The sequence below is a fragment of the Lacerta agilis genome, chromosome 6 (assembly GCF_009819535.1).
Source record: "Lacerta agilis isolate rLacAgi1 chromosome 6, rLacAgi1.pri, whole genome shotgun sequence".
NCBI classification, from domain to species: domain Eukaryota; kingdom Metazoa; phylum Chordata; class Lepidosauria; order Squamata; family Lacertidae; genus Lacerta; species Lacerta agilis.
In genome coordinates, this window is record NC_046317.1 from 94,718,011 (window position 1) to 94,828,620 (window position 110,610).

Genomic DNA, 110,610 nt, shown 5'->3' on the forward strand with positions numbered 1-110,610 from the left:
GGAGCCTGCTGCGGGGTCAACCATTGAGCTTCTCCAATTCCTGCCTTCATGTCCCCCCTCCCTCCCTCCCCTTCAATTGCACCTTCTGAATCGGGTTGCAAGGCTGGCCTGGCTGTGTTTCCTTTTGTGGGCTGGACTGGCCTAACTGCTCGGACATTGGGACATCAGTGTGACTCGGCCATCCTGACAGGGTCCATAGCCTCTGGATTCCAAAAGCAGCAGACTCCTCTCCTGGCCCCATCTCCCCAGGGTGCTGAGCTCCCCAGGTGACCTGGCAGACCCACAGAGGAAAGACTTGAAGGGTCCCTGGAGCCATGGGGAGTTCCAGACACAAGGTGGGGGAAGCAGCCGGGCTGCAGCATGGGCCTCTGGGATGGGCATGAGAGAGGACAGTGAGGGGCCAGGGTCACCCCTTTTCCTGCTTCCAAGCTGGATCCCAAAGGTTTTGCTCCTGTGGGAGGAGGGGGACCTCAGCAGTGCCCCCCCAACCCTACCACTGGCTGGGCTTGGCCCTCCTGCGCTTTGATGAATGCCACATTGGGGGGGGGGAGCCTTGTGTGTTTCCACAGCAGGTTGCTTCCCTCCTGCCATTGAAGCCACTTATCAAAGCCGCTTCCTCGAGGAGGCCTGCCTTCCTTCCTGTCGCCTCCCAGGCTTCTGATGCGACTGCAAGCACGTCTCCCTGCATGGAACAACCCCGCAAAGGGCCGGCTCTCTGCCTTCCAGTGGCAAGTCAGCACATAAGGCTGGAAGAAGAGCCTGCTGGATCAGGCTAATAATAATAATAATAATAATTTTATTATTATTACCCCACCCATCTCTGGCCGGGTCCCCCCAGCCACTCTGGGCGGCTTCCAACAAATATTAAAATACATTAAAATATCACAGATTAAAAAACTTCCCTAAACAGGGTTGCCTTCAGATATTTTCGGAATGTCAAGTAGTTGCTTATCTCTTTGACCTCTGATGGGAGGGCGTTCCACAGGGCAGGTGCCACTACTGAGAAGGCCCTCTGCCTGGTTCCCTGTAGCTTGGCTTCTTTCAGGGAGGGAACCGTCAGAAGGCCCTCGGCGCTGGATCTCAGTGTCCGGGCTGAATGCTGGGGGTGGAGACGCTCCTTCAGGCCCATCTACTTCTAGAAACCAGCATTGCGTCGTGGTTAGAGTGTCAGGCTAGTGTTCAGGTCAGCAGAGACTAGGGTTCAAATCCCCACTTGGCCACGAAGCTCACTGGGGGCCTGTCATTGCCCCTCAGCCTAGCCTACCTCACAAGGTTGTTGGGATTAAATGCGGAGAGGAGGAACCACATACACCGTATTAAGTTCCATGGAGATAAAGGTGTATGCAAACAAACAAACAGTGAAAACAACAAAAAATAAATTTAAAAATTCCTTCCAGTAGCAGCTTAGAGACCAACTAAGTTTGTCCGTGGTATGAGCTTTCGTGTGCGTGCACACTTCTTCAAACAGTTCTCAGTGACAGACAAATTCATGGAGGCCAAGGCTGTCTCTTTTCCTAGGTGCAAAACTTGTATGTTTCGCTTTTAAAAATAAGTTTCTGTTCAGTGCTGCCAGTGCCCATGATATGTTTGGGCTGGTATTGGTTTCGTAAAATTAGCCGAAGCAGAGGGAGCAGGGAAGTTTGAACAGAGACTTTGCTGATTCCATTATGGCAGTGGCGTGTGGTCAATGGACTAGGGGGACTAGGCCAGCCCCCTAAATGTACTTGAGAGCAGTACATGTGAAAAGGATCTAGGAGTCTTGGTAGACCACAAACTTGACATGAGTCAACAGTGTGATGCAGCAGCTAAAAAAGCCAATGCAATTATGGGCTGCATCAATAGGAGTATAGCGTCTAGATCAAGGGAGGTAATAGTACCACTATATTCTGCTTTGGTCAGACCTCACCTGGAAGACTGTGTCCAGTTCTGGGCACCACAGTTCAAGAAGGATACTGACAAGCTGGAACGTGTCCAGAAGAGGGCAACCAAAATGGTCAAAGGCCTGGAAACACTGCCTTATGAGGAACGGCTTAGGGAGCTGGGTATGTTTAGCCTGGAGAAGAGAAGGTTAAGGGGTGATCTGATAGCCATGTTCAAATATATAAAAGGATGTCATGTAGAGGAGGGTTGTTTTCTGCTGCTCCAGAGAAGCGGACACGGGGCAATGGATTCAAACTACAAGAAAGAAGATTCCACCTAAACATTAGGAAGAACTTCCTGACAGTGAGAGCTGTTTGGCAGTGGAATTTGCTGCCAAGGAGTGTGGTGGAGTCTCCTTCTTTGGAGGTCTTGAAGCGGAGGCTTGACAGCCATCTGTCAGGAATGCTTTGATGGGGTTTCCTGCTTGGCAGGGGGTTGGACTGGATGGCCCTTGGGGTCTCTTCCAACTCTAGGATTCTATGTTCCCGGTAAATGAGAGTATTAAAGTCCTTCCCAATGCCCGGGAAGCTTCTGGGCGGCTTAGGACTGGAGGAGTGATGCTCACGCGTGCAGCATCCCAGGGATGACATTGCCGCCCCCATTGCCCTCGCAAGCTGGCGCCTCTGGCCCTAACTGATCCCCTACGAAAGAATTCACCGCATACCACTTCATTATAGTCCACCTGAAAGGCTCTGGTTACAGAAGGGAGGGAGGGAGATGTCCTGGGGGCAAACTGGGCTGGGAAACATGAAGGGTCCGCACTGCAAGGCCTCTTTCTGGCTCCAGCACCATCTCCGAATCACACTGAGCGGGAAACGAATGAGAGCAAGAAAGCAGGCAAGCTCCCCAGGCCCTGAACAGAGCATCTCTCCCTCTTCTGCTTCTTCCTCATTTTCCTGCTGACCTTAAGAGACCACCCCTGCACCCCTCCCAGACTGGAGGTTGGGGCGAAATGCGTCACTGTGCGGCTGCATTCCAGAGATACCACTTTGGAGTTTTCTGTGCTGAACATCCGGTGCCTCTGAAATGCTCCCAGGCTCAGCCTCCGATGCCCGCCTTTCTTCTTGGCACCCAAATGCCAGCGCAGGTCCTTGCAGGAGTGACACACCTTTCCTATGATTCACTGTCAGAAGCGAGGCCAGGCGGAGGCGGCAATGGGATGGGAAATCAGCAGGGCTTATCTTACCCCTTTTGGTTTTGCATTTTTGCAGCCAGGGACAAAATAAGAAAGAACAGAGACTCCTTCGAGGGCTCTTGTAGGTCACCATTATTCCCATTTTACACCTGGGGAGCAGAGTCCAAGTGGATAATTAAAATGCCTATCTGCCAGATCCAATCATGGAGTTGGAAGGGAACCCCAAGAGACATCTAGCCCACCCCCTGCGATGCAGGAATCACAGTCCCTAGTCCCAGTTTCATCCTGCCCTCATGGTACTATGGGTCTGCCTTTGTCCCCTGCCCCATCCCTCAGTGACACTTCCAATGAGCCTGGGGGGGGGGGGAACGTTAAGAAGGTTTAGTGCTGGGAATCCCTTTCTTAGCATGTTTGGGACTGTGGCTCCGTGGCAGCAGGAAAGCAGCCTGGCCTGGCCTGGCAATTGCCCCTTCTTCCTTTCTGTGCCTCTGACTGGCAGCGGCTCCATCCGCAACTAATCAGCTAATCTCTACCAGTACTTTAAGCAACACTGGAATTTGTTCTTGCAAGGGCTGTTATGCAACGGCATTTGCTTTCTTCAGCTGTGGAGTGTGTGGGGTTTGCAGGCAGGTGGTCCCTGCTTCAGTCCCCAATGGCGTCTCCAGTGGGGGCTGGAAGGGGCTCCTTGGCCTGAAACCTGGGAGGGGTGCAGGCAATACTGAAATGGATGGGCCACGTCCACTGCTCCATCTCAACGCAAGGCCGCTTCCTGGACCTCCTGGGCTCTTGAACGGTGTATTGTTCTGAAAGGAGAGAAATGGGTTTGGCATTTTTTAAGGTTCCCCTCTCTGCCACTTTACTTCTCCAGCTCCTCTCAGTAAGTTTTGGAGATAAATGGGAGGCAGTGATGCCTGCTAACTTGGGTGACTTTAATAGAGGACTGGACAAAACAATGGAGGAGGAGAGGATGGCCTTGCTTCTGTCTCCACGGTCAGAGGCAGCGGTGCTTCTGAATCCCAGTTGCCGGAAACCGCAGGAGGGGAGAGCTGCTCTTGTGCTCAGGTCCTGCTTGTGGGCTACCATGTGGGCATCTGGCTGGCCCCTGTGAGATTCAGCCGTCACCTTCTTTGCCAACTTTTAAATGCTAGCTGAAAACTTCTATTTCCCCAGGCCCATGTCGGTGACTAAGAGCACATCTCCCACAATTGGTTTATTGATGCTTTCTAAAATTGTGGGGCCACTGGTCCCATCACCTCCTGGCAAATAGAAGGGGAAGAAATGGAGGCAGTGAGAGATTTCACTTTCTTGGGCTCCATGATCACTGCAGATGGTGACAGCAGTCACGAAATTAAAAGACGCCTGCTGCTTGGGAGGAAAGCAATGACAAACCTAGACAGCATCTTAAAAAGCAGAGACATCATCTTGCCAACAAAGGTCGGTATAGTTAAAGCTATGGTTTTCCCAGTAGTAATGTACGGAAGTGAGAGCTGGACCATAAAGAAGACTGATGGCCGAAGAATTTATGCTTTTGAATTGTGGTGCTGGAGGAGACTCTTGAGAGTCCCATGGACTGCAAGAAGATCAAACCTATCCATTCTCAAGGAAATCGGCCCTGAGTGCTCACTGGAAGGACAGATCCTGAAGCTGAGGCTCCAATACTTTGGCCACCTCATGAGAAGATAAGACTCCCTGGAAAAGACCCTGATGTTGGGAAAGATGGAGGGCACAAGGAGAAGGGGACGACAGAGGACGAGATGGTTGGACAGTGTTCTCAAAGCGACTGGCATGAGTTTTGCCAAACTGCGGGAGGCAGAGGAGGATAGGCGTGCCTGGTGTGCTCGGGTCCATGGGGTCACGAAGAGTCGGACACGACTGAACGACTGAACAACAACAACAAAATTGTTTTTGATACTTTTATTGTATGGTTTTTACATCTTGTAAACCACTTTGATATGTTTTGTGATTGAGCAGTATATACTTTTTTATAAAAGAATAATAGGTAAAAGACTGGCCTCATCCAGTAGGCTCTTTTGATGCTCTTCTGAAGCAACTAGCTAAGTATCAGCTATTCCAGGCTGCATCAACAGAACCCTAGAGCCCAGATCATTGCTTGCTGCTGCTGCTGCTGCTGCTACAGTGGCAGAAACAGCTGTGCTGCCCTCCTTGGAGGCTGGATCTACTGCAGCCCCCCCTCCCCGCATTGCCACACTGCTGGTCCCCTCCTACCTCTAGGGAAGACCCACAGGATTGATTTGATTCCACACCTTGTTCCCAATGCAGATCGTCTTCCCTGGTGGGAGTCGGAATGTGCCATTTTGTGGTTAACCTTGTGCCAAAATATCTTGGGGGGGGCCCCCTGCCTCAGATGGTGCTTGTGAGAGCAGAGTAAAAATCGGGGGGGGGGGGGGGTGGACACGCCTCCAAAACATTGGATGACAGCCCTACCACAGGTGAGTAGCTTTTAAAAATGGTAGCCAGATGATTCTCCAGCAATTATATGGGTCAGCCAACGTGTTAGGAATAATGCAGATAAACGAGATGTCAGGGCTGACGAATGTTTGCTTCCTTTTATTACAAAGCCGAAATGGTACGTTAAAAAATGTTGAAGTGAAAAGTAGCCTGTCTGCAGCTTAGTGCCGTCCAGCAGTTTGGGGCTCCAATCAGCCTCAGCCAGAAGAGTTTGCAGGTGCTGCTCAGGTGTTCTTTGGTTTGAGCAAGGCCTGTGCGCTTGCTTCTGTGCATCCAAACTGTTTGCTCAACTCATTCAAGGATTCCCAAACTTTGTCTGGCCTCACTCCCTTGGTTAAACTCATCCCTAGTGCCCCTTACCCTATTAAAAACATTATTCAGAATAGTGGTTTGCACGACCCACCAGGGAATACAATAACATTCAAAACAGTAACAAGTAATTGCATGTTAATTCAAAATCCAGTGAAAGCTATTTAATTAATTCAAGAAAATCGATGAGCTCGAGTTTTTCCAAGTCTGATAGGCCTCCCTGCCACTTAGCGTCTCCCCGCCCCCCAGGTAATCCCTCCACCAATCAGCGGCACAACTGCCCGTTTTGGAAAGCACTGCTGTTAATTCATGACAAGCAAAAATAACCCATCATCACCAACGGCTTATTAGGCTGTCAAACTCCCCACCACTGTGTTTTCTCCGAAGCAAAACTCCTCCTTGTCCCCTCCAACATTTCAGTGGCCTTTCCGCCTCTGGGCTTTTGCTCAGTCAGTGGCAGATTTAGCCCAGGAGGTCTATGGTTTGGACAAGGCTGAGCGTGCCAGAGGCCCCCGCCCTGGAAAGTACTGGCCAAGCCCGGAGCGTTTGAGGGCTGCCCTACTGCAAGAAGGCTTCCAGCTGGAAGAGATGCAGGAGGCAAAGGAGAGCCCGAGGCGAACCAGGCTGCCGGGTGGAGGGACCACAGCAGGGCAGAGATGAGAGGCTTTGCAAACCAAAATAGCTGTGGACGAAATGACTCACTCTGGGAGGTCCAGTGGGGGGAGCAGCCCATTCTCACCAGGCTGGAAGGGGCAAAGCCTTGCTCTGACCACAAGACTGGGCCAGATTTGATGCAGGTGGGCTCCAATTTCTTCATTTGGATGCAGCAACAAGGAGGGAGGAAATGCTCCGGATGAGCAAAGAAGTGGGGAATTAATGGAAGCCATTTCCCCCATCAAAATCCCCCCCCCAGCTGATTTCCACCCCATGGGGGTGGTGGAAGAGATACTGGACTCTTATTATTATTATTTATTATTATTATTACTACTACTACTACTACAATTTGGGGATATGGCTTTTAGGCAGAGGGCTAAGCAGATTCTCTGCCTCATGGCTGCCCCAAGCAAATTTCAAGGAATAATAATAATAATAATAATAGGGAGACATTTCTAAGTCACACCCAATGTTGTAGCTCTTTTGGAAACAGCTTTAGCAGATTGCAGAGCAGCGCACACAGTTGGATGCCCTCAAGATGCCCCCTTAAAAGAAGGGCCCTTGCTGCTCAGGGGCAGAGTGCCCACTCTGCCAGCCAAAGGTCCCAGGCCGTGGCCTCTCCAGACAGGGCTGGGCAAGAAATCCTGGAGAGCAACTGCCACTCCATGTAGACAACACTGAGCTGGATGGGCCAGAGGGTTTGACTCAGGAGAAGCAGCAGCAGCAACAGGCTGAGAAGGGTCAGTGTTTTCTCCCTCTTCCTGGCTGGTAGCCAGATTCTGTGCCCAGATTTGTAAGCTCAGATCATCCTCTAGAATAAAATAGCTTTCTAGGGAAAAGATGAAATTCCTTTTTGGGGCACCTTAGGATCAGTTTTTATGGCAGCCCAAATCTCAGTCGTACGGATGTATGTATATATTTCAATTTTAACTCATGAGCTATTGCTGCAATTTATTTTAATTGTATATTCTGTTTTTACGAATGCTGTCACTTTTGCGTTATGCGAGCTGGCCTTTGGCCGTAATAAATTGCTACTTCTCCCTCTTCCCAAAGCAACTCTATTACTACTGGGGGATGACCATTGATTCATTAATCTTCTAAACTCCCATCTCTCAAGGCACTTAGCACCCATCAAAAACCAGTCAAACCCCCTTTTGCTTTTAAATTATTTTATTCTTTCATGCTTTTGTTTTTTGTAACGTTGCAAACTGCTTTGACATGTTTTGTGATTGAGCGATACAATATATAAACGCCTTTATAAATAAAGTCAGAGGTGAACAATAAATAGGCTTTTAACAAGACTAAAACCCTGGCAAGAGGACCCGCTTATCCGGCCAGGGAAACCTTTTGGAACAAAAATGTCTTCAATTGTTTGCCGAGGCTGTGGATGCTGGTGGCTCCACAGAACAAGGGCAGCTGCACTACAAGCCCTGCTAAGGAATGGGCTTCTGACATCAACCGACTGCAGTGATCAACTGGGTGTGTAAGGGACAAGGCAGTATCTCTCTCTCTCTCTCTCTCTCTCCCTCTCCCTAGCAATCAGGTCCTGAGCTGTATAGGCACTTGAACTTGACATGTAGTGTGCATCGTCAGTCATTGCAAATCCCGCAAGTAGGGAGTGATATGCCTCGTGAGATTCATAGAATCCTAGAGTTGGAAGAGACCCCAAGGGCCATCCAGTCCAACCCCCTGCCAAGCAGGAAACACCATCAAAGCATTCCTGACAGGTGGCTGTCAAGCCTCTGCTTAAAGACCTCCAAAGAAGGAGACTCCACCACACTCCTGGGCAGCAAATTCCGATGTCCAACAGCTCTCAATGTCAGGAAGTTCTTCCTAATGTTTAGGTGGAATCTTCTTTCTTGTAGTTTGAATCCATTGCCCTGTGTCCGCTTCTCTGGAGCAGCAGAAAACAACCTTTCACCCTCCTCTATATGACATCCCTTTATATATTTGAACATGGCTATCATATCACCCCTTAACCTTCTCTTCTCCAGGCTAAACATACCCAGCTCCCTAAGCCGTTCCTCATAAGGCATCGTTTCCAGGCCTTTGACCATTTTGGTTGCCCTCCTCTGGACACGTTCCAGCTTGTCCGTATCCTTCCTGAACTGTGTTGCCCAGAACTGGACACAGTATTCCAGGTGAGGTCTGACCAGAGCGGAATACAGTGGTACTATTACTTCCCTTGATCTAGATGCTATACTCCTATTGATGCAGCCCAGAATTGCATTGGCTTTTTTAGCTGCTGCATCACACTGTTGACTCATGTCAAGCTGATGGTCTACCAAGACTCCTAGATCCTTTTCACATGTACTGCTCTCAACAGCATCTCCAAAAAAATTTACACATCATTTGGGAAGACAGGCGAACTAATGTCAGTGTCCTGGAAGAAGCAAAGATCACCAGTGTCAAAGCGATGATTCTTCAACATCAACTTCGTTGGACTGGTCATGTTGTGCGGATGCCCGATGATCGTCTTCCAAAGCAACTGCTCTATTCCAAACTTAAAAAGGGAAAGCGTAATGCTGGTGGTCAACAAAAGAGGTTTAAAGACTCTCTCAAGGCAAATCTTAAAAAAATGTAGTATAAACACCAACAACTGGGAAACACTGGCCTGCGAGAGCTCCAGTTGGAGAACAGCCTTTACCAAAGGTGTCAAGAACTTTGAAACAAAATAAAAAATAAAAAAAATCCTTCCAGTAGCACCTTAGAGACCAACTAAGTTTGTTCTTGGTATGAGCTTTCGTGTGCATGCACACTTCTTCAGATACACATGCACACGAAAGCTCATACCAAGAACAAACTTAGTTGGAAGGATTTTTTATTTTTTATTTTGTTTTGACTATGGCAGACCAACACGGCTACCTACCTGTAAATGGACTTTGAAGACACTAGAACGCAGAACGCAAGGGAGAAACGTGCTAAGAGGAAGGCACGCTTGGCAAATCCACACGGTGATCAACTCCCGCCCGGAAACCTATGTTCCCACTGTGGAAGGTTGTGTGAATCCAGAATTGGCCTCCAGAGTCACTTACGGACTCAGTGTTAAAACCCCCACAAAGAGCACAGTGCAGGAATTCAACCATGAGGTTTCCAACGCAGCGCAAGGGCAAGCTATGGGTAGGCAAACTAAGGCCCGGGGGCCGGATTCGGCCCAATCGCCTTCTCAATCCGACCCGCGGACGGTCCGGGAATCAGCGTGTTTTTACATGAGTAGAATGTGTGCTTTTATTTAAAATGCGTCTCTGGGTTATTTGTGAGGCATAGGAATTTGTTCATTATTATTTTTTTCCAAAATATAGTCCAGCCCCCCACATGGTCTGAGGGACAGTGGACCGGCCCCCTGCTGAAAAAAGTTTGCTGACCCCTGCCTTGAGCTATCGTGACGGGGTACTGGGAAGGCTTTGCGTGATTCCCATGCCCATATCTCGTATCTTGATTTCTTTTTGTCAGTAAACGGAAACCAAGAGCTCAGAGAGTCCTGGACTGTTTACTGACCCGAATATAAACAGAGTGTGGAAGCTGTGCTCTTTCTGCCAACTTGCAGTCTGCACGCAGCTCTTCTTTCCTCGAGGACGATCAGGGTTGCAACATTTAAAAGCCACCCATACTTTTGCTCTGGTTAGCAAGTTCCAAATCCTTTTTTTCTAAGAACCGCCTCTGAGGGTGGAGGAGGAAAACAGTTCACACTCTTGGGTATCAGAAACAGCTTCTTCAAAGGGTTCTGCAAAAATTCCCTATTGCACTGCATTTCCTTTTGCACAGCAAATGTTTATGGCCCCATCTGGACACTGAGGGAGATGCAGCGTACAAAAATAAGGTGTCCTTTTTAAAATCAACAGGCCCCCAATGAAAGGAAACTGCAATTTGGATGCAGGAAAAAGCTCAGCCACCTTTATCTATTTATTATTTCATAAAATGTATACATCTCCTCGACTGTAAAAAAAGCCCCCTCAAAGCAGTTTGGGGGGGGCATAAAATGATGCCTGGGGGGAAAAAAACCCCACCCCACCTTTCAATAAATTCCAGTAACACTAGGAAAAAGCTCAGCTGTATAGTATTCATCTATTTATTATTTCATAAAATTTATACCTCTTGACTGTAAAAGCCCCCCTTAATGCAGGTTATAAAAAACACACCCATAAAATGATCCCTGAAAAACTAAGAAAATTAATGGAAGTCTTAATAAAAGTTAAAATAACACTGGACTGAAACAGATTAAAACTCGCATTAGCTTTGTAAATATTTGGGCAGGCATGTCTAAACAAAAATGCTTTTCGCAGGCGTGGAATGGAGTCCCCACCCCCATCATTCTGCCTGGACACTGAGGTCCAGCGCCGAGGGCCTTCTGGCGGTTCTCTCCTTGCGAGAAGTGAGGTTGCAGGGGACCAGGCAGAGGGCCTTCTCGGTGGTGGCACCTGCCCTGTGGAACACCCTCCCTTCAGATGTCAAGGAAATAAACAACTACCTGACATTTAGAAGACATCTGAAGGCAGCCCTGTTTAGGGAAGCTTTAAATGTGTGACATTTTAATGTATTTTTAATCTTTGTTGGAAGCCGCCCAGAGTGGCTAGGGAGACCCAGCCAGATGGGCGGGGACGGGGTACAAATAATAAATTATTATTATTATTGAAAGGTTGAGTTCTTGCCCAGGTGTAAGGGGAATTAAGGAGCCCCTTCTGCAGAAGGAGGCGCCCAAGGGACCGTCGGTGGGTGAGGCCACCTCTCAGGTAAACCGCTCCCAGCTACTAGTTGCAACACCTTGAACTTGACCCAGAATTTGCAACAGCAGCTGATGCAACCGGCAGTGCGGGGGGGGGGGTGTCTCCCAACCACTTTCGCGAATCTAATTATTTTCTGAGTTGCGCCACCCCGGACGGGATTCGAACTCTCCACCACCAGCGAAACAGAGCGCGTCTACGGTCTGCGCCTGCGCACGCGGCGCCGCGTCTCTCCTCCCCCCCTGCGCCTGCGCCGCCAGCCTCGTAGTGCGCCTGCGCCGCCGTGCCGCGCCCCCTGAGCGGCGCGTGCGCACTGCTCCCGGCGGGGTGTGTCCGGCGCCTGCGCGCCGCTCGCCGCGGGTCCCGAAGACAAGATGGCGGCCGCGGCTGCCCGGGTGAGGCGGCGGCGGGAGGGCGGAGGACAGCGGAGAGGCTCCCACGAGCCCGGCGCCGAGGCCCAAGGTGAGGGCGGCGCGGCGCGGCTCCGGGAGGCGGCGCTCGGGTCCGCGGGGGGAGCGGGAGCGCGTGCGTGAGGGGGCGGCGCGGCGGCCCAGAGGGAGGAGGGGCCGCCGAGGGCGACGCCGCCGCCATCTTGGAAGGAGACGGGACGCACGCGCGCGCGACCGAGAGCGACGGGAGCGCGCGTGTGTTGCAGCTCTTCTCCCCCCCTCCCTTATCTGGGCCGAGGGCGAGTGCGCGGCAGCGCCCCCTGGCGGAGACTCCGAGGCGCCCCGGCCGGAAGAGCTTCGGGGGCTCCGGCTTCTCTCGCCCGCCATGGCCGGGAAGGGAGAGCCGAGCCGCCGCCTCCGCCGCGCGGGAGCCTCCCCGCCCGAGCCACCGGCTCCGCTGCCTTCCGTCCCGCCGGCTTGGCCTTTCCGTGCGCGCCAGCCAGCCAGCCTTCGTCGTCCTTCCTTCCTCCTCGCCTGCCTGCCTGCCAGCCTGCCTCTCTCTGGCTGCTGCAGCGCTGGTCTCGGTGCGCTCGGCCGCCCAGCCCCGGACCCACCCCCTCCGCGGGCCGCCGAGCCAATGGCTTCTCCTCGCCTCGCCCAGCCCCGCCGCCTCCCTCCCTGCCTCCCTCCCTCCCTCGCTGGCTCACCGCCGCCTCTTGCCTTGCAGCGCAGCAGCGCCCCGCCGGCCCAAGGAGCCCCAAGCAGCCCCGAGGAGACCTCGCCCCGGCGCCCCGCACCAGCCGCCACTAGCCGCCCGCCCGCCCGGTGCTCCTCCGCCTGCTCTCCGGCCCCAGGCAGCGGACCACGATCGTCGCCGTCGCCGCAGCAGCTTCTGGTCCCTGGCGGAGGCCGCCCCCTGTGGGTATCTGCTCCTCCTCCTCCTCCTGCTGCTGCCGCTGCTGCTCTGCAGCCCCACCTGGCCATGGACCTTCCTGGTGTCTCCCAGGCAGCTGCCCTCCCATTAAAACGGGGCGCTGCCGTGTGCTGCACCCTCCAGAAGAAGCTCCTCCGGTGTTCTGTTTTTCCTTCTTGCCGGCAGATTGTGATCCATGCCCTCCGCTGTTGTTGCAAGGAATTGAGGGTTAGGCCGACCAGATGCCCCACAAGGGGCAGCTGAGCACCACAAGCAGCACTCTCCCCACTTCGGGGACCCCCCTGCAGCCGGTATTCAGAGGCATTTGCTGCCCCCAACTAAAGCCTCTTACAAATTTCCCCTGGTGTACAGAGTTGTCCGACACACAAGTCAAGGTGCCTTTCCTGGGTGCTCCAGTTTGGGAAGGGTGCTGGGAGTTCTGTGTTCAAGGCCCCAGCACCCTTTCCAAACAGCAGTTTTCTCAGTTTCTGGGAGGAATCCTTCTGTATCCCAAATAATTCCTTGGCCGGTTAGAGCTCCAAGGGCCTGGTCCACCCAGTGAGCTGCTGTTCCCGGTGCCCATTTCCACACTCCAAATGGCTTCTCAACAAAGCAGGAAGCAGGAATGTTTCTCTGCCATTCCCGCTTCTAAGCTGTAAGCTCCTTGGGGGCACGGCCCGGAGTTTCAAAACATTTCAGACTCTTGCCATGCTATGGGCCATGTACAATACTAGGTAGCTGTGCCCTGGTGGCAATTCAGCCTTGTGAATAAGCCCACAAAAGTTTCTAAAGAATTATATTCTAGCTTGCTGGGATATAGCAGAGGAGAGAGAGAGACCTGCATTTCTCTGCTGTGTTTCTGTGCAGGGGCTGGAGGGAGGCTTCCATCCATTAGCAGCCCACGTGATTCCTTTTCTGGGCACAAAGGAGGGCTGAGTGCCCGCGTTGCCCCTCTTCTATTGCCACACTCCTTTGCCCGCATACAGTTCCTTTGCACCCATGTCTGCCGGCAAGTTCTTAAACACAGAGTTATGCTATTCCCTTTGGGGGTAAAGGAGCAGAGGGTTCTGGGTGTCTGCTGGCATAATTCCCTCTGTATCCTGGGGGCCAGGGGTATAACAGACTGGGGCACAAAGAGTGCTGGCTGGCGGAATATGGTTGGCGTTAGATATGTGATCAGACGAAACCTTACTATGTGCTTTGCTAGCCCAAGGGTGCCCTCTGGCCACAGCTCCTGTCACTCTTGACCATTGGCCTCGCTGCCTGAGGCTGCTGGGGGTTGGAGTCTGCAGCAGGTTGGCCACCCCGATTCAGCCCCTCATGCACAATGCTCTGTTCTGACTGAGTTGATGGGAGGAGGCAAACGAGGGAGGATAAGGTCACCAATGGTGCAGATAGCCTGATGAAACTGCCCCCCTCCCCGCCCAACACGGGCTTGCCTGTGTCTTCTTGAGTTGAATCATCACCTAGCTGCCTGAGCAGGTGTCTTGCGCAACCAAGCAGAGCTGTTGAGGGTGCCTGGAGATCTGTAGTGGAACTCTTACTCTGTTCTGCTACAACCATGCTTCAAGAGCAGGCAAGTTCAAAGGGAAGCCCAGGCTGGTCGCCATGCTAAGTCGTTTATTTTGGATGCTGTTTGGACAGCAAAAGCGGGCTCCCTGGGATGCACCCTTGAGGGACTCCTGCTCCCTCTCAGACTGAGCCTAGTGTCATACAGGCAAGGCAGATACAGACAGCAGACAGCCCACCTGCCTGCCCTCGTGCCCTGCAGAGTGCGCACAGTCTGGCTGGCGTTTCTGGAGCATGGCTTAAAACGATCAAAGGCTCTCAAGGCTTCCAAGAGAACTTTTCCCGTGTGCCTCCAGATTTGGTTGGCCCCAGCCCAGGATTCTGTGGAGAAGATGGTATCTTGGTGATGCCGTAACAATAGGGAACGGAGTCAGGGTTTGCGTGGCACGCAGGGCTCTACAGCGCCTGCTCCAGCAAATTTCGGCAGCAGAGAACAAATGGGCAGGAAGCACATTCCCAAGGGAGATGGCCTGGGGAGGGCTGCCTGGCACCTCTTGATCTCCACCGCTTCATTGCGTGGGGCTCTGTGTCCTACAGCCACCCTCTTGGTTGCTCATCCCGGCTTGTGTGCAAATAGCCAGCCCAGAAGCAGGTGGCTTTGCAGCCTGGAAGCTATAACTAGGGTGTCCCCCCCCTGTGTGCTAGTTGCCCTATTGGTCATGAATGACCCTGCAGCCCTCCAGATGTACTTCCCATCATCCCTGGCCGACAGCCATATTGGCTGGGGCTGATGGGAGCTGGAGTCCAGCGTCATCCAAAGGACCAGAGTTTAGCTACCTCATTCTGCAGGGTCTGGGCAAATAAATGTTTTTGTGGGTTTTTTGTGTTCCCTGTCTTTGGGGTGCATGTGAGGTTTGTCTTTGGACCCCCAAAACTCAGATGTGTCTGCCTGTTTTGCCAGGCAGGCCCAAGAGGGCTGTGCATGCAAGAGCTCTTCTGGTCTGGACTAGTGGTTGTGCGAACAGGGCATTTTGTGACAGCGTTTCCTTCTGCCTCCTTCAGTGCAAATGCTGAGAAATGGCCAATGAGAACCACGGCAGCTCTCGGGAAGAAGCTGCTCTGATGAGCCACTCTCCCAGCACCTCCCACCAGAACCAGCCCAGCTCCCCCAAACCTGTCCGGCAGGTCCAGGATTTGCCAGGTACTTGTTTTGTTCTCCAAACTCTCTTATATCTTCTCCAAACTCTCTTATATCAATCCATAGTTTCCATGATGGTTGTTACACTACAAGTGAAATCAAAATCCTGCTCATGTTTCCATCTGTTTACAGTGGTCTCTGATTTGCCAGGTTCTTGTTGGCTGTTAGGAGAGCCCAACGTGGCACAGGGTTGGGGAGAGGGGGGGGGGCAGAAAGCAGGAAGGAAGCTGCCTGCATGTGGGTGCCCAGCCCCCTCTCCCCCAGCCAAGCCTTTCTGACCCATAGCTCTAGGGATGCAGCCTGTGCTGGATGGGGTAGCACTCCCCCTGAGGGGACAAGTTCGCCGTTTGGGCATGCTCCTGGACTGAGCCCTCAGCATGGATGCGCAGGTTTGTTCTGCAACCAGGAGTGCATGTACACAGTTGAAGCCAGGCTGCCAGCTGCCCTCGTTCCTTGAGGTGCCTGATTTGGCCACCGTGAGACACGCCTTTGTGGCGTCCCTTTTGGATAGCTATAATGCGCTCTATGTGGAGCTGCCTTTGAAAAGGGCTCAGAAACTTCCAACTGGCTCAAAAGAGCTGCAGCCAGATTGCTGACCAGGCCTGTTTCCAGGCACAATTCAAAGTGCTCAGTATGACCTATAAAGCCCTACACGGCTTTGGTCCAGGCTAGCTGAAAGACTTTATTCTCCCATAGGTTCCTGCCTGGGATGTAGGCTCCTTCTGCTGCGAGGTCTGCCTGCTTTTTAATGAAAGGCCTGGTGCCATGCTGTTTTTATCGCAATTATTTGTACGTTTAAAACAGATTTCATGGACGTATATAGTTCTATTTATGTTTAATTGTTTTTTGTTTGTTGCTTTTTTGGTTTTTAGTGATTCTTGTTTTTTATCTGTAAGCAGCCTTGAGTCCCGGGGTATAAATAAATATATAACAATAGTGATAACAGCTCTTTTTCCGTCCCTCAGATGAGCTGGTGCAGGCTGGCTGGGAGAAGTGCTGGAGCAAGCGGGAGAGCCGCCCGTACTACTTCAACCGCTTCACCAACCAGTCGCTCTGGGAGATGCCGCTTTTGGGGCAGCACGACGTCATTGTGAGTTGGCCGTCGAGCGAGCAAGCAGGCAGAGAGGGGAGTCCACAGCCAGCGGGAGGATTCGGGCAGCTGGGCGGCCTGACCACCCAAAGGGTTTCGAGAAAGGAGAGCTGCCTGTGGGGGGAGGGCTCCTGTCGACCTAACTCTTCTCTTTCTGGGCTTTCTAGTCTGACCCTCTGGGCCTGAACGCTGCCCCGATGCCTGCAGAAGGGGGAGTTGGTGATGCGGCTGCTGCCGCCGCCGCCGCCACCGCTGCTGCTGCTGCTGCTGCTGCCGCTTCTGAAAACAAGATGTGGAAGCGGAGACTCTCTGAGGAGGTTCAGCCCAGTGGCAACAGCGTGAAGAAGCCCAAGGTAGGCCTGGTGGGCACCGAAGGCTCCCCAGGTGTGGGAGGAGATTCCCTTTGGGGATTTAGTACAGAGGCTTAAAGCAGATTCCCAGTTGGTCAGACCTCTCTTCAGAAATGCATCACCAGACAGAGTCCACAAGGGCCTCCATTAACACACAGCTTATAAAGGAAAGGGGCATCATCCTGGTTGTTGATACTCCCAGCAGCCCCCTTCTGACACCCCAGGACACCCCTTCTGCAACCTCCCTAGTCTGTGAAAACACTTATTCAATCCAAGCTTTTTTGCTGTACATGCAGATTCCTCCTTGCATCATATCTGGAGCTGTTTTTCATGCTTCTAACACTTTGCGTTAGGCTCCTCCTAAACCGGTTCTTGCCAGTTTTGTGGCCAGGCCGCACTTCTGCCTTCCTGATAATGTCGGAATTTCCACACCACTCAAACTGAAGCTTGAACGGTGTTTCTCCCCTAGGTGGCAGGCAGGGCTGTTTCTGCTTCTTGCAGAAACTTGTGAAACCAGATTCTTTCAGAGCAGAGGGAACCAGGCCAAATGGGTGTAACATGCTCCCCGGAAACGTGGGCTGGAGGGCGGGCTGGCTGGCTGTTCAACTTCTTGGCAGGAAGCAGCTGTCTGCAGACACGTGTCACTGTGGGTTGAAGTTTTCAGGGGGAACTGGGCATCCCTGGCGTGAGCTTCTCCTCTTCTTAATATTTATTGGCATCCAAACTGGCTGGGTGCCTTTCTGTTCCCTTATTGTCCTGCCCTTATTCCTTGTGGGAGGAACCAAGAGATCTCTGGTAGCGATTTTGATTCAGTTCGGTCCCCGGCAGTAAGAGGGGAGTTGGGTGTTGCCCTGGCCAGCCTGGCCTTGGCGCTGCTACCTCTCCCAACGTGACCTGGCGTCTCTCACTTTCAGGTGGATGTCCCGGGAAACCCCCCAACTCAGCCAACACCCAACTCCTCCAACGCCCCTGGGGCGGCTCTGCTGAAGATGTTTGGTGTCTCTCCTGAAGACAAGCAGGCGGCTCTTTTGCGACCCACCGAGTGAGTCGCGTCTGCCCGCTCTGCCCCTGGAGGTGGGCTCTGGGCAAGGGACTTGGGTGCTGCTGAGCCCCACCTGCAGCGACCAGGCAGTTCACAGCCTGCTGTTCTCCCCCCACCCGCCCCCCTGCAGAGTGTACTGGGACTTGGACATCCAGACCAATGCCGTGATCAAGCAGAGGGCGCCCTCGGAGGTGCTGAGCCCCCACCCAGAAGTGGAGCTCCTCCGGTCCCAGCTGATGCTGAAGCTGCGCCAGCATTACCGGGAGCTCTGCCAGCAGCGAGAGGGTGAGTTCTCCCTGCAAGCTTCCCGCCCCCTTTTTCCGTAGACACCTGCCCCGTGCCGGGCGCTTCTTCCCAGAGCCCACAGCCTGCCTGCCTCCCTCCCCTCCCCAGGGATCGAACCTCCGCGGGAATCCTTCAACCGCTGGATGCTGGAGCGGAAAGTGGTGGACAGAGGGACGGATCCTTTGCTGCCGAGCAACTGTGAACCGGTCGTGTCTCCTTCCATGTTCAGAGAAATCATGAATGACATTCCCATCAGGTACTGCTGGCAGGTGGGGCTCCTAAGGTGGGAGGGAGAAGGAGGGTCCGTGGGATTCTCCTCCAAAATGCCAGTTGCTGAAAATCGAAGGAGGGGAGAGTTGCTGTTTTGCTCAGCTCCTGCATCTAGTGGGCCGTTGTGAGAAGAGGCAGCTGGGCCAGGTGGGCCATTGGCCTCATCCAGTTGGCTCTACTTAGGGCATTTGTGCTCAGGGGTTCCCTACCCCTGTCTTTGCAGCAGTGGCTCTCAGGTTGGACTCTGATGGACTCTCCTTCCTTGGAGGTCTTCACGCAGAGGTTGGGTGGCCCCCAGCCTGGGATTCTTTAGCTGTTATTCCTGCGTTGCAGGGGGTTGGGCTAGTTGACCCTCGGGGTCCCTTCCAACTCTACAATTCTGTGATTCCACCTTTTTACATGTCCTGCAGATTGTCCCGCATCAAGTTCCGGGAGGAAGCCAAGCGGCTGCTCTTCAAATACGCTGAGGCTGCAAAGAGGCTCATTGAGTCCAGGTGGGAACTTTGGCATTTCTGTCCTTGTATGAAGCTGCAGAGGGCAAGAGGGGGTGGGGGCCAGGGTCTTGCGGGCTTGCAAAAACCAGTGCAGAATGGGCAAGGCTGTGTGTCCGTGTGTGTCTCCAGCCACACAGATTAAGGAAAGCAAGCAGCGTGATTAAAAGGAAGGCGAATCGGGCCACTCACTAGAAACTGTCCGGTGGAGGAAGGTCGCAAGGAAAAGGGAAGTAACCAAAAGGCGGAGCAGCGAGAGAGAGAGAACAGGATGTGTTTAAAGCTGTTGCTGAGTCCTTGTTCAGTTTGAAAGGCAGGGCTCTATTGGCCACGGGCTTCAGCCGTGTTGCCCTCTGTGTGCTGCAGGAGTGCCTCTTCAGACAGCAGGAAGGTGGTGAAGTGGAACGTGGAGGACACCTTCAGCTGGCTGCGACGGGACCACTCCGCCTCAAAGGAAGACTACATGGTCAGTTGCCTTTTGCAGGGGCAGAGCCCCCTCTGTGTATGTGTGTCCCCCTCCCCCTGTCCGTGCCTGGGGGCACTCCCGCGTGTGTAACAGCCCCATCCCCCCCCCAGGACCGCCTGGAGCACCTGCGCAAGCAGTGTGGGCCCCACGTGTCGGCGGCAGCCAAGGACTCGGTGGAGGGCATTTGCAGCAAGATCTACCACATCTCTCTGGAGTACGTCAAGCGCATTCGTGAGAAGCACCTGGCCGTCCTCAAGGAGCACAACATCTCTGGTAGGCGCAAGCAAGAGGGAACGGGAGCCCGGGTGGTGGGTGTCGTCGTCAAGAGCGTTGGATTCAAACCCCATACTTGGCCCTGAAACTCACCGGGTCACCTTGGGCCAGTCACACTCCCTTAGCCTGACCTCCCTTGCAGGGCTGTTGCTATTGCGAGGATTAAGTAACGAGAGGGAGAGCCGTGTGTGCCCCCTCGTGCTTGGTGGGATAAACCATAACAGCAAATCCGTCACCAATAAATCAGCCGCTTGCCCTGGCTGAGGCTGCAGACTCCCACCAGCGTTTTGTGTTGGGGGGAACTGGGTCAGGGGCACTTGGACTGGGGTGGGAGCTGCCCCTCGCCCAGCCGGCGTGGGCGTGGCCTGGGTGGCACTAACTCCTCCCCTAAACCTGCAGTGGAGGCAGAGACTCCAGAGGTGCAGGACCGGCTTGTCTACTGCTACCCGGTGAGGCTGGCCGCCCCTTCCCCCCCACTGCCAAACGTGGAGATCCACGTGGAGAACAACGTGGTGTGCGTCCGCTACAAGGGAGAGATGGTGAAAGTCAGCCGCAGCTACTTCAGCAAGCTGGTAGGTGGCAGCAGGGAGAGGAGAGAGAGACCGGGGGGGGGGGCAGGGCCAGGGTCAGGCCACCCACCCACACCCCCTGCATCCCAGCATCACCACCTCCCCCTCTGCTCTTCCTCAGTGGCTGCTTTATCGGTACAGCTGCATCGACGACTCGGCCTTTGAGCGCTTTCTGCCAAGAGTGTGGTGCCTCCTCCGCAGATACCAGGTATGCCCTGCCCTGCTGAGCTTGGGCTGACGGGGGCAGGCGGGGGGCTGTCCCTCCAGGCTGGTGAGCCAGGCATCCCCTCCACCTAACAGCTGCAGTCGGCTGAGGAGCTTCCCTGGGCTCTGAGCCTGGCGACACCACCAGGCCCTGTTGCGGGGCTCAGGGCATAGCTGTCAACTTTCCCTTTTTTTGCGGGAAATTCCCTTATTCCAGCGCCGTTTCCCATGCAAAAAAAGAGGGGAAATTGACAGCTATGGCCGTTTCCCAATGCAAAAAAAAAAAAGGAAGGTTGACAGCTCTGGCTCAGGGGCTCGGAGCAGGTGGCTCAGAGTTTCACTTTCCTTCCCCCCTCCTCATGCTTTATTAATTTTAAAAACGTAACAAAACAAATACAAAACAATATGCATACGAACACTCTCCTTTGCTCTCCCCCCAGATGATGTTTGGCACCGGGCTCTACGAGGGGACCGGCCTGCAGGGGGCGCTCCCGGTGCACGTCTTCGAAGCCCTGCACAAGCTCTTTGGCGTGAGCTTTGAGTGCTTTGCCTCCCCCCTGAACTGCTACTTCAAGCAGTATTGCTCGGCCTTTCTGGACACGGACGGCTACTTTGGCTCGAGGGGGTGAGTGCCAGAAGGGGGCTGTCGAGCCCAAAGAGGCTTGGGGTGCCCTAAGGGGGAGAGGAGGAGGAGGAGGGACAGACAGGGCCCTGCCTGTTGTGTCGGACTGAGGTCGCCCGTAGCTTTTGGCGTGGGTTGGGGGGTAGGGTATACCTCCCCCCAAGTTCTTTCTGCCTCCCCTTCCCTCACGGACCCTGCTGCATCTTTCTTCTTCAGTCCCTGCCTGGATTTCTTCCCCATCAGTGGCTCGTTTGAGGCAAACCCTCCATTCTGTGAGGAGCTGATGGATGCCATGGTGTCCCACTTTGAGGTACGCTCCCCCCCTCCCCACTTGTGGGTCTTGCTTTGCTACAAGGTCACATTGCCTCCGTGGTCCGTCCTTCTGGCTTCACTGTTGGGTGGGGCCTTCCTTTCTCCCCCCCCTCCCTGCCCCACACATCTAGAGTGCCACTCGCACCTTGCGCACGAGGCTGAGAGTGCTTGTTCTTCTCCGCTGCCTTAGAAGCTGCTGGAGGCCTCCAATGAGCCCCTGTCCTTCATCGTCTTCATCCCAGAGTGGCGGGATCCTCCGACGCCGGCCCTCACGCGCATGGAGCAGAGCCGGTTCAAGCGCCACCAGCTCATCCTGCCCGCTTTCGACCACGAGTATCGCAGCGGCTCCCAGCATGTCTGCAAAAAGTAAGCGGAGAATCCCAAACCTGCCTCTTCTCCCCCCCCCCGCCCCGTCACCAAAATGTCGTGAGTGACCAGAGAACAAAAGGGAATGCAATCTCTTTAGCAGAAGAAATGCAAGCCGGCAGTAGAGGATCTGAAAAGAATTCCAGGAGCACATTGCTAAAAACATACAACAACAAGGCGAACCTTTAAATACCTTAGTAGCAGGAGGCTCGTCAGGGAGGCAGTTTAGGCCTTTGGGAGAAAGGCCATTGAAGGGGGCAGAAGTGGGTCGCAGAGAAGCATTCTTTGCACCTGTCTTCCCTGCCGAATCTGCAGGCCCGACTCCGGTGCCTGAACCTGACCTTCACAGCAAGGGAGCCTGAGGCAGGGAGTTATTAACTCAAGAGTGAGATCGCTGCTCTTCTAACAACTATGTAACTTGTCCCCTAAGATTGGCCTCTGTAGCCAAGGACAAATGAGTTACCAATGCCACACCTTTTTTTAAAGGGGTTGCAAAGAGGGGGAATCTGGAGAATCTAGTGGAAAGCGTTAAAGGTAGAATTGCCAAGCATACAGAAGAACAAGCCTTGCTGAAGAAGAATGAGCATGGCTTCTCCAAGGGCAAGTCTTCTCTCACTAATCTATTGGAAAATACGGGCAATCCAGTTGGCATAGTGTACTTGCTCTTTGAGGAAGCTTTTGACAAAGTGCCTCTTTGCTAATGTTGTTGTTGTTGTTGTTGTTGTTGTTGTTGTTGTTGTTATACTTACACCCCGCCCATCTGGCTGGGTTTCCCCAGCCACTCTGGGTGGCTCCCAACAGAATTAAAAGCACAATAAAACATCAAACATTAAAAACTTCCCTAAACAGGACTTAGAAGTCATAGAATACCAGGCTAAGTCAGCTTGTGGATCAGGAACTGGTTAACCCACAAAGCGGAGAGCAGGGGATTTTGAGCACCCTTCCGAGTAGCAGGCTATCATGGCAAATGTGGGCTCTTTTCAGGGGTGCTTCACCCAGCACCCCTTCTCTTCCCCGAGGTGAAGGCGGTGGCTGCTGCCGCCAGTTGGCCACCGACAGAAGGAGGAGCCCCCTGTCTAGTCTGGCCTTCTCTGCTCCAGCCTTGTCGCCTGAGATCCCTTTCACAGCAGGTTTCAGGGACTGAACTGGATGTTCTCCGTGCAAAACGGGAAGTAGCGAATCTGTGAGACCGAGCTGCAACTCCCATCATCCCTGGCTGTTGGCCGGGGCTGATGGGAGCTGGAGTCCAACTCTGTGTCCCTGTTCCGTTGCTGCGTTATGAGCCGGGGTGGGCCCTCGTCTCCTCCGAGGGGCAGCTTTGACGGCCTGTCTTCTGTTCCAGGGAGGAGATGTACTACAAAGCTGTGCACAACACGGCTGTCCTCTTCCTGCAAAACAACTCTGGCTTCGCCAAGTGGGAGCCCAACGCAGAGCGACTGCAGGAGCTTGTTGCGGCCTATAAGCACTCGGGGCGGACCCTGGCTTCATCTGCATCCTCCTCATCGTCCTCCTCTTCAGCTTCAGAGAAGGAACGAGAGACAGTTCAGGACCAGAGCAGCAGCCGGGAGACAACCCCGAACTAGCACACTCATGGCTGGGCTGACGGACAGCGGCGGTGGGAGAGGACTGTGCTCCCAAGGGAGGGGGAAGGGGCTGGCCCCGCAGTGCTGGAGGCGGGGATCAGCTCCTCCGCAACTTCTGCCTTCCTCTCCAGCCCCGCAGGCCCTTCCTTCTCCCTTCCTGGGGGGCGTTCCCCCGCCCTTGTATGCTCCACCCAGCGGCAGGACCGGCTCCTGGCCTCCTTGAGTTGCACTGGGCGAGGAGGTGCCTGCCGCCCACGTCGTAGCTCCCCCACGGATCCCACTTGAGCCGGGGCAGCTGGGACGGACAGCGGGGTGAGGGTCTGGCTGCCTGACCTGCCATGTTGGAGGAAAAGGGGTGGCCCAGTGCTGCAGCCGGACATGGGCCGCCTTCCGCGAGGGGAAAGGAGCACGAACAGAGGGACGCTGGTGGCGCCATGCCCTGCGGTGTTCTTTGCGCTGCTCCAGCCATGTGTCTATACTGTAAATACATGTCCGTGTGGCAACTCCGCGCGCTGAAAGGTCATGCCGCCGCCTCCCCTCTCTTCTTCCCCAGCTGTACCAGTTGCGTGTTTTCACCGAAGCTGTTTCCTGTAACCGGTGGGGCAAGGGCGCCCCCCTTTGTGTGTGTACAGAGGTCTTGGCTGCCATTTTTGTAGTCGTCGCAGTTTTTATCCGAGGCTCCGGGCTTTCTTTGAGACCAGCAGAGGGGTTTTGTGTTTTTTAAAGGATTTTAATTTAACAGTGCTAACCATTTTATTACTTTTATCAAAGAGCAAAGGAAAAGTCTATTTTTGATTTTGTTTCCCAGTTCTTAGGAACATTAAAACCAGCATTACGGTGCCCCCACAGGCCTTGGCTGCTTTTCCTATGTTAGGTTGAGTTTGGGAAAGTTAGCTCACAAGGTGCTGATCCTGTGGAGTTGAAACCACGGGAAGCTTGGAAGAGGTAAAGGTGTGTCTTGTGCCTGCTGGAAGAGGTAAGAAGCTTGGAAGAGGTACAGGTGTGTTCTGCTCCTGCTGCTCAGCTGACGTGCAGGACTTGCTTTGATGTTGTAGAAAAGACAAGGGTGTGTGGATGTTGGTGTAACTGACGCTAACATGCTAAGTGGCTCAATACACAATGTCTCTTTCAGTCCAGAGACCAGGATCTCTTTCACATGCAAAGGTTGTTGATTTCTCCTTCTGCACTATCGGCTGCATCCAGTTTGGGAAGGTTTGTTTTGTTCGTTGCTAGAACCATTGAAACCTGTTAGTGGGTTTGGAGATTGCTAGACGGAAGGCTTGTTGCCTGCAAAAATAATCCAGGCCTGCAATGATTTTGAGAGCAAATGTCAAGCTCTGGGCTTTGTGACGGCCTTGAGCAGATGTGTGCTTCCCTCTGAAGGCAAGCCCTGACTCTTGGCAGACTTTTGCAAGGCGGCAAAATCTTCTCTTCAGCCAGCTGCTCTCCGGGTACGGAAGAACCCTGCCTCCCCCCCCCCCTTGCTGGAAATAGCATCCTGGCTGCACCAGAAGTGCCTTAGGGCAGGGGGAGTTTATAGCCTCCCATCCCACCCCTGTCACTTTGGTGTAGTCATAGTGTCATAGAATTGTAGAGTTGGGAGGGGCACCGAGGGTCATCTAGTCCAGCCCCCTGCAGTGCAGGAATCTTCAGCTAAAGCATCCAAGACAGGTGGACATCCAACTTCTGCTTTATTTTTATTTTTTAAAATAGTTTTTATTCAGTTTTACATTTTTTATATTCAGCACAATCATCATTATCACAAAAAACCATATGCAAATCCCAGTCTTCTGTTCCAATGGATCTTTATATCTTTCCCAAACTTTTTAAAAGGGATCTCCTAAACATATGGTTATAACATCCTTTATGTACCTCCCCTTTGTCATGCCACAAATACACATGCCACCCAACTTCAGCTTTAAAACCTCCAAGGAAGGAGAGTCCACCGCCTTCCGAGGGAGTCCATTCCGCTGTCCAGCAGCTCTTACTGTTGGAAGTTCTTCCTGATGTTTAGTCGGAATCTCCTTTCTTGTAACTTGAAGCCATTGGTTCAGGTCCTCCCCTCCAGAGCAGGAGAAAACAAGCTTGCTCCATATGTGGGAAGTGGGGATGTTGTGGAAAGGAGCCACAACGTCTTCTGAAGATGCGGAAAATAATTTCCTGTTGAGTTTATGACAGTGGTGCTTCCACATGAAGGTGAGCATCATGTCTCTCAGTGTCTTCCAGGCTCAACATGCCCACCTCCCTCGACTGTTCCTTATCAAGCATACTTTCCAGACCCCTTTACCGTCTTGGTTGCCCTCCTCTGCACATATTCCAGCTTGTCAATTTCCTTGTTAAACTGTGGTGCCCTGAAGTGGATCCCTTCCAACTCTTACCATTCTAAGATCCTAAGTGGGCACGAAACTCTGAGGACGGGGGCCTGACCAAGGCAGAACCGGTTATAGAATCATAGAGTTGGAAGAGACCCCAAGGGCCATCCAGTCCAACCCCCTGCCAAGCAGGAAACACCATCAAAGCATTCCTGACAGATGGCTGTCAAGCCTCCGCTTCAAGACCTCCAAAGAAGGAGACTCCACCACACTCCTTGGCAGCAAATTCCACTGCCGAACAGCTCTCACTGTCAGGAAGTTCTTCCTAATGTTCAGGTGGAATCTTCTTTCTTGTAGTTTGAATCCATTGCCCCGTGTCCGCTTCTCTGGAGCAGCAGAAGACAACCTTTCACCCTCCTCTATATGACATCCTTTTATATATTTGAACATGGCTATCATATCACCCCTTAACCTTCTCTTCTCCAGGCTAAACATACCTGGCTCCCTAAGCCGTTCCTCATAAGGCATCGTTTCCAGGCCTTTGACCATTTTTTTTTTATAAGATTTTTATTATTTTACCATAAAACAAGACAAAAACAATATTAAACATACATAAACACAATGAAAACATAATACACAATCAACAATATAAAGCATAACAATACCATACAAAAAAGAAAATTTATACAAACCTTACCAAACACTTATCTTTGTTTCTCAACTTATTTTTAACTTCTTGGGGGGACTTCCCCTGGTCCCTCCTCTGTCTTCAAAAACATATATACTCTTTAGGTAGCTTCATTTCTTTTCTCATTAACTTATGCTCAATATCCTAATGCTCTTTAAATTTATTTAAACCAATATATTTCTTAACTTGTATTCTATATCTTAAAACCTTCTTATACAAATAGATCTATCACATCAAAATTTCTTCTAAACCATTATAACCAACCTTAAACTTCTAAAAGCCGACTCTTTTATATATTTCTGCTCAAATATTCAAACATTCAGTTTAACATGCTTAACTAAATAGTCCTTAAATTTCTTCCAATCTTGCGACACCTTCTCCTCCCTCTGGTCTCGGATTCTGGCGGTCAGGTCTGCGAGCTCCATATACTCCATCAGCTTCGTCTGCCATTCTTCAATTGTCGGTAGCTCTTCACCCGCCTTTGACCATTTTGGTTGCCCTCCTCTGGACACGTTCCAGCTTGTCAGTATCATTCTTGAACTGTGGTGCCCAGAACTGGACACAGTATTCCAGGTGAGGTCTGACCAGAGTGGAATACAGTGGTACTATTACTTCCCTTGATCTAGATGCTATACTCCTATTGATGCAGCCCAGAATTGCATTGGCTTTTTTAGCTGCTGCATCACACTGTTGACTCATGTCAAGTTTGTGGTCTACCAAGACTCCTAGATCCTTTTCACATGTGCTGCTCTCAAGCCAGGTGTCACCCATCCTGTATTTGTGCCTTTCATTTTTTTTGCCCAAGTGTAGTACTTTACATTTCTCCCTGTTAAAATTCATCTTGTTTGCTTTGGCCCAGTTCTCTAATCTGTTACGGTCATTTTGAAGTGTGATCCTGTCCTCAGGGGTATTAGCCACCCCTCCCAATTTGGTGTCATCTGCAAACTTGATCAGGATGCCCTCAAGCCCATCATCCAAGTTATTGATGAAGATGTTGAATAAGACTGGGCCCAAGACAGAACCCTGTGGCACCCCACTAGTCACTTCTCTCCAGGATGAAGAGGAGTCATTGATGAGCACCCTTTGGGTTCGGTCAGCCAGTTAAGTCCAGTCAAAGGCGACTACGGGGTTGCGGAGCTCATTTCGCTTTCAGGCCGAGGGAGCCAGCGTTTGTCCACAGACAGCTTTCCAGGTCATGTGGCCAGCAGGACTAAACCGCTTCTGGCGCAACGGAACACCGGACGGAAGGCAAAGTGCACGGAAACGGCGTTTAGCTTCCCACCACTGCGGTACCTATTTATCTACTTGGGCTGGTATGATTTTGAACAGAGCAGTCCAGACCATGGTTGCTGCACTTCTAGTCCAACCTTGGTTTGCCCAGCTGCGCCTTCGTGTGGAATCTCACTGAATTGCTTCTCGCATCCTTTCTCCAAAGACATCACGATGGTCTGGGCTTATTCTGACTTCATGAGAACCTGGGGGGGGGGGGGGAGAGACTGGCCAAAGGGTGCGTCTGATGGGCCTGAGCCCAGCTTCCGCATTCCCTGTGCCACCCTTGCCCTTCCCCTTAGGATTGATTGAGGCCACCCAAGGGTCATCTAGCCCAGTGTTTTTCAACCTTTTTTGGGCAAAGGCACACTTGTTTCATGAAAAAAATCACGAGGCACACCACCATTAGAAAATGTTAAAAAATTTAACTCTGTGCCTATATTGACTATATATAAAGTAATTCTCTTGAATTTTTCAATTTTTCCCACGGCACACCAGGCAACATCTCGCGGCACACTAGTGTGCCGCGGAAGAGTGGTTGAAAAACACTGATCTAGCCCAACCCCTTGCAGTGCAGGCATCACAGATGAAGAATCCCCACCAAGTGGCCCCCCAGCCTCTGCTGAGAAACCTCCAAGGAAGGAGAATCCACCGGCTTCTGAGGGAGTCGGTTCCACAATGGGGAGGAGCACGGAGTGTGCCTGAAGTGTAATGCAGTATAAATTGAGTAAATAAAAAGCAAGGGCCATCGAGTTTTGTTTGATGTGGAGGTTGCAGGTCACGTAGGAAAAAAGAAATTTGTTTTCTTATATCACCTATATTTCAGAAATAATTTTATCTAGGTGTAAACCAAATACAACCATGATTGTGCACATGTGTGGCCTAATTCCACAGGCTGCAGAAATGTACGTTCATGTGCATCTCTGCTTCTATTTTATTTTTAAAGCAAGTTCCTAGTCCTTAGTATGCCTGCAGAAACATGTCAGATGGTTGGTGAAACCTGCAGGAGCTTCAGAAGCCAGAGAAGTCCCTGAATAATACTGGGGGTGGTGGAGTGAGTAGTACAGCATCCTTCCTCCATGACTAAGCAGAGTATACCAAATGCCAGAAACTGGAATAAATTAGGAAAATAAGAAATGACGCAAGCGGGAAATGACGCAAGTGCAGAATTATTTTGTTTTGCACAGGGTCCTCGCAGCCCTCCATGAAACATCAATGGGTTTGCACATGGAGGACGGAGAGGTTGCCATTGTCCACCTTCGCAGGGTTGTTGTTCCCTTGCTCCCTGGTCAGTTGGCAAGCAAGTGACCTCAAGACCTGCCTCTGTCCCATTTTCTCTGAGAAAGCTAACGGTTGTTGGCTGACAGTTGTGCCATCCTTCTCTGGAGGCCCAGAAGCACCTAGTCATCTTTGCTACATATTGGTGGCAAATTCCTTGAGTATGTGAAGGTCTCGCTCTTGCCTCGCCTGAATCTGCCATCTTCTCATTTCATTTGAGTAAAACTCCCCGAACCCTTCCTGCCTTAATTTTTTATCTCTCTTGGGCACTTCTGGACAGATTTGCTCCCACAAGTCTGTAGCGGAGAAGTTCCTGATTTGTTGGTTTGGTTCTTTTATTCTCCATTTATATCCTGCTTCCTTTCCAAGGAACCCAAAGTTCCTTGCATGCTTCCTCTCTCCAGTTCCCTTTCCTCACAACAACCCTGTAAGCAGGGGTGGCCCGTCCTGTTGGCTACCGGAGGTGAAACAAATGTGCTGCCCTGTGCACCCCCTTCTGCCACTGGTGGAATGCCCCCCTGCATTCGGCAAGAGCTGGGGTGCTGCCTCTTGCCCTTCTGCCGCCTGAGACCCGTGCTTCACCCTGCCTAATCAGTGGGCCGGCTCTGCTGTGAGACTGGTGGGGCTGGGGGGGGGGGGGGAACGGCCAAGGTCACCCGGGGAGCTTCAGGGCGCAAGTGAGGACTTCAACTGGTCATCCTGACCTCTACTTCCCACTGACACTCAAGACCAAATCACCCACATATCTCTATTTTGATTTTCTCTGTGTGTGCGTGTGTAGGTACAGACAAATAGGCAGTGGCACCTTTTGTAGCTAGAAACCAATGGATGTAAGTTGCCATGACTATTGGCTTCAGTAGGTTGATGGTGCAATCCAAAAGAGGTCTGATAGGATTAGGAAGCAAGTCCTGTTGAATTCAATGGGGCATAATCCCAGGTAAGTAGCATGTGGCTTGCAACCTTAGATGATGATGTTGTTGTCGTTCAGTCGTGTCCGACTCTTCGTGACCCCATGGACCGGAGCACGCCAGGCACGCCTATCCTTCACTGCCTCTTGCAGTTTGGCCAAACTCATGCCAGTCGCTTCGAGAACACTGTCCAACCATCTCATCCTCTGTCGTCCCCTTCTCCTTGTGCCCTCCATCTTTCCCAACATCAGGGTCTTTTCTAGGGAGTCTTCTCTTCTCATGAGGTGGCCAAAGTATTGGAACCTCAGCTTCAGGATCTGTCCTTCTAGTGAGCACTCAGGGCTGATTTCTTTAAGGATGGATAGGTTTGATCTTGCAGTCCATGGGATGAGCAACCTTAGATGCTCCCTATAATTGGCAATGCCAAGAGATTAGAGGGAGGGGTGGTGCTGTCTTGGATAATAATGAGAGAAGGTGCTGGGATTTTGGGGGGGGAGGGGAGTGTTTTCTCTGGCGTCTTCAGGCGTCCTCCTACCAACCACCCCCTTTCAGTGGGTCTCCCACCTTCCCTCTGAGGCACTCAGGTGGGCACCCGTGGCTCGCTCCCCCAACCTGCAATATTTCCTGCACCAACCAACCAGGTAGGGCAAGCAGAGAGGCAGTGAGTGGCCCGAGGCTGCCCAGGAGCTCCATGCCCGAAGGAGCGCAACGGCGAGCATCGCCACCACGGTGCCCTGGTCATTCTCACGACGGCCAAGTAGAGGGCAGCGCCCTGCGAAGGATGCGCAAGGCCGCGGCAGCATCTTCTGCGTCGCCTCTCCCCTCCCCAAGCAACTTGGGGCCTGGGGGGGGGGAAGGATGGGGTGCGCTAGATCGGCGGGAACCCAGTTGTGCTGCTGAGGAGGAGTGCGCTTCATCTCGGCATATCCATGGAGTTGGGGGTGGAATCAGGCCGTACATCCGGGATGGGGGAGGCGGGGAGGGCGCCTGAGCCTGACCAGCCATCAACATCCTCTCCATCTCTTCCTCCTGCATCCCGGCTCTGTTGCCATAGCAACGGCCAGGCGGTGGCTGTCGGCGGCCCGCGCGAGCGTCTGCCCGGGGCTGCAGCAGGAGCCGGAGCCGGAGCCGGAGCCGGCAGCGCCTCTCTGGGAGGCCGGCGGGACGACCCCCGCCCGCCCACCCTTCCGCCCCTCCGCGCACCAGGTAGGGAGAGGGATGGGTTACCTTGAACTCTGGGGGAGGAGGGAGGCGAGGAAGTACTCCTCCCCGTGCTGCCTGGGGCCCGGCCCGGCTCTCCCAGCAGCGGTACCGACGGGGCGGGGGGCGCGCGCTCTGGGCGAGGTGGGTCCCAAAAGCTAGCAGCTGGGCAAGGCAGGAGATAATCCCCACCACCAACAACAACCCCGGGAGGAAGGGGGGAGGGGTGTCCTCTGTTCTGAACAGCGCTCGGCCCTCCCTGAGCGCGCTGGCTGGGACTGAGGATGGGAGCTGGAGCCCAGGCACGTCTGGAGGGCCACAGGTGCCCCCCCCGGGCCGTTCTTGGCAGCAGCGGCAGCAGGTGAGGCGCTCTGCTTCTCAGCCAGCCTGGGCGCAATTGCGCGCTCGTGCCCACAGGCCAGCTGCGTCCCGCTCGGCAGCCCAGCCAAGACCGGGGGGGGCGGGCGCTCAGGCCATTGCTGGACGCCCAGCCGGAGGAGGCCGTGGTGCTCAGCAGCCTTTCCAAAGGCGTTAGGCGGATTCAGGGAGGAGGAGGAGGAGGAGGAAGACGAGAGGGCTCTCGATGGCGCCTCGCCAGGATGGCTCTGCCTGCCTCCACAGTGGAGGCCGGAATACCAGTTGCTGGAAGCCACAAGACAGGAGGGGAGAATGTCGCTCTTTGGCTCGGATCCTGCTTGCACTGGAATCCATCTAGTTGGCCCCAGTGAGAAGAGGATTGGGGACTAGATGGGCCCCCGCTTTGGCCTGATCCTGCAGGCTCTTCTTACGGCCTCCTGAGACAGCGCCCTGGTGCCCAGGCAGGAGCCTGGATGTGACCCAACCAGACTAGCGATGAGAAGGCTCAGGAGTAGAGACAAACCTGGGAAATAAAGAATATATTCCCACTTCAAAATATGCGCACCTTCCCAGAGTTTCTTCAAGGGGAGAAAAAGGACATTTTCCTTCGTATTTATTTATTGTAGTGTATTGACACCCCACCTTTTACTCCAAGGAGGTCAAGGTGGCGCACAGCCCCCCCCCCGCCTCCTAGTTTAATCCCCACAACAACCCTCTGGGGCAGGTGAGGCTGAGGCAGCGACTGGCCCCCAAGGTCACCCAGTGAGCTTCATTTCCAAATGGAAGATTTGAACCCTGATCTTAGTCTGACACTGTAACTATTATGCCACACTGGCACAGGGCAAGGTGGTGTTTTTGTTTTTTTTAAATAATATCTTATGCTGCTATTTCCTCCATTTTTAAAAAATAATAATGTTTTGATATAATAATGCTGCAAAATTCCTAGACCTAAGGGTTAATGGTAACAATCTGAGACCTGCCATGTCTTACAGGGATGCAGGCAGCAGCAGCTGCTGCTTTATACTGTGCAGTCTAGTGTAGTATTGTAGACACAGGCTGGCAGCAGCATTCCAGCGTTTCAGGCAGAGGGCATCCCCATGCCTGCCTGGAGATGCCAGGACCACTGGGGGCCGAGCCTATGCCCTTCTGCGTGCACAACAAACAGCAGGCTCGTCTTACGCTTTTATGGAACCTCCAAGCCCAGAGACAGTCTATCTGAGTCTCACCAGGGGAAAAGCAGGGAATATCATCTAGATTCTTAGGATGAGAACAGGTCGCATTGGGACGAGGCAGGGCATTGGCCTGACCCACCGGGGCTCTTCTAATCTTTTTGCTCTCTCTGCCCCCCACCCACCCAGCCAGACTCCCCTCCTCCAAGGCCGCCATGTCCCCTGGCAAGACCAAAGCGGGGGGCCCCCAGCCGCTGGTCTTCGCAGCCCACGAGATGGAGTGCAAGATCTGCTACGAGCGATTTGACGGCCGCGGCCGCCGCCCCAAACTGCTGAGCTGCCGCCACCGCGTCTGTGCCCGCTGCCTGCGCAAGATGGTGGAGGTGGGCGAGCCGCCCGGGACTCTCAGCTGCCCCTTCTGCCGCCAGGAGATGCCCCTGCCGCCGGACAGGGACGTGGGGCGCCTGCAGGACGACGGGCAGGTCCTGGCTTTGCTCAGCTGCCGCGAGAGGGCCCGGAAGCATGGAGGGGGCGCCAGGGGCGGTGGGGCGGCCCCCTCCCCGGAAGTGTTGCTGTGCCCCAGCGTCCTGGAGCCCTTTGCGGAGGGCGGGCACAGCTCCTCCTCGGACTGCCTGGTCATCACCCTCCTGGAGGTGCCCGAGGACATGGCGGCCCCCGAGGGCGTGGGGGTCCTGGATGTCATGCGCCTCTACCGCCCGCCCAGCCTGGCCTCGCTGCCCTGCTACGGCCCTCTGGGCAAGTGCCAGCCCTGTGCCACGTGGCGGGCCTTCCCGCGCTTCCTGGTGGGCGTCCTCTGCCTGGTCTACTTCAGCTCTCTGCCCTTTGGCATCTACCTCCTGCTGGTGGAGCGTCTCAACCTGGGCATCGTCCTGGTGAGCCTCGTGCCCTCCACCCTCATCCTCTGCGTCTTCTACAGCCTCTGCCAGTGCTTCTGCCACGAGATCTTCGACTTGCCTTCTTGAGTCGGGCCGTGGGGGAGAAGGGGAGATCTGGAGGGCAGGGGCCAATGCCAGCCACCCTGGAGCCTCCCACCAGCACCCAAGAGGCAACTCGCCCTCCCTGCCCTCCCCGAGTCTCGTGCCATTCCAACTGCCCTTCCTGGAAGCAGATTTCAGCAGCATTGCCCTCCTCTCCCTGCAACGGCCTGGTTGCGGTCCGGTTGCCAACCGAACCAAGGGCAGTGCCCGCCTCGGAAGAGAGCCCTCCCGTGTTTCAGAGCTGGAAAGGCAATGATGTGCTTCTTCATACTTGGACTGTTAGGATGGCGAAGGATTGGCCAAGCGTTCATGAGAACTAGCAACCTGGCTGTCCGATAAATTTATTTCTCTCCAAAGATATATTTCCTTTGCAAAGGCAAGAATGCCACAATTTCACACATAGATGCTCATGGAGATGTTTGTTTGTCAGAGATCTCGGTCCACAAATCATAAGATCTTCAAATCCGATTAATTCTGACAAAATTGGGAGTTCTCAAGTGCAACCACATTGAGGCAGCTGGATGATTTATAGCGGACAGGTTGTTCAAATTTATTGTTCATCGGCCCACTTCAGGAAGGAGCAGACAGTTCCATGGAGGAGGAAGAGGAGGGAGGGGCCTTTCAGTTGCTGTTGGCCACACGGCTGAGTAGAACCTCCATGTGCCAGGGCAGTGTTCCTGTGCACATCAGGCAGAAGAAGCCCATCGCCTCCCTGCCTCGCCCTTTCAGCTTCCAGAGCACGCTTTGAGGATGCTGAGCTGGAGGGGGTGCCTTGGTCTGATCCGGCCGCAGGGCTCTGCTGCTCTTTGGGAAAGCAGATTCAGCTCCTGTTGAGCAGCTGCCTTGTTGGTGGGGACCACGGGGGGACCCCCTCTGCCATGTGTCTCTAGTGGAACTAGGATTGGCAGGGGGACAGGATGTGGCCCCAAACCACTGAGCAACTGGGCCTGGGGGTGATGTGGGAACAGCCAACAGTCTTCTGCTGGCCACTGCAGCTTATATATTTATTTTATTTTATTTCTTGCATTTAGGGGCCCACGTTTTTCCTCCAAGGGGATCAAGGGGGCATATATGGTTCCCACCCACCCCCACCGTCACTTAATCCCCACAATCACCCTGTGAGGCAGGTCGGGCTGAGAGGCAGTGCGACTGGCCCCCAAGGTCACCCTGTGAGCTTCATGGCCGAAGTGGGGATTTGAACCCTGGTCTCTACCGGATTCTAGTCCGGCACTCGAACCCCTGTACCACATTGGTTCATCGCATGTCCTGCTGCGGCAACCTGCCAGCCCCTTGACGTAGAATCCTAGACTTGTATGGTTGGAAGGTATCTAAAAGGTCCACTAGTCCAGCCCCCTGCACACGGACATTTTTCCCAGAGAGGAGAGCACCCCACACCCAGTGGGTCCAGGGAGACAGGTGACCTCTTACAAACAGGGGAGGAGGTCATTTCAAAAGCCAGAGACTCTCCCTGCAAGTTCTGCAGAGCATGCTTAGCAACCTGCGGGCTCAAGGGGCAAGCCTGAAGGGGGGAAAGGGTGTCCCACCCAGGGGAGTCAGACCCCATGCCTTCATCACATCCTCCTCCCCCCGAGTGCTCAGTGCCAAGTCCTGGTCTACTCCTTTCGTTACACTCACCAATGGGTTAAAGGAAAAGCTGCTTATTTTGGTTTGCAAGTCCTGGCGCCTGGTTAAAAACTGGCAGAAGAAGAGCACCTCCTGTTGTCTGTGTCCTCCACTGGTTCAGAAATAAATGAAATGAAATGAAACTTGCCAGTATTGTAAGGCCGTTCTGCAAATCTATGGTGCAACCGAAATTCGGAGTAAAAAGTGTGCAGCTCCATTCGCTCGCCTCAACAGGGCTGGGAAAGGTTCGGGGAAAGGCCTCCAAAATTATCAAGGGGGTGGAGAGACTCCCCTATGAGGGACGGTGTTTGGGGTTTTAAAAGGCGAGTGAGAGATGCAAGTTTCTACAACGATGCCTTGCGTCGCGTGGGGAAAGTGGATGGAGAAACGTTTTGGGACATAAACGAAAAAGGAAGCGCTTCTTCCCAGAGTTAAATGGGGATTGCCAGGGCAATGGAGGGTGATTTAGGGAGCGGATATCCCTAAGCTGGAGAGCAGGCTTAGAGGAACCTGGAATTGCCATCACCCTTTCATCCAGTAGAGGCCACGCAGAGCTGGTTTTCTTTTTCCCCAGGGATGTTTGCAAAATTTCACTTCCTCCCTTTTGGTTTAACCCCACAAGCTGCTCTGTGTAGGGCACTTTTTAGCACCGACACAAGCTGTCAAAACAGATCCCCTTCATCGTCACACCTCAGGATGATAAAGCGTGCAACTTGGTCCTCTAAATTTGCACCTCTTCCAGAATCTAAACCGCTGCCGCCCCGCCAGAACCCGAGCCTGATGAGGAACGTTTGAAGGAGCTGGGCATGTTTAGCCTGGAAAAGAGGAGACTGAGAGGAGATATGAGAGCCACCTTCAGATGTCTCAAGGGCTGTCACATGGAAGAGGGAGCAAGCTTGGTCCCAAACGAATGGAATCCAAATTGCAACAAAAGAGATTCCAAATAACCACGAGGACTAACTTTCTGACGGTACAGGTTGTTCAGCAGTGGAATGGACTCTCTTGGAAGGTGGTGGATTCTCCTTCATTGCAGGTTTATAAGTAGAGTTTGGCCAGTCACTTCTCAAGGATTCTTGAGCTGTCATTCCTGCATCGCAGGGGCTGGACTAGTTGACCCTTGGGATCCCCTCTATTTCTATAATCCTAGGATTGTAGACTTGGAAGGAATCCCAGGGGTCATCCAGTCCAACCCTCTGCAATGCAGGACACAAAGCTAAAAAAATCCCTGGCAGGTGGCCACCCAAACGCTGCTTAAAAAACAAAAGGAGAGTCGACTATCCAAGCTACTTTCAACTGTTTTAACACGATGTTTCAATTATTGTAAGCCAAACAATAGCAGCTCTGATCTTCTGCTTCCCCACCAGCCAGACAAGCCTTTCCAGCGCTCCTCCTTCCCTAGCTGGACAAGGGGTGCTCCTCTCACCCCATTTGGATGCCCTGCTGCTCCTCAAAGAGCCCCCCTGCCGGGCTGGGTGCTGGTGGCCAGTTCAGCCACACACCAGATCTTGGGCTTGGCAGGAAGCTCAGCAGTGGCAGGTGGAGGAGAGGGAGGCAAGCCTTGCCACCGCCTGGCCTTCAGCCAAGGGGCCGCTGTTTCTGCCAGAGAGCCACTCTGTGCGAGCTTTGTCCTCGGCGGAGGGGTGCTGGGTGCTGCTCTTTCTGCGCCGGCCTCTCCCTCGCTGTCGTCCTCTTCCTCCTCAGCCTCTCCCTCGGCCTTCGGAACCCGGGGCGCCCAGCAAGCCCGGTTCTCCTTCTTGAGCCGCCGGCGGGCGTTGGCGAACCAGGTGGAGACCTGCGTCAGGCTCATCCTGCTGACGATTGCCAGCAGCACCTTCTCGCCCTTGCTGGGGTAGGGGTTCTTGGGGTGCTGGCCCAGCCAGGCTTTGAGGGCCGCCGTGCTCTCCCGGGAAGCGGCCGCCTTGCCCCGCGACGGGTCCTCGGGGGTGCCTGGCCGCAGGAGGGGCGAGTAGAGCAGGGGCGCCGGCCACAGCAGGGGGGGTCCGCCGGGCATCTCGCAGGGGGCAGAGACCTGGAGCACACAAAGGCAAGAGCGGCTGTGAGCAGCAGAGCCCCAAAACGACTCCGGGAAATGTTGGCTCCTCCGGTCTGCTCCGGCTCCCTGCATACTTCCCCACATTTCGGGAGGGCAAATTGTGGGACACCTGCACCCTTACCCCGCACCATCCTGCCACCCCTGTCACTCGCCTGCTCACGCCCACCCAGCCCCTCCCTTGCCTGCCTGTCCCCTGCCCCCTTCGCCTGGTGCCTCCTGCTGCCGCCACTGCAGCCTCCAACCCGAAGGCACTTTGGTCCCACCCTTTGGTGATTCCCAAAGCGATCCTGGAAGGCTCTCTGGTGCTCACCAGCACAACCCTGCTGACTCGTGCCAGGGTGCCAGTCTTAAACAGTTACAGGTAGGTAGCCGTGTTGGTCTGCCATAGTAAAATAAAAATTAAAAATAAAATCCTCCCAGTAGCACCTTAGAGACCAATTAAGTTTGTTTTTGGTATGAGCTTTCGTGTGTATCTGAAGAAGTGTGCATGCACACGAAAGCTCATGCCAAGAACAAACTTAGTTGGTCTCTAAGGTGCTACTGGGAGGATTTTTTAGATTTTTTATTTGGTCTTAAACTGTACATTCCTGGATCCAAGCCAAAGTCAGGAATGGCTTCTGTGACCAGGGATGCCCCGCTTAAAACGGGACACTTGTCCCTGCTGGAGGAAAGAAGTGTGTCTGGATCCCGGCTGAGTCAACGACAGAAGCGTCAGCCAGAAGCCTGCAGGGAAGAAAGAGCATGAATTGCAGCGTGCTTTAAATGTGGCCATGCAATGGAAACCTGGTCCACCCTGAAAGCGGAGGCAGCCAGAGAAAAGTTGTGGCGTTTGGGACGAATAAGAGGAGGCAGGATGGGAATTAATGGAAACTTTCTCTGCCCACCTGAGTGGTGGTCCACCTGTCCTGGAGGGCACCCCACTCCCCCTAAAGGATTTGGGGTGCTCTTGGGTCTAGCCTTGTCCCTGGGGCTGCAGCTGCCCTCAATGACCTCGGGGCCCTTTCATCAGCTTTGACCACTGGACCAACCCTGACTCTTACCAGGACAGAGGTAGTTCCGGTTATTCACACTCTGGCCACCTCCTGCTTGAGTGGGGCAGGCGGAGCTTTGTGGATGGTGCGTGCTGCCACCTTTGCTGAGGTCGAGAGGAGGGCACCGTGTCCCCGAGGGGCTTTGCTTCTTCAGCTCTGCCGCCTCCTCCTGTTTTCGGCTGCTATTTTTAGTTCCATCCCAACGTTTCTCCTGCCTCCCAGAGAAGGCCCCTTCCTCGTCTGGTTGAGAAGTCACCACAAAGACTCCCGCTCTGCAGATATTTTTAAACATCTCCAGACCGGAGAGAGGAGCGTCTGTCGTGCAGCCCAGGGCTGGGAGGAGCAGCTTTGAGCTGCGTCGGTCGATGCCAGCCTGCCCATTGCACCAGGCAGTGAGCGCTTGGCAGCCTGCGTTTCTTGTTGCCACGAGGGTGGCTTGCCTCCTCCTATTATAGCCCCTCAAATTGGGGGAACAAAGAGAATTAGGACAGAGAACATGAATCCCAGACAGAGGCGCGGCTCAGGAATGGGACACCCTCCCCATCCCTAAGAACTCATGAGAAAGATCTCTGGAGGAGGCCGGGATGGAGAGGAGGTTTGGGACAGACCTCTTGGTCTCTGGACGGGGGGGGGGGGTTTACAAGTTTGGGAGGATCAGTCTGGATGATGCCCTGACTCTTGTCCAGCTCTCGGGACCCTGTGTGTGTGTGGGGGGGGTAAAGGGTATGAGTGAAGCTTGCCCAACCGATGCCTTTGCCTGGGTAGTGGATCTGGCCGACCAGGAAAGCATTGCAATTAGCATAAGCAAAGAAGCTGCTCTGTGCCATCGGGCAAATGGCCATTGGTCTTTCCCTCCACCCCCTCGCCCAGCTGGAAGCTGGAGACACAGAGACATCTCCAAATATCTGAAGTGCTGTTCCATGCAGGACAGAGAAAGCTTGATTTTTTTCTGCCGACAAAAGGAGGACCAGGAAGAAGAGATTCAAATGACATGAAAGAGCCATTTGACAGAGGAGCCCCGTCTCGCTTGGAAGGTGGCAGACCAGGGTCAGCAAACCTTTTCAGCAGGGGGCTGAATCCACTGTCCCTCAGACCTTGTGGGGGGCCGGACTATATTTTTTTGGGGGGGGGTGGGATGAACGAATTACTATGCCCCACAAATAACTCAGAGATGCATTTTAAATAAAAGGACACATTCTACTCACGTAAAAACACACTGATTCCTGGAGGGTCTGAGGGCCGGATTGAGAAGGCGATTGGGCCAGATCCGGCCCCTGGGCCTTAGTTTGCCTACCCATGTTGTAGGTGTCCCCTTCCAACTCTACTGTTCTGTGATTCTATGAAGGGACCTCGTGAGGTCGTCTCCTGCAAGCCAGCCTGACCTCATCCTTGCCCCCAACCCACCTGGGATCTGGTGCCAGTGGCTGCCTGGCCTTTGTTGGACAACCTGCCCCCCTGGCTTCCCCAACGGCTGGCCCCATTGCTCACCCCCCCTGCTTGCTCTGCCTGCCTGCCTGCCACCTTCTACCCTGCGCAATATTCTCCCCAGAAGTTCCTTCTCCTCGTGCGCTTGGCATCCCCCAGCCACAGGTAAGCAGCTCCGTTGAGCACCTGCCTCAGAACTGATGGAGAAATAACACAGAGATTTGCCAGGTAGGAACACAGAGACATGGGATGCTGGCTTACATGGGTGTAGCCAGGATTTTTGTTGGGTGGGTGGACAGGCCTTTCATTAGGGGGTGGCAGAACCTCAGTTAACTATTTATTTTTATTGGTTTTTGGGGGCTACGCCCATGCTGCTTTACACTCAGACACTGGTCCAGCTTTCCCAGTATTGTCAACACTGGCTGGAAGGAGCTGTTTAGTTTTTCAGGCAGAGTTGCCTCCCAGCCCTGCTAGGAGCTGCCGTTGGGATTTGAACTCGGAACGCTTTGCCTGCAAGGCAGATGCTCCACCCGCTGAGCTGCAGCCCTTCCCCAAACTTAGGAGGGCACCGATGCCTGAAAAACCTTCATGGGCCTTGCATCTATTTCAGAAGGGCCAAAAGGAAGGAGTCCAGAATGGGCACATGGAAACAAAAACGTCAGACTGACACATACTGAAAGAACACCCTGCCGCTGGGTGTGGTGATTGCTGGCGCTGTTAAACAAGGATGAGAAAAGCAAGTGAATTCTTTTATGATTCAAGCAAGTGTGTCACTAGCTTGAGGGCTGCTGCTGGAAGAAGCAAAGCACATAGGATCTGAGTGGTCCTGGAAGCTTTTCAGCACCAAAAGTTACACCTCCTCCCGTGCGACCAAGAGAGGGAGAGAGAGAAGTGTGTTTGGCCCAGCCAGTCCCACCCATCTTTCAAGCCCCTTGCTCCCCTCAATGCAACACAGAACCCCCCGCTCCCTGCAGTCACTTACCGGCTGGGTGAAGAGCCCGAGGGGCGGCGGCTGCAGCAGGCTGTAGCAAGGGAGAGCAGGGTAGGCGCAGGGCAGGTGGGGCAGCATGGGGTGCCGTGGGGCAGGTGGGGCCCCCAGGGGACACCAAAAGCCCTCCGCATCCCCGTTGCCCGCAGGCGTCTCTTGGGAAGGTGCTGAGGCCATGCTGTGGCCAGAGTGGCTCTGGGGCGGGAGAGGCTGCGCTTGGGGGATTTATAGGGGCAGAGGGGTGAAGGGCAGCTGATTAGGGGCATTAGCCGACAACGGGCACAGCTGGGGTTTAAAGGGGCAGCGTCACGGTGCTGCAGTTGGAGGAGCCCAGCCTTGTGCCAGAAGCCGGATTCTGACTCGCCGGAGTGGCTGCCTTTGGCACACATCCTGCAGGGGTTTGGGGACACCCATCGCAGCCCCTCCCTGAGCTCGTGCCTGGGGTGGGGGGCTGCTCTCCTTCCCCTTAACAAACCTCTGGGTGCTCCAGGCCTGGAGAGGTGGACAGAGAACCTCGTTAGGACTGCAGTTCCCCTTCTAAGTCTCGGCTAAAGAGCATGCACAGAGTGCTACTCCCTCGTTGGTGGAACAGCTGCATCAGGGCCCCAACTGCGTCACATGGTGGTCATGGGTGCGATTCACTTCCAGGCCAATGAGAGGTGCAGGCTTCTGGTTCCCAAGGAGGTTTGGGCAGGTCCGTCTTCATGATGCGCTGCGTTCCTTCCAGTCCTTGGGGTCCTGGACGCATTGAGGGTTAGAATCTAATGGGGAATTCCATCCTTAAACTAGTCTATTTTATTTTGGTAAGACGATGTCCTTGTCTGGCCACTTAAGTGTCCTCATCCGCATCCCAAAAGAATGATGCAGGTTGCAGGAGCTGCAACTAAGGGACGGGGCCCTCCAGGAATAACAGGTGGGCCTTTCCTCCACCCCACCCCCCACCTAGCTGCCAGGGAGGAGAACAAGACCCTGAGAGTTGTGCAAGAGCCGAGCTGGAAGCTGGAGACCCAGAGACCAGCTTGTTCTGTGCTGGATCCAGAGCTGTGACGAATGGAGAAGCAAGATCTCCTAGAAGGGTGTTGATGCTGTGCCCCCCCCCATCCATCCTAAGCTCAGGCTGTATATGTGTGTAAGTAAAACCATATATCCTGAAGACACCACAGTCTCCGCTTACGTTCAAGGAAACCAAATCCTGGATAAGTTGCATTGAGGCCTGGAGTCCCTCATGGATTGGAGAGGCATGGAACAAGACACAGCCAGCCATGGAAGGAAGGGAGCTGGGGGGCTGGTTTCATTTATTTATCTGTTGCATTCATACCCCACCCTTTTCTCTTTCCCCCCAGTGTATTTTATTAAAGCTTCAAAGGAGGTATACAAAGATTAATACCAACTATAAAGTATCTTTTTAGAATACAAAAGGTAAAAAACCGATTAAATAAAAACAAATCCAAAGGAAGGAGAGAGAGAGAGAGAGAGAATGAGTGCTTTTGATTCTTCACCTGTCAGCTGTAATGTATATAAAAAGTTATTAAAACATTTGCTCCATTTATAGCATTTTCTGCACAGAGCTCAAGGTCCATTTCCCCCTCACAACAGCCCTGTGAGGTAGGCTAGGCTGAGAGGCAGCGACTGACTGTCGCTCCAGGAGCTTCATGGCCAAGTGGAATGACTTGAATCCTGGTCTCTCCCAGGTCCTGCTCCAATGCTCTAACCACTGCACCACCACTGCCTCTCCCTCAGAGAGAGGTGGTTGAGTCCAGGTGCCTCTATCTGTCTGTCTGTCTGTCTATCGAGAGAACTTGCGCACAGCCCGGTAGCTGCCTGGGGATGCCAGGTGCTGGGGGGTCTCCTGGGGCTCCTCCTCTTCCTCCTCTTCCGCCAAGTCGTTGGCCGAGCCCCATCTCCGCTGGGCTGGGTGGCTGCTCCTGGGCAAGAGGAGGCAGGCCAGCTTCCGGTTCCGGCTCCGCTCCCCCCGCATCGGGCTCAGCTCTGAGGAGACACCAGCAGACCCCCGGGGCCACACTCACACAGGTGGCAGAGTTGGAAGGGACCACCAAGGGTCATCTAGCCCAACCCCCGGTCACACCCCTCTCCCCATAGGCCCTTCCGCCAGGCAACCTAGAAGCTCTGGGAAGGGCAGGCTCTTGCTGCTGCATGGAGTGGGGGGCTGCAAGCCAGCTCGGGCTCCCCTTTAGCGCCCCCCTATTGTGGTCCCCTCCCCTCTCCCCTTTTCCACATGTAAACAGGGAGCAGAAAGGGACCCCTCCCCACTTAAGAACATCTGCAGAGCCTGGGAAGGCAACAAGCAGGATCCGAGCACAAGAGCCGCCCTCTCCCCTCCTGCAGTTTCCGGCAACTGGGAAGCAGGAGGATCAGCACTGCCCCCTCCTCTGTGAATTTGCCCCACCCTCTTTCAAAGCCATCCAGGTCGGGGGCCAGCCATGCCTCTTGTGGGAGGGAGTTCCGCGGTCTAACCAGGCGCTCCATGACGAAGGACTTCCTTTTGCCCATCCTGAACCGCCCTCCCTGTGGAGGCGCATGCAAAGGCAGGAAGGGGGGGGGCGCGCTGTTCTTACGGGGTGGGGTGGGGGCTCCCTCCGGGGTCTCCACGCAGAGGTAGTGCTTGGCCAGGCGGCCGCTGTAATCCCGGATGTCCTGGTTGGCACCTGCTGGGCGACAGGGAGCTGAGGTGCCATGGGGAGGAAGAAGCAGCCCCTGAGGAGGGCAGACCCCTTTGGCTCAGGAGCAGCCCCAGCAGGGCAGGCAGGGAGGGTCATAGATGATGTCGGGGGGGGGAACATGCCTTCCTCACCATGGGTCCAGATGAGCGACTCCATCAGCTGTCGGTGGCCGTGCAGAGCTGCAATGTGCAGTGGGGTGTAGCCCTGGTTGGGGGGCGGAAGGAGAACAGGCCCTGAGGCACCCGGCTCTGAAACAAATCCCCCCCCAAAAAACGTGCTTTGCCCAGTGGCCCCTCGCCCTCTGGCACCAAGATGTGTGACCTGCTACTTTATGGGGAGTGGGGGGTGCCACACCCGCCACCCAAACCCTCCCACCCCTGGGGGCCCCAGCAACCCTCCAGCAGGCTCAGCTCTTGGCTTGAGGGGGCCTTGCCCACCCACAAAGCAACGCACCCACAGGTCCAGCATATCTGAATACTCACCCCCTGTGTGTGTTCCAGGAGAAAAGGGGTGTGGGGGGGAATTGGGGGTGGAGAAAGAAGGATGGATAGATAGATAGATAGATTAATAAATAAAATATTTATACCCCACCCATCTGGCTGGGTTTGTGCAACCGTTGTGCGCCCCACCCTGCTCCCACTTGGGCCCCCATGTTAAGGGAAGCAGCTGCACACTGAAGCTGCAATTCTTACCCTGGAGGGTGCAGGACCGCCCCCCCCCAAAAAACACCTGTGGTGGTGCCCTTGTCTACTCACATGCTTCATGCAGAGGGGTCAGCATAGAAGGAGAAAAAAGGGGGCCATTTACAGGCACCCCAACACCTCCTCTCTCCCCAGGATACGGGGGGGGGGCAAGCCCGCCTTGCTGTGCAGCCCCCTTCTCCCAGCCCTGCAAGGGACTCACCGCTTTCATGTTGATGTCCGCCCCGGCCCCCAGGAGGAGGGTCACCAGCTCCTCCTTGCCATGCTTTGCTGCCCAGTGGAGGGCTGTCTGGGGGGAGAGCGCAGTGGGGTCACCAGGGGGGAGCCTTCCTCTCTTCCTCCCCCCACCCAGCAAGAGCAAGGGAGCCCTTCTTCTGCCCACCCACTGAACCTCCCAGGAGCAGGAAAGGCGGAGGCTTGCTTCACACTCCCAGCCGCATCAGCAGAGCCTCCGGATCAGGCCCCGGGACCCTCTTCTCACAGGAGCCAACCAGGGGCCCGTCAGGGGAACCCCACAAGCAGGGCCCTCCCCTGCAGAGCCATCCTCACTAGGAGCCTTTGAAAGCCTTCTGGTCCTCCGTGAATTTTGGCTGGGAGACCTGGAAGAGCAGCTCTGGGGCCTGGACTGACTCCAACTGCAAAAGCTGAGGCTGCTCAATAGACCCTTGGGCTGGGCTGGGCTTGGGGTTTTTCTGCTGGGGGACAGTTGTTGTTTTGTATCTTTACTTTGGATATTATGATTTATGTGAAGATGGTTTAACTTGGTTGTGCACTTTTGGGTATTTTATTTATTGTTCATGACTACTTCTGCCATGTTTGTATTTCCGCCCCCCCCCCCTTTGTAAGACGTCTCAAACACGGTTCTAACTATGGAAAGGTGGCATGCAAATGAAATGATGCACGCATGTCACTTTGTGCCATATCGGCGGGTGGCCTACACTTAATCCAGTGGGAGGGAGTTCCATGGTTTAACTCTGCAATGTGCAATGAAGGATTCTGGGGAAGAAAAGGAGGAGAAGGGGGCATTTAGGGGTAAGGGGAGGAAATTAGCAGCTGGGACGAAATACTTACGAACTGTGTCAGGTCAGGTCAGGTCAGGTAGCAGCAGCAGCGGCAGCAGCAACCGCGGGAGAGAAGCAGAGTCATTAAAATCCCCACCCAGGAGAGACTCCAGTTCCCAGGGAGAACGTCCCTCCCCCACAAACACAGACGAGTGGGAGGCTGTGGGGTGGGGGGTCACAAGCAGAGAGCACCCCAAACAGAAAGAGGGGCAGTGTGCCAGGCAGGCGGATGGCATTGGCGCTGGGTCTCAGGGACAGTGCCCATCAAGACGACAGACAGCCTGAGGCAGAAGGGACCCCCCCAGGGACCCCCCCCCAGAGCTACGCCAAGGCAACCTGACCCACTTGGGTCTAGACTTACCCCCTGAGCAGAGTGGCAGGAGAAGGGCCAGGTGGCAGATTTGGCAATGGGGGAGGGAAACAAAGAGAAGGGAGTGTTAGAGCCCTCTGAACATGTGCAGAGTGTCACACCCACAGCCGGCACTCACGCGCCAGGGGCTGCAGTAGGGATCCCCCCACCGGATGGCTGGGAGGTGGCAGTAGGAGGGTGGGGGGCAGAACCATTGCAAGGTGACTCCCTCCCACAAAGGGGCCCGAGAGGAGGAAGATGTGGAGGCCTGGGGGAGGAAGTCTGGCCCAACATGACCCTGCCGAGAGCCACACGGCTTAGAATTAAAGCACAAAGCGCCCCCCCCCCCCACCGTCTGGAATGGGGTCTCCCCCACCCCACCCCAGTCTGCAATGGAGACCCCATTCCAGGTGGGAGCACCTGCCTGAATGGGGCCCCGTTTGGCAGACTCACCCCCCATGGATCTTTCTAGCAGCCAATCTGGTGCTGAACCCTTTGCAGGGCAGAAGGCCCACAGCCTCAGCCCCCTTCCTGACCAGGTGAGGTGGTGGCTGGCGGGGGGCAACTGACCCGATTCTGCACTCTCCAGGTGAGGGAGGGCTGGCTGGCTGATCCAGGACCGCCGAAGCTCCATTTGCGTGGACTCAGCCCCCGTCCCAAAGAAGAACACGAGAAGAGGCTGCAGGATCAGGCCAGTGGCCCACCTGGTCCAGCATCCTGTTCTCACAGGGGCCAGTGTATGGGCAATCTATCCGGAAGATAATTGTATTTTGAGGAGACAGCGCTCTAACATGGTTCCCTTCCTGCCTCTCTATCTCTTGTTCAGCTCTTGATGGCTGAACGCAGCCTTTTAGGGCCCTAATCTGTAAGAAGGGAAGGAAGTGATATCTCTGGGTACCTTCTTTGGATGTTAGACATTGTTTGAAGAAAGTAAGGCATTGAGAGAGGTGGCTAATAAATCATCTGTACATAGCTAGTAGCATGTAGTCGTAGGCAGTCAGGCGAGCCATGCAGGCTAACAGGTTAGCTATCTATCAATTGGATGGTTTGCGTATAGTTTTTAGAAGCTTGTGCATCAACTGATCCATCGCAGGGCCGTGCAAACCGAGACTGCCTGGGGGAGTCGCTTGGCCACTTCTTGGGGGCTTCCCAGTGGCAGATCGAAGTGCTTGCTTGGTAATGTGTATAATGCTTGCTGTTTAGAACAAAATCTTTAATCTTCTCTCTCACTTGTGTTTGGCTGAATCTCATTTCAAAAGAACCACCTTGCGTTTGGCAAGACAGCCAGCCAGACGCCCGTTGTGAGAAACCATCAAGCTGGGTCTGAGCCCCAGAGCACAAGATCAAGGACGGTGTTCACACTCACCGAGGTGAAATCCTGGAAGCAGCAGCAGCAGCGTCAAGGGAGGGAGAGAAAAGAGAGGCTCAAGTCAGCAGCGGGAGGGGGGCAAGCGCTGGGGAGCCCCTTCGGAGGCAGGGCGATCCTAGAGGCCGACTGGGGTGCCCTGTGCAAGGCCAAAACTCAGTGACCCCTGCCTCTCCCAATTGTAATAAGAATATCAAGGTCATATATATAATAATAATTGTTCATAAGCGTACCAAGCAAAAATGTACATGAATACAGTATATAGGCCACATACATAGGAAGACAGGCCTGAAAACCATTTTTCACTCCCCAACTGACAAAATGTTTGTCTGCAAGGAAGGAGGGGGCGAGGGAACATTCCCATTGTCTCAGGAATCACAGTGATTACCATCTCAAAGGAATGGCCAGGCTACTCAGAAAAGGCAATCAGAGAAGGCATTATCACATAAACTGGCAGACAGAAGGTAAACAAGGGCACTCAGATTTCTGTTGCAATCTGTTGGAGACCGCCTTTTTGTGTGATTTTCGAGAATTTTCGATTTTGTTTTGACTATGGCAGACCAACACGGCTACCCACCTGTAACTTTTTGTGTGATGTAGGTGTGATGTATCTGGGGTGGGTGGGTAGGCTTTGGGCTGCTCCTTTGTTCTAGGTCCTTCCCTGCTCTCCCGTGTGTGGGGGAAAGTACCCTGTTGCAACAGCTTTAATAAAGATCAGGCTTACTAGCTGCTTTGCTTCTCAATCTTCTCTGGTTGGCCTCTGTTATTCTCTCCTACCGATGGAGAACCTGCAAAGGACTCTGCGAGGGCTTTTGTGTACCCCATAAGGGAATAAGCGCAGATTTTGTTGACTACACCTTCTGCTCAATTCATTACGGCAGAGTTGCAACGCCCTGCAGCACCTCCCAAGCTCAGCACTCAGAGCAGGGGAACCAGTCGCGCTGCCCTAAATCCGCCTCTGGCACCTCCATCCCCCCCCCCCATCTAAGAGCAAGCCCTCCTTGGCAGAGGGAGGGGATGTTGGATGCCCGGGGCAAACCTGCCCCTTCCTTGCAGGCCTTTGGACTCTCTGAAGCCGGACGTCCAGGCCTCAAGTCTTGCTCTCTCGCTTGGCTCTCCCTCCCTTCGAAGCAGGCTGGGCTGGCAAAGCTGGGCACTGACTCCGAGGGGCCCAGCTGCCGGGCGATCTTACCTTCTTGGAGGCGAGGCTGGGGTCCTGCTGGAGCAGGTGGCTGAGGGTGGCCACGTGGCCCCCGGCTGCCGCCTGCAGCCACTCCTTCTCCAGGGGCTCCAGCTGGAAGGAGAAAGACCCTCTCTCAGTCTTACCACTCATTTCTTAGGTTTTCTGTATGTTTTGATTGTGTTGCCTTTATGGATTTGTGTTGTAAGCCATTGCCTTAATCCACCAGTCCCCTCCTCTTGCAGGATCTCCACCAGCCCCACACAGAGTCCCCTGTCTTCTCCCCAGAAGCAGCTCACCCCATTGCATTGGGGATCAAGCCCACCTCTGCCTAGTGTACCCCCCGCTGCTGCACCGGTCTCTGCCCCACACTGAGCCCAGCACCTGACCCCTTTCTGGCCCCGTCTGTCACCAGCCCCCATCACTCACCGCCACTGGGCTGGGGACCCCCGGGCCATTGCCACCCCCATCGTCTGCACCATCTCGGTCCGACTCGGGCTGCAATGGGGAAAGAGATGAGGGAGTGGGGCACAGGTGCTGAGTTGCCACCTACCCACCCCAAACAGAGCTCTCCTGCCCAGAGGTGCCACCCCAGTCCTGGGTGCCCTGCGCCTGCTCCCTGCGTGGAGGCAGACTCCCTTATCCGCCATGATCCTATTAACACGAGAAAGTGATTGCCGCCCGCGAGCGGCTAAGGAGCTTATGAGAGGAGCTGAGCTGGAAAGAGGCAGGCTGAAGGCCAGGGGGTGCTCAGTCCTGGTCCTGAGCACCATCCTGCCTGCCTGCCTGCCAGGCCCTTTCCCTTTCTCCAGGCTGGGACCCCAGGTAGGGGGGCAGTCCAGCACCCGCTCAGCAGGACCTTAGCCCTTCCGTTGTCATACAGTGGCCAACCCAAAGGAACCAGGACTCAAGCACAAGAGCAGCCCTCTCTCCTCCTGAAGCTTCCATGAGAATTTATGGAGCTGGCTTGCTTTCTCCTGCTCCGGAGGGCAGGACTTGAACCAACCAATTCAAATTCAGGTTAAACATTAGGAAGATGGTAAGAGCTGTTTGACAGTGGAACAGACTCTCTCGGAAGGTGGTGGTGGACTCTCCTTCCTTGGAGGTTTTTCAGCAGAAGGTGGATGGCCATCTCACATGGATGCTTAGCTGAGATGGCTGCATTGCAGAGGGTTGGACCAGATGACCCTTGGTGTCCCTTCCAACTCTACCAATCTATAGTTTGGGGCCTTTGGCAACATGCAACCTCTGATTTAGTGAGTGTCTTGGCAGAGCAAGCAGCCATCCTCATCCCACAGATATGAGGCAAGCCCACCGCAGCTCCTTCCCCAGTTACCCGCTTTCAGTCCCTGAGGACTAGCAGCACCAGAAACCCCAGGAAACCCACCGGTGCCCCATCATCGCAGACAGTGACCAGGATCTGAGGGGCTGACATGTCTCGCCAGCACAGAGACTCTCAGAAGTCCCACAGCAACTGGACGGCTGGACAGATGTCCCACTGGGGGCTGGTCTTCTGTGCCGCCCTCCCACTTTGGAACAGTCTCCACAGTAAGACTCTTCTCCTGCAAAACAAAACAGCTTTTCTAGCAAGACCCTCTTAGCTGTCCCCGGGCACAAATTTGCTATGCAGTTAAGACCGCCCAGCTCTCTTTCCTGTATTGACAAACATTTATTTCAATACTTCATTTGTGGATTATGGGGATTTCTACCTAATCAGGGTGTTACCCAAAACAAACAAATAAATTGTGCCAGAATGTGGCATTTGGGTACTCGGGTGTTCATCCATTTTTAGTCTATGGCTACTTTAACTTTCTGAAAGTTTTAAATTACTGTTTGTTATTTTTTTCCTTATTGATAATTTTACCATTTTCTTGTGAACTGCTCTGAGCTTTTCTTTTCCAGCTGAGCATTGTACAGACTTTACGAGCTAAATAAAATATAGAAAGAAGGCTGGGAGGGTTCACAAGTGCACCTGTGAATCAGGTTCATGGATGGGATAATCAGAAGGGGGAGGGGAGGGAGAAGGAAGTCTCCTCATCTAGTGGAGCATCCTGTTTTTGTCAGCAGCGGAGGAGGGCAGGGGCCATCACAGCTCAGCTGCAAAGCATCCATCTCTGCTTGCAGGCGGCCTGGGAAGGATTCAACCCCCAATGGCAGCATCTCCAGGGAGAGCCAGCAGGGGAGACCCCTGCCTGCTGCCACCCCCCACTGCCAGTCGTTAGACAAAGGACTGACTTGCTACAAGGCAGCGTTTTATGTTCCCACTGCTTCAACCCTTTACTCAGAATAATGAGGACTAGAATCTTTGCTTACTTTGGGGGGAAAGAGTCATAGTTCAGGAGTAGAGCGAATGCTTTGCACGCAGGAGGTTCAATCATTTCCAGGCAGGGCTGGGGAAGAGGCCCTGTCGGAAAACCTGCGGCCCCTCTTGAGAGGTGGTGGCTGCCTTCAAACTTGGCAACAGGCAGTCAGTTTCCTTTCCCTGCACTGAGGGTGGAGGGGGGGGCGGAGAGAGAGAGAGAGCGAGTCCCTTCCCCATCCTACGTGCTCCAGCCCAGGCCGGCAGCTCCCGGACCCCGTTCACCGCCCCTAATGCCGCTCTGGGGCGGAGCGCAGCAAGAGGCGCAGCGCCGGAGCGCACAAGACGCAGGCAGGCAGGGCGCTCGCTCCGTCCATCTCCCGCCGCCGCCTTTCGGCCCCGCGTGCCAAGCCCCCCTCCCCGCGCTGTTCTCCCGTCGGGCAGTCTCAGCAGGCAGCTGTTCACCGCGGGAGGAGGAGCGGGTCCATAGCGGCGCCGTCGAGCCTGGGGCGCGCCGCTTGGCTCCTGGATCCCGCCGAATCAATATTAAGAAGAGTAACGCACCCGCTTATGGCGTCTCCCGGGAAGGTCCCTCCGTCGATGAGGGGCACGAGGAGGTTGGCAGGGTGGCGGCGACTTCCCGGCCCTTTTCCCCGCCCGTCGGGGCGCTTCCCGGAGGAGCGTCACGCCGGAGCGGCGCATCCACCACAGGATCCAGCAGGCGGCGCTTCCAAACTCCCGGGAGCCTCCTCCTCCTCCCGGTGCCGCCGGTTGCGAAATCCCAAATCCACTCCCGACGGCCTCCAGGGCGGGGCGGCGGGACGAAAACGCGCGAGGCCTTTCCGTTCCCGGTCTCCTTTCCGTCCGCTCGGACGGGCGCTGGTCTCGGCGCTGGCCGCGGCCCGCCTGCGCAAAGGCTTCCCGGCCTGGAGAGATTGGGACGGGGTTGGAGGTGACACCCCGCACACACACACCCCACCCGTGAAGGGCGGGACGAGAAAAAAATGTCCGCTTGAACCCAGCGCATTCCCGGGCACCGTCCGGCTACGAAAGTGCCGGTGTCGCTGCCCCGAGGAGATCCCAGTAGAACTTAGGACGGCGCAGGAGAACCAACGCGCCTGAAGGGCTTCTAAAGCGCACGCTGGGGGGACCCTGAGTGGGAAGGAAAGCTGCCCCCCTACCCGGTTGCATGTGCCTTGGGTGGAGGACATGAAAGCAGAGTCCTACATGCCCTGGGGTTACACAGAGGAGGGCAAGGCGGGCATTGCTGGGCGCGGGGAGGGTTGCCACAAGAGAAAAGGAAACTGCCCAGATACCCAGTTTAGAGCGCTGGCCCTTTAAGTGCCCTTTAGTCTAGGGGGGAGGCGGGGGCATTAGCCAGGAATGATGGGAGCTGTAGTCCAGCAAGATCTGTAGGCTCAGAAGTTTGTAAAATTACGCGAGGCAGGAATGGATGGAGAAGTTTTCTTGCCTCTCTCCTAACACTAGAACTCCTGAAGGGTGGAAGATTCTGGGCGGATACAAAGGAAGTCCTTTCTGCAGTGCATAAACTGAGGAACCCCCTGCTGCAGGAGGGAGGCAGAGAGCTCTAAAAGAGGATGAGAGCAGCAAGATGGCTTTGCTCTGCCTCCACAGCCACAGGCAGCCATGCTTCTGAATGCCAGGGGAGGGGATTGTGCTCAGGTCCTGCTTGCATCTGGTTGGCCATTGTGACAACAGCAGGCTGGGCTACATGAGCCGCTTAAGGATCCCTGGATGGTCAAGTCCAGTCAAAGGCGACTATGGGGATGCAGCGCTCATCTCGCTTTCAGGCCAAGGGAGCCGGTGTTTGTCCACAGACAGCTTTCCAGGTCATGTGGTTAGGAGGACTAAACCGCTTCTGGCGCAATGGAACACACTGACGGAAACCAGAGTGCATGGAAATGCCATTTAGCTTCCCGCCACAGTGGTACCTATTTATCTACTTGCACTGCCATGCTTTCGAACTGCTAGGTTGGCAGAAGCTGGGACAGAGCAACGGGAGCTCACCCCGTCACGGGGATTCAAACCGCCTACCTTCTGATCAGCAAGTTCTTTGGAGGTCTTTAAGTGGAGGCTTGACAGCCATCTGTCAGGAATGCTTTGATGGTGTTTCCTGCTTGGCAGGGGGTTGGACTGGATGGCCCTTGGGGTCTCTTCCAACTCTAGGATTCTAAGTCCAAGAGGCTCAGTGGTTTAGACCACAGCGCCACCCACATCCCTTATACATGAGCCACTGGCCTGATTCAGCCATCTCTGCTTAGGGTATGTGTGCTCAGGAGTTCCCTACAGGGATGGGACCCAGAACCTTCTCCTGCGTACAAGGCTAACCACCTTTTACAAGAGCTATGCCAAGGCCCTTCCTCCTGGCCCAAGCTGGCTTTCCCAGACTCCTCCAGCACTTGGCAGATTTGGAGGAAGCCTCTCCACCCAACACCCATTCACTGCTCCTTCACACCCACAGACATGGCTGTTCCACGCCTGCTCCTTTTTCAACCTTTCTGAATGGGACTGACTCTCCCTCGATCAGGCGGCAGCAGGGACTCAACCCACATCTCTGAGCTGGAGCATGCAGCAGGGAGAAAATGTGCATCACCTCCAAGTTTCTAGTCCTCAAGGCACACGCAGGCACACAAGCTCTCCAGGGGCACAAGAGTCCATAAATAGCCACAAGGGTGCATGTACTTCTTGTAAGAATTATAAGGTGTCATAAATAAAATGTACGCTCATAAGTGCATTTGTGATGTTCTATCAATTGTGACGAGATGGTTGGACAGTGAAGCTACCAACATGAATTTGACGAAACTCCGGGAGGCAGTGGAAGACGGGAGTGCCTGGTGTGCTCTGGTCCATGGGGTCACGAAGAGTCGGACACGACTAAATGACTAAACAACAACATCAGTTCCAGTTACAGGTAGGGAGCCGTGTTGGTCTGCCATAGTCAAAACAAAATGAAATAAAAAATTCCTTCCAGTAGCACCTTAGAGACCAACTGGTATCTGAAGAAGTGTGCGTGCACACAAAAGCTCATACCAAGAACAAACTTAGTTGGTCTCTAAGGTGCTACTGGAAGGAATTTTTTATTTCATTTTGTTTTAACAACATCAGTTATTGTTTGTAAGCCACTTTGCAATTCATGTGAGATAAAAGCAGCATAAAAATATGAGGAATCTGTTCAAATCAGCCACGACTGAAATAGTGCCAAGGGCAACACAGCAGCCGCATTTAGCCACAGCCAACCTCAGGAGCAAATTCCTGATAGGTCATCCTCTCTGAACCAGCTTGACCAATATCTGTTGAATGGCCTGACCAGTGAAAAGAGCAGGTATCCATGTATGAATGAAGCAGGTCCTTGACAATGGATTCCGTAGGCAAGGTATTCCCTATTTCAAAAGGATGACAGGCCGGGAAGGGCCACTGCCGGGTATTGCCAGGCAACTTGATTGACAGACTTGTCCAGACCAAGGGAGACCAGCAGCTTGCCTTGCTACCTTGGCACCCTCCATTTATGTGTCTGACCAACAGTGGACCTCAAGGGTACCTGTAAAAACCAACCCGAGTTTCCTTACAACACGCTCCTCTTCACCCCTGGTACAGGTGACCACTGGCACAGGAAAGGGCTGCTGAGCACGGAGAGGGCATCCTTCTGCCCTCCACTTAGCTGGCAGCAACGTCTCGGAGGGGGCTGTGGCAGCTCCCGGCCCTCGCCTTGCCTGGAGGCTGCAGCAGTTGCATCCTCCACATCTGGTGGCCGTGACCTTGTCCCCAGAGGACTCGGTGCCACCACCCTGATCATGAGCATGCTGTGCGCCAATCCGGCTTTATTAGATAATGGCCTGTAATCTAGGCGCAAGCCCCGCTTCCCCAACACAGCTGGAGCTGGCCCTAATGCCGCCAGCCCCCAGCACCTGCTTTCGTGCCAGGGCACAGCTGGAGCCAACTGGCCAGGAAGGAACCACAGCTGGGGTGCCCTACATTTCCAGGATCCTGGGGGCACCAGCACCCTCCCCATGGCGCTCAAGCAGAACATCTGCAACAAGAAGCCCCTTGTCCAGCTTCCTGCCCCTGAAACGGGCCATACTCCGTCCCTCTTGGTTCCCTGATCTGAAACGCCTTTGCCCACCCAGTCCGCATTGAGGGGAGGTCAGGCTGTGGGGTTGCAGGAAGAAAGGGACCTTTCTCACAGACTGTTACCCCGAATGGATGCCTGATCACCCCTCCTGCAAGAGAGAATGAGAAGCTGCCTGTGTCCTCCTGCAGAAGTTGGGTGGGTCACCATCCTGCCCCCCCCCCCGGAAGATAATCAGTATAATGCAAAATGGCCCTCCTTAAAGCCCCAGATTAGCTGTTATAATCCCATGTAAACAACTGCCAAGCGACGGGCTCAGGGGGAGACAGCGGTTGTACCGGAGGGAGAGTTACACGGGATTTAGCCTGTTCACCAGTTGGTTAATTCCAGGGGTGGGGGAAAGTGGGGGGGGGGCGATGGCTGGCCAGAGTCAAGGTCACCTGAGCAGGTGGCAAAGACAAAGGAAGGAGGGGGGAGGAGGAGGAGGAGGAGACAGCGCCAACACAGATCTCGCTTCCAGGCAGTCCTGTGCCTTTATTGGGAAGCACCGTCAAGGCCAGCAAAGCAACACCCCACACCATGGGGGAAGGCCCCCACCCCCCACCCCAGGCCTACAGTTGGTGCTCAAGCACCCACAGCTTCAAGTTCGGCCACTGACAGCCGGAAGGCAGGCAGGTGGGGGCAGCTGGGCCTGCCAGCCCCAGGGAGCAGCTCCTTCCGAGAGGCAAGGGCACACTGAGCCTGGCAGCGCAGGGCCCTGCGGCGTTCCTGGTCGTGGAGCGAAGGCACAATCCAGACAGGGTGCTGATCCTGTTCGCCAACGCAGCCAGGCTCCCCCCATCCCCCGTAGAGCCAAGAGGAAGCAGAGGTCCATGCTTGGGGGGGGGGGGTAGGCGAAGGACGAGGTCCCACTTGCTAGTCTCCCAATGTGATGATGTCATAGTGGACCCCCGGCTGGAGCTCGTGGATCTGGTCCGCTGCGCAGTCTGTGCTGAATGGGCCCTGCGCTTGGGCCATGGCGGCATCAGCCACCGCTAGAGAGAGAGAGAGATGGGTGGGAAACAGGTAAGAAGAAGCTGCGTTGGGGGGGTGGGGGGGTCAGTTAAACCAGCGGCAGAATGGGGCAGCTGAGCAAGAGGCAGAATGTGCCCCCTCCCAGCCCAAATGCTGCAACTTGTGCAAACCAAACAGGCTCCATTTGCATTCTTGCTCCATGAGCTGACTGGACGAAGCTGGCCCCTTCCAGATAATGTGGACCACAGCTCCCATCATCCTTGACCCCTGGTCCTGCTAGCTTGGGATGCTGGGAGTTGTAGTCTAACAGCAGCAGGGGACCCACGTTTGAGAGACGCGGGCAGAGGCTGAGGATGTGCAGCCCCCCTCCCCCCCCCTGTACCCACCTGTCACTGCAGAATGGGCTGCTGCCTCCAGCTGAGCTTGCGTGAGGAGCTGCTGTCCTGGCGACACGGGGACATACTGGATCTGCGGAGGCAGAAGCGGGCAGGGTGGGGCAGCAGCCCTGGGAGGCATCGCCCCTCCCCAAAAAGACAACCCAGCCCCATAAGCTTCCGGACCCTCCTGCTAAAAACACATGGAGTGGGAAGAGGGCCTGCCAAACGCCCTCCGCTCTCCTACCTGGGGCTCCTGCATGAACTGACCGCTTTGTTCGTACTGGATGTGGGTGATCTGGCCGTCCTGCACCTGGAAAAGCGAGATGGAGAGGCCGGGGGGGGGGCAGGCGGGATAGAGAAATGCGGATTGATCTGGTGAGCAGGGGGCAGGGAGAGGAAGGAACGAAGGAAGGAAGGAAGGCAACTGCTCCCTTGTCTTCCCCTCCAGCCCTGGGTCTCACCTGGATGTGATGCGTCCCGGGCAGCACCACGTACTCCTGGGGCAGGAGGTGCTGAACGCCATCCTGGGTGATGATGTACTGGACCTGGGAGGGAAGGCACAGCAAGAGGAGTCTGGAGAGTCTGCTGGATCAGGCCAAGGGGGGCCCACCTGGCCCAGCACCCTCTCCAAAGGGAAACCTGCAAGAGCCCTCTCTCCTCCGGTGGTGCCCAGAAACAGGCATTGCTGCCTCTCTGAACGTGAAGGCAGAGCAGGGTCACCGGGAGCCCTCTCCTTCGTGAATTTAATCGAAGCCTCTTTCAAAGGCCGGTGGCCGTCACTGCATCCTGCAGGATTGAGCTCCACAGTTTAACTGGGCGCTGCATGAAGAAGAATGCCCCGAGGCGCTCTGAGTTCCGGCCAGGCCAGCTCCACTGCCACTTCCCTACCTGGTTCTCTGCCGTCACCAGGTGCTGCACCATCTGCCCGTCTGCCGTCGTCACGATCTCCTGGATGTAGGCAGCGTCCTCCTGAAGAGAGGCACAAGGCGCTTCAGCTCTGGGCCCCAAGACCCACCACTGCCGCCCCACGCCCAGATTCACACGTGACGGACATGCAGGCCGCAGGAGCCTGGAGGGAGGGGACCCGGGACTCTGGCCTGCTTGCCCCCCTCACCTGGCCGGGGGCGCTCTGCTCCTGCGTCATCAGGATGCGCTCCTGCCCCAGGGCCTGCTGGAGCCTCTCCGGCGCCAGGATCGCCTGGCCAGACTGCAGGGTCGCTGTTGGGGTGGGAGAGAGAGCGAGAGAGCGCTCTGGTGAGTGCGGCTGGCAGGCAGGCAGGCACAGGGGCGGAAATGGTCTCCCACCTGCAAGAGGCAGCAAGTTCCTAAAACCTTTTGGGGGTCACCATCCCCTTGATTCCACAAACTCACCCTTTCCAGGTGCCCCCTGGAAAGCATTGTTCAGAAGAGTGGTTTGCATGAGCCACGGAGGAACGCAGGAGCACAAAAAACCAAAACCTCGCATGGGAAAATATTTGTATGCATTCTGACTAATGACAAAGTAAGGGTGAAGGAAACGCATCTGCGACTGCTTGCCAAACAGGTGCAATCTCTCACCTACCACAGGTGTACAGTAACTAATTTATAAGAAAATCAACAGCTGTTGTCAATTATGGGCCATCTTGCGACAACTCAAGACTTTAAGCGCCTGCATTTGGGACCAAAGGAAATGGACTTGAAAGTGAAAAGAGCAGTAAATCTTTAAATTCAAAGCAGAGAAGGTGTTTTCCTCGAGGCTCCGGCCTGCTCAATCCTATGCAGGCAATGGATGTGCTGGGAGGGGTGCCCCTCCAGTGCCCCCCCACTGCCCCTCTACGTAACCCCACATGGGGAACCGGTGGTCTTGACTGTGCACAGCGCCATTTTGCACTTCTGCCTCCCCCCCCCCACCGCCCCCAATTTGGGGCTCTCGAGAGGAGCAGAGACGTGCCCTTTGCCCGCCCCGTGGCCGATGGGCAGCGAGGAGAGAAGCCCGAGTCTCTGCTCTGCTCACTCTGCAGCGTGGCCAGGGCCTCCTCGTCGCTGTTCAGGATGATGGTCTGGGGGGCGCTGGGGGCCAGCTCAGGCGCCTGCTTCCCCCCTTCTGCGCTGTGCAGTCTCTGCATGTGGAATTTCAGGTGCCCGTTGCGGTTGAACCTGCGGAGGAGAGAACAGTGAAGAGACTGAGGTGGGGGGGGGTTGGACTCCCTGCTCCCCTATGGCGGCTCTGCTGTGTGAAAGGAAATGCCCCCCCCCCCAATGCTGGCAGCAGCAGCAGCAGCAGCAGCGGCCCTCGCCCACCTCTGCCCGCAGACGTGGCAAGCAAAAGGCTTCTCGTTGGTGTGCGTCAGGGTGTGGCGCCGGAGGTCTTTCTTGTTCTTGGAGGCAAAGCTGCAGTGCTGGCACTTGTGGGGCCGGAGGCTGGCGTGCTGCTCCATGTGGCTCTGGTTTGGGGGTAGGGTGGGGGTGGGGAGAAGGGAGAAAGCAGGTCAGGGCGCCTCGGGAATCGGAGGAGGAAGGGAGCAGAGAGAGAAGCACGGGCCCCCCTCCTCCTCCTCGCCCTCCCATGGGGCAGCTCCATAAATCAGCTCCCACAATTCAGAAGAGTCACTTGCCCAGCCTCTCTCCCCCCAGGAAAGAGCCCGGCCCAAATCTCCTAATACTCCCCACACAGAGCAAAGTTCCTCCCCAGTGGCACTGAGCGGGGACCCGCAGACCTTCTCTTGCGGGAGGTGTCACTGAAGAGTGACTCAGGGACACCTCAAACCCCTCTCTCCTCTCACATTTGGAGCCCAGGGGCTTCTCCAACTGCAGCCTGCCCTTCTTTCTCCCCGTTGCCAACCTGGGAGAGGGGCAGTTGTGCCAGGGCTCTCTCCTCTGGCTGCACCAGCCGTTCTGCCCCCTCCACCTCCATTTGCCCCTCCACCTACCCGCACGTCAGGCCACAGAGCTGCCGTGAAGGGGCAGTCGGGGCACTTGAAGGCGCTGGGTCCAACGTGGGCACGCTTGTGGCTCTCCATCTCCGCTCGGCCCGCAAACGTCGCCATGCAGATCTTGCAGGAGAACTTCTTGGCCGAGGGAATCTTGCCCGCTGGGGCTGCCGGCAGCTTTTGGGGGGAAGCGTCGTTGCCGGAGGCCTGCTTGGGTGCCCCCTGCCTGTTTGGAGGCCTGCCCTTGCCGGGGGCCGGTTCCTGATCTGCGGGGGCCAGCGAAACGGCCTTGTGGGCCGGCCAGGCCAGGCACTGGACCAGAGGCCATGGGACGCTGCACTGGGCCTCCGGTCGCTCCCCACTCACCTGCAGGGACAGGAGGGAGGCTGGTTAGAGCGGCACTTCCTGGACCCGGAGCTGGGCTGGCCTCCCTCCTCCCTGGGTGACAGACAGGCCCCTTCTTCCTCCTCCTCCTCCTCACCTCCACGGTGTGCTGCTGGCTCTCTGGCGTGCTGCTGGGAGCTGTGGCATCCTTCAGGGTGCAGCTTCTGACCACCGCCTGGACAACTTCGCTGGGACTCTCCCCCTCCCTGCCAAGAGACATCAGACAAACTCAGGGAGAAGCACAGGCCTATCGATGGCACCAGCCAGGAGGGCCAGGCTCTGTCTTTGGAAGGCCAGTTGCTGGAGGCTCAGGAGAGGAGAGGACTGCTCTTGCGCTCGGATCCTGCTTGTGGGTTTCCCATTGGGGGCGTCTGGTTGGCCTCTGTGAGAACAGGATGCTGGCCCAGGCCGGCCACTTTCCTGACCCTGCAGGCTCTTAGAGAGGCAGAAGAGTGAGTCCAGGGTGGTGAGGGGGGGGGTGTCTTTCAGATACCCCAAATCTCTTCCTTTCTAAATCACGTGGACCCAGAGAAAACCCTGAGGCCATGGGGGCAATAGGAACGCAGAGCGAGCCTTGGTCTGAGAAGGCCGTACCAGCCCCACCTTCTACCTCCCCCAATTTACTTATCTCTCACCTTCCCCGCAATAAGCTCAAAGCTCCCTTATTTAATCTCCACAACCACCCTGTGAGGTAGGTGATAATAATAATAATTTTATTATTATTTATTCCCTGTCCACCTGGCTGGGTTGCCAGATGGCACATGAGCTTTGTGTCTGAGCGGGGATTCAAACCCTGGTCTCCCAGGTCCTAGCCTGGCACTCTAAGCACTGCACCACGCTGCCTCTCACTACTGACTCCCTGCGGCCCGATCCCTTCTGCCTGGAGGCGGCTGGCTTCTCTGCTCTCACCCGTAGAGTGTGCTGCTGGCCTCCTCCTCGCTTGGGGCAATGATGCTGTACTCCGCTGTGCTGCTGAAGGGGATGGTGACTTGCTGGATCTCGGCGCCGTCCAGGGCTGCCTCCTCTGTGACGTGCAGCGTCAGCACCTTGGTCTGGGCCTCCTCCTCCTCCTCTTCTTCCTCCGCCTGCCCCTGGGGCTCAGAGGCCTTGGAGAAGCCGTCGGCCTTCACCACGGCCACCTGCAGGGGGTGCAGAAAGCAGCCATGGGTCATAGCGGGGTACAGCTGGAAGGGCCCACCAGGGTGCTGGGGCTTGTGAGGGTGTCCCCGGCCTCACCTCCAGGGTGCTGCTGGCGGGCAGTTCCCGCTGGCTGCTCATATTCAGCAAGAGGTCCAGCGCCGTCTGTGTGGCCAGCTCAGCAGAGCCTTCTACGTCTGGGGGAGAAGCAAGAGGGAGGTCAGCTGGGCTCATGCTCGGGACATTTCTTAGCCGGCCACAGGGGAGGGAGGGAGGGTTTGCTTGCTTGAGAGTACAGTACAATTGCAACTTGCGCGATTTCAACCATACAGTGCTTTACGAACTTAATCCATTCTGGAAGTACGTTCTTAAACCAAAGCCGTTCTTAAACGGAGGCATGCTTTCCCTAATGAGGCCTCCTGCCCCCGGTGCCCTTCCACCGTTCGGCTTCCATTCTTAGACCGAGGTAAAGTTCGCAAACCGGGACACTGTTTCCACTTTTGTGGAGTTGGTAAACCGGATCGTTCTTAAACCGGACTGTTCTTAAACCGAGGTGTCACTGTGTGCGGTTGTAGGCAGGCTAGCTGGAACCCTGCAAGTTCCACCCAAGCAAGGCAGTATTCTTAAAAGCTCTTTTGGTGCTGGGTCCTCCGATGCTGGCAGAATGACGACACTCAGACCTGAGACCTCCTGCTCAAAGCTCCGCAGTGTCCCTTCTGCGCTCCCCCTGTCTCCCCCCCCCCCCCGCTGCTGCTGCTGCAGGACACGACTTCAGAAAAGGGCCCCGCACATTATCAAGGGAGTGGAGCGACTCCCCTACGTGCTGCATGTTCTTGAGACCTGTCTTGTTTTCTGTATGCTTCTTTTTGGCTATAACCGGCATTTGGTTGACCCACAAAACTTGACTCCCCTATGAGGAAATGTTGCAGCATTTGGGACCTTTTAGCTTTGGGGAATGGCAAGTAAGGGGCAAGATGGCAGAAGTTTATAAAATTATTGCATGGCTTGGAAAGAGTGGATAGAGGAAAGTTTTCCTCCCTCTCTTGTGACACTGGAACTTGTGGACATCCACAATGTGTGCGGGGGGGGGGGAGGAAAGTCCTCCTTCATGCAGTGCAGCGTTAAACTGTGGAACTCCCTCCCACTGGAGGCAGTGACGGCCACCAACTTAGATGGCTTTGGAAGAGGATTGGGCAAATTCATGGAGGAGGAGAGGGCCAGTGTTGGCTCCTAGCCACGGTGGCAATGATCTGCCTTCACAGGCAGAGGCAGAAAGGCTTCTGAATCCCAGTTGCTGGAAACCTCAGGAGGGGAGAGGGCTGCTTGCGGGTTTCTCAGTGGGGCACCTGGGGGGCCACTGTGAGAAGAGGATTCTGGACTCGATGGGCCCGTTGTCCTTACCTGGCTCGTAGATGATGGTGGCTGCCTCCAGCGGCTCCTGCGTGAGGATGGGGGGCTCTGGAGCAGGCAGGCTTTGGGCAGGTTGGTAGGTGACCTGCTGGAGGGGAGAAAGCGGTGAGGGCAGCTCAGAGCTGGTGGGAAGGACGGGGCAGCAGAAAGGAGAGGGGGGCGATGCCCGGTCACTCACGGGGGAGCTGGCGGGCGCTGCCTCTGCGGCCGCCTGGCCCTGGCTGTGCTGCTGCTTCAGCTCCTCGATCTGCTGGAGGGTGAAGAAGGGGCGGCGGCGGCAGGGGGGCTCCTCCGGGTGCCGCTGCACCCACTCCTCGAAGTTCTCCGCGTGGCGGCACTGGATGTGGAGGCGCAGGTTCTTCTTGTGCTTGGTGGTGAAGTGGCAGAACTCGCAGGCAAAGGGCTTCCCACCTGCAGGGGAGACAGCAGCAGCAGCAGCAGGGTGAGGACAGAGCCCGCCTTGCTGGGGGAGGAGGGGGGGAGACAGCTTGGCAAGCTGGGGAGGGGAGAGCGTCTGGGAGGCAAGATTCCCAAAAAGCCCTGTGGGACTGTTCACATCCGTTGAACAGTCTTAAACACAGAACTGCAGAGGGCCACCGGGTCCCACCCCCTGCAATGCAGGAATCTCAGCCGAAGAATCTCTGGAGGGCAGCCATCCAAGCTCTGCTTAGAAACCTCCCAGGAAGAGGGGAGAGCAAGCACCAGCCCTCTTCCTGCAATGTCCTCTCTGCTGTATGCCAGCCTGGGGATGGGGACGGGGGGGCTGGTCCTGCTGCCCCAAATCTGCCCCTGTCCTTCCTTGTGTGCCTTCTCCAAGTGAAGTCCAGGGGGAGGCCTTTTCTGCAGTGGCTCCCCGCCTGTGGGATGCTCTCCCAAGGGAGGTTCGCCTGGTGCCTTCCTTATACGCCTGTAGGCGCCAGGTGAAAAGGTTCCTCCTTGGGCTGATTCATGTTCTCTAGCCTTTTAAATGTCTTTGTTGCTTCTGGTTTAACGATTTACTTGTGCTTTAATCTTGTGGGCCTGAGATCCTTTGCCGAGTCCGATCGAGGCCATGAGGTGGCGCTGCTCACCTGTGTGCTTGACGGCCATGTGGGAGAGGAGGAAGTCCTCCCGGACGGTGGCGTAAGGGCAGAGGCTGCAGCGGTAGGGCTTGTCGTGGATGTGCATCAGCTGGTGCTTGAGGAGCAGCTTCTTGTCCTCGCAGACGTGGTCGCAGAACTCGCACTTGAACCTGCCCGGGAGGAGGAGGAGGAGGAGGAGATGGCCGTCACCGTGGGCCTACGGGGGGGTGGGGGTGGCGTATGTGCGCAGCTGCCGCTCCCTGTTATTCCTCCCCCCCACCCCGCAAGGGCAATGCAGGGGGGGCTCACCGGCGGTTGGCCACAGGCTGGATGTGCGTCAGCAGGTGCATTTTGAAGGTGTAGCGCTTCTTGAAGGACTTCCCACACTGCAGGAGAGAGGAAGGGCTCAAGTCACGCAGGGCAGGGGCAGAGGAGGGGGGGTGCAGTGAGGGTGGGCCGCCCCGGGTGTCACCACTGAAGGGGGTGGCAAAATGCTGGGCGGCACTCACCGCGGGGCCTGCAGAGTGCCCGAGCCACGCGGCTCTCCTGGGAGTGACATGGTGGCTTGTGCGCCCACAGGCTCCGCACTGCCCAAGTGACCCGCCCACTGCCTCCCCCCCCCCAGCTGTAGGGCGGCTGAGTGGGAGGAGGCAGGCAGACTCCTCATAGGCCCCGTGGGGCACCCCAGGCGCCCGAGCAGCTTCCTCTGCCCCTGACGCAGGACAGCAGCTGTGGACCTCACCCCCTGCCCCCCCATGCCCAGGCACAATGCATCAGCCTGGAAGGACACCCCCCCCCCGGCTTTGACACCCACCTTGTCACACATGTGGGGCTTCTCAGTGCTGTGCGTCTTCATGTGCTGCGTGAGCCTCTTCTGCATGGGGTAGACGCGGCTGCAGACGGGGCAGGGGAAGGAAGTGCGCTTGGGGGGCTGCCCAGAGAGAGATTAAGGTATGGTCAGAACTGCCTGGCTCAGGCAAAAGAGAGAGACCCCCCCCCCCCCGCCCCATGAGAAGCAGCCGGCTATGCTCAGCCCAGAGAGCTGGCCTTGATTTTGGGGCTGAAGTTGCCCTCCTGGTCCTGCTCTGGACTCTGCGTGTGGCTTTGCCAAGTCACACCCTCTTGGTTCCCAACCAGAAGCAGCCTCCCTCGCAGGGTTGTTCATGAGGGCACACACAGCAAGGAACCAAGAAAGATTCGCACGCAGGAGTCAGGGGGAGGCTAAGGAGGACACTCACCGGGTCAGCTCGCTTCTTCCTAAAAACAAAGGAAGGAAGGAAAGAAGAAGCAGGTGAGGCCACTGAGAAATCACAGAATTGTAGAGCAGGAAGGGACCCCCAGGGGACATCTATCCCAAGGCCCGGCAATGCAGGAATCTCAGCCGAAGAATGCTTGACAGACAGCCACCCAGTGACCTGCACATGGGAGCGGAGGCCCCACTGAGTGCTGCAGCAGCAGCAGCCGCTGCCACCCCTCTGGTGCCAGCCTGGGTCTGCCGGGGGCCCTGAGGACAGCCTCCAGGCCACGCAGCACCTACTTGTCGCGATTGTGGACGGCCGAGTGGCGGGTGACGTCCTTCCTGTAGACGCTGGTGTAGTCGCACTCCTCGCACTTGTAGGGCTTGCTCCCCACGTGGTTGAACATGTGCTCCTGCAAGGAGAAGGAGGAGGCGGCTGGAGGAGCAGAGCGCCAGGCACTGCCATCGAGCTTATTTCAGAACGTTGATATACCGCCCGATTGTTCTCATAAGGTCTTTTGATGCCGTGAACAGCCCAGAGATTTTCAGCTGAAGGGCAGTATGCTAACAAAATGATCGCCGAGAAAAATGGACAAGAATAATTCTCAAAAGTTTTAGACTTTCTTGTTCCAACAGGCTCTGGGGAACAGGTTGCGCTGTGATGTTTTGGTTGTACAAACTGATTGTCCGTATGTTTTAATAGATCTTTTCTATGCAGCGGACCTGCAACTTAACGCTCACTTGACAGAAGTGATCAGAACCTCACACAGGCAGGTGGGGAAGAGAGAATGAATACATCAATGTCCCCTGCTCCTGCTCATTTATTTGCCTTTCTCCCACCTGGAGGAGACAGGAGAAGGGAGGCGGCCAGCAGCTCACCTTGAGGGACGACCAGCGCCGAGAGCGGTAGCTGCACTGCAGGCAGCGGAAGAGCTGGGGGTCCCCGGCCTCGTGCGAGTTCACATGGAAGCGCAGGTCCTCGGGCGTCAGGAAGCGGGAGCCGCAGATCCGGCACAGGTAGGGACGCATCAGGGGCTTGGCCGACTTGTAGCAGTACCTGCAGCATGACATCACAGGGGCGCTCAGCGCAGAGAGCCCAGCCCCACGGGAGGCCCAAGGGTCTCTTGCAGGGAGCCCTATGGGGGCACACGGAACCAGCCCCGCCTGCTGCCCCCACCAATCACCTTCGCCCGATGTACTTGCGGTATTTCTTGCCCAGAAAGCGGTGGGAGGGACGGCCGCGCCGGCGGGGGAGCGCTTGCAGCTTCTCGCGGGAGGAGGGGTCCCTGTTTTCAGAGTCGGACTGGCTCACGGCTGGCTCCCCATGGCTTTCGCCCCCAACAGGCACTTGGTCCGAGGAGCTGGCCGCCTCGGGGCCTTGGGGGTCACCCTGTGGGAGGCCCTGGGATGAGACCACAGGCTCTGCGTCGCCACCTGCCCAAGGGAAACAGCCAGCCAGCTTAGTTTGGGGGGGAGGGAGGGGAGGGGAGGTGGCCTAAAGCCACAGCAAGCGCAAAGCCAATCCAGGAACAGCATTGTGCTAATTTGGGGGGGGAGAGCATAAAAAACAGGATGAGAACTATTTAGCATGAAGAAATCTGTTTAGCAGAAGAGAAGACTGACAGGTGACAAAGGAGCCATCTTCAAATATGTGAAGGGCTGTCCCACGGGAGTCTCATTGAATTCTGCTCCTATTGATCCAGAGCAGAACTCCAACGTATAGTTGCAGGATTCCCAAAAAATAGACCAGAGGCAATGAATATTTCATCCAGCAGAGCTTTACTGCTACTGAAGGCAAATGAGCATAATGGTTAGAAATCCAATGCATCAGGCTTCCTCAACCTCGGCCCTCCAGATATTTTTGGCCTACAACTCCCATGATCCCTAGCTAGCAGGACCAGTGGTCAGGGATGATGGGAATTGTAGTCTCAAAACATCTGGAGGGCCGAGGTTGAGGAAGCCTGCAATACATTCAGGATTGTCCCTGTCCGTAAGAAATCCAGTTGCAGCAGACTTAACTTAAACTTACAGTAACTTACAATAAGTCTAAACTTTAACCCTACGTACTGTGCAGAACAGCACACCAGAGGGAAAAGAGATAGAAAGTGAAACCCAGGCTCCTTCTGGCCTTATTATTATAGTCAGCACAACCTTGACAGAAGAGATAACGGAACCAGTTTACGCCAGCTGTACTCAGCTTCTCTGAAGGAATAACCCAAACATCAGGAACCTTCTGCTTGTTTCTTTCACAAAGAGAAGCTTCCAGAACCTTCTTGAACTAATTAGAATAGGAAAGATCTCTACACATCAGATCAATACCTTCTGCACCAAGAAATGCAAACGGACAGGGAGGTGGAGCAAACTTATTCTCTGCTGCTCCAGGGGACCTTCTCCTTGTCCCTGCTTGGTGCTGCTGCCTTGCTCCCCTTGCGACTCGACCCACAGGGGGCAGAGGGGGATCTGAGCGAGGCTCCCTCACAGACAGAAAGCCCCCCCAACCTCGTAGCAGCAGCTGAGTGGAAGAAACTGCCCTACTGTGAAACATGCTTATTTGCAAGAAAACCAATTTGCTTGTGAGTAGTCCCACCAAGAAAAGGTCCCTAGAAAAGACCCTGATGTTGGGAAAGATGGAGGGCACAAGGGGAAGGGGACGACAGAGGATGAAATGGTTGGACAGTGTTCTCGAAGCTACTAACATGAGTTTGGCCAAACTGCGAGAGGCAGTGAAGGATAGGAGTGCCTGGCGTGCTCTGGTCCATGGGGTCACGAAGAGTCGGACACGACTGAACGACTGAACAACAGTCCCACCAAACTCCAACGGGGCGCCAAAGCATCCCTTGGTGAATGTGAAAACCTCCGTTTCTGATATGCAGCCAGCAACTGGAAGTGTTTCACTTTGGCAATGACTTGGAAAGCGGAGACTCCACCATGCTGTGCAGGAGGAGCTGAGCTTGCCCCTCGGAGCGCACCTCTGTGTGCATTTCTGCACTCTCCCTGCTCCGCCACCGCTGCTTACCCTCTGGCTGAGGGACCACCTCCAGGCAGGGGAACTTGCGGGGCCGCCCTGGTCGCCGGCGCAGCCGCTCCTCGCTGGACGTGGGCACAGGGCGGCTGCTGATCTTGGGCAGGCGCCCTCGGGGCTCGTCCTCCGCTGGGTTGTAATCGCTGTCCCCTGCGGAAGAGCGGCAAAGACAGGCCCGGGTGAGCTGGGCGGGGGAGAAAGGGAGTGGCTGCAGCTGGGGGTTTGCGTGAGAAATACCTTCAGGGTCATCGATAGCCCCTGCGTCCACAATGTCGTCTTCCTCCTCCTCCTCTGCTTCTTCTGCCTTCCTCTTTTCTGGGGCCTTGGGCACAGGAGCCCCCTTCCGGGGGCGCCCTTTCTTCACACCGGTGGCTGACGCTAGAGGGGAGGAAACAGCACGATTCAGCCCATATATTGTGCTCCTCCCATCTCTCCCATCGTACAGCAGGAGGGTGAAAGGTTGTTTTCTGCTGCTCCAGAGAAGCGGACACAGAGCAATGGATTCAAACTACAAGAAAGAAGATTCCACCTAAACATTAGGAAGAACTTCCTGACAGTGAGAGCTCTTTGGCAGTGGAATTTGCTGCCAAGGAGTGTGGTGGAGTCTCCTTCTTTGGAGGTCTTTAAGCGGAGGCTTGACAGCCATCTGTCAGGAATGCTTTGATGGTGTTTCCTGCTTGGCAGGGGGTTGGACTGGATGGCCCTTGTGGTCTCTTCCAACTCTAGGATTCTATGATTCCATGACTTGCAAGCAGCAGAGTTTAGAAAAGGATGCCAGGTCTGGAGAAATTGGAGAGAGAAAGGTATTTCCCCCCTCTCCCATGACGCTAGAACTTGTGGATGCCCAGTAGTACTGAACATTGCAAGACTGTGGATGGATGAAAGAAAGTCCTTCTTCATGCAGAGTTAAACTATGGAACTCCCTCCCACAGGAGGCAGAGAAGACCACCAACTTGGAGGGTTTTAAAAGAGGATGAGACAAATTCATGGAAGAGGAGGAGAAGGCTACTGAGGGCTCCTAGCCAGGATGGCTCCTCTGCTCTGTCTCCAGGGTGAGGCAGCGGCGCCTCTGAATGCCAGTTGCTGGAAACCACAGCAGGGATAGTTACGCTCTTGTGCTCAAATCCTGCTTGCAGGTTTCCAAAAGAGGCATCTGTTTGGCCACTGTGAAAACAGGACGCTGGACTAGGTGGGGCATTGGCCTGATCCGGGCAGGCTCTTCTTGTGTTCTTACACTGCCCTGTCCCACATTAGGACTTCTGTTTGTGCCACAGAGCCTCCCCTCCCTCTCCTATTGCTAACTCTACCCCCCCCCCCCCCCGCCTCGGCTCCCAAAAGTGGATTGCACACAACCTAGAGAAGCTGATATATTCATGGTGCAGAGCCAGAGTTCTCTTGGCAAGCCTGCGCAAGAGCCGACTTCATGCCCTCGTGCACCAATCCTGCATTGCCCTCAGGGTCCCTTCCAACTCTCTGATTCTATGAACCGCTCCAAAACTCCACTCCGCCCCTGGAGCTTGACGAGCCCCAGCCGAGCCCAACGCACCTGGCTGGAAGTGGCGCTCTCTCATGTGCTGGATGAGGACCCTCTTGGAGGCGCTCTTGTGCTGACACATCTTGCATTTGAACTGCTGCACCACGACCACCTCCATCAGCTCCTCCAGGCTCTCCAGGTCGGGCTCCTCCAACTGGTCCAGCGGCTCCGGCTGTTCCAGCAGCTCTAGAGGCCCAGGGTGCTCCACGCACGTCGAGGTGGGGCCGTCCGCAAGGGCTTCGACGGCCAAGCTGCGGGCCAGGGCAGAGCTGGCCACATGGGATATCACGGGGGCCCCTGCGGCAGAGGGAGCGAGTGCAGGCGCCAGGTCAAGGGAGAGCTCCTCCCAACAGCCTCCCTCTTCTCTAGGCTGGCCAAGAGGGAGCCCTCAGGCCATCGCAGTCTGTGAACGGCAGAGGCTGAGGCTGCCTCCACATTCTGCTCCCGGCCGGACAGGAAGGAAGCAAGGCAGGTAGAGCCAGTGAGGTGTAGCGGTTAGAGTGTCGGGCTAGGACCTGGGAGAGAGTTTGAATCCCCCACTTGGCCAACCTCACAGGGTTGTTGTGGGGATCACAAGAGGCGAGGGAGAATCGCGTACACCACCTTGAGCTCCTTGGAGAAAAGGGTGGGATAGAAAGGCAAAGAAATGGATGAATAAGACTCTTTCCTTACCATCATCTGGCCCCTGCAGGATGAGGTACTGGGTGGTTTGGGCCCCACCATCCTCCTCACTTGTCACAGCAATGCAGCCTGAACCAGGGAATAAAGAGAACCAGCGTCAGCTCCTGCACCAAATGGCATATTTGGGGGTGCCTCCTAAAAATGGCTGTGAGAAGCGACTTCCGGAGTCCATTTGCTTCCTCCGACTCCCTCTGCACCCTCCCACCACGGACTCCCCATCTGCTCACGCTGAATGATGTCTGGCCCAATGGTGGACTCTATGATCTTGTCAATGGCGGCACTCAGATCTGAGGAGGTGGAGGCCGTGGAGTTGGAGACCACGGGAGCCCCTTCTGCGAGGACGCTGGAGTGAACGAGGCCCTGGGGAGACTGGGAGACCAGGACGGACTGGCTCACGGTGGAGACGCTGGAGACCAGGGTGGACTGCGCGATGGAGGAGGAGTCCGGCAGGTAGGCCCTGGGCAAGGCGTCCGTGCTGGAGCTGCTCTCCGGTACTTCGGCCTGCGAGGCAGAGAGGGGGAAGAAACAGAGGCTGGAACTCGACTCAGAGGTGGCAGAGAGAGGAATGTGGTGGACGCTCCTTAACAGGAGGATTTGAAGAACAATCTAGGTGGCCATCTGTCAGAGACTCTTTAGTTGCAATTCCTGTATTGCAAGGGGGCTGGACTAGATGACCCTAAGGGTCCCTTTCCAACACAAATAAATAAAGGCAAGTCTATCATTCCACGAGGAAAGGCAGGAGGAGACTTCCTACTAGTCTCTCATACTCCCACCAGGTCAGACTTGCTATCTTCCGCTCTTGTGGAATGGGCCTGGCCTGCTGTGTCCCCCACCCTGGCAAAAAGCCTGGCCCAAAAGAGGCAAAGGAGACTTGGTCCATACCAAAGAGATCCCTCCACTATCCGAGCTCTGGCCGACCCCGGATTCATCTGCCTCCGAGAGGGTGACGGGCACCGAGGCAGCGTCGCTACTGTCTGCAGACATGGTCTCTGAGGTCTCCATGCCAAGGCCGCTCTCGGAGGGTTCCTCTTGCTGCCCCATCCGAGGGGCAGCATCGCTGCTGCTCTCCACTTCATTTTCTGCTTCCATGGTCGAGTCTGCAAAAGCAGAGCGTGTGAGTCATGGTGGGAGGAAACCCCAATCTTCTGTCGCCCCCTACTGGGGTGTGGCACTTGGCACTACTCATCAGCGAAAGGTGGAACGAGAAACAGAAGCTTCTAACTGCTAAAGAGCCCATGCAACAGGACCTCCCTGCCAAAAAAAAATCAGGAATGGAATCCATGCTAATCCATGCCACCTCTTGCCATCTTTGGTGTACCATCTTGCCCTCCTCATGACAACCCCAGGAACTATCTTGCCTGTCTGCTGTGTGGTACATATTTGTGGCACGTACCTGTATAGGGATATCCCAACTACAGCCAGAGCCTGATACAATTGCTTCAGCTGTGCTTGAGTGAGGCCAGAAAGCAACCAACATCTAGGGCACTTCAGGCTAGGTCAGGAGAGAGGAGAGAGGAGACAGTAAACTTAAGGCTTTAAAAAGAGAACTTAAAGAAACTTATGAAAAATAAGGCTACCAGGAGCTACTAGTCATGATGGCTGGATCAGAGGGACCCGGGATCAGAGGTCGGATGACTCTAAATTCCAGCTGCTGGGAATCCAAAGTGGAGGGAGAGATCCTGCCTGTGGGGCCTCCCAGAAGAAGCATCTAGTTGGCCATGAAGAGGATGCTGGATGAGATGGGCTCTTCTGACATTCTGAGGTGCAAGAGAGGGCTGCTGAGCTTACATCGTGCTTGAGGGGTTTCTCATTGGGGCACCTGGCTGCCACTTTAAAAGCAAAATGCTGGGCTAGATGGATCCAGCTGCAGGGCTCTCCCTGTGTTCCACAACACAACTTCATACAATTGGGTCTTATCCCTGAACCTGGATGGCTTCAGAGACACAAGATGTGCTCCAAATTCCTGGTTCTTTGTTCCATCAGGGAACCAAAGATGAAAGAAGCAAGCAACTAGTGTATCCCCTAATCTCTAATGTGATATATTGGCAGCAGGAAAATAACTAATATTTGAATGACAATCTCATTACCTCGAGTATGCATGTCACCCTACATGTGTCCCTTTGGGCAGGAAAACTTTAGCTTGCTGTGCACTTGGTTTGGAGTGCAGTTGATACTGTGCCTTGGTTTGCTTATCGCCCCCACCCCCGACACCCAGCTCTGCATCCGCCCAGCAGTTTAACCACTAAAATTTAATGGAAAACTGAACAAGCTGCCAGAGGAGTATCGCTTGTCCAGAAATCTCAGAGTCCAGTTTGATCTAAGTAGGAAGAAAAGTGGCGTGCCTATTGCATAGCGCTTAAGTTGCTCATATTGGTGTGGTGGCATAGTGGTTAGAGTATCAGACTCGGATCTGGGAGGCTGCCCTGCACAACTTTTGTGTTTGCAACCCACAATTCACCCCATGGGGGAGGAAGCCAGGCAAGCAGGCGTCCGAGAGCGCTCCTTGCAGGGCTCCCTGAATTGCGGGTTGCAAAGGCCAAAGTTGTGCAGGGCAGCCTTTGAGGCTGGAGCAGAGCAAGGGTGGAGGGGGCAGTGGCAGAAAAGGGATTTTGCCCCGAGCAGGAGTTGGGAGGCCAACCATTCCCCCTGCTGTGCGGGGGGAGGACCAGATGTTGCCGGTTGGACTAGATGACCCTCGGGGGTCCCTTGCAACCCTATGATTCCATGAGGAGGCAGCCGAGCTCAGGGTAGCGGGAGGGCTCTGGGTCTGCAAGCGCAGCCACCCAGCCGCTGCCTGGGACCCGGTCCAGGGTCGCCAATCGCGCAGGGAAGGAGGGATGGAGGGATTCTCCCACAATGCACCTGGAGAGGCCAGGGCGCCCCCGCCTCCCCTCTCCCCCGCCTCCCCTTTTCCCATTGGCGCTCCCGGCGCGCGCTCCCCGCCCCCATTGGCCCAGCGCCCTCGCGTGGTGTGCGGGGGGGTGTGTGTGTGTGAGGAGTGTGCGCGCGCCGCTCTGGCTCCGTCTGCCGCCGCTCTTCCTTCCCTCCCGCGGGGCCTTGTCCGAGGCGGGCTGCCCTCGGCGCTGCCTGAGCCCCCGCCCGCACCTCGGCCCGCCCGCCGCCATCTTGCGCAAGGCCCCCTCCCCTCGCCCGCCGTCCGGACACGGACCAAGGCGCGGTGGGGACCCTCCGCGCCGCCGCAGCCTCCTTACCGCCGGGGGCCTCCCGCAGACGCCCCCGTGGCCCCTCAGCCGCCGGCTCCCTCCGGCCCGGCACCCGCCAGGTCGCCATCGCCGCTTCCCTCGCCCGGCGGAGGGATTCTTCCGCCGGACCCCGCCGACGCCGGGACTACTTCCGAGGGCGCGGCGGCGCTGGGCGGGCGGCGTCGGCGGCGCTGCTCCGGCTTCTTTTTCCCGGGGCCTGGTTGCTCACTCGTCGGGGGGAGCGTAAAGCCGGCCGTATCCTCGGAGAAGTCTCGCGGCCCGCGGGGGACTACTTTTTCTCCGCGGAAGGCTTTGAGGGCGTCATTTACGTAAGTGCGCGAGGTGAAAGACAGAGCGTGCGGGGCGCGTCACATGATCGCTGGGCGTCACGTGCCGGGGCGGAAGAGGCCGAAGGGGCGGCAGCCAGGAGGCTCTGGCTTTCTCCGCTCCCTCAGGGCGGCTCTGCCAGGTGACTGTCCTCGGCCGGGCGAAGGGCAGGGGCCAGCCGAAGGGGAGCCTCCCCAGGGGGAGCCGGGGCCCCCGGGTGGCGCAGCAGGGCTCGCCTCGGGCCTGGAAGTCTCTCCGCTTGGAAGGGGCTTCGCTGGCTCTGCCCCCGAGGCGTCCATGCCGCTGTCCCCCCCTCCCCCCAAAGCCTCAGGTATGTAAGGGTTCCCAGAAAACAGGCTCAAGAACCCCCGCAAAGCAGCGGCATTTCTCTACATTTGAAAATCTCCACTGCTGCTGACATACCGTATTTTTCCGTGTATAACACGCCCCCTGTTTGGGGGGGGGTGCTCAAAATTAAGAAAAAAGGGGGAGATTGCCCAGAGTTGTTGAGCTTTTTTTGGGGGGGGTTGCCAAAAATTGATCACCCGCCTGACCTACGCTGCGCATGTCGCATAAACCACTGATCGTCTCCCCTCGCCGCCAATCGCCCGCCCAATTGCCACAGCGACAGCATATCGACACCAGCCCTTGTCGCAGCCACCGACAACACACACAATAGCTGGTGACAATGTCTGGCTTCCAGCACCAACCAATCCCACCCCCCCCAATGCACTATCCATGTATAAGATGACCCCCAGTTTTTAACCTAATTTCTGAATTTAAAAAGTCTCATCTTACACACGGAAAAGTACAGTAATTTTGGATTAAAGGCAGCAAAAACAGCGACACCTTGCAGGACTTTCTTGCTGTGCTGCTCCCTCCCTCCCTCACCCTCAAGTTGTGGACCCTTTTTTCGGAACTGCGGAAAGGCCAAAAGCTCACCAAACCTGTTAGGTCTGGAGTGTTCAGTTTGTGTCTCTGCTGCCCCCCCCCATTTCTGCCAGGGTTTCTGTTTTAGACCCGCCACTTCCCTGTCTCGTGAGAGCTCCAGAGGATTGTCATGTTGAGCTGGAAGTTTTGTGTGTCTTGAGTAGTTTGGTCGCCTAAGGGTTACGTAATGCACTTCTTCAGGACTGGGTGGCTGGCAGGGGGATATTGCATGACACCCCCTTGGGTGCTTTCTCAGAGAAGCAAGAAGAGGGTCCCCCCAGAAGACGCCTGCAGAAGAGCTGGAGTGTTTGTAACTAACTGTTGCTTCCATAAAATGGGAGAGATGCTGTTAGACCAGCATGCTTGGAAACTGACACAATGTTTGGACCTTATGGTGTTCTGCATAGTGCACAGAGGTTCAGTGTCTCAAAAAAGGCGGATGGAACTATTGCAGCCACATCCAGGAGAGGCTCTTGGTGGCTTGGCATGGCCAGAGGTATGACATTATTTGGGAAGGGGGGTTCTGTTTATCTACTGTGTGACCTGAGAATGAAAACCAACAGTAGTCTCAGAATGCAGACCTTTGTGCCCTTTGGGGGGTTCAGCTGAAGTCTTGCTCTGCAAACTCCCAAGTGCTAGGGCTCAGGGTAATACCAAACTATTGCTCAGAGGAGACCCATTGAAAGCAATGGGCGTACTCTGATTAACATTTAATACTGCTAAAGGAGGCCCCTCTTGTTTCTTCTTTGCTCTCTTTTTAGTTGTATAACAGTTGATACCTAAGAACACAAGAGCCTGCTGGATCAGGCCAATGGCCTATCTAGCCCCACATCGTGTTCCCACAGTGGCCAACCCAAGTTCCCCAGAGGGGAACCTACAAGCAGGATTTGAGCACGAGCAACTCTCCCTGTGGCTTCCAGCAACTGTTGTTTGGAAGCCTTGCTGCCTCCAGCTGTGGAGGCAGAGCAGAGCCATCCTGGCAGTGGCCATCAATAACCCTCTCCTCCATGAATTTGTCTCATCTTTTAAATCCATTTAAGTTGGTGGCCATTGCTGCCTCCTGTGGGATTGAGTTCCATAGTTTTAATTTCTGCGCTGTGTGTTGTAGTCTTTCCTTTTATCTGTCCCAAATCTTCTAACATTCAGCTTCATATGTTAGGAGGGAGGGAGAAGACCTTTTCTCATGCCGTGAATAATTTTATAAACCTATGTTTATAAACATAGTCGAAACCTTTGTTTCGACTATGGCAGACCAACACGGCTACCCACCTGTAACTGGTTTATAAACCTAGTTTGATTCATGATGGGGCGGTCTGGAGTGAATATGCCCATTTATTGTGTTTGGAATGGGGGACCAGTCTTGTCCTGCTGAGAGGGGTGCTGCTTTCCTTATATTGAGCTTGCTATCCTGGAGGCAGTGGGGGTAGGCTCCGCAGTAATGCCCAGATCCGGAGACAGTTTCCTCTCTGTCTAAAAATGACCTCTCGGCTAGCGCCAGAGCTGCTCTCTGTTTCTCACCCTCCCTCCTCATCCGCCTCTTTCCATCTCCCAGTTGTGCTGCTCTGCCTTCCACCTCTTGGGTTCTTTCACACTCTTATTAGGGAGCCGACAATTTGGTTTTTGGCTCTGCTAAGTGACTTAGTATTGACACAGTCTGTCTCAGCGGGGCTGGAAGGAGTCTGAGCCAAGAGGACCAGCAGGGTGGATGCTGCAGCAGTGTTCAGTTGGTCATGTGACCCCCTGCTCTTTTGCCAGGGATCCAGACAGCGCACCAGGCAGCTCCAGAGACACCAGCCAGAGCCTCGCTTGCAGGGTGATGTCACCAAAGGGCAGACAAAGCCTTGGAATTGGGGCGAGCCTTCCAATGGGCCAGGCCCCCCCCCCCGTCGATCCTCCTCTGGCTTTCAGTTGGTTCACCTCTGCCCAGCGCACAGAATGGTTGGTGCTCAGATCATTTACCTCTCCTGCCTTTCAGGCCATGTGACATGCACCTCACTTTAAAAATGTGTGCTGGCTTTCTGTTTGCTCTCAGATCCGCCCCAAATTCCTCCTTTTTTAAAAGCCTTCTATGCCACCCTGCCCTCTGCTTCCTGTGGCCCTTGTTGCTCCATCCTTAGCTGCCCAAAGGTCGCCTGGACCCTTGAATGGTTCTGCCCCAGGTGCCTGGAACTCTGGGAATACTTCTGTCTCAGGGCTTTCTGTGGCCCCTCTCTGAGGCTTGCTTCCACAAGGAGAGTAGACATGCTGAGGTATAGTGGGGCTAGTGGGACGATGGTGCCTGCCCCCCCCCCCCACCTGCAGCAGCACATGCTGCCAGGCCCTCCTCTGACTTCTGTCCCTTGAGGGTGGAGTTGCCTGGCATGCTCTGGTCCATGGGGTCACGAAGGGTCAGACACGACTAAACAACAACAACAACACGATTGGGGGGGGGGAGCCACCCCGTCCCACTCTGCTTTCAGCCCACGTTTATTTAATTATTAATTTAGAATCCCCGCTTCCATACAAATTGTTGTTGTTGTTCAGTCGTGTCCGACTCTTCATGACCGCATGGACCAGAGCACGCCAGGCACCCCTATCCTCCACTGCCAGTCGCTTCGAGAACACTGTCCAACCATCTCGTCCTCTGTCGTCCCCTTCTCCTTGTGCCCTCCATCTTTCCCAACATCAGGGTCTTTTCTAGGGAGTCTTCTCTTCTCAAGAGGTGGCCAAAGTACAAATACAGTATAGCAAAATACAGTATAGCAAAAGAAGTTTTCAAACGACACCTGAAGGAAGAGGGGTGGTTCCTGCTGGACCCCTGCAAGTAGTTCCTCCCACATTCTGCTGCTTCCGATGTTGCCTCAGAAGCCCCCTTTTCCCAGAGTGCCTTTGGCACAGCCCCATAATCCGCAAACCCCTGCAGAAACAGCAAGTGACCTGCAAGCATCTCCTGCAGTCACTCTTCCCTGCCTCTCCTGTGTTTGTAACCTCTGGGCAGGAAACACTCTTTTACTCCTGTCAAGCACCAGTTCCACTTACGGCACTTCATTATTTTATCTGCCTACTCTTTTTATTAATATTTTTAATCTTGCACCTGCAGCTACCTGTTTCACAGTGGAAGATGATATTTGCATCTGCTACGTAATCCTCCATTTGAAGTTTGAATATCTGCCTAAATCCTCTTGCACATTTTTTCAAAGGGGGGCGGGGGAGGGAAAATGCCTCCCCTAATGCGATAATGCCTTGGAAATGAAATTTGCCTTTGCATATTCAGGACGCAACTCTGCGTTTCATGTTCATAAGCCCTGGAAACCTCTACACCGATTGCCAGGAGGGCCAGGAGTGACCAAACTTTCTCAAAGACCCTTTTCCTCATAGCATTAAGAAACCAATGACCAAGGTCAGTGTCCCTGGGCTTGCAGAAGGATCTGGCAGGGCTGGTTCCCTGGGTGTGCCATATTTCAGCCCATAGGTGGGAGTTTGTGGCTGTGATGCAGAATGGTCTGGTCTTAATGTAGCCCCTCTGGATGTTCATGAAGTTTCCTTCCTCATTGCTGTCCCGTAATGCTTTGCATCATGACAAGCACTGTGAACAAGAGAGGATAAGGAGAGTGCTGGATCAGGCCAGGCCAGTGGCCCATCTAGTCCAGCATCCTGTTCTCACAGTGGCTGAACAGTTGGGCAGGGGTCATGCCCAAAAGCCCTCTCCTGTGTTTTCCAGCAAGTGGTATTCAGAAGCACCCCTGCCTTCAACTCCTCTCTTGAACCCATGCAACTCCTCTCTTGAACCCCTGCAGCGGATTCTGCTTTCTTCTCTCCCTCTCCCCAAATGTTCCAGTTACAGGTAGGTAGCCGTGTTGGTCTGCCATAGTCAAAACAAAATAAAATAAAAAATTCCTTCCAGTAGCACCTTAAGAGACCAACTAAGTTTGTTCTTGGTATGAGCTTTCATGTGCATGTACAGTTCTTCAGATACACTGAAAGGGAAGTCACCAGACCCTTAAATATAGTGAGGGAGTGGGGAGGGGTATAACTCAGAAGGGTGGTGGGAATGGACCCCAAATGGTCCTTTTGTTCTATGCAGGGCAAAACAGAATTCCTGCTCTTAAAGCATCTAATATTAAAACAAGCAAGCAGCACTTACTCCTGCTCCCCAGGAGTACTTGAAAACTCATTTTCTGCAGGAAATTTTATGGGGGTCGAAGGGCCCCTTTGGAAGGTTGTGTTGTGTGAAGCTTGTTTTTGTCTCCGTTGAGCCATAGGCTACGGCAGGGGTGGCCAGCTCCCAAGAGACTGTGATCTACTTACAGAGTTAAAAAAAAACACGCAGTTTTTTTGGGGTTCGGGTCAATGTTGTTGAGCTTTTTTCAGGGAGGAGGTAAAATGTTGAGCTTTTTTAAGGGGAACCACAGTGATCTACCTGCTGGACATGCCTGGGCTACGACATCCGCAGTGGTGAAAATTGCCCAGGATCTCGGACCTACATACTCCCCAGCCACCCTGAAGGTGTGTTGGCATCAGGCAGGAGGTGGCCACCAGGAGGCAGCACTGAGGCTTCTGTGACTTGTGGCACAGCCCATCTTGGTGCGGTGGCAAAATCAAATGCTGGAAGGGGATTTTTTAAAAAATAAAATGTTTTATTAAGCTGATTTCAGTTAAAAGAAATAAAGTGAAACAGAAAAAGAAGGAAAAGTGAGGGAGAAAAACAACAAAGATAATGTACATATAAAAGCGAAAATATGCAAAACGAGAACAATAAACAATATTCCCATGCATCCTTGTATAAATTCGTATAGTATTATTGTCCTAGTGCTTATGTAAATGCTGATAGCCTACTATGTTTTGTATAAACGCATTCCAAATGTTACCGTATTTATCCATACAGAGTCTGCGCCTGTAACCAGTCCATTCATAAATTGACAGTGATGTCATATCGTCTGTCTATTGATTGACGGTTATCATATATTTATTTTTCCAATTCCTCAATATTAATCTCTTGGCCACCATTAGGGTACGGAAAATGGAAAATACCCAACGACGCCTTAGGTATTGAAGCTAATACTTCCCTCACTGTCTGGGTGGTAATAATGATAGGGGGTGTGATGGCAGAAGTGGCCCACCTTCGGGAATCATGGCTCAAGAACATAAGAACGCAAACAGGAAGAGCCTGGCTGCTGCATCAGGCCAAAGGCCTACCTAGTCCAGCCTCCTGTTCTCACAGGGGCCCGCCAGATGCCCGCAAGGGAAACCCGCAAGCAGAATTCAAGTACAAGAGCAACTCTCCCCCCCCCTGTGGTTTCCAGCAACTGGCATTCAGAGGCAGAGCGGAGCCATCCTGGCTAGGGGCCATCAATAGTCCTCCATGAATTTGTCTAATCCAGGGTTTGGGGAGCACTAGGCTGGGGACAGCTGATAGAGGCAGGGGTCAGTCAGATACTTTAGAGGTTCAGGAAAAGGGCATTTGATGTTTATGCCCACCGTATTTGGGTCGGTCAGTTGTGCTGTTCTCACTCAAAGCCAGTGATTACTGATCACCCCACCCCCAATATCCTCCATGCCTTCCCCACATCTTTAAAGCCATTTGTGAGAATGGCCACTGCAAAATCATCTGTGGTTGAATTCCTTGGGATAATTATTTATGGTGTTCAGAAAAAAACCTTCCCTTTTTATTTAAATCTTGTTTCCAGGAATCTCAGTGAGTGATGTTTCTGTTCTTGAGAAACCGTTAACAGATCTTATTTCCTTTCCATTCCCAGCAATGTTAAAAAGTTCCCCACATGTCCTTATTTACCTTTAAATCTGCTCCCAGGAGTTTTAAGTGGATGGTGTTTCTGCATTTTGAGAAACGGTTGAGATCTCATTCCCTCTCCCTGTGATGTTACAAAGTTCCTCATATGCCCTTTCTCTTCCTCAAGGATCCAAACCTTGTCTTTGGAGAGGTGATCCCTTCCCGTCGGATCCCTTTCACGGGATTTCACCTTTTGAAGACAGATCGAAACTCTCAGCTGAGCTGTGATTGTGTGTGTGTGTGTGTGTAACACAGACTTTCTTCACCCACCCACTGCTTTGCAGGGCTCTTTTTGCTGATAGAATCAGAATTCAAAATGACCTTAACAGATTGGGGAACTGGGCCCAAGCTAACACAATGAATTTCAATAGGGACAAATGCAAGGTTCTGTACTCCAGATGCACAAATAGAAGATGGAGGACACCTGGCTTACTAGCAGTACATCTAGGGGTCTTGGTGAACAACAAGGTTAGCATGAGTCAACTGCGTTCTGCAGCAGCCAAAAAAAGCTAATGCTATTCAAAGGCTGCATCAACAGAAGCATCGTGTCCCAATCAAGGGAAGTCATAAAAGGTAAAGGGGCCTCTGACCGTTCGGTTCAGTCACGGATGACTCGGGTTGCGGTGCTCATCTTGCTCTATAGGCCAAGGGAGCCGGCGTTTGTCCACATACAGCTGGTCATGTGGCCAGCATGAATAAGCCGCTTCTGGCGAACCAGAGCTGCGCATGGAAACTCTGTTTACCTTCCCGTCAGAGTGGTACCTATTTATCTACTTGCACTTTGACATGCTTTTGAACTGCTAGGTGGGCAGGAGCAGGGACCAAGCAACGGGAGCTCACCTGTCGTGAGGATTCAAACCACTGACCTGATCAGCAAGTCCTAGGTTCAGTGGTTTAGACCACAGCGCCACCCGCGAGGGAAGTCATAGTCCTGCTCTATAATGCCTTTGTCAGACCACACCTGGGATTGGATGTTGAGAAGCTGGGATGTGTGCAGAGGAGGGTGAATGAGATGATCTAGGATCTGGAAACCTAGCCTGATGAGGAGAGGTTGAAGGAGCTGGGTATGTTTAGCCTGGAAAAGAGGAGACTGAGAGGAGATAAGAGAACCAGATGAAGGGCTGACTCATGGAAGATAGAGCCAGCTTGTTTCGGACTAAAAATCCGGAAGAACTTCCTGAGGGTAAGAATGGGCCTCCTCAGAAGGTCATGGGCTCTCCTCCTCGAGAAGCTTTTACACACTGGTTGGATGGGCATCTGCCAGGAGTTCTTTAGTTGTGATTCCGGCTGCAGGGAGTTGGACTAGATAGAGTTTGAAGGGACTGCAAGGGTCATCTAGTCCAACCCCCCTTCCAACCATAAATTTGTGATTCCCCACCTTTCTCACTTTGCAAGAGGGCTGCTGCCAGCAGAGCAAGCCCTGGGGTTGCAGTCCCCTCTCCCTGGCCTGGTGCCCAGGCTTCTTTGGGAGTGGGCATTCCTCCTGCCCACCAACATGCCCTCCTTACTAGGAGCCTGCAAAGGGGGGGGGGCATGCGCTCTGTGGGTGTGGCTGGCTCACTTCCACCTGGGCAAGTGGCTCTTGCATCAGGAGCAGCTGTGTCATCAGAGGTTGAGCAAAGCAGCTGCCTCTGCCTGTGCCAGAAACGGGCCTTACTTCACCCCTGTTGCTTCACCCCTGTCTGGTCTCTTCCGGAGAGGAGGGAGAGGACATATTGCTCAGAGGGTACATTTGTCACACTTCCCTTGGCCGTTCCAGATCTGTTGACCAGAGAGAGAAGATTGCTAGGCTTATGGTGCCATTCTTAATCTGCTTCCCCATGTGCCCTCTCTTCTCCCCAGGACTGATCTGGTCCAAAGAAGAAAGTGTTGGGCTTGGGACTGGTTCAGATGACCTGTTTAGAACAGAAGAGCATCTGCTGGATCAGGCCAAGGGCCCATCTAGTCCGGCATCCTCTTCTCACAGTGGCCAAGCCCTGAGTTTGCTTCTCTAAGCTAGGTCACCTCAGAGGAATTGATTTCATTCAATTTAATACTCACATGCTGCTTTTCCAACAGCAAAGCAGCTCACAATAACCACGACAGCAATATATATACATTTCAATCACTACAACATCAAAAAACAGTTGTTGGCATCTGTCTGTCTTGGGAGACAAGGGAGTGTGTCTCCAGGGGTGAAGTCAAACTGCTGGAGAATCACGGGTGGCAGCTGCTGTGGATGCAGAGACTGGTAACTTCTAACTAACTCTGGCCTGTGTGTGGTTTTTTTTTGCTATGTTGGCAGCACCAAAGTAACCTTTCTGGGGCGCCAGCCTTGGCAGTGTGGAAAGGTCGTGGGCTGCCCAGATGACAAGACCCCCCTCTCTGCCTTGCTGATGGGGTCCAAAGGAAAGCAGAGCAAAACATTTGGCACCAGCTTGGCTGCAGGAGTTGCTGGAGGGAGGCATACGAGGTGCCATCCAAGCACCTTAGGGACTCCGCTATGGATTTGTGTAGTAGGGTTTACCCCCTGGGCCTTTCTTCTCCCAAAGATGTCCTGCAAAGCAACGGAGGTTGGGGATCAGAGACTTCCTTCTCCTGGCTGGGCTATTGATGTAGAAGAAACCTGCTCCTTTTCCCTTATGAGGTATCCAAGAGCCCGTATAGAGTCCTTAAGTGGGTAGAAGAAATTAAATTGGTAGAAGAAAATAGCAGAGGCCAACCAGAGAATATTGAGAAGCAAAGCAGCTAGGAAGCCTGATCTTTATTCAACTGTTGCAACAGGGTCCCCCGCTCACCCCATACAGGGAGGGAGGAGAGGAACCCAGAACAATGGTGTGCAAGCCCTTATAAACATTTTAAACTGCCCACCCTGTAGCTCAAGACCACCCCCAAAACATCATACATACAGGTGAAACTCGAAAAATTAGAATATTGTGGAAAAGTTCATTTATGTAAATTGTTTTCATTAGCTACTGGAGTTTAATATATGAGATAGACTCATGACATGCAAAGCAAGACGTGTCAAGCCTTTGCTTGTTATAATTGTGATGATTATGGCGTAAAGCTGATGAAAACCCCAAAGTTGAGATAATCATCACAATAACTAATAAAGGCTCGACATACCTCGCTTTTCATGTCTTGATTCTATCTCATATATTAGATTCACCTTTTAAGTTGAATTACTGAAAGAAATGAACCTTTCCACTATATTCTAATTTTTTGAGTTTCACCTGTACATCACAGAAGGAGGTGGTCTACAACAGAAATCCTGTCTGCCAGGATACCTGACAATGGTCACTGATTGCTTTACTTGGGCAGCCTGGCCACTCTTTTGTGATGGTAAAGGTAAAGGGGCCCCTGACCGTTAAGTCCAGTTGCGGATGACTCTGGGGTTGCGGCGCTCATCTCGGCGTACAGCTTCTGGGTCATATGGCCAGCATGACTAAGCTGCTTCTGGCAATCCAGAGCAGCGCACGGAAATGCCGTTTACCTTCCCACTGGAGTGGTACCTATTTATCTACTTGCACTTCGACGTGCTTTCAGACTGCTACATGGGCAGGAGCTGGGACTGAACAACAGGAGCTCACCCTGTGGCGGGGATTCAAACTGCCAACCTTCAGATTGGCAAGCCCTAGGCTCTGTGGTTTAACCCACAGCGCAGCCCGCATCCCATTTGTGATGGTAAATACTTTAATTCCTGAATCCAGGTCACAGGCTGACCCTATTCATACACAAAGACGCCCTAAAGACAGGTAAGCAAAAGACAATGGAGAGGCGTTCCCATTTCCTTCCTCCTTGCAGAGAAACATTTGAGGTCAATTTGGGAGAGTCAAATGGTTTCAGGATTGCTCTCCTGTACTATTTCAGACATGTGGTTTATATACTTACGTATGTGTTTGCCCTGTAAATTTAGGAACATTTAATTTATATATTTGAGACCTTAAATTCTTACAACACTACCTTTCCAGGTAGCAAGCCTCACCTGCCCCTCACTTCCCTCTGCAGCATGTGCAGAAACCACCTTCTTGACGGTTGAACCCACTGCTGGTCTCATCCACTCCATCCGCTGGAGCCTGTCTTCACACGTAGCGTGTCGCTAACTCACCAAGAGTTTGAGACCCATCGGCTCCCCTCACCTGTTTAGCCGGCCAGTCGAAGTCGGTCCCAGGATTGTCGCTGCTCTGGCATGCTGACAGCTGCTGGGAGCTGCAGGTGAGAGCTGAGTGCAGGGTGGGGACCAAAGGTAGACAATCTACAAGCACACTGTGTTCCCCACAAGAGGTACCACCCCTTCCCCAACACCCAAAAACACAATAGCAAATAAAGCAAGCTGCTACTGCTACAAATTCATCAAAACAATTGATGCAATGCAGTAAAGTCTTAATGTTCACCATATCTCTGGGTTGGGGGCCCTTCTTGCCAGTCAGGATGTGGCCCAGTGAATCTGCCTCCTCCTGGCTCAGAAGTGGCCACTTAGCCCAAGAGGCTGGAATGAGGAAGGGGGTCCCTGGAGCGCTGAATCCACCGTGAGAAGAAGATGCTGGACTAGGTGGGCCATTGGCCTGATCCAGCAGATGCCCTTCTTACCCCATGGTTTCTGCTGGAGACTGGAGCCTGCCCCAAGCCCTCTCCTTGACCTCCAGCGAGAGGCTCTTGGGGTTTTGTTATTTCCCCCCCCCGAGGCTCCTCCTTGGCCTTCTGCAGTCCCAGCGTTGAGGTTTCCTGGCTTCCAGCACATCTCAGGGGTTGCTGATTCATCAGCCCGATTGGTTTACAAAAGGGGGAGAAAAACCAGCCGAGTGTGGCAAAACGAGCGAGAACAACAAGGCTGGGCTGGAGACACGGAGCCTGGGCGGTTGGGTCACATGAGCTGCAGGGCTGGCTGGGGATGAGGGGCCAGGGTGGTGAGCATGCTCTGGGGCTGACCCCTGGCCCTTTGGCCTCTGCCCTCAGGACCCAGTTGCCCACACCATTTCCTAGGATTTGCTCCCGTCACCAAGCTGAGGCTTGACCTGCAGCTCCCATCAGCTGCGGCAGAAACATTTGGAGAGGCCAGCCTGCCAAAGACTTGCTCTGATCATTTCCCCAGCCTTGACCTAAGGGCCCAGGGCGAGTTGGTTGTGCCTGATCCCAGGCCACTTTGGAACTCCATCCCTGGAGAAGTTAGACTGGCTCCCTCCTTGCTGTCCTTTTGCCGACGGGTGAAGAACTTCCTCTTCCAACAGGCCCTTGGGAACGCACTGCTTTTAAGGAAAAAGGCTGGTGCTGGGATGTTTGCATTGTAATGATTTGTATGTTTTAATAGAACGTGTGTAGTTTTAATTCTGTTAACGTTTAATTGGTTTTTATTCTCTCCCCCCCACCATCATCAACATCACCATCATTTCATTTGTATGCCGCCTTTTTCACAGTTAAAACATTGCTCAAGGTGGCTCACGATATGAAAAGATTTACACAGTTACAAGTATAGCAAAGTAGTCATAAAAATAAATAAAAACACATAATAATAATAATAATAATACATAACCAAACTGAACAATTTCCACATAAAAATAAAGATACAAAAAATTAATAGCAATAATAGCAAAAACTTCCCCCCCAAATACCCCAGCCCTTGCTGGGCAGCAGCAGCAGCAGTTCTTATGAAACCTGTCAGGTGCAGACCTGGGCAGGTGGAGAGAGACAGGAACAGGGCCCTCAGGCTCCCAGCAGGTCAGACTCTTGTTAGCGGTTTCCATTTTTATCTGTAAGCCACCTTGAGTTCCCGTCAGGGAAAAAGGCGGGATATAAGTAATTACAACAACAACAACAACAACAACAATCATAATAAATACAAAAAGGATATTGAAAACCGTTTCAAAAAATGTACACTTCCAAGTGTCAAAAGCCAGGACAAAGAGCTGCGTCCTTGGCGTTTGCCAGCAGCTGAGCAATGAAGGTGCCAGGCGTGCCTCTGTGGGGAAGGAGCCCCGCAGCTTAGGGGCCACCACAGAGAAGGCCCTCTCCAGGCCTCTGAGGGCAAAGGGGCTGCCAAGAGGGCCCCTTCTGCTGAACTCGGCACCCAAGAGGGTCTCTAGTGAAGGAGGAGGCCTTTTAGGTTTTTGGGACCTCTGAGTCTTTCACCCGTGAGCACCTTGAACTGGGCAACTAGGGCAGCTGTTTCAAACATGGGGTCTCAATAGGACCACAGACGGTCATCTGGCTGCTGCATTTTGGACGGACTGAAGTTTCCAAGCCCCAGGTAGAGAGCATTGCAATGCTGTGCCACCGATCGGCTGGTGTTGCCTGCCAGCCCACAGCTCCAGCATTGCCTGTTGCCGTGTAAGCAAGACCTGGATGGCAGAGTCGCTTGGGTCCCCAACCGCAGGGACTTCATCCACCCATCATTCAACCTCTGACCACATCGCCATCTGAGGCGCATTATCTATCCTCACAGGGGCTGCTAGCTTGGGAGACTCCTGGTGGGCTGCCTTGGCTGTTTGCCTCTCTCAGCTGCTTTTGGGTCAAACAAACCCCTGCCTGCAGCAAGTTCTGCCTCGTGAGCATAGTGTGTTTATGTTATTGAATTTCTATCCCATCTTTTTTTCTCCAAGAAGTTCAAGGTGGCCTATATGGTTCTCTTTCCCCTTCCTTTAATCCTCACAACAACCCTGTGAGGTAAGTTAGAGTGAGAGGCTGTGGCTGGCCTAGTGGGGATGCAGACCCTTGTTTCCCAGATCCTGGTCCACTCTAACCAATTCACCACCAGGGGCTGTTCCAGCACTGCCTCTCTTCCGCGGTCCCTCCGTCCCTCCAGGCCCAGCGATGCCCATTGAGCTCTTTTGCTGCTCTTTCCATGCCATGCAACTCCTCTCTCTCTCTCTCTCTCTCTCTCTCTCTCTCTCTCTCTCTGCCACCCATCCCAATCCGCTGCTGCCCTTGCGGAAGGCGGCAAGAGTTTGTGCATGTTAAACATCAGGAAGGCCTTTCTGATGCGGAGAGCTGTTGGACAGTGGAATGGACTCCCTGGAAAGGCGGCGGACTCTCCTTCCTTGGAGGTTTTTAAGCAGACTGGAGAGCCACCAATTGAGGATTCTCGAGCTGTGATTCCTGCACTGCAAGTTGTTGGACTAGATGACCCTTGGGGTTCCCACCAACTACGGTTCTGTGAGTCTGGGAAAGTGCCCCTGGGTCTGCCCTCATGCTTTTTGTTCACAATTTGTGAGAGCATTGCCAGTGTGATGGCTACGAGGCTTCACTCGTCCCAGGGGTTCTTTAACTGTGACTCCTGCATTATGAGGGGTTGAACCAAATGACCCTTCCATTAAACATAGATCCTGCACTTTCCTCCACAGAGCCCAGGGCACCAGACTTCATAGAATCATAGAGTTGGAAGAGACCCCAAGGGCCATCCAGTCCAACCCCCTGCCAAGCAGGAAACACCATCAAAGCATTCCTGACAGATGGCTGTCAAGCCTCCGCTTCAAGACCTCCAAAGAAGGAGATTCCACCACACTCCTTGGCAGCAAATTCCACTGTCCAACAGCTCTCACTGTCAGGAAGTTCTTCCTAATGTTTAGGTGGAATCTTCTTTCTTGTAGTTTGAATCCATTGCCCCGTGTCCGCTTCTCTGGAGCAGCAGAAAACAACCTTTCTCCCTCCTCTAGATGACATCCTTTTATATATTTGAACATGGCTATCATATCCCCCCTTAACCTTCTCTTCACCAGGCTAAACATACCCAGCTCCCTAAGCCGTTCCTCATAAGGCATTGTTGATCCTAGAACAATGCCACGAAAACTTATGGGAAATAGTTACAAATAAGAACTCAAAGCAGTCACCTGCTCTCAGACTTGGTGATTTCAGGGTTGCCAGGACAGAACTTTCAACCACCACATCCCTGGGCAGACAGGTGTATTTTTAAATTTCTCCCAGGAGTTCACAGTGAGGAAGAGACACGCATCACTAAGGAGGGCATTCCATCAATGTACCACCACTGAGAAAACCCGCCGCAGTTCACGGCCAAACAACAGGCAGTCTCCTGTTTTTGCTGCTCCTGAGGCCTGAGATGGTTGGCTTTGGGGAAGTTGTGTTTTCAAGTCCTTGGGTCCCAAGCCATTTAAGGAGTCTTATGAGCCCTGTATGCTATTACTAATGCCTTGAATTAGCCAGTCCATTGCTCTGAGAACCAGTGACACATGGTTGCATCAGGCTGCCCCGTTTGCCAACCGAGCGGCTGCTGTCTGCATAGCGACAGCCTCCAGACCGTCTTCAAGGGCAGCCTCACACAGAGCGTATTACAGTAGTCCAGGTGGGAGGTCACCAGAGCGTGGACAGCGGAGGTCCAGGAAGAGCTGGTGAGCCAGCCCAAACTGGGCACAAGCACTCCTGGACACACAAACCACTTGAGACTCCAGTGACAAGCCTCAGGCTCCTGTTCCTTCAGGAGGAGTGCTGCCCCTCCCAGAACAGGTTAGACACCTAACTCCTGAACCTGGGGACCCCACATGTGCCCACCTCTGTCTTATCAGGAGTCGACATCAGTTTATTAGCCCTCTTCCGGCTCCTCACTGTTCCCAGACACCATCTCAGCATCTTCACAGCCTCTCCTGATCTTAATGGGCTGGAGAGGGACAGCTGCTTGCTGTTAGCATCTTGGTGGTGCTGTGCTCCCCATCCAAGGAGGACAGTTCCCTGTGGTCTCATACGGAATGGCATAGGAGACAGGACAGACCCCTGTGGGACCCCACAACTCAAAAGCCATGGGACTGAGCAGCAGCCTCCTAGCACTATCTGTTAGCAACTATGGGTAGGAACAGAACCTCTGTGATACTGGGCCTTCAGCCCCACCTCCCTGAGTCGCTCCAGAAGGAGTCTGTGGTCAGTGGTGCCAAAAGCCACTGAGAGGTGGAGGAGAACCAACAGGGTCACACTCGATAAAGGCAATCAGCCAGGGTGGCCAAGGCTGTTTTAGTGCCAATGCTGGGCCTGAAACCAGATTGCAGTGGCTCTAGCCACTGTGTTTGTTGTGGGGGAGGAAGGGAAAGGAGAATGTTAGCCGCTTTGAGACTCCTTCGGGTAGTGAAAAGCGGGATATCAAATCCAAACTCTTCTTCTTCTAGCTTGCCTGCTTCCTCCAGGCATATTTTGACCTCCCTTCGTCCAGGAAGGGAATGTTAGAGGCTGGACAGCAGTTTTCTCAAAACCTATGCATCCAGAGAGGGCTTCTTCAAGAGGAGCTTCACCGCTGCCCCTTCCAAGGCAAAGGGGGCAGATTGCCAGCCTGTCGTCGCTGCAACATGGTGTGACTAGATGGTGTTCCAGGGGCTTCTGATGGAGCTGAAACAATTCAGTGGCCCCGAAGAGGACTGTCCCTGGAGGGGGACAGTTGCCGTAAAACAAGGCCTGGACTTTGGGACTTGATAAAGGGATATTAGCAGCGCCAGATAATATTCAGGTGCAGGGCTGCCCCATTTTGCTGCCAGAACATAGCAGCCCCCTCCCTCTGTAATTGTAGTTTGCTAAGGGGGCTGGGCTAGAGCACAGATAGGGAATATCAGGCTCTCCAGATGACCTGCTTTTGCAGGGAACCCCCTAATGCAGGGGTCCCCAAACTGAGGCCCAGGGGCTGGATGCGGCCCAATCGCCTTCTAAATGCGGCCCACGAACAGTCCGGGAATCAGCGTGTTTTTACATGAGTAGAATGTGTGCTTTTATTTAAAATGCATCTCTGGGTTATTTGTGGGGCAGTGGAATTCGTTCATATTTTTGTTTCAAAATATAGTCCAGCCCCCCCACAAGGTCTGAGGGACAGTGGACCGGCCCCCTGCCGAAAAAATTTGCTGACCCCTGCCCTAATGGGTGTGTGAGAGGCAAAGCCACCTTTCAGAATCCTTGTGAGCAGAGCCAAGCCTCGCAGGATCCGTGCGCTCTGTGCATGGAAGCCGGAAGCCTCCCTCTCTCCCCAGAAGTGATGGTGGATTTGCTGTGGCCGTAGGCAGTGAGCATCTCGTGCCTCTGTAACGGGAAGGAGTCCACTGCTGCCCCTTCCCACCCCCACCCCCCAGGCTGACATCACCAGCCCCACGGTGGGCGCACCAACCCCAACCTATTCCTTAAGCTCTTCCTAGAGATCGGAAACAGGACACAGAAAACTGGACCTGGGAGTCAATTGGGTGCTTTTGGGGATGCTGAAGGAAGGATCCCAGCAGGCACGGCCTCTTCTGTGCCCCTCTGGATGAAGTGTTTGTGGCTGGTGCTGAGCAGGCGCCTCAGCTGGGCTCCTGCACCACGACCTGCTCCTGGCCCAGGCTGCCTTTGATGTGGCAACATGAGCTATGTTCGTCCTGGGCTGGCGTCCCTGTCACATTCTGCTGACTTCCTCTGGCTCTTGGCTCAAGCCCAGCCTTGGCTGGGAAATGGACCCCACTGCCTGCCAGGAAGGCAGCCCCCATCCCCCCAGGTAGGTGAGCCCTTCCGTGCTCCAGGGGGCCTGGGTGGCCTCATTCCCCTCTTGCTCTGACCACTGCAGAAGGAGGCAAACATGTCCTTCCTGGGGGCTGGAGAGCAGCAGGAGGAGGGGGCTGCTGCAGCTGCCTGCTTTTCTGGGGGGGTTGGCTCACCTTGCCTGCTCCTGTCCTCCTCCAACACAGACAACCTTACCTGTGTGAGAGCAGACTTGGCAATGGGAGGAGGCAGGCTTTGCAGAGGATGAATGCTGCGGGGAGGCAGAGGAGAGAAATGGTTAGGGTTCAAACTGAGCCATGAAGCTCACTGGGTGACTTTGGGCCAGTGACTCACTCTCAGCCTAAGCTACCTCACAGGGTTGTTGTGAAGGTAAAATGGGGGAGGGAGGGGAACTCTGCACACCACCGTGACCTCCTTGCAGGAAATGGGGGCTATAAATGTAATTGTGTTATTTGTACCCCACCCATCTCACTGGGTTTCCCCAGCCACGCTGTGCGGCTTCCAACACATATAAAAACACAATAAAACATCAAACATTAAAAGCCTCCTTATAAAGGGCTGCCTTCAGAGGTTTTATAGTTGCTCATCTCCTTGTCACCTGTAGGGAGGTCGTTCCACAGGGAGGCTGCCACCACCGAGAAGGCCCTCTGCCTGGTTCCCTGCAACCTCACTTCTCGCAGGGAGGGAACCGCCAGAAGGCCCTCGGAGCTGGACCTCAATGATGGAGGTGAAGACACTCCTTCAGGTATACCAGGCTGAGGCCGTTTAGGGCTTTAAAGGTCAACACCAACATGGAATGGTGCTCAGAAGCATACAGGGAGCCAATCAATCAATCAATCTGTTAGGGAAAATTCCAGCCACCACCTTCCCCCACCGCGCAGCCTCCTCGCGGGACTCCCGCGCTGCCAAATGCGGGACCTGGAAGCCTCTTTTCTTCTCTTTGCCCCCCCGACGATGAGCGGGTACCCCTTCACCACACAAGTCGCACAAGCACCACATAAAACCCTCGCGATAAAGGGTTTCCCCTAAATGTCCCGATCTGCGCCCCAAGCCTCAATCTGCCTTCGGAGAAGCGCTCCTGTCAAAACAGCGCTCCGTACGCGCTCCATTTTCTCAATGAACGGGAAACCCACCAATCAGGAGCATGCATTCAGCTCAGCCTGCAAAATGGAACGTTCAGATCAGCTACTATGATTCAATCATCACCTTCACGCTTGACTGAACACTAAGTGGGTTTTGACAGGCTCCCTGCTGGGAGAACAATGGAATCGAAACCAAAATGTAACCAGTTGGGGAAACTATTAATTATAACTTGCAACAATGTATCAAATGGACAATTTAGACGCTGGGTGGCCCAATTTTGACAGCTCGAAATATTTATTATTGTAAAAATCCACAACTCCTGAACGCAGTGTCCGATTTGCCTGGTTCGGGTGTCTATTTGCTCCTTGTAAAATAACCTTTCTAACCCCTCGGTCCCCGCCATCCTCCGATCATCAGAAGTATATTATTTCGATACTGCATAATTTTTGGACTCTCCACTCAGTGGCTTTCATAATCCCCTAAGCAGCGAGTCACGTCCGCAGGAGGAGATACACCCCTCCCGATAATCCAGTCAAGCACCCATCCATCAGCTACCATGGCAGCAGACATCCTCCTAGGAGCTTTCTATTGTCCTGACGCAGAAGAAACCTTCAATGTGTATTACACCCACCCTAGATCCATTCACCGGTTCCTGCCATCCTTCCTGATATGCAAAACTTGTTTTTCCCCTATGTAAATTTTACTGTAACCTCCTCTCTCCCCTCCCCATCTCTGACGTTTCTGTGATGTATTTCGCTGTGTATTCTGGGCAATGGCGGGAAGTTTTAAAAGTCCGGGACACCCTTTGTTCGGGGTTCGGATGCTCCTGAACCTTGTTGCGCAATAAACTCCTTTGCTTTTGCTCCAATCTCCGGCTGGTCTCCATTGCCTCCGCAGCGAACCACGGGCTTCCTCCGTAGGACCGGGAGCTGAGCCTTCTCGACCCGGTAATTTCCGTAACAGTCTTGGTGCCGAAACCCGGGACCTGCGTTCTCCCGTGGTGGCTGGGGACCCCCACCGAGCCTTCAGCCGGCAACGGGACCCTTTTCTCCCGTGGAGACTCGACGGATCCCTGGCCATCCTCCGGGCGGTAATTGCAGGTCTCAAGGGGAGCCAACCGGGGAGCAAAGGCAAAGTTCAGCCGGCTTCGTCTCCAACGATCCAGCGGATCGCGGTGGAAGACGCGTGAGTATAAATCCAGTGCACTGGTGATTGGGGGGAGGGGGGAGGTAAGCCTGGCAACCGCAATCTACTGCTCTCTTGCCTATCATTTCTTGCCTGTCTCTCAGTCTGTCCCGTGGACTGCTGCTCAACTCGAAAGGGGAGTCCTGAGCTCTATCTCTTTTTCTCCAAATACCCAGTCAGCCGCCCCGTTAGCTGGTCTAACGAACGCAAGGGACTGGGCTCTTTTTCTACTTTGCCAGCTGCCAAGGGGCAAAGGACTTCTCTGCACTATCCTAAACCTCAGCCGCCCCGGTCGGGCCATGTAAAACACGCTAGTCGTGCGTGAGCCCGCTTCCGAACGCAAGGGAGGTTTTTCCGGACCGTTTAACTCTATCTAAAGGGCTGCCCGATCTGGCACTGCAGTGGCAGGCGTCCAGTAGGGCTCCCTTCCTTAGCTGTTAACGATAGGCAGGAGGTTGCCAGGTGAGGGTACCCTGCAATGGGTGGAAATGGGGGTTGAGAAATAGGAATAGATGAGAAGAAACGGAAGAGAAAGGAAGAGGAAAAGGGAGCTCCAGAAAAAAGGAAAGGAAGAGGTAGTTTAGAGTAGATCCCCCTGGTCAGCCGCCCCGCTAGCCGAACTAGTGAACGCAAGGGACCAGGCTAGATTATTGGAACGTCGTGTACTGTATTTTGCTTATGTTAAGAAACCCCCCTGTCCCACTCCCTTAGCAAGAAAACCCGACTTACTAAGATACCTTTCCCATTCCTCCTTTCCAAAACCCAGGTTCCTCTTAAAACCCAAGGAACAATGGGTGCCAAGGCTTCGAAGCCCAGTCGTACTTCCGCTGGGAAGAAGGCTTCTCGCAAGCCTTCTTTTACCCAGCCGGAACCCGACTCCCCCCTCGAGTCTGTACTAGATCACTGGAAAGAGATTCCGGGCTCAGAAATATTATCCAGGCAGAAGTTGCAAGAACTCTGCGAAAACACCTGGCCATCTTTTACTGATAAACTGACATCTGAACTCCGCTGGCCACCGGAGGGATCCTTCAACCAGGATCGTTTGAATGCTCTAAAGAAGCACCTACTAGAAGAAAGACCCCGCCAGTTGGACTACCTAAAAGCTTTCGAGGTCGTATATCAAATCCTTACTACTCTGAAGGATGCCCCAGCTCTCCAGATGCCTATGATAAAACCTCCTAAGAAAGCCTCTAGGAAACCCAAGGGAGGTCCTGCACCACCCCCTTATGAGGATCCATCAGACGATGATTCTATGGATCAGGCCATGGCGCTATACTATAATAGACCCAGACAAGCCCCCACAGCTCCCCCTGCACAGAATGATGTCCCTGGGCAAAATAATCTCCCGGGACCCGAAAATGATGCAGACCCGAACAATCAGGCAGGAGCTCAAGGCGGGCAGCTAATAGTTCAACCCATGGACCAGGAAGAGATAGCCACAGTATCCAACGACCAAATGGAACCTGACCCGGTCTTAACGCCAGTCAGTGACCACGCTGCCTATACTCTGTCGCCCCACTCCAATCTTCTTGAGAACGTGGAGGGCATGACCACCCGCTCTATGGTGCAGACTGCTAAGGACCTTGCCATCCGCATCCAGGGTGCTTTCTCGCCATCTGCTTCCCGGCAGCCAGTAAAGGGAAAAGCTAAAGGGAGTGGGGGAATCAATCACCAGGCGGCCTCATACCAGATGCCCCTACGTGCCTTCCCCATCCCTCCTGCAACTCCGGATGGGGCCCCACGGATGATTTACACCCACCAGCCCTTCCGGACTGCAGACTTAGTAAACTGGGCAAACGTGATGCCCTCTTTGAGGGATGACCCTGACAAGTGCCACCGGCAAATCGCTACAATCTTCTCTTCCCATCACCCTTCTTGGACGGATGTCCACGTACTCTTAAATGCCCTATTCAATGAGGCTGAGAAGGCTGACATTCTCAGTAAGGCTGAAGAAGCCCTAAACCAGGAAAACTACCAAGAAGGAAGACCTCAAGGGGTGGAGGCCCTGACACCTAGGGATCTCCGTATTGAACCCAACCCTGCTTGGGACTTCAATACCCCTAATGGCGTCTGGTGTCTGAACCTGTTTAAAAAGGCCATCTTAGACGGCATTAAAGCTTCAGGGCAGCGCTCCATAAACTGGACTAAAGTTCAGACTGTGATCCAGGGTCCCAATGAACACCCGTCGGACTATTATTCTAGGTTGGTGGCGGCTATTAAAACCTGGGGCGGAATAGACCCCGAGAATCCGCACCATGATATAATAGTAAAAGGCTTTTTTAAAGACCAAGCAACGCCAGATATAAGGAAAGCCTTAAATCTCCTAGTTGGCTACGATGGGAAAACTTTTAGCGAAATACTGTCCATCGCCAAGTCCGTCTTTAACAACCGGGACGAAAAGAAAAGGATGGACACCAGGGCAGGGGAGGAGGCAGTGCTTGCCCTCAGTGTGGAAACCCCTTACTTCCCAGCTCCAGGGTTCCCGGCCAGGGGAGGAGGCAGGGGGCGAGGAAGAGGGGAAGGATTGAATGCAAGCCCATCCATGCCACGACCCTGGGGCCCATCCACTGGCCTTTGTCACCTGTGTTTTCAACCAGGGCACCTAAAACGAAACTGCCCATATTTATACCCGGGGAGCCCATGGGTTGGAACCAACTCCTACCCATTCCCCGGAGGAAACTCACCATACTCCACCTTTCCTTCGCACCCCCCTTGGGCCCAGGGTTATGAGAACCAGCAAATGGTGCCACCTCATCCCCAAGGGAATTGGCCACCCCAAGGCACCCAGGTCTCGGTGGCCCAACCAACCGCAGAGTCACACCCTCCAAATCCTTTCCGTGCCCCTCTGCCAGCTCAAACTGACCCGCAATTCGTTCAAGCCCCTCCTTCCGACTTGAGAACATAAGGAGAGCCCCAACAGGACCTTGAAGCCCTTCCCCTTTGGACTGCGCTCAATTCCCACCCCTCGTATACCCGGGGGTACAGCCCACCGTACCCCAGCATCGCTCCCCAGTTCCTGTTCACCGCACCCCAGCATCGCTCCCCAGTTCCTGTTCGTCGTACCCCAGTTCCTGTTCACCGCACCCCAGCATCGCTCCCCAGTTCCTGTTCACCGCACCCCAGCATCGCTCCCCAGTTCCTGTTCGTCGTACCCCAGTTCCTGTTCACCGCACCCCAGCATCGCACCCCAGTTCCTGTCCATCACGCCCCAGTCCCTGTGCCACCGTTCCCAAGTCTCCAGACATCGTTCCCGCCTGTGTTTTCGGACTTGCCGCTATTGACAGCCGTTTGACAGCTTTTGACAGTTCTCCACATTTTCGGACTCACCGCTTTGACAGCTTGCCTTATTCTGATTGCTTGCCGTTTGACAGCTTTTTGACAGTTCTCCACATTTTCGGACTTACCGCTTTGACAGCTTGCCCTATTCTGACTGCTTGCCGTTTGACAGCTTTTGACAGTTCTCCACATTTTCGGACTCACCGCTTTGACAGCTTGCCTTATTCTGACTGCTTGCCGTTTGACAGCTTTTTGACAGTTCTCCACATTTTCGGACTTACCGCTTTGACAGCTTGCCTTGGTCTACCTGCTTGCCGTTTGACAGCTGTTTGACAGCACACCCTGTCTCCCGTTGGCCACCTTTGACAGCCCGCCGGTGTGACTACCTGCCACTTTGACAGCCGTGTGACAGCTCATCATACTCTCCGATCAGCTGGCTTTTGACAGCCCACCATGCCTGCACCCGATGTTGGCATCCAACCATGACCGGCCCGCTCTCCCTGAAATACGACCAGCCGAGGCGTGTGGGGAAGGTGAGTACCAAGTCTCGAAGGTGTAGGTGTGGAGAAAAGGATTTGTGGTTCTGCGAACCAGATACAAATCTTATCTCCAAATGCGGGACTGTTAGGGAAAATTCCAGCCACCACCTTCCCCCACCGCGCAGCCTCCTCGCGGGACTCCCGCGCTGCCAAATGCGGGACCTGGAAGCCTCTTTTCTTCTCTTTGCCCCCCCGACGATGAGCGGGTACCCCTTCACCACACAAGTCGCACAAGCACCACATAAAACCCTCGCGATAAAGGGTTTCCCCTAAATGTCCCGATCTGCGCCCCAAGCCTCAATCTGCCTTCGGAGAAGCGCTCCTGTCAAAACAGCGCTCCGTACGCGCTCCATTTTCTCAATGAACGGGAAACCCACCAATCAGGAGCATGCATTCAGCTCAGCCTGCAAAATGGAACGTTCAGATCAGCTACTATGATTCAATCATCACCTTCACGCTTGACTGAACACTAAGTGGGTTTTGACAGGCTCCCTGCTGGGAGAACAATGGAATCGAAACCAAAATGTAACCAGTTGGGGAAACTATTAATTATAACTTGCAACAATGTATCAAATGGACAATTTAGACGCTGGGTGGCCCAATTTTGACAGCTCGAAATATTTATTATTGTAAAAATCCACAACTCCTGAACGCAGTGTCCGATTTGCCTGGTTCGGGTGTCTATTTGCTCCTTGTAAAATAACCTTTCTAACCCCTCGGTCCCCGCCATCCTCCGATCATCAGAAGTATATTATTTCGATACTGCATAATTTTTGGACTCTCCACTCAGTGGCTTTCATAATCCCCTAAGCAGCGAGTCACGTCCGCAGGAGGAGATACACCCCTCCCGATAATCCAGTCAAGCACCCATCCATCAGCTACCATGGCAGCAGACATCCTCCTAGGAGCTTTCTATTGTCCTGACGCAGAAGAAACCTTCAATGTGTATTACACCCACCCTAGATCCATTCACCGGTTCCTGCCATCCTTCCTGATATGCAAAACTTGTTTTTCCCCTATGTAAATTTTACTGTAACCTCCTCTCTCCCCTCCCCATCTCTGACGTTTCTGTGATGTATTTCGCTGTGTATTCTGGGCAATGGCGGGAAGTTTTAAAAGTCCGGGACACCCTTTGTTCGGGGTTCGGATGCTCCTGAACCTTGTTGCGCAATAAACTCCTTTGCTTTTGCTCCAATCTCCGGCTGGTCTCCATTGCCTCCGCAGCGAACCACGGGCTTCCTCCGTAGGACCGGGAGCTGAGCCTTCTCGACCCGGTAATTTCCGTAACAAATCAATTGGGAAAGAGCATCGATAGGGAATATCAGGCTTGCCGTTTGCGAGTCCGTGGCCTCCTCACAATGGGAAGGACTGAAGCCTCCCCCTCCCCCACTGCAGTTTCATGGCTGGCTGGAGGAGACACCCTCCCGGTTTAGTTTAGTTTTTGTTTTTTGTTTGTAATTGTAGAATGCTGCCATGTTAGGACATATTCCACATTTTATTTCAGCCATTCAAGATTTAGCCAGCGAGGCCGCACAGGATACACAGGATACTCTGGTGATCCCCATATCATTAACATCTCAGAGATAAGCTCTGTTCCAAAGAACTCTGTTTACAGGTAGCAATTTCCCCAAATCGGTTGATATAATCTCTGAAGAACAATAAATTTGTACCAAACATAAAGAAACCGCATACTGACACATGTAAATAACTGGTATTGGCTTTCTCTCTTCGGCTCTTCTACAATCTTCCCAAATATTTCAGTAGGAAATGTCCGGATGTATTTGTCAGGATTCAGAGCTTCTTCTTGGCAGCCCCTTCAATGGGAGAGCAACCACTGTCCGCCTGGGTCTTCCATTCAGCCCGTCCTTGATGTTCTTTTGTTTTCATATGCTTCCCAGCTTCTTTAAAATGAATGGAGTGATGCGCAGCGAGACCACGTAGGTGAGGAAGGTGCGCATGGAGGAGAGGACGTCCTCACACATCTTCCGCTTCAGCTCCTCCGGGTCCAGCTTGGGCCCTAGGCCCTCAATGTGGAACATCACCACGACACCCTCCCAGTTAACTGATGGGCAGCCCAACTCCAACCTGGGGCTCTCAGGTTTTGGGGGCTCTTAATCTCCGTCATAGTGGTTGGGGCCGATGGGAGCAGAAAGTGAACAAACACACACACTTTCAGTTTCAGTGTATCTGAAGAAGTGTGCATGCACACGAAAGCTCATACCAGGAACAAACTCAGTTGGTCTCTAAGGTGCTACTAGAAAGAATTTTCGATTTTGTTTAAACACACACACGCCATGCTGGGATCAGAGGCATAGGAAGGGGGCGGACTGCCCCGGGTGTCATCGCTGAGGGGGGTGACGTTTGGCGTGCTGCCCGCCTGCGACTCCCAAGCCTACCCTGAGCCGTCAAAGTGTGTGTATGTATGGGAGGGGGGTGACAAAAATTTTTGCGCACTGGGTACCACCCGACCTTGCTACGCTTCTGGCTGGGATCCCTCGGCTTCTCCTGCCCCCTGGAAGGGACTAGACTACCCCAGCCCCACTCAGTGCTACGAATCTGTGATAGTTTGGGAAGGCTATTTGCAAATTGACACCTCTCCTCTCCACCAGCTGCACAGAGATCATTTTTGTTGGTTTTGTTCTTGATATTATTCTTTGTAACTATGCAAATCTTCTTGTGCTGTTCGCTGCCTTGAGCGTGGCTTTGACTATGGAAAGGCGGCATAGAAATGAAATGATGACGATCTTGTAGCCCGGGGTGGGGGTGGGGTGGGGGCGCGTCTTCCCTGCCTCCTGCATGTTGGAACTGGAGCTGCCCCAAAATGGTATCGCCCCAAAACTTGGGCTCATCCACATTTCCATTTGCCATGGGTCCGAGACATTATTTCTTTGTCCCAATTGATGTTTGTTCTGACTCAGCAGAAAACAGCTGGTTTTCCCAGGGAAAGTGGTAGGACCAAAAAAGAACCTCTCAGACCCATGGCTAGACCTCTCTAGCCGTGGGGGGTGTGGGGTGTGTGTGAGGGTTTTAAGGGTCCTTCTCCAGCCCTGTACAAAGCAGTGGGTGATGGCCGGGTGTTTCAGAATGGACCAGCCCTGCTGCACAAGAACTGCCTCTGATGCTGGACTGGAGAGAAGGGTTGTTGCACAACTGCATTCGTGTCCTCTCCTGCTCCTGGAGCAGCTGGGATTCGACAGGTCCTGCTGCAAAGAGAGAGGGAGCAGCGCAGGGTGGGGATTCCCAGAGAACATCCATGTGTCAGAGAGACTGGCTGCCGTGACTCAAGAGGCAGTGGGTGCTGATTTCTTGGGCCCTCTTCCCTTTTTCGGCCTGTGGGAATCTGCAGACTCATGCACAACCTGGCGAGGGGGAAGAGGAAAGGCTCGAGATCTGGTGGAATCACCTGCTTGTGATAAATCTGGCCTGATTCTCCAAGCTGTTCACACCCACCCACCCCCCCCCCCCGGCCGGCAAGGGCCCTCCAATTTGCAAGGGTCTGCAAGAGAGCCACCCACCGGGACCCTGCAGCCACCTCTTCCTGGACTCTCTCCTCATCTGCTGTTCCACCAAACAGAGAAGTAGTTCTGGGGCTCAGGGGAGGGTGATTAATTCTAAGGGACTCAGACTTGGGTCATGGGCCTTGGTTTTGGGACCATATATAGACTCTGAGGATCTTGAGAAGCTGCGGGTGATCTCATGTGGGAAGTGAGTGGGGAAATCCTTCAAAAGGGTGTCTCAACAGCTCAGAGTTGGACCTGGCTTCTCGCCCTCTATTGAGAACATGAGAGATTTTGCAAAGCCCCCAGAGTGGCTAATACCCCAGAGGACAGGATCACACTTCAAAATGACCTTAACAGATTAGAGAACTGGGCCAAAGCAAACAAGATGAATTTTAACAGGGAGAAATGTAAAGTACTACACTTGGGCAAAAAAAAATGAAAGGCACAAATACAGGATGGGTGACATCTGGCTTGAGAGCAGTACATGTGAAAAGGATCTAGGAGTCTTGGTAGACCATCAACTTGACATGAGTCAACAGTGTTATGCAGCAACTAAAAAAGCCAATGCAATTCTGGGCTGCATCAATAGGAGTATAGCATCTAGATCAAGGGAAGTAATAGTACCACTGTATTCCGCTCTGGTCAGACCTCACCTGGAATACTGTGTCCAGTTCTGGGCACCACATTCAAGAAGGATACTGACAAGCTGGAACGTGTCCAGAGGAGGGCAACCAAAATGGTCAAAGGCCTGGAAACGATGCCTTATGAGGAACGGCTTAGGGAGCTGGGTATGTTTAGCCTGGAGAAGAGAAGGTTAAGGGTGGATATGATAGCCATGTTCAAATATATATAAGGATGTCATCTAGAGGAGGGAGAAAGGTTGTTTTCTGCTGCTCCAGAGAAGCAGACATGGGGCAATGGATTCAAACTACAAGAAAGAAGATTCCACCTAAACATTAGGAAGAACTTCCTGACAGTGAGAGCTGTTGGACAGTGGAATTTGCTACCAAGGAGTGTGGTGGAGTCCCCTTCTTTGGGGGTCTTTAAGTGGAGGCTTGACAGCCATCTGTCAGGAATGCTTTGATGGTGTTTCCTGCTTGGCAGGGGGTTGGACTGGATGTTCCTTGGGGTCTCTTCCAACTCTAGGATTCTATGAACGCAAAGCAGCCGACCTTCGTGCACATGCAGTTGTTGGTGCCTGCACTGCTAATGGCAATCCGGGAAAGAAACTGGATAAAAGGAGGCACTTTTTCATGCAGGGCATAGCTGAACTTGGTATATAATATTTATTAAAGTTTCTGTTTTACAATTTAAAATACTCATTTTTACATCCTTAAAATATCAATGAGTTCTGTTGTTCTCTTTCCATGGTTCATTTTACATATCAATAATTCCTGCATATTTTACAAAAAACTAGACCATTCAGCATTCCATTATTGCATCCATCAAAGCTTGAATTTGTCTTAATGCTGCCAGTGTTTTCAGCTGTACACAATTATTTCCCATATATTCAATCAACATTGTCCAATCTCCTGTAAATGTACGTTCTTCTTGTTCCTTTATTCTATATGTTACGTCTGCAAGCTGCGCATATTCCATCAGTTTAAGTTGCCCTTCTTCTTTAGCTGGGACCTCACTCATTTTCCATTTTTGAGCTAACGAAACACAGGCCGCGGTAGTAGCATACATAAACAACCTTTTTTGACACCTGGGAATTTCAGTCTGAATTATCCCCAACAGAAAGGACTCTGGGTTTTTTTTTGGGGGGGGGAGTAGTTTTAAACATCTTTTTCAATTCATTATGAATCATTTCCCAATACAGTTGAACTTTGAAAGTCACTCTCACGAGGCAGTGATGGCCACCGACCTGGATGGATCAGGCCCAGGGAAACCCATCTGGTCCAACGCCCTGTTCTCACAGAAGCTGACCTGATGCCCTAATGGGCAACCCACAAGCAGGATCTGATCCCTCCGTCCTCCTGTGGTTTGCAGCAAATGACATACAGAAGCTTTGCTATCCTTCTCCTCCATGAATTTGTCCAGATCTCTTTTCTCCAGGCAGAGTGGATGCTGACAAATAGGTGCTTAAAAGGCATGGAATTAGATCGCAGAAACTATCCTAGGAATGCTAATAAGTGAAGTTTCTAAAAATCTTTCTTGGATGTCCCGACTGAAGGCAAGAAACTGGAAATAAAACACCCGATGTTTCGTTACAATCCACGCATTCATGGACTGATTGATTTTCAGATGTTTCCGAATGCAATGTTGATGCAAACACGCCACCGGCGGCAGTATCTCTCTCAGGTGTCCCTCACCTTCCCCTTGGGAATTCCCCCCTGACACACGGAGGATCCTCACCCACGCTGTCTAGGCTGAGGGCAGGGGAAGTCCATCTCAGGGCCTCGGAGCCTGTTGCTACAAGCATCAAAAGCGTCAAAAGCAGCTCTGTGGGGGCCAAGGAAGGCTGCCTGGGCTCTCAGAGAGACGCACCCTCTGGGAGTCCACTGCCTTCTCGGGCTTCCATTATGTGCCGTCCAAAGGTTCCCTTTGTTACGGAAAAAATCCCAGGTGTGGAACTGCCCAGCCACCTGGCCCTTAGGGATAGGCCCACTGGTTTCTGCGGAGTTAAATAAAAGAAGTCCAGCCACTGGAGCAAGGACAAGACAGGGTTTATTGCGCAATAGGTTACAGTCAAACTGCACCCCCGGAACAGTGTTACAAGAACTTTTAAAACTCCTATCATATCCCAGAATACAGTTTGGAAACATCATCACTACATCATCACTACCTCACAAAAGGGAAGGGTTATACATGATTTGCATATAGGAAAAACAGGAAAGACAAGATTAGCATATGGGGGAAACAGAGCAATATCAGGGAGATAGCCCTGAGAAGTGTGAATGGGTGTTAAGTATTGGCAAGGATACCTTGAGCACTTATCTGGGAGAGAACAATGGGATTCTGGTTGAGGGATATTAGCCTGAAACACCCAGAGATTACCTGCTGAGGCATTTCCCTGTGTACGTGGTCTCTCGCCTACTGGATCATGGCAGAGAGATGGGTCCCCTTAAGGGCATCACTCCATACCCCAAATGAGTTTACTCAGGAGGAGACTTTGCTTAGGTGACCCCCCCCATAATTTCCGTATCATTCCCCCCTTCGGAGATAGATTTGCATCAGGTTCTGAAAGAACCGCAAATCCTTTCTCCGCACTGAACTACAGTTCAGAGATAGACATATTTCCCACCCCCCTTTCGTCCTGCATGTTATATACACTAAATATTATCATGGCATCCAACCTCCCAGGTGTGGGTGTATGTAACCTGAAAGGGACTTGCATGTCACGCCTCTTAAGGCTCTTTGGAAGTGTATCAGTGTACCTAGCGAGACATAGGATATTACGTAAAAATAACATATGCTACATTTTGTTACTAAATTACTATTCTAGCACTTTGGGAGAATCATTTCCAATAGTGGTTTATGCTTATTTACCAGAAAGGTCCGCCTGTGACTGAAAATGCAGTTTGTTTTGTTTTTTTTCTCTTTTTTTTTGTGTGTGTTGTGTTCCCAGGTGTCAAAGCTAGCTGTCCTCTGGTCTCTTGATGCCACAGCAACACCCATCAACATGCATCCCTGGTGTAAGGGCTTGCATTGACTTGACCTAAAGCCTTTTTACCCCATGTGGTTAGGTGTGACACTCCCTGGAGAGAAATGCCGCACCCTGACCAACTGTGGGGCCTCTGTGGCTTTGGTCCTGCTCTCAAAGGGGTGGGCCTGTGCTCTTGCTATTTAAGGGGACAAAAGCCAATGGCACCTTGGATACACTTTGTCCAATTCAAACAAAGTCCAATTAGAATTTACATATGCCCCTGGTTCTCACTTTCCAAACCAAACTGTGAAAAACCATTCTAAAAAGGCAGTGGTCCAAATTAATAATTTAACCTATAGGGAACCATTCCTGCTAAATCAAAGCATAAACACCTTCATGTATCTGGGGTTCTGTTTTGATCTTGAAGTTTCTTCTTGATAAAATGACCTAAAACAATCTAAAATGTGTAGGGAAGGTTGGAATATCATGTGAGACAAGGAATGTGGTCATAAATTGGTCTAACCTAAATATTGGACTACGAAATAGCCTGATCTTTTAGGAAACATAAAATGCATGAGAATCCTCCATTGGGGTGTAAGCAATATGCACCAAGACACCATACAGTAAACATGAAAACAATTAAACACAAAAATTGGGTTCCCCCCTTTGTGGAAATAATATATATACTGTCAAACATAGTTCAAGGTTTTTTGCATAATGTCACACAACATACAACGTAACAATTATATATCAATTCCATATCTTGAAGCAATAGTGATCTTGAGACAATTCTGGGGCACTGAGTCTTGAAGTCAAAAGGAGAGAAAATGTCCTTACAGTCCAGCTCCCCCTCCCCTTGTCACCAGCCCCCCACCCCCAGTCAGTCCATATCCTTTTGGAGTGAGATAGATGTGGCCACTTCTGATGATGTTCAACTACTGAAGAGTTGGACTGTAGGTTCATTGTCCAGTTTTCATAAACACTTCCTTTGAAGGAATAGCCTGTAATGGGGCTAAAAGACAGTTGGGGCTAAAAGACAGTTAGGAGGGAAGGGGCAAAAGAGCCAAAGGGAAAGCCTCCTTGGGTCTCTGCAAAAATAAAATCTTAATACATTAAGCATTTTATTCATTTCAATATTGTCATCACTTTTCTAGGTAATTACTGTTATTACCTGCTAAGTTTGTTTGGATTTTTTCAAAAGGTAAAAATATTAGAAGGAAACAAAATAAAAAATTAGATCCACATTTAAACAATGTGCTATCTGATAAAAGATAACTTTGTGATGGAAAAAACTTATAGATGGTACCTGACCCCCATCCAAGTTAGTCAAGAAATAAATAAATAAATATCAGCCATAAGTTCAGGGGATGCAACAAATGACAACATGTGATCGACATGTCCCCAACATAAAAAAATGACCTATGAGGAACCAAAAATAAATGGTAAAACACTCAATTTCTAACAATGGTTCCCAAATGAAACAAAAAATGTTTATGTGACAACATCAGCTAGAATGTTAATAGCAAAATACTGAAAAAATGGGTTAACACCAACAAAAGAATACTGGGATGTGCTTAGATCAATTTCATAGACATAATGGAAAACTAATTTAATAAATGAAAAGCAGATTATTTGTAACCTAAATATAGGGAAGTAAACTAATATAGCGGGGATTCAAACTTGTTTCTCATAACAGGGGAAAATGACTGTAAGGGAAGGAAGACTAAAAGATTAAAAGAAATTACAGTTTGTATCTCCTTACTCCTTTTTTTTGCTGTGGAAGAAATCAGGAAAGGAAAGGGTTATATCAGATTAACATAGAGAGAATGCTTGGGGTGAAATGCAAAGAGATAGGATTGAGTACCTACTGGGAAAGAACAATAGAACCTTCGTTTGCATAGTCTATCACTTGGGTGGATTTCAGAGGAAGCATTTGACCAAAGGTGCAAATCAGTGGTAGAATCAAAAGACAGCAATTTTTTTTTTAAAATTTAATTTTTTTTTTTTTTTTTTTACCTTCCAAGTGTGGAGGAGACCTTGTTTAGTTGCCCCCCCCATTCCTAAAAATGCATTAAAAACTGTTATAGAATTCACTTAAATCTCCCCCTTTCTCTAAAAACAAACAAACAAAAAATCCTGAAGAGAGCACTCTCATTTTTTACCTGTGGAAAGAATTTGGCATGTTAGGATTTTAAAGCCCAAATACTTAATTCGGTTGTTGTTCTTCAGGTGGCCCCTGGAGCAATCTCCTTGCAGGGATAAACTTTGTCAGTAGCCTCTGTGCATGTACAGAGTTCATGATTTAGAAACCTATTGTACCACTTGAAAGAGTTGCATCCCTTGGCTAAATTATTTTTTTATAAAGGAAGGGAAGGGTGAGGAGATTTTGAAAGAGTAGGTTTAGACAGAAACCCAGCAATTTACGCTTTCACAAAACCAGCACTAAAGATTGGTCAAATTAAAGTCCTAATGAAGTCTCGGCACTGATCGTGTTTACTGTACCAAATAAACATATCTTACCCCAGGCAAAATAAATTGGGAGCTATGCCTCCTTTATCTACAGGAAATTGGGGTGCAGGTTTCTATTCTCAATTGTACCATTTGCAGACAAAATTATTCTGCCCTTTATTTACAGGAGAAAATGGTCAAGGCTCATTGATTAGTCTACTTGAGTATGTGGGCTATCATTTTGTGTGCGCCCCCTCTGGTCATTTAGCAGAATACCTGCTCCCTTATATATGAGTAAAAATGGCCAGAGTCAAAATGAATAAAATTCAAATATTCACAGTGATTTTAGCCAAGGCAGACTAAATTCTCTGCTCCCTCATGTATGGGAAAATGGCTCTTCAAGGCTCTTGTATGTGCTTAAACTTTAAAACTTAAAATAGGTGAATTGGTAATCGCTCCTTTTATAAAACAAAACACAGCACTCTACTCTCAACTCTGAAAGCTGGGTTGAATTTCAACCCACCACCACACCAGGATTTAAAAATTACCCTCCAATGCTTGCAGACACATGGCCTTCCACATAGTTATAAAGCGGGAGTTGAAATGTACCCTGAGGTCATCCAGTCCAACCCCCTAAATTACAGGGTTCACAAGTTTTGCACTACCTCTTTTTTTTTTTTTTAAGGCTTAAGGCCGATGAAAATCAGACACTGCAGTTTATCCTGTAAAGCTTAAGACTTCTGCAGCAGGAAAAATTGTGTATTGAACACTGAGTTTACAAGCTCAAAGTTTTATATAAAAATTCAAAGTTACAAATCCCCCTTTTTTCTGCCTGTTCCCCTTTATTGCAGGAAAAGGGGTAAGCACACACACACACACACACACACCCTCTTTTTCTCTTTGGAGAGGGGGAAAAATGGCCTTCTACAGCCTCTTTAAAACAACAAATCTTTACACACCACTTCCACCCATTCCAATATTTGCCATGTTTTTGGGTTGATCAAGCCCTCACACATTTTTTTTTTTAACTGTGCACCCTTAAGAAGCTATGGCCAATTTCTAAGGCTGACAAACTCAAAAGGAGAACCTGGGCAAACTCCGATTTGGGGACCAGAAAGAGACAGAAACGGAAGGGGCATTTTCCAAGAAAAGGGCTAGTTAATCCTGGCTGATCTTACAGACTGATATTGGGAGCCTTACAATAACCCTTCTGTCCAACCAAATCAAAGTTAAAACTGGACTCAGATAGACAATTGCTGGCTATGGAAGCTTCTACCCTTAATAACACTTTTCCTAGAAGGAACACCATATTCTCATAGGCATGTAGTCATAACAATTCCTCAGAACAACAGCAACCACATTTCTCTCTCAAAGGGGAACCTACCTAAGGCTTAATGAAATTACAGGCGCTGCAGTTTAGCTTGCGAGAGCAGTTATACTCAATCTGGCAGGCTGCAGCAGAAACATTAGGCTAAATTCACAGCCCATTCCAAAGTAGACTAGAACACGACAGTAGACTAGCTCTCTCTAAACTCAAGTTGCAACTAAACATTTCTCATTAGGTACAGATTTCTTTCCTGTTTAGTTGCAAAGGGAAGGGGGGCAATCCCCCTCTCAGAACACACTCAAACCCCTTCAGGGGATTTTCCTACCACTTGGAGGGACACTTTTGGAGCCTCTCTTGAATAATAAATATTTGCACACCTCAGTATCATATTTAATAAAATATTAAGTTATTATTTATATCCCACCCATCTGGCTGAGTTTCCCCAGCCACTCTGGGCGGCTCCTAACAGAGGATTAAAACATATCATGTTTAAGTTGATCAGGTCCAAATAGCTTCTTTAAACTAAAATTTGAAGCAAGCTTGCAGTTTTAAACAATGCGCACTTTAGAAAGGGCAGTCTGATGGCCAGTTTTAAAACACAACTCTCTTATGATCTCTAACATACATGCTCTCAGACTGGATTTTTGTAATTGTTTCTGGTTTTCTCAGGCCCTTTTAAATCACTGAATTACATAAGGAAAACAAAATGACAGAGACACAACAGACTCACATACACACAACAGACAACATGTAACATGTAAACATAGATTTCCATCCTTTAGTTGGTTATTGTAAGTAGTTGGCTCACTTCCCTTTTGTTTCATTAAGCGAAGTTAGTAGGAAGGTCCCAAATTTCTAATTGGTGGGGGTCTTCCTTCCATCAAGTGCTTTCTCATGGAATTTAGGCGATCCATGTTAAAGGATCCCTCCGGTGGCCAGCGGAGTTCTGATGGTACATTTGCAGTAAATGATGGCCAGGAGTTCCTACAGAAGTTTTGCAACTTCTGCCTGGATAATAGCTCATGGTCTGGAATTTCCTTCCAGTGATCCAAAACAAACTCGAGGGGAGAGTCTGGTTCCGGCTGGGTGACAGAAGGCTTCCGAGAAGCCTTCTTCCCAGTAGGAGCCTGACCAAGCTTCGAAGCTTTGGCACCCATCGTTCCTTTGGGAGTTTAAGAGGAACCTGGGGTTTAAAGAGAGGACGGGAAAGATATCTTAATGCAGACAGGGGTAAGAAAATGGGGTCTTAACACAGAGCAAACACGCGACGTTCCAATTCAACTAGTCCTGGTCCCTTGCGTTCTCTAGATCGGCTAGAGGGGCGGCTGACCAGGGGGATCTACACTAAAACTACCTCTTCCTTTCCTTTTTCTGGAGCTCCTTTTCCTCTTCCTTTCTCTTCCATTTCTTCTCAACTATTCCTATTTTCCCAAACCATTTCCACCCATTACAGAATTTCCCCACCTGGCAACCTCCTACCTATCGTTTAACAGCTAAAGGAAGGGAGCCCTACTGGACGCCTGCCACTGCAGTGCCAGATCAGGCAGCCCTTTATTCGATAGAGTGAAACGGTCCGGAAAAACCTCCCTTGCGTTCGTTAGACCTGCTAACGGGGCAGCTGAGGTTGGGGATAGTGCAGAAAGTCCTTTGCCCCTTGCGTTCGTTAGGATCTTTCACCTACTCGGGGCGGCTGGCAAAGTAGAAAAAGAGCCCAGTCCCTTGCGTTCGTTAGGCCAGCTAACGGGGCGGCTGACCAGGTATTGGAGAAAAAAGAGATAGAGCTCAGGACTCCCCTTCCGAGTTGAGCAGCGGTCTATGGGACAGACCGAGAGAAAGGCAAGAAGAACGATAGGCAAGAAAGTAGAGAATACGGTTGCCAGGTTAACCACCCCCCTCCCCCCAATCACCAGTGCACTGGATTTATACTCACGCGTCTTCCACTGCGATCCGCTGGATCGTTGAAGACGAAGCCGGCTGAATCTTGTCTTTGCTCCCTGGCTGGCTCCTTAGAGACTTGCAAATTACCGCCCTTGAAGATGGCCGGGGGTCCAAAAGATCTTCCCAGGCAAATGGCCTGGTGCCGGCTGAAGATTTCAGGGCCCCCAGTCAGCAACATGGGAGAACCGCAAGTCCCGGCTTTCGGCACCAACTGTTACGGAAAAAATCCCAGGTGTGGAACTGCCCAGCCACCTGGCCCTTAGGGATAGGCCCACTGGTTTCTGCGGAGTTAAATAAAAGAAGTCCAGCCACTGGAGCAAGGACAAGACAGGGTTTATTGCGCAATAGGTTACAGTCAAACTGCACCCCCGGAACAGTGTTACAAGAACTTTTAAAACTCCTATCATATCCCAGAATACAGTTTGGAAACATCATCACTACATCATCACTACCTCACAAAAGGGAAGGGTTATACATGATTTGCATATAGGAAAAACAGGAAAGACAAGATTAGCATATGGGGGAAACAGAGCAATATCAGGGAGATAGCCCTGAGAAGTGTGAATGGGTGTTAAGTATTGGCAAGGATACCTTGAGCACTTATCTGGGAGAGAACAATGGGATTCTGGTTGAGGGATATTAGCCTGAAACACCCAGAGATTACCTGCTGAGGCATTTCCCTGTGTACGTGGTCTCTCGCCTACTGGATCATGGCAGAGAGATGGGTCCCCTTAAGGGCATCACTCCATACCCCAAATGAGTTTACTCAGGAGGAGACTTTGCTTAGGTGACCCCCCCCATAATTTCCGTATCACCTTGCTGATTCCTGGGGAAGAGTTTGCTCTTGGAAGTTACAGGGGAAAGTCGAGCCAGTTCCAGAGGTTTCCAGAGATTATTTAAAAGGGTGAAGGGTGTTAATTGACCGAAGGCCAGGGCTGCAAAGCCGTAGGATCTGCGGATCTAGCCCCAAGGACATAAAAATACGGAATGCTTTGTGAATTTGCGTGTCCTCCATGCTAACCTTCTCTGTGTCTTTCCACTTTCAGTAGATGTGCTGCCGAAGCAGCGTAGAATAGTAGAGTTGGAAAGGGACCCCCAAGGGTCCTCTAGTCCAACCCTTGCAATGCAGGAATCACAACAGCTATTTTTTATTTTATTTGCTTATCACATTTATATCCCAATTTGAGGTGGCTTATGTGGTCCCCCCACTCCTCATTTAATCCCCACAACAGCCCTGTGAGGCTGGCCAGCCCAAGGTCACCCCCAGTAGTGAGCTGCAGGTCTCTCCCAGGTCCAATTCTGGCACTTGCCCCACCAGACCAGGCTGGCTCTCTCTTTTGCCCCTGTTGTGCCCACCATGCCCACCTGCTGGCCAGGGCTGGAGGATGCTGCAGGCCCAGAGGTCCAGAGAGTGTCAGGGAGAGGCCGGGCTAGGGGCTGTTTGGTTTGTTCCCCGTGTGCAGGATCAGCAGGGAAGAGAATGCAACTCTTCCCTCCCTCGGACACTCTGTCCTCCTGCCGCTCTTGCAGGTTTGTGCTGTGAAGCAACAGGGGGAGGGTTTCCCAGCACAGATTACTTCCCCCCCCCCCGGCCACCGCCCTCAACAGACATGTGCGCAGGCCATGGCACCTTGTCCTCAGAGCTCAACCCTCGGCTGAACCTCCCTGGCGCTCCCCGAGAACCTTTCCTGAAGGGACAGAGACACCACAAGCCAAGCAATGTCTTTCATGCCACTCGCAGCACCTTTGGGTGGGCTGGGCGTAGGTAAAAATGGTGCTCTCTTGTCCAGAAAAACCCCACCACCACAAACCCAGCCGAGTGCTGGACCCCCCCCCCAAGTGCAGTGCTTCGCCCTGGCACATTGGGTCTCCTCACATCACCCCTGCGAGGCGGCTCTTGCTGGTAGAGAAGAACGCTAGGAAAAGCTTTCTGAGAGCTGTTTGACAGTGCAACAGAATGCTTGGGAAGGTGGTGGACTCTCCTTCCTCACAGGTTTTGGGTGGGAATCCTCCAGGGATTCTTGCATTGCAGGGGGTTGGGCTAGAGAACCCTTGGGGGTCCCTTCCAAATCCACAGTTGTGCTTCTATGAAAGGGAAGGACTGATGGGAGAGGAGTTCGGCTGCGTGTCTCGCCAACTTT

At 53.2% G+C, this 110,610-nt stretch overlaps 5 protein-coding genes and 1 pseudogene across 5 annotated transcripts; 2 read left to right on the plus strand and 4 right to left on the minus strand.

Moving 5' to 3' along the window:
• The first annotated feature begins 12,450 nt into the window (after nt 1-12,450).
• On the plus strand, nt 12,451-23,980 carry PCIF1 (PDX1 C-terminal inhibiting factor 1). Its single transcript, XM_033153924.1, has 16 exons — nt 12,451-12,515; nt 15,082-15,220; nt 16,183-16,307; nt 16,475-16,660; nt 17,572-17,699; nt 17,830-17,984; nt 18,093-18,240; nt 18,665-18,748; nt 19,112-19,211; nt 19,322-19,484; nt 19,884-20,056; nt 20,175-20,261; nt 20,698-20,882; nt 21,096-21,189; nt 21,382-21,557; nt 22,900-23,980. Exons 2-16 carry the CDS (start codon nt 15,097-15,099, stop codon nt 23,138-23,140), a joined length of 2,169 nt encoding a protein of 722 aa, XP_033009815.1. The 5' UTR covers nt 12,451-12,515; nt 15,082-15,096; the 3' UTR covers nt 23,141-23,980.
• An 8,532-nt stretch (nt 23,981-32,512) lies between these two features.
• On the plus strand, nt 32,513-33,581 carry LOC117049205 (E3 ubiquitin-protein ligase RNF182-like). Its single transcript, XM_033153925.1, has one exon. The coding sequence runs from the start codon at nt 32,537-32,539 to the stop codon at nt 33,302-33,304; it is 768 nt and encodes a 255-aa protein (XP_033009816.1). The 5' UTR covers nt 32,513-32,536; the 3' UTR covers nt 33,305-33,581.
• Nucleotides 33,582-42,129: 8,548 nt separating this feature from the next.
• Nucleotides 42,130-50,895, minus strand: LOC117049206 (ankyrin repeat domain-containing protein SOWAHC-like). The gene is made up of 11 exons (XM_033153926.1): nt 50,641-50,895; nt 49,165-49,339; nt 48,207-48,275; nt 47,790-47,891; nt 46,598-46,609; nt 44,893-44,895; nt 44,024-44,110; nt 43,603-43,605; nt 43,252-43,324; nt 43,016-43,105; nt 42,130-42,428 (listed from the first exon to the last, which is right to left on the minus strand). Exons 2-11 carry the CDS (start codon nt 49,210-49,212, stop codon nt 42,226-42,228), a joined length of 690 nt encoding a protein of 229 aa, XP_033009817.1. The 5' UTR covers nt 49,213-49,339; nt 50,641-50,895; the 3' UTR covers nt 42,130-42,225.
• Nucleotides 50,896-54,668: 3,773 nt separating this feature from the next.
• On the minus strand, nt 54,669-72,282 carry ZNF335 (zinc finger protein 335). Its single transcript, XM_033153927.1, has 29 exons — nt 72,142-72,282; nt 70,323-70,421; nt 69,812-70,026; nt 69,157-69,430; nt 68,921-68,998; nt 68,261-68,545; nt 66,952-67,092; nt 66,709-66,864; nt 64,877-65,126; nt 64,572-64,749; nt 63,993-64,105; nt 63,694-63,712; nt 63,270-63,386; nt 62,765-62,841; nt 62,465-62,625; nt 61,573-61,805; nt 61,386-61,479; nt 60,084-60,181; nt 59,757-59,986; nt 58,945-59,053; nt 58,464-58,829; nt 57,835-57,977; nt 57,548-57,690; nt 56,669-56,772; nt 56,443-56,523; nt 56,016-56,099; nt 55,799-55,864; nt 55,564-55,645; nt 54,669-55,197 (listed from the first exon to the last, which is right to left on the minus strand). Exons 3-29 carry the CDS (start codon nt 70,016-70,018, stop codon nt 55,079-55,081), a joined length of 4,008 nt encoding a protein of 1,335 aa, XP_033009818.1. The 5' UTR covers nt 70,019-70,026; nt 70,323-70,421; nt 72,142-72,282; the 3' UTR covers nt 54,669-55,078.
• Nucleotides 72,283-97,286: 25,004 nt separating this feature from the next.
• On the minus strand, nt 97,287-97,706 carry LOC117047838 (mitochondrial import receptor subunit TOM5 homolog). The gene has a single exon (XM_033151064.1). It carries the CDS (start codon nt 97,704-97,706, stop codon nt 97,551-97,553), a length of 156 nt encoding a protein of 51 aa, XP_033006955.1. The 3' UTR covers nt 97,287-97,550.
• Nucleotides 97,707-109,445: 11,739 nt separating this feature from the next.
• On the minus strand, nt 109,446-109,537 carry LOC117049321 (annotated as a pseudogene).
• Nucleotides 109,538-110,610: the final 1,073 nt, after the last annotated feature.

What these genes read in the sequence shown, in the direction of transcription:
- LOC117047838 (XM_033151064.1), bottom strand. Translation starts at nt 97,706, where the DNA reads ATGTTCCACATTGAGGGCCTAGGGCCCAAGCTGGACCCGGAGGAGCTG.
- PCIF1 (XM_033153924.1), top strand. Translation starts at nt 15,097, where the DNA reads ATGGCCAATGAGAACCACGGCAGCTCTCGGGAAGAAGCTGCTCTGATG. An exon ending in CAAGGAGCACAACATCTCTG is followed by an intron (nt 19,485 to 19,883) that starts GTAGGCGCAAGC and finishes CTAAACCTGCAG; the next exon opens with TGGAGGCAGAGACTCCAGAG. An exon ending in GCAGCTACTTCAGCAAGCTG is followed by an intron (nt 20,057 to 20,174) that starts GTAGGTGGCAGC and finishes GCTCTTCCTCAG; the next exon opens with TGGCTGCTTTATCGGTACAG.
- ZNF335 (XM_033153927.1), bottom strand. Translation starts at nt 70,018, where the DNA reads ATGGAAGCAGAAAATGAAGTGGAGAGCAGCAGCGATGCTGCCCCTCGG. An exon ending in TGCCACGTCTGCGGGCAGAG is followed by an intron (nt 57,691 to 57,834) that starts GTGGGCGAGGGC and finishes TCTCCTCCGCAG; the next exon opens with GTTCAACCGCAACGGGCACC. An exon ending in AGCCCATTCTGCAGTGACAG is followed by an intron (nt 55,198 to 55,563) that starts GTGGGTACAGGG and finishes CTCTCTCTCTAG; the next exon opens with CGGTGGCTGATGCCGCCATG.
- LOC117049205 (XM_033153925.1), top strand. Translation starts at nt 32,537, where the DNA reads ATGTCCCCTGGCAAGACCAAAGCGGGGGGCCCCCAGCCGCTGGTCTTC.
- LOC117049206 (XM_033153926.1), bottom strand. Translation starts at nt 49,212, where the DNA reads ATGTCAGCCCCTCAGATCCTGGTCACTGTCTGCGATGATGGGGCACCG. An exon ending in TCTGCGATGATGGGGCACCG is followed by an intron (nt 48,276 to 49,164) that starts GTGGGTTTCCTG and finishes TCCCCATTGCAG; the next exon opens with CCCGAGTCGGACCGAGATGG. An exon ending in GGGTCCCCAGCCCAGTGGCG is followed by an intron (nt 47,892 to 48,206) that starts GTGAGTGATGGG and finishes TTCTCCTTCCAG; the next exon opens with CTGGAGCCCCTGGAGAAGGA.